The sequence below is a fragment of the Astatotilapia calliptera genome, chromosome 19 (genome assembly GCF_900246225.1).
Source record: "Astatotilapia calliptera chromosome 19, fAstCal1.2, whole genome shotgun sequence".
In the NCBI taxonomy this organism is placed as follows: Eukaryota; Metazoa; Chordata; class Actinopteri; order Cichliformes; family Cichlidae; genus Astatotilapia; species Astatotilapia calliptera.
Genome location: NC_039320.1, coordinates 8,851,346 through 8,994,940, shown reverse-complemented (window position 1 = coordinate 8,994,940; position 143,595 = coordinate 8,851,346). Strand labels below are relative to the sequence as shown.

Here is a 143,595-nt window from a genome sequence, read left to right as displayed (position 1 = left end):
GGTTGGACTATGTTTGACTCTCGCTGTTTAATTTTCTTCCACCAAACAAAAGTATCTCACAAAACATAATGAAATGCTAAATGGATGCTAAAAGAGTCAGTCAAGCATAATTTCATCAAACAAAAGCCAAGGCCCCAAATGCAGGCCTAGAAAGCAGTCTGCAACCATCTGTCAACCACTAAGGAATAATCTGCAGTCCCTGTTAAACTGCTGGTGAGTGGTTGCTGATGGTTGATGGCAGTTGCTGTAGAAATGATTCCTAAATCAATGGTTAGTGAATGGCTGCCAGTCAATTAGTGGAAAGTCAAAGAAGTATATGAGGTGAAGATGTGAAAAGTGTTACACAATTTGGAAACTTTCCCAGCCCCCACAGAAGGACCAGGATTTTCAAACCTCAGGACAAATTCTCCGAGTCCAGAGTGTGATTTCACAGAACAGTATTGGCTGCTCTTGGAGGGAATCGTGAGCAGAAAATATAAGCGATCACTATCATCAAAATTATACTAAAAAGCAAAAAGCTTTACTTCTATTGTACTGCTGATTTACCTGCAGACAAGAAGAAAATCCATCTTTACCCATGAATAAACATTTTTCCTTTTGAAAAACTTCAAGCAGTTCAATCAGTGAATGCAGTGACATTCATCATGTCTGGTCCTCGAATCCAGCATTTTTGTGTTAACCTTCTTTAACAAAAATAAAAATCTTTTGTTTTCATACTTGTCTGCTTACTATGAGAAACTTGATATTCTTTGTGATATTCAAAGTTAAACAGCATGAATCATTTTGAGTCACTGGATTAACATCACATTACATCTTTACAGTTTGCTTTTCAGTCAGGTGTTGAGTCTGTGTTGGTGCGTGGCAGATTCAGACGTTTGATGAACAAACAGAGAGAAAGCAGCATGACCTGTGGCTGTATACTACCCACACAACATAATTGTGTGAATATAAAACCTGGAAAGTACTGATCTGCTCATGTGCGACAGACGATTACTTCCTGTTTATGCCCCACTGGTTGAGACACATCACACCCTCTTCACCTTACTTACAACAGATTTTATGCAATCACCCAATCATCACCCAGACTGATGTCTGACGTCTACACTGGGGTTACTCTATAGTTCAGTCACATTGACTCACTGTGCGAGTTAAAGAAATAAAACAAAAAACAAAACATTAAATGGCAGAATTTGTTTTTTAATTGTTAGTAACAGAAAACATTTGGTCACTATTTACTGTTTTAAAATTACAGGATCAAATAGCCAGCGAGTTTTCTGTAATTTTATGAATCTATACATTAAAGTTTAAGCCAAGAGAGTCATACATGTGGTACAGTGCAAGTACAAAGAGTTCTCCTTTGGCTTTTGTTTTTGATTAGGGTGTAAGTGTGGCAGCAAAATGTGAGCAAAAACTCACATGACTGACTTTGATGTAAGTGGTGCCCCATCTGGGAAATCAGACTGTGTTTCATGTGATAGCAGCTGCTACTGTGCAGCACACAACTGCTGTGCATATGATGCCTGACAGGATCTATGCTAATGCACAAATCTATGGTGTGCCCTATAATGTACACAGAGAGCTTCACCTCTGAGCTGTTGTGTTTGATTATGTGTGATGAGCAGTGTGCTCGGAGCCATTGTTTACTATCAGGCTGAGAGTGCTCTAATGTAATGTAATTGCATCACCAAGGCTCCTTCTGTTTGTCATTACTTCCTCTTTGTTTTCTGGGAAACCAGTCACGCCACAAATGTTTATACACTCTCTCTGTTACTCATAGTATTAGTAACTTTTTGTGCAGCTTAATCTCATGACTTAAACTCCTCCTGACTTAGTGAAAAATGTGAGTGAATAATTTCATAGCAGTGCAACTTTCTGCTGGGTGGATGTTATGGATGTTATTTTAAGCTGTTCATCAAGCCCTCGACCCCTTGAATTTCAAAAGTCCAAATGATTCTTAAACTGAAATGAAAGCAACTCAGGAGGGTTCAAAGAAAACAACAAAGAGGTGAAGGTGCTAAGAACGGTTCCCAGAAGCCTTACCTTTCAACCAGCTTGTGGTCTGAATGGTTTTGTGGTCTGACCTACAGTAAACCTACTGAATCTTACTGGAAATTTTACACATGCATTGTTTGCCATACATGGACACATCAACTCACAAGGCTCGACTTCTGAGAAACCCTTTGGTGGTAAATCACGCTGTGGTGACTGAAGATGATGCAGATGAGGTTAATTCAACTTGGAAGGATTAAATAGGGCTAAATACTAAAATTCAGATCCCGTGTGTGAGAGAGAGCTGGTTGATGAGCTAATTAATTCTTGTGGTGGCGGAAGAAACCAGAGCTCTGGGAGAAAGGACAGGAAGAGCAAAATAATCAAGTCAATCAAATCAAGTCAAGTAAGCAAATAATCACGCCGTAATGTTCTTCTGAGAAATCTCAGATCTTGTGTTCAGGTGGATGCTACACATCTAGACCCTCCTTCCATCCCTGAATTGCCACAGTGCAAACCAGTGAGAGTGGACGCCATGCAGGACAGAAAGAGTCCAGGAGCGCTGGAGAAGAAGTGCAAAGCACCTAAAGTGCCAGCTCTCCAAAATCCCCCCCACTGGAACCTATTCTTCCACAAACTACACCTAAAACATCCATCCATCTATCCACTTAACTGCTTGTCCAGCTCAGGTTTGCAGGGTAAGCTGCAGCTTATTCCAGCGATGGGCCCTCAAATTGGGGTGTCAAACTTAATTTGCTTCCTTTTATATTCCCAAATGGGCCAGTAAAACCACTACATACGGTAATGACATATACTGAAGAAAGATTATTCCCCTTTTTTAGTGTATATTAAAGTGGATTTAAAAAAATCTTCCATTTAATAAACCTTTTATCAAACAGATAAAACAGACTTCTTAAGAAAAGTCAGTCAGTGTCTCAACAAACATGCATAAAATATGGATGAATGGTTAATAAAAACACTGGCTTTTGTCTTTCTGTAAGAAATAAACATTTAAGGACTCAGAAGAAAAGTCCTCCACCCTTTAGACTCATAACTTTTATCTTGTCTGGATGTCTGGAGGCATCATATTGTATTGTCAGGTATGGCTTGTGCATGAACTCTGATAGGCTGAGATCCCAAACATCTCTGCATTAGCTGCATATCCCAGAAGGAGAAGGAAGGAGGCCCACTTCCCCCCACTGACAACGCCCCGTAGCACCACCGAGCCCGAGGCAGCACCCACATTTCCCCTCACTAAAACACTTTTTTGTACAGTGATGCATGAAGAGCAGAACTGCACAGACAGCACAGCTGCCGTTTCCTAAACAGAACAAAAGCTAAACAATACTGACAACAGTTGACGTGGTGAAAGTGAGATGGTGAGATCAACGATGCTGGAAACAATGTGAAAGGGAAAGAAGGAAGTTCTGGAAATTTCAGAGGAAATTTCACCTGCTATGTTTTTTGTTTATAGAACAAATCCACAGGAAACCTCATACCCCATGTAAGGCTTACATACAAAGAAAACACAAGGCTCTGTTTTTTCCTCCATTTTGATGTAGCTGATCTGAGGTGACTCTGGGCCTGGAGGTTAGAGACCCCTGTGTTAACCTAACAAACTGCTTATTAATGCAAATAAACATGCTAATGTGTGTAGACATGGTCAACACAACCTGTATATATCTATACCTATTAAAGTGGCCAGTGAGTTTATATACACACTATAAATGTGTATATACACCCAGTGATGTATCAGCAAAAAAGCAATGATGTGATGTCACAGGGCTTTACTTCCTGTACATGACCCATTGGCAGAAACACATAGTTTACAAACATGTAGATGATTATCAGACAAGGATCCTATATCATCACAAGTTTATAAACATTCATGGCAGTAAATGTAAAGCAATGACAACAAAAATGATCAAATAAGAGTATTATTGTTGTTATTATTGGCATCATCATCCTCAATAATAATAATAACAACTAGAAAGAAAGCTTTCAAGTGCATCACAAAAACAAGATGTTATCAGAAAACTGAATGTACTTGCTGACAGATGTTTAGTTCAGATTCTTTTGCCAGCAATTGTGATTTGGACAGACCCCTGCTGTCATTTCACAGTTACTGGGATCTTTCTATTTTTAGAAGCGTCACCAATTCCCGTAATAAGCTTTAAAAGGTTAAAAGAGTTCATTTGCGGTACCCTGTGCAACAACAGTCGATACATAGTCACCCAATCACCACCTAGACTCAGCTCAGCTCATGAAACCATATATGGCTTAAGATTGGCTCTGGCGTTTCTATTGTTCTGTCAGGAAAAAAAAAAGAGTGTGTGAGTAGCACACGAGAGCTGGCTGCGACACAAACACAAAAACACAACACTGTAAATCACCCTGGGTGAGAACGAGCCAGGCAGTGGGTCCAACGTGTAAAACCGCAAAACAGGAGGGCAACTGCAATAAGAGGGAACAGAGAGTTTAAAGAGTCTGAAAGAATAGAGTCGTCTTACTGAAAAGCAATTTCTGTTTTTGAGTTGGTGTACAGGGGTGTAGCTCTGCTGCCATTTACGGGAAATTCCCAGCTAATGTAATATCTGGCAAGAAGCATTAAAACATGACTTTGCAGGTGCACCATCTGAAAGTTTTGAGCCAATACTTTGACGTTTGCAACCACCCAGACTCTTATTAAGAATAGGATCCATGCTGACATCTTGGCAGCATAGTTTATACTGCGCTGCAAAGCTTCACAGTTAAATCACCATATTACTCAGATTACTCAGATTGCGCCGGGCTATTTGCTTTTCATTGTGTGAAACAGATTACACCACATGTTTCACTTGTATTCTTAGATATAACCTGCTGGCTCAGATTCAGAACAGCTACAATAACAACAGCAGGGCTTGTTGTGGGTAGTTGATACGCCTTAATTGTAGCAGTGTTTCCTAGAGCCCGAGACACTAAGAGAATTTCCCCAGAGGCCTCCACCTTTCAATCAGCCACACCTCAAAGGTGCACTGCTACAACCCCCATGCCCAATCAGTCTGCACAGTATGAGCACAGCTCCCCAAACAGCCTTAAAAGATTAACAGTTTCACTTCTTGCAGATCACCAAATAATCATACGTCACATTACTTCAGAGGTGTCCTAGAGAAGCCTTAACAGTGGAATTCAGTGGGGAAATTAATGAGGAGAAACTGTTGGTCTAAATACATAAAGGAGTCTGCAAACAAGTACATTTTCCAGTCTAGTTATCACAATAACATATCTCACTGGGATTTCCCCACATGCATTATTTGCTTTATCACACACGGACACAAGAAAGTGCACTTATTATGAAATCATAAACCTCAGACTGGACTTCTCAGAACTCATGTATATTTTGATAAATCACATGACCCTTGTTGTGATACCAACCATAGATACAGTTTCCAGGAAGGGCATAAACACAGAATAGTCATGTCTGGTTTCAGAAACCATTTTCATGTTGTGGTGAATATTAATATGTCAACATGGCAAAAGTTTTAAACCAGACACTGCTCAGGTGCTCTTTAGCGACAGTTCTCCAGGATATCTGAAGCTTATCTTTGGCTGTGGGCTGCTTTTTCACCCATTTTCAGTCTGTGAAGGAATGTTTTTCTGCTTATTAAGCATCTTGACACTGACCTAGCGATGCGTCTATACATAACAAACATTTGAGCAAAGAACCCAATTTAAACTTGGACTGGTGTAAAATTACATTTTTGCACCAACAGGTTGCTTCCCAAAGAGATGTTAGCTGGAAAATGTAAAGGAAGTGAACACATAGGGAAGTGGAAAAGAAGTGGAAAAATAAAAACACTGTGAAAGTCATGATGATTTTTGAGCCTCTGGGGCAGATAAAAAGAAGCACAACCCCTTTGATGTTTCACACAATGTGAATCCAGAGTTTGTCCTTTATCCTGTCAGTGCTGATGGCAGACTTCACATGACACTTCCAGAGGTAATAATCTGGTAACTATATTGATTTTAATGTTGTGACTGACTAGTTTAAATAATGCTTGAGCCCCGGGATAATTTGTAAATCTGTAAAGCATGCAGTATGGATTACCTAAGTACAGTTTATTTACCTTTTTTACACCCAGTCAGTAACAAATAAAGTCAGAGAACAAGACTCAACCTTTGTATTTGAATGTCTGCAGAGGCACAAGAGCAGTGTCGGGTTACAGTGGAGTTAGTGCCTGAGCTCCTCCAGACTGCTATAACACAAAGGACCTGCTGCTCACGCCACCTCAGCTGCCCACCTCCGCCAGCCTTCACTGGATGCTAAGGTGTCACCAGATATGATGTTAAAAAAAAAAAAGAAACAAAGCAAAGAAACAAAATCAACTCAGGTTTTTAATCAGCAGTTTTTAATCCATTTTCAGCATAATAGGGGAACATAAAGCAAAAAAACAGAGCAAGAAGGATAATCTGGGACAAAAACACTCACAGTGACTGGCCATGCAGGTACAGAGTACACATTACAGGAGGAATCCTTTAAATTAATGACATATACGTTATATAATAAGAAAACAGTACAAATAAGTAAGCAAAAATAAAGAAACATCCACATTAGAAAAATATTTGCAGCATTTAGATAATAAGCTATTTATAGTGTTGTATGCTCTGTATATGTACTATGTGCTGTAATGCTATAGGACACTGAAAGTGCACGCCCTGGTGCTGCATTACGAGTCTCCGAGCTTCCACAGCTGGTTTACATCATTAACCCTAACATGGGGGACCTGGCTGGAAGTAGGGGGGATCATTGTTATTATATTATATTATATTATATTATATTATATTATATTATATTATATTATATTATATTATATTATATTATATTATATTATATTATATTATATTATTAGCATTATTGCAGCAAAGAGTCTGAGAGCTTCCACAGCTCATAGCGCTTTGAGTACTCCAGGAGAGTAGAAAGGCGCTATATAAGAATCAGTCCATTAACAATTTCCCAGAGAACTTTTCACCTGTGCACCAATCGCTCACAGCTAGTGGAATTACAATCAACACTGGGATCAACGCTGTAACAGGATACAGTTTCTAACACTGAGCTGAGGTTTGTCTGTGTGGGAAGAAATCAATGACCTTTCATCAGTCACAGCGTTTTTTAGCATTGATGAGGCCACAGAAGAGCCTCAAACTCCTCAAAAGGAGGAACTCTTACATTAGAGTTTGGCACATCAAGCCTCTAATATCCTGTAACATGGATTTCATGCTGTAACTGTCTTGTCCCAAAAAGCCGCCCGGCAAAATATAGAAAAGCAAACCCGCAGAGATGATATATTAATGCAAGCATACTGCTACTTAAGTAATGCAGGGGAAAGGACGGAGAAAGCATGGCTATAGATTTATCGTGCACCGAGAAGCTGCTCTATCCTCCTCCTGTCTCCACATCAGCTTTTGCTTGCGGAGCCTTCTTAAACATCACACGAGGGTAGATGCCTCCAGTCTGGCCACAGCATTTACTATCAAAGACAGAGCATTAGTTAGACCATGTTGGATGAGCATGTCATTAAATACAGCTGTTACAGTCAGATAGATACCTCCAAAGTCTAAATTGGTAGCACAGGAAGCACACAAGGCCGATCAGCAGGACAATGAAAGCTGCTGCAATGACACCGATCTGGGAAGGAGGCACTCCTGAAAAGACAAACAGCCAACAACATCTAACATCATCTCAAAGGTCAAGTAGTTTGTTCAAAGGTACAAAAACAGGCATTTTCTCAGAGCTTAATACCAGTCTTGAGAAATCTGCATGCAGTTGCACTACAGTCATAATAACGCCACAAATAAATGCTGTAACGCTCCACAGCGAGGCCATTTCTTGTAAATATCCATGATGCTAGGATTTCCATGTAAACATCAAGTATCAAAATTACCAAACATTCTTCTAACGTAACCCCGCTGTATTGTCTCTAATAGAGATCCAGAGACTTTGGACTATATAAAAAAAATGATATTTTTATTTCACCTTTGTCTCCTATTGTTTCTTCTTTTTCTGGCAGGCAGGTGACTGTAAAAGAATATTAGATGTTCACATTAGACTTAAAAGATGGAGGAAAAACATGACAGAATGCAAATAAGAGAAGGAGATATTCAGAATAATGCTCGTCAAACGTGTTCAGTCTGTTAGTGATACTCACCAGTGCAGCTGGCCATATAGTCCTTTGGTGTCCCCTATGAAGAAAAAAATAAAGACACCGGGATAATGATTAAATGTTTTCTGGGGGTTGGCAGAACAGCGTGTTCAAATTAATACTTTTATTGTTGTATTCTAAGTATTTCAGCATGTTTATATTTCTGCTGTTAACTAAACCTCCCCCATCAAAACTAGAGTTTCTAATTATGCTGACCACTGTTGGCCATGGAAACAGTGATACCTCAGTCACGCAGGTTCCACTGAAGATCATGTTGCCGATGCATTTGGAAGAGACAAGTTTGCCAAATCTGCTCATCGTCACCGGCTCCATTTTATTAACGTGAGTTGCAACCACGGTTTGCTGAAACACAAACCCTCCACATTCTATCACAACAAGCCAGGCTGCACGTAAATGAAGTACAACCCCATGTAACCTGCATTTTCATACATATTGATGGAAGCGCTAATGTGAAGTTAAGACTTGGTAGTAACTGTTACACATCAGAATACGTGAAGCTGCTCTGGTACGGTTTACTTACAGATGCGTTGGACCAGGTGAATGTGCAGCTGGAATCACTTGGACCCTGAGCATAAGACAGATCTGGGATGTTATATGTTGTCTCATGATCACGCTGAGTGACGTTGCACTTGTGTGCACCACCAAGATGAAGTAAAACACCTGACAACAAAAAGTGTTTTAAAGTTAAAATAAAAATATAATTGTGCACGTGAAAATGGGTTATTTTCTTTTTCATGAATCTCTGGAGGTTCGATGTTTACAGACAATACCTGAAGTTTAGACACAACGAACTTCAGAACTAACAGAATAACTTTGCAGATTACAGCATTGACATTAATCAGATTAACACACTATGCTCTGCGCTCCTTTCCGGGTGTGGGTGAGTGGTTGGGTGTTAAAGATCCCTCGCGTGCCATGACTTTAAACTCCTCACGTGTCTCGGAGACTTTGTGAGATTTTAGCCATGGAAATGAAAACCACAAAGAAACAACTACAACTTCAGGAAGGGCTCGCATGAATATTTACTGCCGATTACTCGAACGCGTTTACAGGCTAAAAGTTTTGACGTGCCGGTGACACAAACCGGAATAAAACAGCTGAGTAGGTGCGCGGATTACTGATAAACACATAAACACAATTTCCTCTCTGCCCTACAGGTTACAGTGTTTGTTTGTTTCCAGTCAACCCTTTAACAAATAATCTGATGAAGTTACTCACTTATCCCCATGGCTGCCGACACCATCCCCATCTTGAACGTGTTCTGCTTTGCCAGCTGACTGCAGGTGTATTTCCCGTTTATGCGTGAGGGAGCAGGAGGGGTAGGTGGCGTGTAATTCCAGAATAACCAAACCAGCTTGTACACCCCTCCCACATCTCATATCTCATAGCGCCTTTTCTTTTCTTTGAATAGCCAAAGCAAGAAAGTAAAGCCTGAGCAACAGGCTACTGTCTATGGAAAATAACTTTCCAGGTCAATCCTGGGGACACCACCTGTTGTCTCACATGTCAAAAAAGTTGTTACTACAAAACTGACCCGGGTATAATCGAGTCCGACTGAGGGCGTAATTGACCTGTAATTAAATGGAATTTGAAATTACAATGTAATTATATTTACTTACACATCCTTAAAGGTATAGGCACACTAAGGGGGGTAACAAGTCAGATTTTTAAAGGAAACAAAGACATAATTATACTGTGTAAGTACAATGTCATGGTAACTTTGGTAAGTATTATATGGTAATATATTATATTATATGGTACCTATTCCCCCATCTTACATAATAAGTCCATATCCAGTGCATGACAGTGTACTATTATTTCGTTGTACATTCTTGTATAATGATGATAAAGTATCTTATCTTTCTTAAGTACGTGGTCCTTTTTGTTATGCGGCACTTTTTTTCTTTTTTTTTCACATGGCCTTCATGCATTCCTGTTTCCATCTGGGGCCTCTGTCTTCCAGTGCTTAGCTAGCTTCCTTTTAAGAGGTATTTAGACAGCTGATAGGCCATCCTGTGGACACACCCATGCCTCAGCAGGTGATCACTGTCAGCTAATTGTCCCATGCCCAGCCATTCCACAGTGGATTAAAACAATGTCAAATAACACACTAAAAACATGCAATACAAACAGAATAAAATCATGCAAATAAAAACTACACTTATAAATAAGCATTAAAAATCAGAATAAAACCAATATAAAAGATAAATAGAAATTTCCACTGTGTGACATTTATATATGTGTATATATGCTATATTTATTCTTATATTTGTACTCCGTCATTCCCCTTTATTTGGTGTTCCAACTCTGTAACATGCAACTTCTGTTTGTGCTGTGCTACTGGAAACTGAATTTCCCAGAGGAACCCACCTGAGGGATTGATAAAGTTTTATCTAACCTAATCTAATCTTCTGGAAGAAGATGGACTCAGTGGGCTCGGGTCCCATTAAACGCGTTCTGTCTATGTGAACTTTGCAGGAGGCCCAGTTAAACCGTGATGAGCAAATTCTGCCCCATGTTTCCAGAGAACAGGCCTCCGCTGTGCAACAAATTTGTGCATTAAAAGATATGTTGGATCCCTCAGAAATGAGAAGTCTCTAATCAGCCATCTTTTCCCTCTTTATCTACAAGTGCTTCTTTGATCTGTGCTGTCCACGCACCTCCTCCACCTCCCGAGCATCCGGAGCGCCCGCTTCCTTCGCCCAAAACGTTTACGGGTAAATCAGATGTGCCTTGATTTTCCACCAACAAAGTATAACTTATTAGACAGACAATGCTAAGAGTGCTTTCATGGTTCTGCTCTCACGGAGGAGAGCTTTAAAGTGGGCACATTCTGTCCCTTCCTTCCCTCCCCATCTCCAGCTGCCTCCCTCTTCCCGCTCCACCACAACCACCCACACATGCAGGGCCTTGGAGTAGGGGTATGTCACCAGGGTGCAGAGGAGGCTACCCCCCCCCCCCCCCCCCCCCCCCCTCTGTCCCCTTCTGGCTGCCTCTGCCTCAATTTTATCCCACAACTTAGACATTCACATTACTCACACTCTCATTATGCATACATATAGGATCTTGGGGGTGGGCACAATACACAGAGTCCAAATTACCATCAGGGTGTACACTTCACCCCTGGCGTCGTTGCCCACCTCTCAATTTTGAATACACGTAGACATTGAGGGCTAACAGGAGGGACTATGCGCTTACCTGCTGCTCTCTGGCAGGTAGCTCCATGCCCTCCTGGGTTTTAATTGCACCTTAGAACACACATGCATCAACACTACAATGAGCGGGTGGAGGGAGGTTTGGAGTCTTCTCTCACCCCCATTCTCTGCGGCCTGCTGGAGCGGGGGGGCTAGGAGGAGGAGTTGGCCGTCCAACTGCGGTCTGGAGTGTGGGGCCTCCCTGCTGCTACGGAGTCGGGGCGGTCTGCCTCTCCCCACCGCAGGGAAAAGGGTAACACCACCTGGGTCTGGGTGCAGTTCCCCCCTCCAGGGGCAAGGGTACCTAGACCCGGTTTGTAGAGTACGCTTGGGGAGTGTGATCGTGTTAGGCCTCTCGGCCGGGGGCTCGGTCACTCAGGCACAGCTGGCTGCCGGCGGAGCTCATGGGCGCGTCACTGCAACTCCCCCTGGCTTCTGCTCCGCGGCTGCTGAGTGAGCCCTCATCTGGGACTCTCCTCAGCTCTTACTGGGACAGTGGCGCGGCTGCCCCTCTGTTGGTCTTCCTTGGTCTCTTGTGTTCTGGGGGCCTCTGGATGTCTGGAGTTTTGATCTCCTCCATACCTGCTGTTATGATATTTTGATACCACGGTAAGCATTTACAGGATATTGTTTTATACAGGAAAACTGTTACTCAATAAGGCCGATCTACTAGTTGTTTTTCTCTTTCTCTGTGACCCAAGAATTAATGTGTAAGACTTACAGGCTGGTACCTCAAGGTCGAAAACACCACAGAGATGAGACCACTTCCTTACTCCCATCCTCCCTTTTTCCTTATCTCCTGGAAAAGGCTCGTTAAAGGCTAGGTGGTTTGTTTCAGAATTCACTGATGAAAGAACTCTGTATTTTATGTCTAGGAGTGTATTTTGCTGGGATGATCATAAATTGTAGCTGAACTGATAAACTACACAAGGGATACTTTGCTCAGAAGGCAGGAAGACGTTTCCTTATTTGGTCTGTACCGGTTTGAACTGGGAAAGCTGACACACGAACCTTTTTTCATCTATATAAACTGCTGTGTATCAAATAAACCTTTGAGTCGATTGGGAAGGCAACCTAAAGCAGTCTCTGTTTTCTTGTTCTCCCAAGCTGCTCCCGAGCTCGTACTAACACGCTGAATGGCATACCTGAGTGTTACTTTGAATAATTAGGAGTCTTATAAGGAAAGGACAAAACTCTGCTTATCGCTCACGCCACGGAGGAAACCCGGGAAGGCAATTTCCTTCAATCTTGGTGTCAGAAGTGGGATTACTGACAGAAGGTAAATATGCGTCTTTCATATTTATATAAAGACCTATTATACCTCTCTCAGTGATCGATCCATAAAAAAACGGGATATGCTGACGAAGTTTCACTTAGTGATCCAGAGAGATACACTGACTGACTTCCTCAGTCCCCGAATCCATAAAAAAACGGGATATGCTGACGAAGTTTCACTTAGTGATCCAGAGAGATACACTGACTGACTTCCTCAGTCCCCGAATAAAGTAAATTAACCCTTGTGTGGTGTTGGTGGACACAGGAAGTTGCCTGTTGTCTTGAATATTTTAATTTTGTTTAAAAAATAATAATAATAATAATAATTAATTGTTTAATTAAACGTACGTTAAAAAGTGAGAAGTTGCTCACTCAGAAAAAGTGACACAGAAAGTTGCCTGTTGTCTTAAATACTTCTCGTTAAGTGAGAAGTTGCTCATCAAAGAGTGACACAGGGAGTTGCCTGTTATCTTGAAACGTACGTTAAAAAGTGAGAAGTTGCTCACTCACAGAAAGCTAGTAAATAATTAAATTTAATTTTGTTAAAAAAAAAAAAACGAAAGAAAACTGAAAACGGGTCTCACAGACCCGATTACCATACAAGGGTTAAAAGCAGTAAATTAAAAGCAGAAAGACACAGGAAGTTGCCTGTTGTTTTACGAGAAGTTGCTCGTTAAGTGAGAGTTGCTCACACAAACAAAAAATTGCTAGCAATAAATTTAAAGTGACCTCAGCTGTGCCGCAGCGAAAATACTAACCTAAATCCTCCTAGCGTGTAAACCCCTCTGGAAATCACTGAACATGGGTCAGAATTATTCAAAGACCACAGACAGGTCCGATAAAAAATCTAAAGTACCTGTAAAACCAAAAATTAATAAAATACAAAATAAAGTCTCAAATAACGGCTCAGTACAACTCCCATTTCCGGTTACGTGTAACCTACGTCCGCGAATCGGTGAAGACGTCCATGATCACGTATCCAGAACATGCGGGAGTGCTTATGTGACTGACTTTGTTTACAACTTAAGAAGTTCAATGCATTCTAATTTCTTTTCGGAGCCTTATCCCGAACGATTATCGCCAGAAAACAGGTCAGTAGAAATGTTGAATATCATTTGTGATAAGAAAAGTAGTCTGCTTAAAAAGTCCTGTAGAAAATATATGATAGAATGCCGCGACGTGATGCATCAAATGTTACCGCTATGGACAAAAGGAGGGTAAATAATGAAAAAGTCGCCGATTTCTTTAAGAATCTAAAGAAATTCCTGCTAACAATGTCCAGAGACAAAATTGACTTAAATGCAGTAACTATGTGTAAACAGAAGCCTGATGAATCCATCCTAGTATTCATAAAACGCTTTATGCACTGTTGGACAAGCTAGAGGTGCAAATTTAGCTCAGTTTTCCAGCAGCCGCAGACACCCAAAGCAAAAATGAATTTGTGTATTTCATTTAACATAAAGGGTGAAATGTTTGCTGACACTGATAACAGCTTATGTTTTCTCTGCCCTATGTACCGACATGATGGAGAAGGAACATCCTCTGTGTCAGCTGGACCCTCAGCAGAGAATGAACTCAACGTCCTTTTTGTCCGGTACTCTATGTCACACACTGTGCCAAAAAAAAAAAACGTGTACAGACGCCACTAACAGGTAATCCCATGACTGGGAGCCACACTTTTGTTTCTCTCACACTGTTCAACAACATGATAACTGCTCACACAAGTGAAGGTCAAACAGTGATTTTGTTACATAACTCAGACATAGTTTATGACATAACTACACCATGTCGACACATAGATCTAACCTATCCTATCCACTGTACTATTTCTGCAGTTACATTGCCAGCTGAACACCAGAATATGACATTGTGGTCTAAAAGTGAGAATGATATAGGATTTATTGACTGTACACTTTATCACGTACACCTATTAAAACATAAAAAAGCAGTATATGTCAAGCAGCATCCCATTTCCACGGAAAAAGCCGCAGCTCTAGATGTCATGATAGGAGATTTATTGACTACAGGAGTAATAAAGCCCACACTCCTGTCAATCCTGTGCCAAAGCCTAACAAACCTGGCGTATGGCGTTTCATACAAGACTTAAGGCAAATTAATGCAGTCAACATTCCTCTGCCACCTCTCGTTTCAGATGTTCACAGCATATTGACATGCATTGCATACACATTTTACCGTGGTGGATTTATGCTCCGCTCCTTTTTCTCAGTACCTGTGACACACAGCCGTTATTTGCATTCACACATAGAAATAAGCAGTACACTTGGACTCGTCTGCCTCAAGGCATGATAGACGGCCCTGCTGCTTTCTCAATGGTGATCTGTGCTACCCTGGACAGCTTTACTCCTCCTGAGGGCTGCACCCTGATCCACACGTGGATGACCTCCTCCTCTGTGCTGAAAGTGAAAAACTATGTCAAACTGCTACACACATGCTTCTCCAGCACCTCCAAAAGACTGGCCACAAAGCATCAGCAAAGAAAATGCAGTACTGTCAGACTTCTGTTCAATATTTGGGATTCACACTGTCTCACGGAAAACGTTCCATGACTGCAGACAGGGTCAAAGCTGTGACCTCTGTCCCTCGTCCCACTACACAGGAGGAAATGTCGTCCTTCTTAGGCATGGTGAACTATTGCAGACAGTGGATACCAGACTGTTCTTTTCATGACCACATTCTGCGTGACTGTTGTAAAAAAGACAAGCCTCCTCGAATACTGTGGTCCACAGAAATGACTGCCTCTTTCAATGCATTACAGGGAGTGCTGACCTCCGCCACTCAAAGGTGCTGTCCGTGGTTGTTCAGGAATGCCGGCCTGCCTGAGAGCAGTAGCAGCTTGCTCTATCATGATAAGGGACTGCGAGAAGCTCACACTCTCACATGACACTATTCTACACACCAATCACCAGGTCACGACCATTGTAGCAAACATAACTAAACAACATATGCAAATCTCACTATAAAAGCGAGCAGCACACCTGATTCGCCAGCACATTTATTGATCCTATGCTGTGTTCTTCTGACCGACAGGATGGCTCAGACAGGCTTGACGATCATGACTGCATGACACGTATACAGGAATCCACAGCACCATGTCCAGATTTAGAGCAAACACCTATCTCAGACTCAGCCACGGTTTATGTGGACGGGTCCTGTTCAAGGCCGAATGACAACTCATTTCTTTGTGGCTATTCAGTGGTAACAGTGCCTGACATCATACTAGAGGCTCACTCATTACCATTTCACTCAGCACAAAAAGCAGAGCTCATGGCTTTAATACGCGCCTGTGAGCTACATTTGGATAAGCATGTGACGATTTACGCACACAGCCGCTATGCATTTGGCGTTGTGCATGACTTTGGCACATTGTGGAGACAGAGAGGATTTAGATCTGCTGATGGAAAATAAATTGCTAAATTGTGATTTTGTTCAAAGACTTTTTCAGGCTATACAGCTGCCATCGGCCGTTGCAGTTGTAAAAACGAAAGGACACAGTACAGCTGACACAGACGAAGCAACAGGTAATGCCTTAGCAGACGTGACAGCCAAGGCTGCAGCTGCATCACAGCTCCCACCTCCGCAGGAAGTATTATCTGTGCCCCTACAGCTGCCACTTGTTACACTCCCAGACTATTTAGACACAAATGTTGATTTAAAATTCATACAAGAGCAAGCCTGTGCATAGAATAATGACTGTACCTTAGATGACAGAGATGGCTTATACAAAATCTTAAGGGTTTGATTGCCCTCCCATATTCCCTGATGCCAGTCCTTGCCCGACATTTTCACTGTGTGAGTCATGTCGGACAAAGAGGGGTAATAGGGGCAATAAAATTAAGATTTGTAATTGAGAAAACATCACATGCAGTAAAAAGCATATTAGCAACCTGCCTAACATGTGCACGAACTAATGTAGGAAAATCAAAAGCAAAACATCAGCATTTACCACAACCAGATTTTCCATTTCATACATTACAAATTGATTTTACACATATGCCAGCACAAGGAAGTATCAAGTACTTACTGGTAATAGTGGATCAATTTAGTAAATGAGTAGAAGCTTATCCAACCTCAAAAGAAACTGCAGAAGTAGTCTGTCAAAAGTTGAGCAATGAAATAATACCCAGATTCGGAATACCTCACCAAATTAACAGTGATAGAGGATCTTCATTCACATTAGAAGTAATTCAAAAGTGTGCTAAAACTTTAATGACCTGTGTCAAATTACTTACTCAAGTCCTGTGTGAGATTAGAATGACTCAATCTGAAGTAACCAAATTATTTCCATTTGAAATAAGACTATTTCCAAGACCATGGTCAGCTTCCAGAGGGGCACCGCTAGTAGAAGGTGATCTATATTGCATTGTCCACTGATGTTCACAACCTGGTAGAAAAACTGAATAATAACTATCAGAAAGTTTGTCTCTCTCAGCTTTTCCCCTCCACAGTTCCACCAGTGGAGACAAGGAGACGCATGTTGGAGAAGCCACTAAAACCAAGGACACTCTGGGAGGCCGCGTTTTCCAGCCCCCAGGCTTTACTGGCAGTGACGAAGAACCAGCATCCTCACAGACGGACAACCTCAGTGGATTCATGCCAGCAGGGTTAAGACCAGCCCAATCGGACCATCTCAGGCGTCGGATCAAGCAGACGACATCTCCGGCGAGCCAGCGCCCGGAACTAGAGCAAATAAACACACGGGTAGACGACATCTCAGGCGAGCCAGCGCCCGGATCCAGTGCACACACGCAATCACTGATTAACACACAACGTCTGAAAGAACAACAACAAGGTACTCAAACATCCAGCAGGAACAGAAAGCCAAAAGTACCACATGATGTCTAACCTGATAAAGCCAGACTCATTTCATCCTGATAATGGAGAAAATGAAATGCCCATTGTCATCATACGACGCTTATTCAATGTCTCTCGAACCTGGGACCAGGCCAGGAGACAACTGAAGAACTGTTTTTCTTATATACTTTCTTATATATTTAGGTTATTTATCATATCTATCGCATTAACCTTAGGATTTCTCTTTGCTATTTTGTATTGTAAACTGCAACCATGTTCATATTTCTGCAGGTCATATTTTGCTGACTATACCTCATGCTCCATTTTGCAAGACACCTACTTAATGCACTCATTACGTTCCCTAAAATCAGTAAATAGCAACATAGACGCCACTAATAAACCATCTTATGCGCCCTCTAGAACAGGAGCTAACGCCTGGTATGAAAATGCCAGAACAGCCGCTCGTGATTTAGGAAACAGTAACTGTTATGTCTGTTCAAAGGCTAATCCAGAACAGGTAATAGTAGGATACCCCATATCCGGTTTCCCCCTCACTGAGGGACTAGAGAAAATCAGCGGAAATAATGCTCTCTTTAAAGACGCTTTACAGTTGACTCTGAGCCCTCTCGACTGCCTACTTAGACACACACACACACCAACTAACCCTGAGACTCCATTAGGCGAATTATTGAAGTTATCTAATGACACCGCGGGGACCAGCGCCCCAATGAAACGCCCTAAGAATAGGTTAAAGCCCTCACTACCCCTAGGACAGATCCCTCTCCATTTTAATACTAGTATGATATGTCTGCGCAGATTAAAGTTAACTGGCCCAGACACACACATAGATTATACAAAGGATAACTACACATTTTTCTCTGACTCCCCAGGTGCACGCTGTAATGAGACATGGCTAGCTGTCTCTGTGGCTGAAGTTTTATCATATCTGGAGGAACACACACACAGTTCAAGTTCGAGCAGAGACCCGATCATTGTTCCCCCAGACGGTGTATTAAATGACACTGACTGGGGGGAGTTAGTTAAATCACACATGGTCACGCGCCTGACCAGACCAATCCCACATGCTTATTGGATGTGCAATAATACTCTTAGATTAGCCCTACCTGTTAATTGGACCGGTACCTGTGGTCTAGTAACCGTTGATGTATGCTGTACTTTCATTCCCAATAATACCGCTCCTAACGGTTCATTCACACAAGCTATGAATAGACTTGAAGCATTGAAGATAGAACTAATTGCCAATACAGGTCACGGTCAGTGGCTACATAAGTGGCTACAGGACACGTTTGGGAGATGGAAGGAACTAATTGTAGCCTTTGTAACCGTTGCAGCATGTTTTCGATGATTATTGTCTGTTGTGTGATACCATGTATACGCTCTCGGAATTTTTGATATTAAGCTTCCTCAAAGGACCAGTTACATTTATGATTTGTTTCACATTTATGATTTGTCTTTATATTATGTTATTACATTTGTGATTTTTCCTTTCTATTTGAGTTATTATTTTTAAAAAATAATAAAAGAGGGGAACTGTTATGATATTTTGATACCACGGTAAGCATTTACAGGATATTGTTTTATACAGGAAAACTGTTACTCAATAAGGCCGATCTACTAGTTGTTTTTCTCTTTCTCTGTGACCCAAGAATTAATGTGTAAGACTTACAGGCTGGTACCTCAAGGTCGAAAACACCACAGAGATGAGACCACTTCCTTACTCCCATCCTCCCTTTTTCCTTATCTCCTGGAAAAGGCTCGTTAAAGGCTAGGTGGTTTGTTTCAGAATTCACTGATGAAAGAACTCTGTATTTTATGTCTAGGAGTGTATTTTGCTGGGATGATCATAAATTATAGCTGAACTGATAAACTACACAAGGGATACTTTGCTCAGAAGGCAGGAAGACGTTTCCTTATTTGGTCTGTACCGGTTTGAACTGGGAAAGCTGACACACGAACCTTTTTTCATCTATATAAACTGCTGTGTATCAAATAAACCTTTGAGTCGATTGGGAAGGCAACCTAAAGCAGTCTCTGTTTTCTTGTTCTCCCAAGCTGCTCCCGAGCTCGTACTAACACGCTGAATGGCATACCTGAGTGTTACTTTGAATAATTAGGAGTCTTATAAGGAAAGGACAAACTCTGCTTATCGCTCACGCCACGGAGGAAACCCGGGAAGGCAATTTCCTTCACCTGCTTCATACCCTGGAGGACGGGGCTGTGGCTCCCCACACTCCCTAGCAGATCGTTACATGGAGAAACCTTTGGAATGCAAGCGCGCTGATCCACACAGGTGTACACACGGGTATTCACAGACGCGGACTACAGCTTTCTTGGCTGCTGCCTCAAAGCACATTGTGCGCTGTCTATCTTGCGTGCTGCACAATATCGTTTATTATTTAGTATCTACTGATATCTACTGCTAGCTAGTTTATTGTGATGGTGCCGTTTTTTTTATTATGTTGCTCTTTGTTGTTTGCTTTCTCTTCTGTTTTTTTTTTCTCCATACAGGTGACCCAGGTGTTTTGTTTTTTTTTGTTTGTTTTTCTTTCTTTCTTCTCCCCCTTCTCACCGTCTCTTCTCCCCTTTGGTTTTCTTTCTCTCCCTCTCTTTCTTTCATTCTCTCTCCCTGTCCTATCCCCCAGTCATGTCTGTCCCGTTTGTAGCAACTGAAAATAAAATAAATTCATAATTATAATAAAGGTCAATCAAATGGACCAATATGGCAAGGCCATGATGATCCACTTGGTAAAATAAATCCGCTTGGCATCTTTCTTGGCCTTAAGACAACAATTCTGATGGCTAAAGATCCAAACAAAACACACAAAAAATAAAATAAAATAAAATAAAATAAAATAAAATAAAATAAAGTGGGCACAGGTGGTTTCAAAACTAACCTGAATCTGTTTTGAGGGGTTTATCCGCAAATTCAAGAATCTTTTTGACAAAGGATCCAACTGTGACGTGGCGGTGTATAAGATGTTTCACCTGAAGCAAGGTAGGAGGAGTGTGGCCAGTTTTTCTATAGACTTTGGGATTTTGTTTGACAAAGCCGGACCAAAGAAGAAGAAAACTTAAGATAGGAGCTGGCTGCCAAGGATCTCCGTAATTCACTTTATGCTCTTGTTTCCATGTGTATCTGGTTGGATAACCATGTGGGTGAATATGCATATAAGAAGTGTCTTGATGCATGCTGATGCAAGATGGAAATCTTCTTCTTGAGGTTGTGTTTTCAGTGGAAGAAATTTGTTCAGAGAAACAAAGTATCCTGGCTGAGTGACGAAAGGTTTCTCCCAGTGAACAACTACAACTCCCTCACCCCTTTGGAGGGCTCTCCTCCATGTGGTGAGGAGCCTAGCCGGGGGAGAGGTGGGTCTGAATACAACGAGAAACAGCCTGTGCACCTCTCACCTTCTGAAGAAGGGACGTTTTGTTGGCACCTGCCCTGTGTGAACAAAAGATCGGGTGTAAGTGTGGGGAGACTGGCAGGCAAGATGAATGATAACTCCTCCCCACCAAGACTCATGGTTTCAGCCACATTCATCATTAATGCTCTCACTCACTGTTTGAAAACCTTAAGAGACTCCTAGGCTGAACAGAGCTTTATTGATCAAGTGCTAGCAAAAGAGCTTAACATCCCACTTGTCACCCTTCCTGAACAGGTACAAGTTTCTGCTTTGAATGGTCCCCATTTCCTGGATATCACACATCACACTCAGTCCATGTCATTGTCCCTGTCTGGTGAAAATGTGGAAAGATTAGTTAGTTCATGTTTGATGCACGAAGCACCCTGGTTGAGCACACACAATCCAAATATAGACTGGGCAAAACTGTGTAAGAACCACAGATCTCTCTGTTCCAGTTTAACCCGGTCATTTCTGGTCGAGTTACCTGATCTGTCCTCAGTCCCTTTTCTGTATCACGAACTTGCAGAAGTGTTTAGAGTTCGCTCTTTCTCTCCCTCCTCATCGCCCTGACGATTGGGGAATAGACCTGCTCCTTGGTGTTCCATCACCTAAGAGTCGCCTTTACGGCCTTTCCAAACATGAAAGGGAGGCAATGGAAAAATATTTTTGACCCTGACGGAGCTTTTGTAAGGGAGAAGGACCGTAGAAGAAGAACCACTGTCACCAGCAGCTAATATATCACAGATTGATTAGCATTTGGAACAATCCGCCCCTCGACTTCCTGTCTTCATCTATGATCCACCCTGTGTCTGTCTGTCTCATCCTGCCCCACAATATGAAGATCCATAACATTTTTCATGTTTCCCAGCTCAAGCCTGTCTGGAATGACTGTTGAATGACTGCATTCAGTGAAACCTGGCTCTAGTGATTGAGGTTCTTTTTGTTACCTGCAACGAAACTCACCTGTGTGTGGTGAGCAATTATAAATACTGAGTGAGCTGAAGTGGAGTGGAAGAAGTACCACTGGCACCTGGGATTGGGATGTATCACTACTGTAGAATTGTTTTTGCTATCATTGCAAATAAATTCCCTATTTTGAAGGAGCTTCTCACTTGACTCAAGCCTGACAATAATATGGCAAGTCCCCTAAAAAGTACAGCATACTTATAGTGTAAGATGGGGAAATTACTAAGAGACTATGTGGTACTTAAAATTACTTAATTCATTGATATTATGGACTATTTAAATTTACTTACAGAAGTTTGTGGGACTCCTTTCCTGTAAAATACCTGAAGTTAAGCAGTACTTATTCATGTACTACCTAGTTAAAATTATATACAGTTACTTGTAGACTACTTGCAGCAGACAAAGAGCTATAATATAAAACCTGGAACAACGAATTTGCATAATGCATGACTTGTGCTTTTAGACAAAGTGATTTTATTCTTTGCAGGTGCATTAGCTGTAAAATTAACATGAAACTGTGACAACAGCAAAAACAAATACAAGAAACGTGATACAGAAAAATGATTTGGTGAGCCTGATCACACACACACACACACACACGTTTGATAAGGCAGGATTCATGATGCATTATTTAGGACTAAAACATTCATAATAACTGGTCATAATCACAAGCAATCCAGTACTACAATACAAGTACACTGTACTTTATTATTGCATCTCAACCCCAGGTAGTGTATTTATAATTATTATAAACATATATATCTTATATAATAGAAATAATAATAAACATATTATAAAAATATTAGCAACATTTGGATAATAAGTTATTTATAATATTCTTTATAGTGTTGTATGCATATATACTATGTGCTGTAATGCTATAGGACACTGAAAGTGCACGCCCTGGTGCTGCATTACGAGTCTCCGAGCTTCCACAGCTGGTTTACATCATTAACACTAACATGGGGGTCCTGGCTGGAAGTAGGGGGGTCATTGTTAATTTATTCATGCTACTGGGTCCTCAAAGTGCACTCACTGGTGCAGCAAAGAGTCTGAGAGCTTCCACAGCCCAGAGAACTTTTCACCTGTGCACCAATCCCTCACAGCTAACCGGCAAGTGGAATTAATGAAACAGCGCTGTAACAGGATACAGTTTCTAACACTGAGCTGAGGTTTGTCTGTGTGGGAAGAAATCAATGACCTTTCATCAGTCACAGCGTTTTTTAGCATTGATGAGGCCACAGAAGAGCCTCAAACTACTGTTGCCATTTTGCTTTCATACAAATAAAATTGAATTGAACAGTGTGGAAGGAGGAACTCTTATGTTAGAGTTTGGCACATCAAGCCTCTAATATCCTGTAACATGGATTTCATGCTGTAACTGTCTTGTCCCAAAAAGCCGCCCGGCAAAATACAGAAAAGCAAACCCGCAGAGATGATATATTAATGCAAGCATACTGCTACTTAAGTAATGCAGGGGAAAGGACGGAGAAAGCATGGCTATAGATTTATCGTGCACCGAGAAGCTGCTCTATCCTCCTCCTGTCTCCACATCAGCTTTTGCTTGCGGAGCCTTCTTAAACATCACACGAGGGTAGATGCCTCCAGTCTGGCCACAGCATTTACTATCAAAGACAGAGCATTAGTTAGACCATATTGGATGAGCATGTCATTAAATACAGCTGTTACAGTCAGATAAATACCTCCAAAGTCTATATTTGTAGCACAGGAAGCACACGAGGCCGAGCACCAGCAGGACAATGAAATCTACTACAATGACACCGATCTGGGAAGGAGGCATTCCTGAAAAGAAAAACAGCCAACAACATCTAACATCATCTCAAAGGTCAAGTAGTTTGTTCAAAGGTACAAAAACAGGCATTTTCTCAGAGCTTAATACCAGTCTTGAGAAATCTGCATGCAGTTGCACTACAGTCATAATAACGCCACAAATAAATGCTCTAATTTATCTGTGAAGTCATAAATAAACAGAGTGGGTTTAGCACTAGTTTATCAAAGTTTGATCTCCTCACTAACTGGTGCTGAAGATCAGTTCTCTGCTAACATGAGCCACAGCGAGGCACCTGAGGCCTGAGCACGCTACCTGTGTATCAAATGCCTACCTGTGTCATCAATCAGAGCTTGTGGAGGGCAGACGGCTGTAAAACAACATCAGAAAATCACATTAGACTTATAAATGAACACAGAAACTCTAACACGGGCTGAACAAATAAAGACAAAAATTTTATTTAATTAAATTTAGCACGGTGATACTCACGGGTGCAGCTGGCTGTGTAATCATATGCTCTTTGCTATGAAGAACAAAGACACAGTGATTGTGATTAAAGGTTGTTTTCACAGCATAGAAAGCGAGTGGACGTCTTTAAGTTCTTTAAACTTAAAGACGTCCACTCGCTTTCTTTCTGAGCTCCACAGACAACCATGACCTGGATGACTGAGAACCCACACAGACATTTTCACAGTATATTCATCTCATCATTTCCAGATTAAACCCCTCCTATGAACACACTGTTCACCCCACAATGCTTAACATAACTCAGAAAATCTCCTCCCTCACATGTTTGCATTTTTAAACGTTTTTTTTAATGACTTAATTAGTTCATAACAAGGTATTTTTTAAAGAGTCATACCTTTATCACGCAAGCGGCTGTGAAGCTAACGTTGCCGATGCATTTGGAGGTGATTAGTGTGCCAAAGCTGCTGCTCATCACGGGCTGCAGGAACAGGCCCCCGTGGTGTGCGATCACAAAATCCTAAAGTCATCGAATTTAAATAAATAATTAAGAAAACAATTCAACCACATTATATTAAAACAAGCCAGACTATCACACTGTAAGTAAGTCATAATAGATCCGAATGCCTTCTCACTGCACACATGTTGATATGTCATAGCTGCTTATGTTGGACAGATCAAACTGCTCTGGTTTAATCACACTTACGGTTGCATTGGACCACATAAACATGCAGCGGGAAGCCTCGTTTCGTATATCAGGGGACAGGTCTGAGATGTTGTATGTAGTCTTTTTGCCAGCGTGAGTGACGGTGCACATCATGTCACGCGCACTGCAAAGCTGAACAAACACCCCTGGGAACAAAATGCAGTTTGAAGTTAAGTCATGTTACAGTTATGCACATGAATATTTTATCAGCACTTAGTGCACGAGACAATGAAGGTAAAGCTCATGCTGTGAGGTCAAGGACTACGTAGGTCAAAGTAGGTCACGGTTTCATTTTCTGTGTCAGATGTTAAAGTTGAGTTTAACAGTCATGTTTTGGTTCAGTAGGAAGAGATGAATAGATCAGGATGTGTGAGCTTACTACAAGCTGCCCGTTAGAAACTCAAACTACTTTCAGTATGCTGTGTCGTCCCATAAATACTGGGTCACGTGGTTAGTGGCACTACTCACACACACACACACACACACACAAACAGCACCGACTCGAGTGACAGCGAGGAAACCTACTCCACACCCCCTGGCCCGCCCCGTCCCGCCTCCCGGGAATTCCCTCAGTAATGCTGAAATTTTAATACTCGTGACTGGTGACCCCATGTGTGAGTGTGATATGTGAGTTACGCCGCAGATGTAAACCGTGTTTACACGCAAAACAAAATCGATGAAACCAAACCATCTGTGGCGAACACAGAACTATTAATTCTGCAATAAATACAGAATACATGCAGAATACTACAGAAATAACTACGAATACTAGTACCGCCCCGAACCGCATATATAACAAAATCTAATAGTGTAGGAGTACAAATACTACCGGTGCAGCAGCTTTAAAATAAAGCGGTAAAAATCACAGCGAAGAATAATTATATTATAACATATTCAAATGTCCTTAAAGAAAGCCGATAGTGCTACTTCACAGAGTGACGCAACAGTCAGAACATGTATTCGCTCCAAATCTTTGCCTCTCTGTCATGCAGCTTTCACGCTTTGTTTCCAAGCAACAAAATAATAATAGTAATCATATTAATTATTGTTATTAATTAACAGGTCACTCACATAAGAGCGCGACAGCAGGAAACATCTTTCCTCGCGCGTGATCTCCACTTCTTTCATGAGCCTGCAGCCAGCTCCTGGAGACTTCTGTCTTGTGCTCGCATTTTTTCACATCGTTGCAGGAAGTGAGGCTTTCAAAATAAAGTTAGAAAGAAGAAGCTTAGATTTCACTATTTCCCAGACGTGGGTGAAGATTAATATTGGTCTTTAAATCAAATTATTTTTTTCAATTGAAGTTTCACTTTATTCCAGGTGTAGTTTTTAATCCAGTGTAGGGGATTTCCTGTTAGTGTGTGAGTGTGTTTGAGATGAACCAAAAATAACAAACCATAAAGTAATATGTTATTTATCTATAATAATGCAATAAACACGACCAGTTATTAAAACCGCTGCTGAAAAAGCAATGAGTGATGCATTCAATCCAAATGGAGCAGCTCCTGCAAGCTTGTTTGGCACCGATTAAGAGTAGTCTCAATTACTGTGCGCGCGCGCGCACACACACACACACACACACACACACACACACACACACACACACACACAGCTTCAGGCTAGTTTATTATTTCTCATATTTGAATATTGTGCTTTATGGTTTCAGATTGCTGCATTGAAGTTAGGCTTGTGCTTTTATTGTTAAAAATCCTAAGCGGAACTTCGTACTTTTGATGATGCAAGCGGGAGTAATGTAAATGTAAAGTAACAATACCATGAAAATGAGGGAGTCGGTGCAGCAGGACGGGAGCGGGTTTCGTCCTGATGATGTGATCCAAGAGGAATGGCTATGCACTGGGCTGCTGGGATTAAACCTAATTGAATGTGATACACGCGCTTCTGCGAGTACAAGCATGTACTCCTGTCCCTCAGAAACTAATCTCTAATCCTAAATGTAGTCAGTTTCAACAGATGCTGACATAAAATTCCCTAAAAAATCAGAGTGAAAGAAAATTAAAAGCATTCGTGACCTGATGTAGCTGAAAAAAAAGTTAAGACCGCACCAAGGTTGAGGATCAGAAACTCTGTGAGTAATGTGCAATAATAGAGCGCTGCCTTGCCCACATTGTTTCAAGCTTCCAAGAAGCTCATCAGCAGAAATACAGAGAAAACAGAGAAAGCAAAAAATCCCCTTCATTGTTTCACTGTATTGTCAGACTAGCTCCTTGGAACTGACGTGAGGGTTACTACAGTTCAGGTAGCTTTTCTAGAGAGAGACATAAGGACTCACTCTGAATGCAAGAAAAGAGTAAAGAGAAGGCACACAGCAGCTTGTGGTACAGTGACAAATACTGGTTTCCACAAATTTTGCTGCTTCAGTTTTTATGATAGCAATTTCCATGTACTCTAGAATGTTATGAAGAGTGATCAGATGAATTGCAAAATCCTTCTTTGCCATGAAAATGAACTTAATCTCAAAATTTCAATTTCCACTGCATTTCATCATTCAGCATTTCATGCCATAAAAGGACCTGCTGAGATCATTTCAGTAATGTCCTCATCAACTCATGTGAAAATGTTGACGAGCACAAGGCTGGAGATCATTATGTTATGCTCACTGAGTTAGAATAGCAGACTGGATGCATTAAAAGGAGGGTGATGCTTGAAATCGTTGTTCTTCCAATTAAACATGGTTACCTACAAGGAAACACGTGTAGCCATCATTGCATGCATCCTCCTGGCAACTGTGGTGGAATTTGTAGCAGAGCCGAATTGAGCTCCAAATGGCTCCAAAGATAAAATATATCCGTGTGCACGCTCCTACATGCTGCAGCTTAAGGGAAGTGGGCTGACGTTTAAGGTCCTGCGTACATTTCTGCAGACACACGTACGCTGCTGGGGGACTTCCATGATGCACCGAGCGTTTCACTTTCTCTGACCATGTGTTTATATAACACTCTGCATTTAATCATCAGTTATCTGGCTCTCTTCCACAGCATGTCTTTTGTCCTGTCTCCCTCCCTTCTGCAGGAGGATTCTTCCTGTTAGATTGGCAGTGGGAAGGAAAATCTTCCCAAAGCAGTGCTTGCGCATAGGGAGTGGTCAGATTGTTGGGGGTTTCCCTGAATTACTGTACAATACGCTGTATGATCTTTACCTTCCAATATTAAGGGCCTGGAGATGACTGTTGTTGTGATTTTCACTAAATAAATAAAATAAAATTGAACCAAATTTTCCCTCTCATCTGAAAAGCTTCTGTCCCTGAAAGATGTGGAAAAAAGAAAGAAGTTGCACCCACAACACACGATAAAGACAAAATCATGATCACAAACAGAAGATTTTATTGATTTTAAACAAAAGGAAATCACACTGCGATACAGCTGGGTTAAATATATATTTCATCTACAAAGCAAACCAGCTTAAAATTGACCCTCACTAGTGAGGAGTCTCTTCTTACAAACTTTTCCACGGAGGCCCTGAGAGGTCAAACGCACTGCAACTTTGGAAAACAAGGAAGTGAGACAATAATGTGACGGAGCAGCTGTGGAAGTGACAAACGGAGCGCAAACAGCTAATAGCACACATGTATCTACAATCTCACATCAATTATGTGATGATTGTGTTTCTACTTGTGGATGTTTCTCCAAGTTCCAGTGGATTTGATCTCTCTGGGCCATCGTAAATTTCACATTAAAACCCGAATAAAAGCCCTTCATCAAACCGTCTGCATGCATAGTTTAAAAGTGAAGAAAAGCCATGTCTTCAGCTGCTCCCATTGGGATCCAAGTGCATCTACAGATAAAGTGCTGCAACTTTAAATTTGTCAGGGTTTTCTTGTAAACTGCTGCAGGCTCCTTCTTTCTAGTACCTGCAGCAGGCGGAGGTCAGTCTAAAGAGGCACACAGCATTCACTCAATCCACTGATTTTAAAGCTTAAGTTGCTGATTTTTTTCTCATAAAAATTTAAATCCTCTAAAAAAATATTATGACATACTCTTACTTGGTAACCCTGTAGTAGCAGAATAGCCCATGAAGTCATGAAAGTGGCCTTTGTCAGGGCCATTACAGCTCTGATCTACTGACCCGGTGGACACATTTTACACATTAATGCACTAAAACAATGACTTTATTATTCAAGCGTATTTATTATACTGGGGGTCCTGAGTGGAAACTCTGCTGTGTTTCTGTAACTGCCTGACAAAAACACAGAAAAACAAAGATATATAACGGACGAATATCATTAATAAAATACTGCAGAGGCATCAACACAAAGTTTGAATCCAGCATGTGCAGAGAAACCTTTACACGTTGCTCTCCGGATTTCCCGTCTCCACATCAGCTGGTATTCGGACTTTCCTCTGCAGTGCGGAGTCTTGCATCACGGGTGCACCATTGTTTCTTCAGTGACAAGAGAATAACTATTTAAAACACGTCAGGTAACTGTGATGCATTTATATGCTGACACAATTAAAAGAATACCTTCTAGAGCGCACGAGGCACACCATGAGGCCTGCCAGCAGTAGGACTGTCAGGATAACCATGACAGCAATCATGAAAGGAGGGATTACAGTCAAGCAGGACTCCCCTAGTACCAAATCACAAAAACAGTTTCCTCAAAACACTATTTCCTTTTTAGGCATTCTAGTTCTATGATGCATGACTTTTGTTGTGCTGTAAGAATGAAAGTGAAAGACAGCTGTCTGTGGTTTTGCAGCTGCAGCAATTTTACTCCAAGTAACAGAAGATGCGTGCGGTTGAAAATTTCCAGCATCTTAATCACCAATTCCTTTTAACTTTGATCTAAAAATCATACGTTATGCAGATTAAGACTTTGTCCCACCTTTTCCATCAAACAGACCTTTTGCAGGGCAGGTAGCTGTGAAAGAAAGAGAGAAAAGTCATAAAAACTTCACATGATATGAAAAGAAAAAATTCAGAACATTGCTCATGTGGGAGGACGGTGACTAACTTGTGCAATTGGCTGTGTAATCTCGAACCGTCCCCTGTGGAAAATAAACAGACAATTAGATGTCTCAGTTTATCTGAGAATTTAACTGAGAGTTTATCAGTTTACTATGTGGTTGCGATACTTCTGAGCATGTTTATCAGATTTCCACAGCGAGCGAACCCACTCCTAAACTAAGCCTCTGCGCCCTTACTGTTCTTCGAAAACACTTTGCCCACAAACCATGCAAGCACAGAAACTTCACCCTCACATCTTAGATTGTCTTTTATGCTCTAATATACCTCTAAGACGACATGTCCTTCATAGACAACGTTTGGGTAGCAGCTTGAGGTGACGAGAGTGTCGCAGCTGCTACTTATCACCTGCTTCGCGTGGTCCAGGTGGTTTGCGAGGACACTTTTCTGAAGTCAGAAAATAAAAAGAAATTTTAAAAAACAGTTCATCACACAACAAAATCACATGTTCTTACAGATATATTTGAATAAAGCTTGACCTTAAATGTATGATAATAGTGTTAACCACATCTTAAAATGGGAAGCTGCTCTGAGTCGTCCTACTCACGTCTGCAGTGATCCAGGAGAACTCGAGCTTGGATCTGTTTGCATCCATGAAATCAACAAACTTCTGGATGTTGTATTTGGCTGTGCCACCACCGTGGGACACATTGCACATCAAGTCCTGTATGCTGGAGAGCTGAAGTCTACCTGTGGACAAAAATGTGCTTTTATTGGTATTTAATCTTTATATTTATGGTAAACACAAACAAGCTAATAAGACTCAAAACCGCCATTAATGTCTTTATGCTTGTATGAAAAACAGACATTGTCCTAATCCGTGCATACAGCTGTACTGGAGTGACGAGCTCAGGTATACTGATATACCAAACTTGAAAAATAAACACACTCTGCAGATTAGAGGTAAGATAAAGCTTAAAAGCGGTGTTTTGGGTTCTTTAAGTATAGGAAAAGCTCTCATGTGACAGTCTTTGTGCCGCCTTCTTTTTTCTTCTCCAATAACTGTTAAAGTTTCAGTCGGGGCATTTTTGATACATTCTCACTTCCCTTGAAGAAATACGGGATTGTCTGGACAGGTTTCATATTAGGTCTGACAGCTGGTGATTCTAGACCAATAATCACTCGCTCAGATCTGAGTGGAGCCTACAGTAATTAGTCACAGCAATCAACTCCACTGACTTCATTACACACTGTAGCAGACGTCTCCTCGGCCTCTGACTTGATTATCGATCAGGTAAACAGGAAGGAACACCACTAACGCTCACACCGCTCAAGTTCAAACAGTGAGAGCGATGCTTATCTTTGTGCCTGACTTCTGTCATGACACATGCTTGGTCAGCTTTAAATGAGCTGCAACGTCACATTTATAGCATAAATGTGCCACTTTGCTTTCTTCTTTTTCAACAAAAAAAAGTGAAGCAAAGACCCAAAAACAAAGCAACAGTGAAGCTGGGAGTGAAGGTGAGCTTTAAGTGCTTGAAGGAAAACTGAACTCATTCTAACATGAAAAACAAATAAAAGGCACAAATAAAACGATGAATGCAAAATACTCAGGAAACATATTTTAAATGAGTGCAGAAACAACGCAATGCAGCAGACTCACTCAGGTTATTCACACTGAAAGTCTTTTGTTCTTTACTCACTTGAAAGCATCGCTGCCGGTGTCTCACAGTCTTCACAGTCCTTCTGTCTTGAAACGAACTGCAGATTTCTTTTGAAAGCTCCACACAGAGACCACACCTTTAATTCATCGCAGGGCCCCGCATCTTGCCCTTCACTCCTCCACCTACTTCCTCCAACTCTTTGGGGGAAGACCGAGGTGTTTCTCAGCCACAGGTTACAAATCATAACACATCAGAAAAAGGATTTTGCAGGGAGTCACGTAGCAAAATTCAGCCGCCAAAACAATAAAAAGAAATGAGAAAAAAATAGGAAGAAAGTTTTTGGGTAGCTTAAAAAATGAAGGATGAGCAGTGCTCCTTTCTTCAAAGTCACGCTCCAACCTCTGGTTTGTGGAGAAGTTCATAATGAACCAAAGCACACCTCAAAGACCAAAAATGACTTTAAAGTCATCTCACATCAGCCACGCAGAGAGAATCAAGAAGTCCTTTGGAGAAAAATAATCATAAACCACATGGTTTATGCTATACACACACTGTTGTGATTTGGTTGACCTTTGACCCAAACACAAGGAAAGAGGAAACCAAAGAAACAGACTCAGAGCCAAAATTATGGTTTCAGATTTTAAATATAAACATTTTGCAATGTCATTCTGCAAATAATAAAAAACAGAAGTGTTTATTGCAACACTTTAGATTTCAGGAATGTTTCAGTTGAAGCGTTGCAATAAAGTAAGTGCACGAATACGAGCCGAGTGAGAAAAAAAAATCCCCTTCAGCATGACTAGACAGGGCTGGAAACCATCTAACCCACGATACGGTTACTTAACTTGACCTCATTCTTCTTCTTTATTTTCTTTGTTTTTATTAACCACTACATATATCTATAACATTTTTTTAACATCTATCCACCTCGAGCTGTTTCATTATATGGCCATGAGGATTAAAACCACTTTGATTACAGCAGCTGACAGACTGTTTTGGTTTGGTTTGTTCTGAGACTGCAAATTCTTTGAACGCTCCAGGAAATCTCTAAATTCTTCTTCCACCGCAATCCACACCAGTCACGTAAGGTCACACGGTTGTGGCCTAGTTACCTCAACGTGAGGATGACTGTATACTATGGCATGCTCTGCCAGACGGCTTCATCCCTATTGGCTGACACTACTCACACCACATCCATGCGTGTTCTGTATACTTGTAATGTTACATAAGCTGCTGTCTGACCTGCAGTAACCTCACAGAAAGGGAAACACGGTGACATCACCATGTTATGGAGTAGCATGTGTGAAAGTCAATGTTTTGGGTCAAACAGTTTGTGTCTGTGGCTGAATATAAGCTAAAGATACATACTGTATATAAACAAGCAACGAGTTTGGAGTGTCGCTGCAGGTTCATGTGCAGGGAAACTCCCACCAGTGATTTTTCTTGCAGTGAATTAGAAAAGCCCCTCTGCCCTCTTCCTTCCTGTTATGTACACACACAGTAAATGCTGTTGGAGTTACACGGCCACCCGCAGCACCAGCATGCATTCTGGATTTTATAACTACATTTTTAAATTTTACATCAGCAAAAAAAATTAAGAACGTTTAAGGACTCCTCTGTAGCTTCATCAAAAAGCCCCCACCCCAGAACAAGACTCGTGACTGTCATTGCTTAAATGTGCAGAGGCATCGTGTTCTGAAGTGGCAGCAGCACAAACATGACCAATCATTTCCTTGTGCATGTGTCAACCCACCTGCTCAGCTTCAATTGGCTCAGAACATATCACCAGATAGAAGACCCAAAAAAAGCCCCTGTAGGAAAAACAGGAAGAAAGAAAAAACAAACTAAAACCAAGCATGAGCTGCAAAAAACACAATGAGCTCATGAGTCTGAGCAGAAGCTTTTAATGAGTGAAAAAGAAACAGTAATACAGCAGATAGAGAAACAAATGTTTGATTGACAGCTTAAAATATACACTTCATAAGGACAGCGTAAAGAGGACACATGACGAGTAGTTTAAGATCGCAATGTTCATCTTTATAAGTTATATAATAATAAAAATAATATATTTATATATAAATAATATAGTTTCATATTATAAAATATCAGTAGCTATAGATAGTAAGTCATCTATATTCATCTTTATATTACTATATGTTATATATACTATGTGCTGTAATGCTATAGGACACTGAAAGTGCACGCCCTGGTGCTGCATTATGAGTCTCTGAGCTTCCACAGCTGGTTTACACGGGGGGGGTTGTATTAATGTATTAATGCTTTTTGGCTCCTCAAAGTGCACTCGCTGGTGCAGCAAAGAGTCTGAGAGCTTCCACAGCCCAGAGAACTTTTCACCTGTGCACCAATCCCTCACAGCTAACCGGCAAGTGGAATAAAATCAACAACGGGATCGAGGCCGTAGCCAGATACAGTTACAGTGACACTAATCAGTGAGCTGGGGTTCAGCTTTGGCAAGTATAATGCAAAACAGGAGGGTTCGAATCCACTAAACAGCTACCCTGAGGTACCCCTGAGCAAGGTACCGTCCCTACACGCTGCTCCCCGGGCGCCCAGTGGCTGCCCACTGCTTCAGAGACGAATTATTATTATTATTATTATTATTATTATTATTATTATTATCATCATTAAGTAATGCTTAAAATAAAAGGTCACACATGACTTAGAGTTTAGCACCTCAAGTCTCCAGCATCCAGTCACATAAGTGTCATTCTGTCACTCATTACCACCACTGTGCTGTCATTAACTGTGCCAAAGTACGAACAAAGAGAAACTGAAGATGAGTCCAGAGGAAGTGTCCACACTCCCACTGCATCTACACTTACTGTGTAGATGCAGTGGGAAACTACAGAAAGCATCCACTCACAGGTGGAGATTAACCTTTTCATGCACACTCTACTTCAAAGTGAAAAAAGGGGAAAGATCATCGTTTCAGATCTGTTCTTTCTACACAATTTCTGGCTTTGCTGCTTCTTTCTTCCCGACGATGTAAAGTCCTCTGGTTTGCCCACAGCGGCATCTCCTGCCAATGAAAACAGAGCAGCAGTTATGAACACGCCAGATGAGGACACAGCATGTCATTGTATGATTTATATACGGGGAGAAGATTACCTGAGATTTTCATTTCTGCAGCACAGGATGATGCATGCAAGCGCTATCACTATCACTATGACAATGACAATGACAGGGATGATCCAGTGATGAGAGTTCCCTGAGAAGGAAAACAGATTTAATAATATTTAATATTGCATTAAAGGCCAAATAAATTATTCACAGCTAATAAAAACAGTCACGTTCTCAGAGTTTATTACCTCTCTTAAATAGCCTGAATGGGACGTCACACAGCATGCAACACTGTTATTTAAAGATGATGTCATAAATAAATAGAGCGGGTAAAAAGTACTAGTGTAACAAAGTTTGATCTCTCCACTGTAACTGGTGTTACAGATATGTGTTATCTAATAATGAGGCCCTTTCCTGTATTTGTTCATCACGTGTGAAAACATGCAGACGCTGCCAAACATTCCTGTGATTTAATCACGTTTCATTTCAGTTTCGTCTCTTTTAGTGACACACAGACACAGTGACATAAATACTGACTGTTTTTTTCACCTTGGTCTCCGGGCAAAGCTACGGGAGGGCAGACGGCTGCAAAAGAACACGAGAAATTCATATTTTACTTCAAAATTGATGAAAACAAAAACCAGACACAATGTGAGGACGGGGCAGCGATACTCACTGGTGCAGTTGGCCGTGTAGTCGAGAGGTTTCCCCTACGGAAAACAAAAAGAGACAGTTATTAGGATGAAGTACTGCTGACAGGATTGTTTTCCCTGCATATTTATTTTGTGATTAGCAGATTTGCAGAGTAAACTCAACCTCTCTTGAGCAAACAGCACTATTCACACTACAACACGTCCGATAACACAGGCAAGTTTTTTCCCTCCAGTGTGGAATAAAGTTTTTTCTCATATTTGGAGGGTTGTACCTTGGAGTTGACGTGTCCTTCACAGAAAAGGTTTTCGATGCAAGCTCTGATAGTGAGAGCGTTGAAGCTGCGACTTATCACCACAGCAATTTGATCGAGGTGGTTGGCGAGGACGTATTTCTAAAGTCAGCAAATGAAAACAAATAAAAATGATCAGCCTGTCATGCGACAAAATCCCGAATAAATACAAATTACATGGAACCCTTTAAAGTTTATGATATATATAAGAGAACATTTATGTGAGAGGTCACTCACGGAGATGTTAAACCACGAGAACTCGGGCTTCTGCACATCCTTGTCAGAAAACTCGGTCTGGAGGGCGTACGTGGTCGTGCCACCATCATGGGAGACGGTGCACTTCACTGGCTGCCCGCTCAAAGCCTGCACGAACACACCTAGGAACAGAAAGATGAGGTTTCTTTATTCTGACCAATTACAGTGAGCTTTATAAATAAATGCAAACGTTATTAAGCATGTTGTACATTTAAATATAACCGTCGAGGCAAAGAGTGTGCTCAGGTGAGACAGTTACATGCAACTGATTTATATCAAATAAAGAAACACTATGCAGGGCGCATGTTTTTGCATAATCCATACAACAGTGTACTGAGTGCAGTTTGCATAAAGTTTGGAAGTTTATATTTGTGGTCTGAGGCCAGAGTTATTGTTATGAAGCTGTTTTTTTTAGCTGATGCCAAAGACGAGCTCTCTGCTGAGCTTAAATAACAACAATTAACAGATTAACTACATCCTGTGGAGATGAATGACCCATTTTTAAACCTGAGTGAATCAGTTTTAGTTTACTTTTAGCTTTGGTCAGCTTACAGTGTGTTAGTCATTCTGATCCTTGTGAGTCCCTTCTTTGTGTATTTGTCAGGCGTGTTAACATTTGTAAACATTGTCTCGTGTGGGAGGAGGGGCAGCTGATAAAAATGCTACGCAGTCGCATAAAAAAAGGTCACTTGGTCACTATAGCAGTAATAACTCAGAGTGTTTGGGGAAACCTGCACTCTGTACAAAGCTCAATTTCTTTAAAATCTTTTTTTTAAATCACTGACAAAGTCAAATATCCGGATGTTCAAGTTTTGGAACAGAAAGGTGGGCCCGCAGGGGAGTGTCATGTCTAGGAAATGATGTAATATGGCCTGATCTTGTGACTCGTCTGGCTCGTGACTCGTGTTGGTTTTCTGTTGTCAAACAAGCACACACACACACATACACACGTGAGTGAGTGAGTGAGTGAGTGTGTGTGTGTAGACCTTTAGACCAACCTGAACCAAACTGTAAAAATCTGAACGAAACCTCCTCTGCTACACTAAACTAAACTTCCTCTAAAGAAAAACAGATAATCGTCAGTTTAGGACGCGGCGATGAATCCAGCCACAGACACGTGGAAATAACTGCAGTGCAGATTACACAACAGGAAACATGTTAGTGTTACCTTCCCGAGGTTGTTAGTAAAACAAGATCGGATCACTGCTTGAGTAAATTTAAGTAAAGACAGTGAAAGCTGTCGAAGGCTGACTGGATACCGAGTGACGCAATCTCACCCTCGGCGTGCTCCTCTCACAATCACACGGACATTCACCACATAAAAATACTTTCCCCTTCGTCATAAAGAGCACACACGCTCTGCTTCCAGGAAGCTTTTTTAAAAGTTCTTTAACAAAACTCACTCAGCAGCAGCGCAGCGCTCAGCCTCCACCCTCCAGCCATCGCTCTGGTGACTAAATGCTCAACTTCCTGAGCTCCTGTCTTTGTTCTCACACGGTCTTCTCTACCAAAACTCCCCCTCAAAAAAACGCTCAATGCCACACCTTCAAAATAAAATGTGCTGAGAGTTATATGATTTAAAACACATGAAAGGGAAGACTCACTGCAAACTAACACATACTGATCTCTGATCAGCTTCATCCTAGATGGGGATGCACTCATTCACAGCTCAAAGGGAGTCACTGAAAGGTTAGACGAGCATAAAAATGATGTGAATCACATGGAAACACATTCACTTAAATCTTTTAATAAGTTCTGCTGAAGGTCGACTCAACGAGCCCAAGGCCTGTTACCTTTAGTGATCATGATTGATTAGATCTTTGCCAGCATAATAAGGATTGTTTGGCAGCTCTCACTGGAACCACTGATACTCAGACCAATGAGTATTGGTCAATGTGTGGAGTCATCGGTCTTCCACACTGGAGAGTTTCACATGATCATGGATTGCGAGGGTCGCGACCATAAAAAGCACCTGCTTCAAAAATGTGCAGCAGCCCACATGGACGAGCCAAATGCAGTCTCAGGAAGAGTTTTAAAGATTGAGCTCTTTGGCATCAATGACGCGTGGTATGTTTGGACGAGTTAAGATTCGGTTTTCAAAGCTAAGAACACTGAACCAGCTGTCGAGCATCAGAAGCTGTTCTTCTGCAGTGGTGCTGGCACACTACACAAAGTGGACGCAATAAAGAAAGAGGAGCAGGACTACCTTCGAGGGGCGATCGTGGCTCAAGAGTTGGGAGTTCGCCTTGTAATCGCAAGGTTGCCGGTTCGAGCCCCGGCTTGGACAGTCTCGGTCGTTGTGTCCTTGGGCAAGACACTTCACCCGTTGCCTACTGGTGGTGGTCAGAGGGCCCGGTGGCGCCAGTGTCCGGCAGCCTCGCCTCTGTCAGTGCGCCCCAGGGTGGCTGTGGCTACAATGTAGCTTGCCATCACCAGTGTGTGAATGTGTGTGTGAATGGGTGGATGACTGGATATGTAAAGCGCTTTGGGGTCCTTAGGGACTAGTAAAGCGTTATATAAATACAGGCCATTTACCTTCAAATTGTCTGAGACAGTTGAAACTTGGACATGATGGGGTTTTCCAACAGGACACATTAAACCTGGTTTTGGAATAAATAAAAAAGGCTAACGCTAAAGCCACGACCTTATTTAAAATCTGAAGTCGGGTCCGTGCCAGGAAACTAACCAATTTTAATTTAGACTCCACCTTTTCTGCGGAGACTAGTGGTTAAATATCCAACCAGAATTATGCCAGAAGCACCAGTTTAGCTCACCGGGATGAGCAGGCCTTTGTTGCATGTCTTCCCCTCACCCTCCCTCCACTTTCCTGTCAGACTTCACTGTTACTATCTAATAAACCAGAAAAAAGCCCCCCCCCCCCCCCCCCCCAAAAAAAGCACTTTGCCAGAAGCATGTTGATGGATACTAAAAAGCATCTGGTCAAGATACAACTTGTTAAGTTACATTTAACCATATATTAAAGGTGTGTATGTCTACACTTGAGTCTATTGAAACCTAATGTTGTTAAAGGCTGTACAATCATTTCACCAATCAGTTCAAAGAAATTATTAAAACTCACAAATTATCATGACATTCATTGACATTACATCCATGCTGAATGTAAACTCTTGACCGTCTCCATTACCATCACCAAAACACCCAATCAAGGATTTTTCCTTTGGAGATGGCACACTGACCGTGCACTCAGCCACAGTTTTTTCTGATGTCACCTGTCATCAGTAAAGTCTTTAAATCTTAGTATATTTCTAATTATTCAAAAATATATGTGACTTGATTCAGATGTGCTGGACTGAGTTAAAGATGAGCTTTAAGGTTTGTAAACAGTCAAAACTTTGAAGTGGGAGTTTGATTATTGATGTTGCTGCTAAACCTGTTGAGCAACCACTCATACTGAGCCAGCAAAAAGTGCCTGCTTTATCATTCCCCCCAGTAGCCTTTTAATAACATATTTTACAGTTAATGTCTTTAATGTGTGATTTTATTTTGAAAAAAACAAAACAGGAAGGATTCTGAAAAAAAAAAAGTCATATTAATGACCTGATGCAACCGCTGCGTAGGGTGGCGAAATCATTCGCTCGTGATGACGAAACGTGACGACTTCACCCAGACTGCTTTATTTTGAAAGTATGTAAACAAATGAAAGCACCATTAAACAAGTTTTATCAGCAGCTGATATTTACAGACCCTGTGTAACCATCAGTTTCACTGCATGGCAATAAATTATGTTTAGTTATGTTTAATCTCCAGTAATCTTTCTACATTAACCACACAGGTGCACAGTGCTGATAGGGAGTAGGTGAGGATAGTTTTGTTTGTTTGTTTATTTTTAACACTGTATGTTCAAATAAAATAAATGTCATTACAATATATAAAGCATTCAAAGTCATCTTTTTTAATTCATGAATAGGGTGATGTAATGTGAACACACTGACCCATTTTCAGCCTTTTCAGCCATGTTCACTTAAATCATTCCTGAATAAAGTCAAGTCAAGTTTTCAGGGAGGAAGCTGGTGAAGCAGGAAGGGAACAGTGAAGTGTTTGTGAACTGTTTGGTACAGAAGAAGGGTCTTCCGTGAGAAATATGTGTGTCAAGTATAAAAGGAGTCAACATAATAGAGCAAAACAAGACTAACTGGTTGTGTGCACCTTGGGAGTAATAACTGCAATCAAATATTTACTGATAACTGTCAGTGAGTCTTTCACACCACTGTGGAGGAAATTTGGTTCACTGTTCTTTGCAGGGTTGTTTTAACTCAGGTCCACTGGAGGGGTTTCCAGCATGAACGACCTTTTTAAGGTCATAAACAGGCCTTAAACATACTGTGAGACCTGTGTCCTTAAAAATGTCTACATTGGATTTTTTTTTTTTTTAAAGTGTGAGGTTGAAATTTGGAAAAAGGTCAACTGGACGTCTCCCAGATGGCCACAGCTCACCCCACAGTACTAGGCTGAACGCATGACCGAAGCACATTGGTGAGTCGGGCTGTGGAGAGCACCTGAGCAGAGATGTTTAAAGGATGTTGGATTATACAGTGCAGGTCTAATTGGACTGTTCAGAAATGCCAGGAGAGACTCCTGTCTACAGGAGAGCTGCTGGATCCACAGCCAGGCTGCTGTTGTGCTCATTTCTAATCTCTTCCATCCCGGTTTCTCCCAAAGAAAATCATCTTCAGCTCGGCCTCCTGTCTCCAAACCAAACACCACAGCAGGTCTCACTGCCATCTTGTAAACTCTCCTTTTCACACCTGCTGCTATCCTTCTGTCACGCATTACCTCTGACAATCGTCTCCACCTGCTCCACCCATCCTGCACTGTCTGTTGCTTTGGATGGTTGACACCAGATACTGAAACTATTCTACTTTCAATACTTCAGCTTAGGGCTGGGCGATATATCGAGTTTTTTAAAAATATCGATATATTTTCATACGAGATATAAGATGTGACAATATCGTTTATATCGATATAGTCTTTGTTACGTTATAATTATACTTGTGGAGCCGCAGGTTTGCCTCTCTTTCGTCCACTTTTGTCTCTACGCAACTTTACTCGGCCTCCCCTCCCCCATAGCTTTACCTGCAGGCAATGACAAGATGAAAGAGGAAAATCTCCGTTAGCGAGTTACCTCGGATCGCCCCGTGCGTGGGGCTGGACGGTGTCAACGTGTTAGCGAGCTAACCGCGCTAACGACATGCAGCCAGGAGGGCTGCATGGCCTAAAATCCTTTCATTTTCTCAAAAATCGACAGTGCGCCTTATGTATGAATTCTGGTTGTGCTTACTGACCGCGAACCGATTTTATGTGGTACACAGCGCTCGGCAATCTGTCAAAAAATGTTTTAATATGACTTTGCTAAGCTACGGAGCTGCACCGCTTGATGGAGCCGCCTCGCGGAGTGATACGTACTGTGCTTCAACATAATATTACCGTACTGTGTGTGTATAAGGACCACAAATGGCACCTGTTCAGAGACGTGGTGCAGCTGTGAAATCTGTCTCTTTGTTATTACGCTCAGCGTCTATTAGTTTACATTTTGACCATAGCTGGACTGGGCCCGGTATGCCCGATGGCGATTTTTTGTTTTTATGGGCCTAAGGATTTTTTTTTTTTTTTTTTTTTTTTTTTTAGGAAGGGTGTATATAATGACAGGTGTTGGATTGGCCAATTGGTCATGATCGACTCTGGCCTGGACCAATTACAGCCGAGGAGGCCGAATGCACCCGCCCCCTTGTTTAGCAATCACGTGATTTTCGCGCATTGCATGCCGGGAACTCGTGGCAAAACAATCCAAGTACCGCATCAAATGCAAGCATTTGCAGCACCGCAAAACGTTCATTCTCCGGTTACAATGCCTTCTTGTTTTTTCTTTGCCGCACAAAAAAGGAATGTACAAAACAAAAGGAGAACAATGCCGGTCCGTACAAAGACAGACTCGACGAAAAGACAAAGAAAAGATACGAGGAAAAAATCAAAGGTGTGAAAGGGTCAGACCCTTACGAGCACACAGAGTGGACAAAGGACGTTAGCATGCTGCCCAACTTTCACCACGCTCAGATTTATAATTACACGGTTCTTGGAGTGAGTGCATACACTCATGAAGTTTAGTAACTTCAGGTCACTGCAACAAGCCCAGGTACAGTTTACCGACGGATGGGTACAGGACCTTGAAATGCACCGAGTAGAACGGAAGACCATCGTACGAACAAAGGTAAGTTTACCAGTCTCACAAATCGTCTTCATAAATACACATTCGTTAACCGTTTATTAATATAACCTTTGAGCTCAACGGTAATTAATTAGTAGTGGAAATAATTTCTGGTTCATTACAGAAATGTAGCAGTGACAATAATATTGTATGCTGTAATCGCACTGGACAATTAGTGATACAAAACAACTGTTTTACCCTGTGAATAAAAGTATATGTTTTTGTCAATGTACCATGGTAATAACAGAAGTGAAACGCAATATTGTGTCAGGACAATTCACTATTTATGCACAATAAACAAAGGAGCATAGCGTGACAATTTCTGTTCAGCGCCAGACTTGCTTGTAACCTATATCACCAGTTATGTTAAGAAAAATGACGTATTAACTACAACAAAACTCTGACCTTTGTGGGAATGCTTGGAGCAGACTAACATGTGAGCTGGAGTGTTCTGGGACGTTATATTTGGTATATCCAGACCATCCGTCGGCTCTTACTTCGGAAACATGGCTTAAAACATTTCTCTTCAACGACGTAATCCGATTGAATGATCGGCTTCCCGTGGCTGTCATGCTACCGGCTGTTGCAGTTAATAATACAACAGCTTCTTGCCATTTTTTGTGTTTCTTTTTATCGCTGTGTAACTGAGTTCAATTGAAAGCCTGCACGCGCTAGTACCTCTTGCCACAAGTTCCCAGAATCCTTTGCGGTTTTACCCCTGAATGATGTCACATTTTCAATCTTTATCCTGGTGGGCCGGTCTCTAGTCAAAATGCCCGGGCCGATTTTTTGTCCCAGTCCAGCCTTGATTTTGACTGCACAATTGTGAGCTTTTCGTTATGCACAAAAACAACATTGTTTTCTTTTATTTATGGACCATGATTATTTAATAAATGCTGATAATTTATTTTTGAGTAATTTCTTCATGTACATCTACGCTGTATGTAAAGAAAAGTGCCCGTGTGACATCTGGGACACAGTGTGACTAAGAACTCTTTTTGTTCTTAACTTATGGCTTTAAAAAAAAAAAAAATCGAGATATATATATCTTATATCGCCATCCAGCTAAAAAATATCGAGATATGAATTTTGGGTAATATCGCCCAGCCCTACTTCAGCTCAATGTGTCTTCTCCTTTCTGCCTGCCGTCCACTCTCAGCAGAGATCAATGTTTTCTGTGAACATGAGAGCCCACGGTGACTCATACCTGGCCTCATCTCTCAGGCCGTCCATTGTTAATAATAATTACTGTTATAATTATTATCATCACAGTAGAAAAAGCAGTATTACACCCACTTTAACAAAACAATTTCCAAAATATGGGATATTTGATGCATGACGTAACTTATAGTTAAACAGCTTTCAAAATGTATTTAAAAGAAGAAAATAAAAAATCGGCTGTATGTTCTTGTATGTTCCACACGATGGCGCACTGAGACAGCTTCTTTTACCCAGGCGACGGCTGGAGCTCTTTGAGAAGTGGACCACACAATAAGTAAACGAATAAAAGACGTAAATACACGACCCATATTTCGACCTTTGGCTCGACGAAGCAGTGAAATAACCGAGATCCGTCTGTAATCCTGTGCGCATGCGTCTCCAAATGCAGAAAAAACATGAGGATTTGGCGCCACCTTCTGAGTTTTGCTAGTTAAATGTACACATTTATCTTAAGGAAAAAGAAACTTACAATTACAAGCTACAAGTATTTAAATATTTTTAAATAAGAGGGTTGACTCATTGAAATAAGCCGATCTGTGAGCGCGCAGTCTCAGAAACAACAAATGTTACCTGTGAGGTTCACCACCCCCTCCTTCTTGGACGCTGACAGATGTCGTCTCAGGACTCCGACAAGCAACAGCATCAAACTCTCCTGAGCGGTCATGATCATAAACTTTATTTGCCAGATTTGCCTCACGCCACTGTGCGAACAAAGGTATTTCTATTACGATGTCTACAAACAATTTGTGATTATTTTATTATTTCTTTTATCTATAAATAAAAAAATATACATGCAAAAGCAAGCAGAGTTTTATGAGCTCTGAATTAGACAAATCAGTCCAAAAAAAAGAAAGAGAGAAAAGAAAACAGGCAGCAAATCCCCACAGTGGAGAAGACATGACATAAAAATAATATTCAACATTTAGATTTCAGAATAAAACGTGACACACACTGATAATTGGATTTTTATTGAAAACCAATGAATTAAATTAAATGAATATATTAACAAATGCTAAAATAACACTGGGATCCATCCCTGGGAAAAATATAGTAAACTGGTGGAGTGAACATAATTTAACATATGGTGATGGAGCGCCGCGTAACACCTGCATCCTCTCACACTGCTTGTTTTTTTATAACTCTTTTCAGGTCATCTTCACCGATGGTGAAGTCTCACCGAGGGTCAAATATTTAAGGATGAGGAGGAAAGGCGAACAGAGGCACTGCATATAGTCCTAAATGATGAGGCTGACACGTGTGGACATTAAATTCCCTTACATGAAATGTGTGCTTTCGAACACGGATGAATGCAGAGTGCAAAAATAGATTTTGCAATACAAAAAAAAAAAAAAAAAAAGATTGTCACTTTGTTCTTATTACACAAACACTCTCTGACCAACACATACACACTGTTTTTTTAAAGCTTTTGGTGCCCAACAAAAGGCCGAAGCACGCAGGTAGTAACCTCACCAGTGAGTTTCCCTCAAATCCAGTTACAGTGCTCCATGTTCAGGTATATAAAACACTCACCAGCACCCTCTGTGACCTCACTATGACACAAACAGCACTCGGCTCACTTTGCACACATATACACTGCACATTCACACAAACACGTGGTGTACACAAGCACAAACACAACAGTAAACAGACACAGGAGTGACACACAGACTGCAACGCACATTAACTGACTGCATGTTTTTCTTTTTAAAAAAAGGAATAAATGGTTTGTATTGCTTTGGCCTGTTCTGTGAGCAGCCTGCTCGTGTCGCCTTCCTCCTCCGGTCACGCAACTACGCATGCATCAGAGAGAAGACGACAGCAGGGAGGCGGTGGGGAACATGGCGGATGTCACAGTGTCCGTTTCGTCACTGCAGTGTTCGGACACGTTTACCACCGGGATCCTCGTTTTCCTGGTTTTCCCTTCTTGGCCCGAGGCTTCACGTTAGAACCCCCACGTGTCTTTTTGTGCCGTGAAGTCCGACTCCTCTTGGTCCCATTTGCCGGGGGACAGGCACTCTTCAGTGCTGAAGTCCTGAGGGTTCACCCCAATGTCCAGGACCTGGGGGTTAGTGCGAGACTCAGCGAGTCTGTAGCGACAAAGGGGAAGAAAAAAAAAAGAAAAGACATTTTATTAGCGGCTTTGGTAAAACTATAGACTGTACATAAAAGATGGACATGGCTTCCATCTGAAGCTCTAAAGATGACTGGGGTGCAGGGCAGAATCGCTGAGATGGAGTCGGCAACGTCTGGAGGAAGCTCAAAGGAGAGATGTTTCTCCTCTGTGCTGATAGGACCCAGTTGAGCTTGCTCGGGGTCTAATTAGGCTTCCTGGACTATTTTTGAGGTTCCACACAACTGGGAGGAGTTCCCCGCAGAGATCGCATCCGGTTTGGGAATGTCTAAGGAAGCAGTGCTTTCAAGTTCCCAGAAGGAACTTGAAAGCACTGCTGAAGAAAAGGACATCTGGAACACTTCAAAGGATAATGTCCATCTTTTGTATACAGTCTATAAAATCAGATTTTCTGTTTGCAATGTTTACAGATCTTTGATAATGGTCAGTACAGCGTGCACAAAAAACAGGAACATAAAAATGGACATCACATTTTTAATGAAAATGATTAGAAAATAATAACAATGTGGCCAGATGTGGAAATGAAACAAATCCCGTATTTAAACAACCATAACAATCTAACACGAGCTCCTCTGATCATAAACAGAAGGGCTTTTTTTTTTACTTCGTATGAACGTGCCACTCTCCGTCTCTGTGTTAAAGCTGACGGATGTGAGGCAAACACTCAAACATCTGTGATGACGGCGTGGACAAAGTAGAGGAAACATCAGGATCTGTGGCAGAAACGTCCCTCATACTTTTTTTAAACAGTGAAATGGTAAAAGAGTGAAGGCTTCCTCCTCACTGTGCTCTAAAGTTAGTCGACTGGCTACCGTTCTGTGCTATGTTAATGGTTCCTGTCATGAAACATGATGCGGAGACACGTGGGGTGGTTGATCACGGCTACCCGCACAGATGAGCAGGCTTAAACAGTGAGGTTGACGACAGGACGATGAGGTCACAACATCCAGTGACATGATATTATTACCTGAGTAGGATTCAAAGCTATCCAGACTGCGGCTGAGGGTGCAAAGAAAACATCACAAGTCAGGCAACAAACTCTCCTGAAAGGCCTAATTATAAAGCAACTGGACTGATCCAGCCAGCAGAGGGCAGTGCAGAATCTCAAATCCCAACAACAGTCAGCTGACAACAGAGACAGTGGACAGGCTGGTGACAAATTAAAGGAAAGCTCTGAAAGCTTGTTGTGGCTCTGTTACTCTGTGTGAGGGCATCTTGGCAGCTTTGTTTAGAACCACCGAGCTCACCTTCAGCCTAGCAGGAAACACTGCTGTGCTGATGGGAGGCTGACAACACAGCGACATGAAATGCAAGTGAAAGCCACATGACGGCCTCGATCGGTTCAACAGATTTTGGAACGACACGTCCATCACTGCCCTCGAGCACCGACGAGGGGTGCTGCATCCCTTCAGTAGAACTCTGAGACTCTTTCAGACGCGCTTTTAAAAACCATCACTGTGGGAAATGTTACCGAGTCTGAATGCATGCTCTCACTTTAAGAGTGAGCGGGTTTCTGAGCTCAGTAAAAAGCACGATTATTTAGGAGCATGAGAAAAAAGAAATGAAACAAAAAGTTCAAGCATTGCTTGTTACTTTATGAACTGTGAAACATCCTGCAGTTTCACAACACTGTATACTTTGGCTCATTCTGGGGATCAAAATCGGGCCTTTAAGGGAACAATCCAGCAAACCATAGGGCATAAATTTAGCACTTATAGCAGTACTTCTGTCAGCTTTACACCCTTCTTACTGACATCACCTATGGCCATCTAAAAGATAAACTATTAAATAACAGGAAGGTTCCAAAAGAGTCATACGGATGCGTTTCTTTTATTTAAGACAGCAAAATGTCTTTAAAATGCAGAAAACCTTGACTTATCCTCTGAGATGAACCTCACTGACAGTGAAGATAGGGGAACAACTCAAAGGTGCTTTTTTTTTTTTTAAATTAAAAATGTTTACCAGAAAATACTTTGACTAATCGACATCAGGGAGACTAATATTTTTAACTACTGTCTAACAAAGTTTATTGATAACACTTTCCTGAAACAGTTCAAATGTCCTGGATCACAAACAACAAGTTTATTTAACGCATTAAGAAACTCTTAATTTGTGCCTGTGTGCAAAGCAGCTACATATGGTGCGTGTGCTGCTCGCCCCTAATAATGAGTTACAGACCCTCTGACCACTAATCTCTGCTGCTGCTGTTTCTTTAATCTGAAATAATACCGAGCTGTTTCTTAATCAGACAGAACAGTGATTAAAAAGTCACATTTACTGTGCTGTAAACAATCCATTAATCTGGAGCTTATTTCACTCCTCGTGCTAAACTGTAAACTGTAAATAACTTCATTAGTCAGTGACATCCTCATTCACAGACTCATAAATTGCCTCTAATTTTTTCACTCTCTCGCTCTGACCCCTCATCAACCAGCACAATCAGCTCCTCCTGACAGACAAAGAAGTCGACCTTTCCCTCGGGGAATCCGAACTTCCAGTTAGCGGATGCATCTCTGCTGATGCTGGGAGCATCCTCGTTAATCACAGAGAGGGCAGCTAATGGTGCTAGGGTGTAATTACAGTGTGTGCAGACAAATAATCATCTGATAACGGGGCTAAAATGGCCTCTTAGTGCTTGATTACAGAGACTGAGCCGCCCATTCGCCCGCCACTAAATGAAAAGTGAGAGGATGTGAGGCCCACTGCAGAATTAAGAGGGAATGAAAAGCGGAGCCAAAGGAAATAAACGCAGTCGTAAAAAGCTGAACGAGTCTTTATGGCAGTAAAATGAAAAGCTGTAAACATTTGCAGAGTGAAAACTTGACAGCAGACCACCGCCGCTTATCAGAGAGGCCTGCCGATGGAACCCAAATTGAAGCATCGGTCACAGCGGCCTCCAGCTCCACTCTGACCAGTTTGTTGATGGTACAGACAGAAGTTAAGCAGAGACAACCGACTTCCCAGTCAACCTTGAACCTGAAGACCTCGTGTTTCCTGTGCTTCATATTCAAGTTCCTAGTTTGATGTACAGTCATGAAAACATTCAGTTTCAACAAACAGCCTTAAACTAAACAAACTTTCTCCACATTTGTGTTTCGAGGCAGTTTTCCAAGTACAAATTATCCTTTCATTTTCATTCCTTCCAAAGAGCTTTTGTTTTTTATAGCAGTTAACTATTTTTGTCCTGCATCCACTTTTTTAAATTTCGTTTTTGGTTTATTTGAACTATAAAAGCCTCGCTCGGTATGCACTCAGACGTCTGCTCTGTTGAAAGTGTCATGTGTAAATGTTCCTGTGGTCCAACTTAGTAAGATATCAGAGTTAGATTAACAGCTGTGAGGGCAAAAAGACTTTCCTATACTGCAAATAACATCTTCACTGGGCTTGGGATATAAATACCAAGCAATCAGTCTTCTTTTCCCCCCTCGTAGGAAATCAGTGTGTGGCAATCAAAGCCTAGAAAGGCAGCATGACTCAGGGAGGGTGTCAGCTGAGTCAGGGCCTGTAAACTGAGCCGGGGTGAGTCAAGCGGAGGGAGAGGCAGTGTTTACTACAAGTGCAGCCCAAACTACAGACTCCTGATCCCAAAACAGCAGCTCATTAGAGCCTGAGCTTCAGGGAAAACCCAAATTAACTCATCTCCTCACCTTGAGAAAGCCTCGTCCAGACCGTCCTCCAACTCCTGCCACACAGAAAAAACACACACACACACACCGGTTAAATTCAGAGTTTTTGTCTTATGAGGTGATAACAGTCCTTTTTTATTATACATTAACATGCACAAAGTCTCCTCTATGCTCTCAGGAGGTTGAGTTATGCTGTTTGCAGCCCCACACCCTCGCCAGTTATGTGATAAGGCCCGTTCTGTTCAATAGGCTATTGTGTGCTTCATCACGGCAGCGGCTCGGCTGTAGAATACACTCCTTTGAATACAACAGGTACAGTACATCACTCGGACGCTTAATCACCATTTCCAGCACGGGAGTCTTCTTATCAAGCTGAAACAGCTGAAACGTACTGACCAGCCCTTCTCTCGTCTTACCCATACAGTATTGTTGTTCTCTGTTGCGTGATTATGCACCGTAAAGGGATCCGACTGGGTCTGCTTTGTTCCTGAGTGGGTCAGCGTCGCGTTCGCTCCCTCAGCCAAATCCAAAAGTTTCCCCGTGGCGACCTCTGAAAATCAAAACAAAGTTCGTAACATTAATTTACTCCTAAAAACCACACGGGCACCTGTGATGGTCAACAAACACGAAGAAGCAGGAAGTCAAGTGGCTAAAGTGGGCACATGAGGTTCTCCTCATGTTCGAGGCCGAGGGCTGGATTGATCTCTGTAAAAGTTTGTGCTGAAGGTCGACAATGGGCAGCGACGAACACAATCATATCCAAATAAACTAAAAAGCACAGAAGCAAATTAAAAGACGAGACTCTCGTCCAACACAGGAGGCGGTTGGAACTCAAACACAGCTGATGCTGAACAGATTACATGCGGTCAAAGTTTCAAATCAATGTGCTCAGCCTTAAAAATAGTTTGTTATGATGTCATAGAGCGTTCCATCTGTCCATCTCCCACTTATCCGAAGATGTTACAAAGATCTCAGGATCATTGAACTCTCTCCCTGCTAATCCAGAGTGAGAATTGCACCTTTTTCGTACAGAACCATGACAACCTGACGAATCGCCACCTTATCATAGCGGCGGTGTTTGTGCATTCCTGGTTCCTGGTGTGATCCTGGCAGCAAGAGCTCCTGTTAGGGTCTCCCATGCCAAACTGGTCCCAGGCGACACAAAGGGACCCTCAGTAGCTTCTTGGGCCATAGAGACATGGTCATCTCAGTCTCTGTGAGCACAGAAGCCCCACCCCTTTCTGTTTCTGAGGGGCAACCAATCAGAAGACAGTTGATTTAAAGTAAAGGCCATAACAGCTTGTTTGTCGGGGGCCTGTGTAGCAGCTCAGTATGAAATAAAAGCTGGTTTAAAATGTGAATCATGCAAAGAATGAAAATATGGAGCTGGGAACAGGCAGAACAGCCCCACACTTCTCTTTATCAAGCTTCTAATGCATCTCATCAATTCAGCCATATGTGGCACGTCACTTAGTGATAAGTGAGCACGCAGTAACCCCACGCCTGACTACAGCGGCACTGCTGAACTGTAATGGGATTGGCTCGTAACGGCCCTGCCTGATGATTAATGCGTGTCAATAATGTGTGTCAACACTAATTTCAGTCGAGTCTTTAGGCTAATGTCACCCTCTGAGAACAGTAAAACCACAGTAACTCTTCTAATGGTGGGATATAAATACTCTTCAGTCCTTAGCTGACCTTTTTACTAGATTTTATGCTCCTTAAGGGAAAATGGTCCCGTATAACTGAGTCAGCATGCAATAAGATTTTCGTGCAGTCTGTCCTGTGTGTCAACAGAAGGCATTCAGACCGTCTGCTGTTATGAAAAAGGCAATACTGTGAGACAGACCTTCACGGGGAGGGGAAGGACTCATCTGATGATTAATGCTGCTCACTTAAAAGCTTATTTATTACTACAGTGAAAGACAGGGTCTGTGAACAAACAAGGTAGAACTAATTCATCAATCAATTACCTGAAAGGTGATTAACAAGCAAACTTTTTTTAAAGTGGATAAATATTTAAGATGATACCAAAAGTTTTTTGTTTCTTTTGATTTTAAACTGACAGTCGTCTTTTTGACGTCTAAGGTTTTATAGATCAGGATACAACAACAAAAAAATCATCTATTCTTCGATGAACAACAGCGTCGCAGTCAGGCTGAGGTCTGGATTTCGTCTGGGCCACTGCAGCACCTCCATTCTTTTCTTTTTCAGCTAATCTGCAGATTTGCTGCTGTGTTTGGGATCACTGTCCTGTTGCATAACACAATTTGGATCAAGCACATCTAACTCTGGAATACTTTAAAGTTCACGAGAGAGAAGAAGCTTTCTCCCAGTAATCCTTCCAAACAAGCTATACTTTGTAACTGTGCTGTCATGAACTTTAAACCTTAAGCGCTAACTGAGGCCTGCAGAGTCTAAGATGGAGTGATCTGGGGGTTTTGTTGGCTCTTAGTCTTTTTGCATTGTTTGACCTTGGGGTGACTTTGCTGTGGTATCCACTCCTGGGAAGATTGGCAGCTTCCTGAATGTTCGCCGCTTGTGAATAATCGTTGTCACTGCAGAATGATGGACTTGAAATTGTTTGAAAGTGCAACACTTCGCAGCAAAACCTGCTTATTTAAGACCACTGTTGATGTTTTTCCTCCTTTTCCTCCTTGGCATTACGTTCCCACACCTGAAAGCTTCCAATCAGCCTTTTATAGATGTGCTCACACTTGCAGATGATCAATTAATCGAGTACATTTGACAAGCAGCACCTGGCTGCTGCTTACCCTCTTAATTCCTACAGAAGCAGTGAGAGTTGACTTTTTCCACACTGCTTCTTGCATTTTAACTTAGTTTGATTAAAATACATGTTTTATTGTTCAGTTCCATACTTTTAGGACCAGATTAATTTGTATTACACCTTGATACGTCAAGCCCTGGAATAAGCATGTACTGACTGCACATGCTTGTTTAATGCTGCCTATCTCTTAATCACAGCTGTTTTACTTCCTGTTGAAATAAAGACTAAAGTTTTTAATTTGCTGCTTCATATCGTGTCACAGAACTATGCATAAACACTTGAGTGCTGAAACTTTTAACCAAGAAAATGATCATCATCTCCTCCATCAGATTAAATTATAAGGAAACTAAGCTCTACTTTTAACCTTGTGAAGAGGAAGAGACTGAGAGGCTGATTCATCTCCTGCAGGCAAAATCCCCCAACAATCAGGTTATGGCAGGACGTGGCATTTACAGGCCTGGCGCTGGGAGAAAGTCGAGGGTATCGTGTGTCACGAATAAAGCTGACTCACCTCCGACAACGCCACTGATCCCGAGAGTCTCTGACACGCTGCTAGTGCATCAGCCACACAGTGAAGAGCAGATAAATGTAAGAGCTCTGCTGTCCCTGATCACTGCTTCAGGGCTGGCAGCGAAAACTCCAGAGCACCGAGCTTTACTCTGCTGTGAAATTATGCTAATTTGCCTCACAGAAACGCAGTCCACTGGCAGCTAAATGACCCACCAGGGGGTCAGTAGGATAATGTTAGTCCAAAAAAAAAAAGCCTCTCTGCTTGCAAAATCTCTGCTTTGTTGAGTCTTCTCACAGAGGATCATCTTTAAAGCCCGTGTTGACCATGAAGCGCTGCACGTGTAGCACTGCAGAGCCAAATAAAGCATCAGAACACATTTAGGGAGCTGCGCTTCTCTGACGGGAGGCCTGCTGGCTGAGCAGAGGAGCACAAAGCTGATGTTTTTAAGACTTTCCTGTAAAAAAAAAAGGCCACTCCAAACAAATATCGAAAGGATCGGGTCGGGACAGGGAAAGGCATGCGCAAACACAACATGCACAAAAATAAAGCATCGTATAACAACATGATGCTTTTCGTGTAATTTATTCCCTGGATGTGGACATGTATGGGATTAATAATGCCTTCAGGTCGTCTGGCTCAGCGGATGTTTAGGGTCTGATCGAACAATGGGGGCAATAGAAATGTGAAATTCTTTCATGCTTTCTAAACAAACAGGGCTGTAATTGTGCTTCCAGAGTCAGGCGGAATAACTGCATGATAGCAGTCCTTTGTTTTCATAAAAATGTCAGGGGAATCGCTGAACCAAGATTCAGTTTAATGCATCCACAATGACTGCAGTGTGGCTTTTATGTGTTCAAATTAACCAGATCATCAGCAGCACCATTATCACCGCATGTAACTGCCTTAAACAGTCACCTACTGTTAACTTTTGTGATGTTAGTGAGAAATGGTAACCAATGAAAAGCAGACTGTCATCAGCTGACCTGCAGCCTCCATGTAGGCCAACCTTTGACAAGTGGCTGAACACTCTTCCGTCCCTTGAGGCTACGATCGCTGCGACACGGAGAGAGAGAGAGACAGAGAGAAAGAGGAAGAGAGAAAAAGATGTGATGATGGGCGACGTGACTCACCTCCTCCCTTCAGGCTGCCCTGGCTGGCCGAGCTGTCCGACTGAGAGCTGCTGGCTCCTTCCCCATCTGAGCTCGACTTTACTCGTTTCTCTTTCTCTGAACAGAAACACAGAGCAGGACAACAAAAAGGAAAAGAAAGAAAATGAAAACAGTGCAGTCAGTGAGGACAATCTGTGATTCAGGAAGTTCTAACCACAGGGCCAGAGTGGTTGTGCTGCAAAGAACAGTTTGCCTTCATGCAGCTCAGATGTGGTTAAAAGTTTCACTCAACAAGCATACAATCAGTGTTAAATGTTCACAAATTCTATATTCATTATGTGCAAAGTGAAATATCCCAGGGCGTCTTTTGCTTCAATTTTGATGATTATCGACATGCTCCATGAGGACAGTAAGACACAGAAGGTCACTGCTGAAGAGCCTGAAAGCTGTATTGAAGAATATTAAGCAGCAAGCGCAACAGGAAAAGGTGCAAAAACAACAGAGACGACCGCAGACTTTAAATGGTTGTAAAGAACAGTTGAAGAAATTTTGAGAGCATCACACAAGCAGACTCAGGCTGGCGTCACAGCATCAAGAGCAACAACGCACAGTTGTTTTCAGGAAGCTACAACCACATCATTCCCAACATCACCAATCCTAAACCAGACATTACATCAGAAGTGTTTGGTTTAAAAAAAATAAACATGATGGTTTCTCTGTGGCTCTAAATCCTCTTTTCAGATAAAAGATGCAGTTTGGAAACTGAGGTCCTGCAGTCTGGAGGATGAGGCTCAGAAGCCAAAGTCAACACAGCGTGACCCGGGAGGTTTTAGAAAGCGTCACGCTTCCGTCTGCAGACAAGCTCTCTGGAGATGCAGATTTCTTTTCCCATCAGTAGAGGAAATTTGCAGTAGTACCAAATGTGTCCGGCCTACCAACTTGTCTGACCTGAGCCCCACAGAGAATCTATGAGAAACCTCGAGGAGCAACAACTTTCAACAGAGCGTATAAATGAGCATATTTTTCAGACATTTGATATTTCAGTGTTGAAAATCATGTTTGGTTGATCTTCTCAGAATCAGAGACACTAGATTTGTGATTTTCATTGGCTATAAGCAATGATCAGCAAAAAAAAAAGCTTGAAAGATTTCATTCAAAGCTTAATTAATGAATCTTTTCAAAACTTCTGCTGCTGTACGTTATACAATCCCCCCCCAAAAAAGGAGAGAAATCTTTGAACATGTTAAGACTATTACTGAAATCATCTGCCAGCTACAGCAGGGTGTGTAACCGTAGCCTTTAAACAGGGAGCGCCTGGGTCTGTGTTTGGCCCGGGCGTTCCGCTGAAAAGTTTCTCCATGCAGAGCAACAGCTCCCTGCGACTTCCTGCACAACATTTCTGTTAATCTCAGTCCAGCAGAGCAGTTTCAGGCCCTGTATTATTCACACATGTCAGAGCCACAACTTCAAACTGCATGCAGAGTTAACTGAGGACAGAAAACACTTCCTTTAGGCAAACCCTGGGTGCACTGGGTGCATGTCTGTGACGCCATGTCTCAGACACATCTTTGTCCCACTCTTTGCACGGCTTTAAGTCACACCAGAAGCATTTTAGCAGTACAGGATCTTTTAGTGTTTCATTTCCTGCCCTCCTCAAGTGCTCTGTACAGCTCGAAGCAGAAAACCTCTGTGGGGCTTTTAATGTGGACCCGAGTAGATCTGATCGGCTCCAGGATAGCTCCTGAATAGAATCAAGGACTTTCAAGTAATTTATTAGGCTTACAGAGCTGTACTGGACACAGAGTTTGACCTGAAACAAAAGGAACAGAGACGCGACTAAATAAATCCTGGTCGATGATCTATGCGGGGGGACTGGAGATGATGGTTGTCCTGCAGCCCCAGAAGAGCCAATCAACGGTCAAAGCAGGAAACATGTTAGTAGCTGTTTGACTGGCACGTTTCTGCATTTGCAAACGGAAACATGGCTGCAGAGTGGCAAAGCTCGCTTCTAGAGGGACTCTGAAGGTACTGCTGTGCAACAGTAGTGGTACAGATATCACACTTTGTGGCAAACTGTGGTTTTACACATAACAACAACAAAAGCCATATAAATATTTACAGACATCAGACGGTAATTAGTCAGTAATCTGCCTGAGCTGTGTCACATACGACCACATATTTCACCAGTTCTTTGAGGGCGCTGCTGCAGCTTGCACAAGCGCATGTTGCAACTCCTCTCTGGCATGCCATTTAATGAGCAACATGAAATCTCTCGCTTTCCACTGATACGCCTTTGAGCTGCATCCTTTGTTCACTCCTATGGCCTATATGTGGAGGAACAAGAGAGGATCCACCAACCCGAGCAAAGCACAGCGGCTCACAGAAATCTCTTTCCCACAACATCACATTACAGAACCGTACACGCAGCTACAAGCTCAAACTGATCTCACACGCTTTGAGTTTCACAAGTGTTTCTGAATTGTGTTAAAATATTTTAAAACTTGCTGTTTAAGCATGAATCATCAGAATTACACAACTACATGTGAAATCCGTCTGTGCAGAGACGGAAAGTACTCGTGTGCAGTTTGAGAAATCTTTCAATGAGCCCAGTGTCGTCACACGAGCGCTAGCATCACTCCCTGATTTTCACACCTCCGTTTATTTGGGGCCAATCACAGCGATTGATTAAGTTAAGAAAGCCAAAATATTTTTTTTGCCACTTGTTAAGCAATTCTGTCCAAAGTTTCAGTTCACAGTCTCTCCTGCTCTTTTACCTTACATGTGTATTCATGTCATACATGAGGAAAGGTGTGCATTTTCTATTCACAGATTCGTGATTGACCGCGCAGCCCATGACCACTTCTCTTCAGCCCACTGTAATCTGGTTTTCTTCCATTTAAGTGTCCGTCCTGGTTTTTGTTTGGAGTTTCTCTGCCAAAAACACTGATGCCCGCTTTCATTTATTTCGTGGATTTTCTGTTTTCGGGGCAGACTGCGTTGAGTTTTCAGTCTTGCAGCTTTGATGTGTTTCATAAAAACAGCCGTTTGTTAAGAAATATTTGTGAGTCATGTAGAAAATGCACAAATCACAGATATGCTGTGATTTGTGCATTTTCTACAGTTTCCCAAAAAAAAGAAAAGAAAAAAAGGAAGCTGAAGGAGAATCCTCGAGGTTTATCGATTCCACCGTTTTTGTGGGTCGGCAAAACATCCATAAGGCTCGATAAAATTTTTAGTTCAGTCCAATTTGATTAAATTGGTCAGAAAAAAACTAATAAAATTATCACGTTGTGAAATTTACCAAAAACAACTGCAGCTTTGAAGTTTTAAAAATGCAAAAAAAGAGAATAAAGTTCATTAATAAGAGGATTTACTTGGTCTTTTTCATGTTGTTATACAGCATTTTTACATTTCTATATACAAGCTTGTTTATTTTTTAATAATTTTTCTGCCCTTTTAAACTTATTGAGCCATTTTATATCTGTATGTTTTATTTTATTGAGTTATTCCACTTTGTTTATAGGCTGTGTTTAATGTTTTGGTTGTTATAAATCAAACTTTCAGCATGAATAAAGTTCTACAGCTCGTCTTAAAAATAGATTATAGAGCTTTATTCCCGCCTCACTGCTTGAGATGAAATGTCGCTTTCTGCTTTTCTAACCACAACTTTCTTATACGCACCGTCATTCTTGGTGCAGTGAAAATAACATTTCCCATGAGCCCGGGTCGCTTGGTAATGGCAGCCTTAGAAAAATTTCCCAGGGCACCCGTTTTTTTCTCTCCTGCAGATCCTCACGTGTGCACTTTTCAGTCGGCTGCTAAACATGGAGCCAACTCACAGATACGGCAGTTCAAAGCTTGCTGTAGTGTTTGCAGTGAATATTCTATGAAGGCAGATTTATGAGCAGAGATGGGATCTGTAATATACAGAGGAATGTGGGTCAGGAATGTGCAGAACCACGGTGGGTGGTGGTGGTGGTGGAGAGCTTGTAAGAAACAAGCAAACCACACAGACATGCGGTGGATATCTCCCTTCCTGCCCTCGTCCCCGGGGTCTTGCAACTTTAATGAAAACAGACTCCAAAGGATTTTTTTTTTCCTTCTCCCCATCTCTCTTTCTTCTTCCCTGTCACAAGAGAGCACCACGGCTTCTTTATAAAAATATATATATATATATTCCCCTCCATAACCCCACAGAACAGATAACAACTCGTTCAATTAAGCGACTTCGCCCACATTAAAAATTCGAGGTGAAAAGTATAGAGCGAGGGAAGGAGAAGGATGGGGCGAGTGAGGCTGTACTAAATTGTACTCTTTAATATTCGACTCAGAAATACAAAAAAAGACAAACGAAGAGGCGTGAGGCGAGGAGTCCGTGGCCTTGATTTTGATGGGGGGAAAATAAAATAATCCCTCGTCAAAATGGAAATGTGGCCACAGTGGAATCTCCACAGTAAGAGCAGAGGAAGCTGTGGAAATGTTGCAGGAAAGAAGGAGGCGGCTGGATTTTCAAATAGAGCAAGCGTGCGTCTCGAAAGGACTGAATAAATAAGCACGCCGTCGCTTGAGACGGGATCAATGACACTGACACTGAATCTGTCAGGAGGCTGAGCTCCCGCCGACACACACACACACACACACACACACACACACACACACACACACACACACACACACACACAATCATTTTCCTTTCTCTCTCACACACTCGCCATCCAAACACCCCTCCCTACCCTGCCTTTCATGCTTTCTTGCCCCTCTCTTCTCCTCATCCCCATCCCCCTCAGTCGCTCTTCTCCACTCCTTCGGAAAAGAACCAAAAACAGAAGAAGCGATGGATTTGGATGGAGAGGGAATAGAAAACAACTAAACTGTGCATGCACGGGGAAGGCAGGTGTAAGACAAGACGACAAAGGATAATCACAAAATTCAAAGAGCACTCACAGGGCGATACAAACGTAAAGATTAGAGAAAATGGTTGAGGGGGTGCCGATGCAGAAACTGATATTATGTAGCAAGAATTGCTCATTTACGCTGGAGTCATACGTGCAGAAAATTACATGCATGTTTCTGCTGAGCTGCAGAAACACCGGCCTCACACAGCTCTCTGATTGGCTGCCGCCTCCACGGTTCCTTTGACACTCACACCAACTGTTCAACTGGGTTTTAGAGAGGCTCAACACAACTCAACAAAAATATAAATATACTTTGTTAGCTTCCAGCTAAATTTCTATTTTCTTAATTAGTTTTGGTGGAATTTCTCAGCTTTGATGGCAGGTTTGTTGATGGAGAGTCGCAGGCAGCTTAGAAAATTGATGGATGGTTTTATTAATACCTAAAGGTTTATACATTTTTTTCTGTATTAAATGTGTACTGTTTGTGTATTTTCCCCACTGCCATCTTCCCAAGCTCAATCTTTCTGTGTTTTTATTTTTTACATTCAGAGTCAGGTCCATAAATATTTAACTTTGGTAATATTGCCTGTGTTCTCCACCACAGTGGATTTTAAATCAGACGGTCCAGATGTGGTTGAAGTGCAGACTTTCAGCTTTGATTCAAGAGGTTTAATAAAAACATGCAATGAACCGTTTAGAATTAGGGATTTTAACTGGACAAAGTTTTTAAAAAGAAACACGTTTGAACTCAATGACTTACTGAAATCTAGAACTCGTATTCATCACCAAATGCTGTGTTTCCTCCCTTGAGCCCCTCTGCATTTACATTCATGAAGGCATTTCCTGAATGTAGACTTTGACAATGATGTGCTTTCCTCTTCGAGGGTGTTCTTGACTTGGTTAGATGCTGTGCAGTTGTTGTGCAACTCTGTTTTCATGCACTTGTCTTCCTTGAGCTGTTCGGTGCATTTACTATTTTTTCAAAACTACCTGATTACAACTACTAAAAATGAGTGCTTGGAATCAACTCAGCTTTTCTCTACTTTGTCATGTAACATCTGTCACCTGTCCAATTAACTTTTAACCTCTGTGAATAAAAATGGTTGTAATTTTTAAACAGTGCAATGCTTTTATTAAACCTCTTGAATTAAAGCTGAAAGTCTGGATTTTTGATTTAAACTCCACTGTGGTTGTATGCAGATGCAAGATTTTCATCTCTGTCCGAACACTCACTGACCTAACTGTATGACTTCATGCTTTGCTATGCAAAGTGTGTCATGGGGTCAACTTTGCATGAAAAAAAGAGCCCAACAGTTAATCCAGCGACTAGCCTTTTTGCATAGTAAAGCAGAAATGCACATGGAAGTGAAGTAAATGCAAAATAAATTGCATTTACAGAGGAAAATATGGAAAATTGACTGCAATGTAATGTTAATCCAAAGTAAAAAAAAAAAAAAAAAAAAACATTGGTGCATTTAACAGCTTCCACATTTGTGTTATGTCTCAGTTTGGCACTTTTGTTCTTCCATATAATAAACTACATGAGAAAAATCCCACTTCCCACACATCTGAGTCTTTATTTTGTTGTAAAGGGAACAGAGAAGATCTATTCTAGTCACCCCACCTCTGCCCCAGGCTAATCCTCCTGTCCACCCCTCCTCACACTGATACCTTTAACTGTGAGACTCTCTAACCATGACTAAGTTGCCTTTAATAAACTGAACCAGGTGCCTTTGGCTGGTGATTTCACCGCTGTGCAGGGAATCGACGAGGACATCACTCTGTGAGTGAGAGAGATCACAGGGAAAGCCAAGCAGATCTCCAGTATTTCACGTGACCTCTCTGGAGGGTGTAAAAGCCAAGAGCAGAAGAAAGAGAGGAAATTTTCTGTGGTGATGAAGAGCGACCATGCGTACCTTCTTTGGCAGCCTGCCAGAATTCAAACGCCACTTTGAACGCCTGAGCCACCGTTAGAGTTACCGCCTGGGCCTGTTGGGACGGAGGAAGAGACAGAGACAGGAATGAGGGATGAATAATACACGATACGCATCTCATGCATTACAGGAAGGAAGGGAAGGTATGGCTGTGACACAAACAGGAAACGACCATCGACATAAGAAGGATTTTCTTCACAGATACTCGGAGAGAGGGAAGAGAAACTCGCGGACAACACGACGAGTTGTTTATGCAACTGGGAGGATACGTGGCCTTTTGACCACAATGAAATTAGTGAAGGGAAGGAAGAGGAGGGAGCGGCTCTTTCGGCAGAACTCCAGGGATGGTGAGAAAGCCGAGAGAGGGATGACAACCTGCTCGCCTTTCATGCTCCCGCTCCTTTCTTTTCCCGATTTAATATTTACACATTTGCATAAATACAAGTAAAGTGTCAGCGCGGCGACTCTCAGGTCTCTGAATAAACTGTTCTTCATGTGTGGCCAGGTGCAGAAGCTGCATGTTTTACCTGAATCCAAAATTGTATTAAGGCTCTGAAGCTGCAATGTGTGTCCTTAGCTCACATTGCATTTATTCATAGAAAACATTTCGCAGTAGATTTCTTTGCATTATGAGAAATCTGCCTCTTTAATTTCAGTTCCTTCACTCAGGGATTACATTATATTTGTTACATTATTACATTTATAACCCTATCATGTCATTTCCTGTATCCCAGCTGGGTAAGCTTTAGTCTGATCAGCAGTGGTACTGCTGGTTACAACAGTGCTTGTTTTTTTAACAGACCAAAAAACAGATTTGCCAAAATGTTCAATTTACCTTTAAAATAAAGGGAAAGACAGGAAGTGTTTCATACAGAAAGTAAGTGCATATAAGTCACCTACACTTGTGTAAACTGGAGGCTGATTCTGTTATTTTTTGTGTGTGCCGGGGAAAAGAAAGAAACCTTCATTATAAAAACTAATTGCTATGACAGATTAACCTTTTATTAAACCTTCTCTTATGTCATTACTTGTCGAGCAGATTAGCACAATGACCCCGCTGAATAAGGTTTTCGCCTTTTTTACAGTGATGGGGAGCTTTGTCCTTCCTTTATCCACCCCAAAAGTTGTTTTAATTATAGTGTGAACATTAAGTTATGGATCAGGCTTTTTTCCTGGGCGAGCGATCCAAACCACACAGTAACATATTGATGACTAACCTGTGGATCATCTCCAATCCTGTCTTTTCTGAGGTTTGGTTTATTTTTTGCATCTTCTTCCTGCCGTACGATGGTGCCATCAACATGAACGACATCTTCATTATGCTAATGTGTGTATATTAGCCTAACTGTAGCTCAGTTGCTGGCATTTATTTATTGCAGTGCTGTTAAACCCTGTGGGCAATACCTGAGCAAACAGACATTTTATTGAAGCTGAATCTGGACTGTTTTGGGGCTCAAAGAAGAACAGGACTCAGACGTCCTGTCGCCCAGCGACAGTCGACAAGCTAACGTCAGCGACCACGTCGACTCTTCACACAGCAGGAGGCGTTTGAAAAATATCAACTTACTCACCATTTTCCTCTTAGCGCAGAGGAAGGCGTGACACTCGAGGGTCTCGTTGTGCTGACTCTGGACGATGTAGGCAAACACTTTGTCGTGCATTTTGTCCGCAGTGCAATATGATATTCTGAAACAAACACACACATTCAGAAAGCCTTTAATTTAAGACTCATCTGGGATTAAATGAAACTTTATCTGCTCTAAGCCCTTAAGCTATTCCAGAAATCTGACTTAAAACTGCACACGTGATCAAACAACACACACACACACACACACACACACACACACACACACACACCAGCTGTGTGCAGGTACACAGCTGGACAAAGTCATAAATCTGAAAAGGAACGTGTGCAGTGGACATCTGGGCTGTTTGGTTTCTGTTACTACACACACCCACAGTGTCAACCCATAAATCACAGTGGGGACATTCCATATAAAAAACTGTTTAATCTGGAAAACAATCAGCTGCTAATAACTCCAGTATGTTTAATGATGCCACGCAAAATTTACCATGAATATTTTCCGATCTTGTAAGCCATCCGTGTTGAAATTTATGCCGTTTAATTTCAGCACTTTTGAGCCATCCTAACTTCATAAATACAGGAGATATCTACATGGATTTTTATAGGGCTGAATCGGATGAATTTAACTCCCGCTGCAAGCATCACAATCTAAAATCAAAAACTCAACTTTGTTCAAACAGGTGTCATTTAACCCTGCTGGTACCCTGTATGTTTGATGGGATTTCTGATCATTCACCAGAGAAAACTTTCAAGTCTCATATCACCGTGTGATTGAAGGAGCAGCCATCAATCTTAAAACCTCTCTTTTTTTACCCGGGGCGCTTTTGGAGCCATGATTCCTTCTGTGTTCAAATAACTTTCTAATTTTCTTTTGACAAAGAGCCGTCATGCTAATAATTTCTCTAACATAGTTTGGACCTAACATATCACCCCTGAGCTAAAACTGAAGGTTCAAGAATCCTAAAACTCTGAGCTCACAGATGAGCCTCAATCACAGAAGTACAAGCCAGGAGCTCAAGAAACTGCAGCAGCATGTTCCCCTCCAAAAATTATTAAGAGTGTAAAAGATCTTACAGCAAAAATAAATAAATAAATCAGAAATGCTGGAAAAACTAGAGCAAAAATTTCACCCTGCCTTAATGTAACTGGAGGAGCTTTAATTTCACTGTATGCTGGTAAAATTTTGCATGGCTTTGTGAAATAGGCTAAAGTTACTTTAATAAATTACAAGAATTCGCCTGGACTCTGTGCAGACCATGGGGAAAACGTGCACACGCAGAAGGTCATCTTGATGTGCAAATCCTCTGCATCGTCTGTCGCTCTGGCTCGTCAGTCTCAGGTGCAGAGTACGCTTTCAAATTAAGCCATAATAGCTTTGCTCCACTATTTGATCATGATGCCATCACTCTAACGCCAAAGACTCGAGCGCGACGGCCAGTCGGGGAGGGGATACCCAAGATGATGGAAGAAGGATATAATGAATTTCTGCCATCTGTCCTTCCTTTCTCCTTCGTGCATCATCTTCACTGTGCGATAGTCACACAGTCTGCTAACCAATGACAGACATAAAAAACTTTGGAGGGGTGAAGAATCACAGCTGTGATCTGAGGAACACAACCGAGATTTACGGGCAAATGTTTAGGCGGGAGGGCGTCGGGGAAAATTGGGTGTCAGGCAAATCTGTTTATTGGCCGTTCATCTTCTTTACGTCTGAGCTCTATGCTGAGGTCACAGCTGGACTCGCCCGGTACAGCTTTTTAATTACTATAAACTATTTATTTCTTCAAATAAGCAAGTTCATAATTAACGCAGTGTTTTTCTGGAGTAGAGGGTTGGTGCTGAACAATGACGCCAACACGGACGTGTCAGCTTCCTCTGATATCCACTTGAGTTCACGTGGACATTTTAACAAGTAAGATCGCTTACAGCCTGCAACCCAACTTCTTTATGGCCTCTTCTTAACATCTCAAATAAGGTTGAACTCATCCACCTGGATACTGCAGTTACAGCTGGAGCTGGGACATGCCCATGACTTGTCTTAGGTCCTTTTAAAACAAAACAGTAGCAACCACTCCATGGACCTGGTGGTGGAGGGATTTGGGTGCCCGAGAGATGCCAGGAGCTATAGCAAATCAGTCGTGAGCGAAGAGCAGCACCAAGCTTGACTCACGAGCACGCTATAGAGACGACAACTAGTAGGTCCAGAAACCTGGCCTGCACCAGAGACACCTCAACCTCCAGGCTCAGTGAAAACGAGCCACATGAACTCATTTTCCTGTAGCACACCACCTGCGGGTGGAGCTGCAGATGTGAAGTGCTTTGTGGCAGTTGAAGGCGGACGCCTTGGAGGTCGAATCCCGGCTACTTAAACTAGCTTTAATGGAGTAAGGAGGGTTGTTTTGTGGACATAAAGGTTTATGCTGCATTTTTGGGCCCTGATTTCACTTTTCAGACCTGGAAGCTCTGTTTTATATGGAGTCTATTAGTTAAATAGCGAGGGAAAGATATGAAACAAAAGAAGTTAGCTGTTCTAGCTCCACCCTGTTATTTGGCTCTCCTATCACCAGCTTTAACAACACCCACACAGCCCACGGGAATAGGAGTGTCTACTCCTGCATCTCCCCAAATCCCACAGTGTATAAATTGCTGAAAATCAGCTCAGAAATCACAACTTTCAGGTTTTCTTCAGTATCCAGTTAATCCAGTGATAACAGGACATGCTGTCAGCTCTTCCTGCATCATTTTAATTTGAACAAATATGGAGCTCGGGGCTAAAACTGTAGATCCCTGCATAATTTTCTGAAGCCCATTTCGCTCACTTCCTCCAGAACGTCCTTGGTTAAAAAAAACAAAAACAAAAAAAAAAACATTGCTCACAAAAAAATGATGCAAATAAAAGAAATTCTTACAGAGCAAATGAAGAATTGATCTTAATGTGTTTGGATACACTTACAGCTTCCAGCAACACAATTAATCAGCTGAGTTTTATCTCCACCCAACCCTGTGACATCTGTCATTCTGCCTCACCCTCCCTTTGCACAACAGTGAAAATGTTAGCCAAGTTTAGTCCCCCCAAAAAAAAGAAAAAGAAAAACAGCCTGGAGATGGAGAGACGAGATTTTTAATATAGATAAATGGTGCATGCTGGAAAATTAGCTCCATCTTGCACAGCTAGGCGACAGTTGTTCAGTGATAAGCGATGCAAAATTGAGCAGGTGGGGAGACTTTCCTCTCAAATACAGGCAGAAACACGACTTGTCCATCACATGGCTCCATGATACCTTGAGAAAACGGTCAATAATTTAAATGTTGTCCTCAATCTGCCAGCTTTGAAAAGAAATTAGTGTACACAGCCCACATTCGTGCTGGGAAAAACGCTGGAAAGTCCCAACTCTCCTTGATTTGTCAACTCATATAAGTGGAATTTGAGAAAAGTGAATCCAGCTCGGGGCCAGCATATGCAAGCTCTGGCAGGCAAGTGAGCTCTTAAGACAAGTGTGTGTAAGACACATCTGAGGTAAAAGCTCAGACACACAGCTCCCGAGAGCACCGAGACTGATTAGAAACAGCGCTGATAGACTCCTACCCTCCCTGCCTCTCCCACCGCCTTGGGAGCGCCACACCTCCTAACACACATCTATCCAGTGATAAATGACAGCAAGAGGCGGATAACAACTTTTGCTTTATTGTGAATGATAAAGACAAGCTTAGGGTGAAACTATTTCACAAATCCAGACAACCTGGTCAGGTCAGCGGCACACAATGTTTGCCTGAGGAGGTGAAAGAGGCAGACTGACCTGTATATGGAGACGTTTTCTATCAGCTGGTTTGAGGCACTGTCACGCAGGATGATTCCACGAGGGGAGACCGTTAACGAGACTTTCTGGAGCTTTTTTCCACTGGCTTTGGCCTGGAGAAAGGAACATGTAGAGAGAGGAAAGGGTGGAAAGAGAAAGGGTGGAGGCCACAAAAACAAAAAGAGGGAGAGAGAGTTAGCTAACAGAAGGGAAAAGAGGCTAAAACCTCAGGTGCTAATCTTCATTCAGCATGGTTAAAAATAAAAACTACATAAAACATTAAAGTGGCATGTTAGACCCACTCTATCTGGAGTGGGCTGGAACAACCAACCTATTAAATGATAACTTGTATCTCTCGTAGCAGTTTTATTCATAAAAAGAATATTTTAGCTAAAAAGAAAAAAAATGTGTTTTATATCCTCAAGTTTAAAATTACTCTGAGGTTGAGATGTAGAAATGCTTTAAACCTTCCCTCCGTTTCACTTTAGTGTAGTAATGTGAAGATCATTTTAACCTGGGCCTAACTGGGCCTAACTGGGCACGGAGTTCATTTCCAGCTCCACATTTTCATTCCTGGATTTATCAAAGTAGCTTCGCATGATTTCACTACATTTCACTACATATCGTACTGTGTATGACTGTGTACGTGACAAATAAAAAATTTGAATTTGAATTTGATGCGCTGCTCAAAACAATCCTTCTTTATCATTTACCAAGGCTTGATGGAAACAAACTATTTTAGCTCTTCCACCTTTAAACATACTTGCATCTAATTGGCTGCCCATTGCACACACAGGGTTTGAATGGCAGGTGGGCGGAGCTTCTGTGTCCATCTCAGGGACATCATCAAGTTTAGAAAAAGCACCTGAAACTGTGCGCTTAGAAGAGTCTAAAGCCTGAACTTGTGGCTCTCAGGATTACTTGTACAAAGGCCTGTCATGTAATACTTCAGCCATGTTTAATATGAGCACCTCTCGTGGTTAGAGCGCCTATGTGACAGCAAATAATTCAGGGTATCGTATACAATCTATGTGGTGTCTATCGTTAGACAAAAGCACTGTCACACAAACCTGTGCGATAAAGATTATTTACTTTATCAAGTCTATTGCTTAAAATCACTCAATTCCCATTCAGGAGTAAGCATCCTCTGCAGGGGGGCATTAAGGGCAGGCAGCAGATTAGACCCAATCAGAGGCTGTGACTTCATTCACCGTGTCCCACTATTCTGCCACCGCTAACTTCATTATCCACTGAGCTGCCAGATCCAATAACATTAAGCTCTCCACCATGATAAAGCTGACTGAGTCACACAGTGTCCACATACTAATTGCATCCTCCTCTAAATGTCAACCTGGGCCTCAGGGAAGCAGCCAACCAGTCACTTTTCACCGAGGTGTCGGCGAGGTCAGGTCATAACGGAGCACGCTTCTGAATGACTAAAATATTTAAGCGGCAGAGGTGATGATGAAGAAAACGTCACGTATGCTCGAGAGAAACTCATTTTCTTGGAACCGTTTTCTGAACATTAAAAAGAGATTTTAAACTACTCGTGCGTGCGTGTCTCACCGTTGCCACTATCCTCTTGACAGCTGCTGCTGAGAGCTCCTCTCCTTTGGGCTGCTCGACCATCGTGACCCCCAGATACTTGAGCTGGAACGACATGCCCTCCAGTAGGGTCTCTCTCGTGTCCGTCCAGTTCTCCGGCAGCTCTGCAACATGAGACACACACCATTGACACTTCTGCTCACCACCATTACTAGCCGTTTGCACGGCAGGCTGCAAATCCCCCCGTCAGACATGTCACCACAGCTTGCAGGCTGGCAGAACGTGTCCTTATCATGGGTCTGTACACCCTCCTTTCACAATGGTAAGATTATGCTCTTGTATGGAGTATATTACACTTGCTACATTAAAGACCGTGAGCTCAACTTAGGTGAGTAACAGGAAAAGCAAGGCCTTCAACCTGACCTTCACGGATCAACTGATTTGTTTACTAATAAACAAAACCTTAATACTAAGAATAGTTTTTGATTTAAGGGCCCTCAAGGCCAATTTACTCAGCAGCAAAACTGCACAATTTCATGTCTATGTTGTAGAGGAACAGAAACAAGCACTGGTGCCCTCCATGTTAGAGCTGTTTCCTGATTTAAAAAAAACCACTTCGGGCAAACTTTCAGTGGCGTTACCACCATGTGGTATATGCGGCTAGTCATAATAAAAGAAAAGGTTTGCTGTTCACCAACATTCAGATAGCAGACTCATGTTCTACCTATGAGTTCTTCTGTGCTTTTCAGTATCGTCACATTTTAACACTAATATAACGTAGCTGTGTGATCTTGTAAGACCAGCAGAAGAGGTTCGCAACTGTTGCTTCACTGCCTCAGATTGCAACAGTTTTCTTTTTGCATAAGACGGGATGTCCTCATCTGTGGCCTCACATTCAAATTGCATGAAATTAACAGTAGATTAAAAGCACAAAATATTCTGCTAATTCTGAGGGGGATGTGGGGAACCCACAAGGATGAATGCATAACTTTATATCATAAAATTATACATCCATTTTTTGCATCTCTTTATACTTCATCAGTAATCAAAGAAGAAGCAGCTGTAGTTTCTTTTTAATCATGCAATAAACATTTTTCCATTCATAAAGAAAAGGTGGTTTTGGCCTCACTGATACTAGTTTCAGTGTTTCTTTTAGTTTTATCTGATTCAGTGTGTGTCAGGGACAAAACCTGAGCAGTTCAGATTAGACACGACAACAAAAACAGCCGTTGAAGGCAGCTGACTCGGAGTCATGCAAACGTCCCCAAGCCTCGAGAAACATGTGCATCCATGCCTCCATAAGCTGTCTGTGATGGCGCATGTGACCAACACGAGGAGGACTAAAGCTAAAGACAAGCTTGGTTAACTGAACTGTTTTTCATACTTTGTTTTGGTGAACTATAATGACCTCTAGTTAAGAAAAACAAAAAACAAAAAACAAAATCTATGTGCTTCATAAGGTGCCACAAAGGCTTTACCCAGACGTCACTGCTGTCACCCCAACTACATGGAGTATTTCCATCAGTAAAAATGACTCCATCAGCAAATCTCCTGTTGTTTGGTACACGGGAGAAAAGGGAAACTTCAGACAATGAAAAAATGGTGATAAAGTACCTTTCAAAGGAAAAGAGCTTTATCATGAAGCTGGAAGTGTGTAGAGGAAATGTGGAGCTGCAGTTACTGACAGCCAAAGACTTTAGTTTGTTTAATTTGCATGAATCACACATTAGCAAAGCATAACGGCAGTTTTTTTAATTACTCTTCACTGCATCTGTTCTCTGCTTTCGCACTTCAAATCCGTTTCAATATCAGTAAATACACACAATTATACACACAATTAAGCACAGCCTCAGTTTCACAGTTATCCCGTTCTTTCCCATCATCAACCTTTATTCTGTTAAAAACACTGATTACAAAAACACCTACATTTAAGGGGAAAACAACATGAGCAGCGCTGTGTAGATCATACATCTCTTGCAGATTCAAGAGGAAAAACTAGTCGCTCTTTCCTGTTTGCCACATTTCATTTATAATTCTGCCAACTCCTGACGGTGAAGCTATTCATAAAAGACGGCTCAGGGCGAATTTGTTTTCGTCTTATTGTGCCATTATGAATAAAGCTTCTGCATCTGGTCAAGTAGTGCCAAATCCCCGACACCTATGTTCAACTTATGCCAGCACATCGCATTAGATACCCAACAAAGCAGAGCAAAACTGAGTAAATTAGAAACCAGCTGCATAAACAGCAGGAAAAAAGTTTCTGAGTGGAAGTTCACACAAGTAAACAACTGCTGTCACTGTTCAGCCATTCGCTCCAACAACAAACAAGCCGAGCTCTCCTTGAAGCTTGTAAAAGGTTTAGGGCTTGCCTCTGTGTGGTGTGATTGAGTGAGGGGCAGAGGGAATCCATTTCCCCCTTCAAAAGGTCCATCAGAAAACATTATCAACGACAGCACTAACCCAGGGTCTTCGACGTGATCGGCTGTCAGTGCCACAGTGTTTCTGTCCAAGATGTGCAAACAGGTGTAAGTGGGAAGAGTTTAGGCCTTTCTAAGGGCTTCAAATGTAACGTTTGTTAACCTAACGTTTCTCCTACTGGTATTGGTCTTCTCTAAAAGGAATTTCACCCAGACTGAAAATAAAAATATACAATTCAGCCATTTTTTACACCAAGTTTAATTAAATGAAGAAAAGGGATTGGTGGTGTTAAATACAGTAACACAGACTGCTTGTCTACATGCAGACTAATCGTTACGTACACTGTCACGCTCGAAAGTCCCAAATGAGCAGCAAACATCTTATTAGACATGCAGCATTTAAAAGATTCTGGGCCACACCGATGCTGAAAATACCAGTATGGGATATAACACTGTTATAAACAATAACAAGATTGAAACTTTACGTCATACTTGCTTTAAACACTTCCATTCCATAAAACTGACACACCAAAAGCCGATAGGATGATGGTCGCCAAGAAGGCAGATAGCACTGTACAAAATATTGTGATTCCAATCATTTAGAATGTTTAATGTGAGGGGTTTCTTTGACCCCATTGATCAAAATAAATAAATAAAATCACACCAATCCATTAACACTGATACTGGTGTTTAAAGCAAGCTGCAGTCTAGTCCTGAGCAGTAGCTTATGCAACCCAAAGGTCCCTGCATCAGTGCTGATATAGGAAGTGAGGAAGTCAAAACAGGAAACAAAGTGATTGCAAAGAATTATTCAAAGTTTCTGCAGAAGGTCATTTCCAAATTTCCCTCTGAGCTCCGGCGCTGATTTATCTTTGAAATGCCAGTAAAGACCAACCCACGCATGCACGACACCAGTGACATTAGTTTTGGCGCACGGCTCCCTTGGCAAGGGTGTCAGTGGCGAGCGTAAACTGCCAGTTAGGTCGAGACCAGCTGATGGGGCTTTGATCATAAAGCCCATTTCACAAGGGCAACCGCCCGTCCCTGCGTGCCTGAGCCTCCACCACAGGCTGTGGGTGCAGATGGCGACAAAGAAAAGCCCAGGCTGCGGGGGACTTGGCAGCCGCAGCGAGACACCGAGGGATGAAGCCAGCCGTGGACGGATACCATTAACTATGAAAACGCTGTGAGTTCTTCCCTTGTTGACCAGTGGCTCACTTTTACACCATGTTGGCTCGAGCCAAACTAAACAGAGAGTGAGACTGGGCTTTTTAACCGAAAACACGTAGCTGTACAGGACAGGGGTTCAACTGATTTTATTAAAAAATAAAAATAAAAAAATCGTATTGATTTTGTTTTCATTATATCATGGAGCAAAAACGGTAACTGATATAAAAATGTAGTTAATGGCACAGCACGAAACAATGTTATGCCTTTTCTGAGGAACATTTTAACTAGTTCCCATTTTGTAAATGTAAATAAGTACTTAATTTAAAAACTGCTGAACAAATATAAAAGGAGACCATTGATGTGCAAAAAACTATTTCAGTTTTCCAAAGCTTTTTGAACACAGTTACTGTAAACAGCAATTTAAGACACCATATAATTTAGGGAGCATAAACCATTTGGAAACAGCTGCTAGCCTATAATATTCCTTTGTTCTCCAGCCAAACCAACCCAGTGCAAGTGGTTATGGAGAATGGTTTTTAATGGTCTAAAAGCAGCTCCAACCAAACCGACACTTAAGTAATGGGCGAGTCTGACAGTGAACGCCCCACTCCAAGGTCGAGCTCTTTGAGCTCCTGAGTGGGGGGGGGGCAGATGAAGCTCTCCTGCTGAGCTGATCCTGCAGTTACATTAGTGCCTGGATAAGAAAAACACTCACTATAATAGAATCTGTGGTGGAGAATCACTAGCTGCTATTCATCACTGAAACCAAGTTACAAGGAGTCGCTCGAGATGTTTGCATACAAACGCAGCATCCATCTGTTCTCTCATGTTAATACAGTTTATTTCACTGTTAATCTGAGACGCTGTAATCTCATCTCATATCTGCTGTGCTTGTTTTTGGTTCGTTTTTCTTTTACTACCCACAGTAAGCTTTTTATACTGCATTATAAAGCCACTTTGCTGTGCTATATTCTGCTTTTATATAACTAAAGTGAATCATTGTTTAATATTTTGTTTAAATTTTACTTTTCATTGTGTTTTATTTAAGTTTTAAATTATTCCGCTCCATACTGTTTTATGTTTAACTTCCCCCCCCTCGCCTTTCCCTACCTCTCCTCGTCTTTTTCACTCCTTGCTTTGGCTCACCTTTCATTTCCTTACATTCCCTCTCCATTCCTTTTCTTTCTTTGCCTCACCTTACTTCTCCTTATCACTCTTCTTTTTCTTACCTCATCTCACCTTTTCTGTAATGGATAGAAACACAGGCTTAACCTGCACGGTCATAACATCTCTAACCTTGGATGCCTGCTGGTGTTTGTAGAAGAGACAGCGAAGCTTCAGCTGAGAGACATTCAGTGTTTACACAAAAGTCACGCCGCTGACAGGTCTGCTCCAATGAATTTCAACAAACTGTCAGACATGCTCAGTAAATGCTCCGAGTGATTCAAGGATGAGGAGAGATGCCAATCACAGAATACGCACAGGCTCTGAAAGGCGAGCCGCTGAGCCACGCGTGACCAGCAGTTCACCCTGACTGCAGGGACTCAGGAATCCCTTATCGAGGGAGGATCTGGGAAGGCAATCGTAAGACAAGACTGCACAGATAACAAGCCGAGACTTCAAGTTCAGCAGATGAGACAAATGAGAACGAAACAACAGCTTTCTTCAAAAGCTGGCACGATAGCGGTTCAAATGAGCAACTCTGGAACTGGAGCTATTTTTAGCCTGGTGCATACACCCAGAGTACTACTTCATATGCAATAATAATCCATTTTCATATTGGTCACATTTGCATTAGCACAACTAACACCCCCACCAGCAGCAGCCTCTGTGCAGCTGCGGTGCTGATTAGAGCAAACTTCAAAGGCTTCTCGGCCGGTCAGTGAGAGCTGCTCACGGGTGACACTGCCTGTAAATAAGCCTGAGAGAGCAGGTGATGGAGAGCTGCTGTTAGCTGAGAGGAGGGGGACAGGACAGGTAGAGCCTGTGCTTATCAGTGAGCACGATGGTCTAATTAAGCAATCTTCTTCAAAGGATGGAGCGGATAAATAAAGCAGGGTGCTACATTTTCGTGCCTTTCTGGGTCAGATGGTCATGTGCTGCAAACACAGCTGGTTCTGTCCAAAGGATATAAGTATAATTAGCTGCCAGTGTGTTTTCTTTATATGTAGCTCTCAGTCACAGAGGTCTAGAGACCAGCCAGTGATCGGGGAATACAAACTCTTCGATAGTAACCTGTGGCTGCAAGGTAAAAATGTGTATTGCCCAGCAAAATGGCGAGTTGATGCTGGAGGTTACTGGGAGTCACTAGGTAAAACTGGTCACGAAGACGTATACTGCACTGCTCTAAAAACCTCCTCCTTACAATGGCTTTGTTTGCAAGCAGGTTGCAGAGTTTGTAGCTTTCCTGGAAACTATGACTGACTGCAGCAAACTCACATCAACTACTCACTGAACTTGATGTGAAACTGAACAGTGTGACGCATACTGACAGCAGAGACCGTTTGCCTTCAAAGTAAAAGTTGCACCAGTAAGACACGACTTTTACTTTTACGGAGAACAGTCTCCATTTTCAGTATGCGTCTTTCGTGCAATCTGCCTGCAACCAAAGCAATAACGAAGCAGACTTTTAGAGCTTCTTTTCGACACATTTCACCCAGCAACCACTCACCAAGCAGTCTGTCTCCAGTGGCCTGTGGTTGTCTAGGCATGTGTGACGTTTACATCACGTACATTATCATACGTTTACATCATCTGCAGCGTTCACATTATAAGGAACAAAGACTGGGAAACTGAAATCTCAGCACAGGAATGGAAATCAGATTGTGACTTATAGTTACACTTTAACTCATTCATTAATTTCAATGTCCCTCCTCTGAAGTTAAATCATTACAATAGGCATAAACCAGACATATGCACCAAATGCATACCAAGGAACTCTTTGATTGATTGTCATAAAAACACAGCTCATTTTTCCCGGTTTTCCTGCTGCACTGAAAGTTGAAACAAAGTTATCCTTGGAAATAAAACAGGTTTGACAGAGTCGCCCACACAGTTCATGTTGAATCCACACATTTCTTTACATGTTTACATTTTGATATGACAAAGGTTAAAGCAACAGTATCACAGACTCGTAATAACCCTTAATAAAGGAGCCTCTGACAATCAGTCACTGACGCGTATGCAGCCCATAATCACACAGTTCACTCTGCCAATCAAATCCTGCTGCCATCCCCTCAGTCTCTTCCTGCCTCGGACAAGTTTCAACACTCCCAGCTGCAGAAGAAGAGGCGAACCAGGAAAAATGTACTGCTGCTTCATCGCTCAACTGCTGATGTGAGAAACCTCTAAAAAAAACACAACAGCTCACAGTAAACTGAGAAGAACGTAATGTGTGTGATGTCTGGATCAAATGTTCCTGTAACCAACTGTGATAACAGGTCATTAAAGTGATGAGATTTCTGCACAAAGAGCATCTCTGACGCATTTCGCAATGTATGACAATGTCAGATTGTGTTCAGCTCACACTTCAAGCTCCTGAAATCTGTGGTTATTTCACTGAATTTCAGTTTTATAGCCAGTCTGCATATCAAAAACTGGAGCACAGAAAGAATTATTGATGACTGAGTCTTTGTCACGTCTTACAACCTTTTCCATCACCTCTGTTATTTTACTTTGTCTAATATCTAAAAGTTGAATAATCTTCCATTTATCCATCCATCCACCTTCTGCTGCTTATTCCCAGTCCGGATTGCAGCACTGGCAGTCTAAGCAGAGACGCCCACACATCTCTTTCCCAGAATGCACCATCCAGCTCTTCTGGTGAAACCCTGAGGCTTTCCCAATCTCACCAGTGTGGACATGCCCAAAACACCTCACCTACAAGGCACTCACGAGGCACCTGATGAGGAGAAGAATTGGCTCGACTCTCAGCCCCTCCTTAATGGTTTCACAGGAAGCTCATCTTTGCTGCTTGTCTCTGTAATGCTTATTCTTTTGGTCATTTCCCACAGCTCATGGCCACGAGGGGAAGGAAATCAGATCAACCAGGAACATTAATAGCATCACATTTACACTCAGCTCTCTCTTCAAAATAATTGGAGACGTTACACTAATCCTTCTGCCAGTTCCTGCTCCAGTCTCCTCTACCCGGGAACAAGAATCCCATTCCAGATAATCCTTGTCCAAATTCATTCATAAACATACAGCTTTTTCCCTCCATGTTTTACTCCAGGCAAACCAAAATGTGTCACTATTAACCATGAGAGGACGTCCGGTCCTCTTACTGTCTGGGGACAGCAGCAGCAAAAGTAAAAACAGGAAGAAGCCGCTCTGTTCTAAAGCCGCGAGCCCCCACTTACTTTTACACCTATTTGCTACATGTTGTGTACTGTGCACATATACTGCACTCATATCAGAGTAGACATATCCCAGAAAGCAATAGATACGTGGCTAGAGCAAGGTGATTAGCTTAAACTTGCAGAGTGCACCTGGTAGTTGGGTCAGATGAAGGTTAAATCATGTGCAATCACTTGGCATCAAGGGTTTGGTCTCAGTCTGGTTGATCTGGTCCACGCCTGAGTGCAATTACTGTGTTCACACCTGCATAAACAAACCCACTGGGGAGGGAGATCCATTTAAACTGACAAAACACCGCAGGAGCGAAAACACAAAAAATAGGGTTTACCTATAACAACTGAACAACTGTTAGGAGTGCAATGCTGAATCACAATATCAACATACACACACTAACAGATACATCTATGGTATCCATCTCAAACTTCCACATCGCCTTGTTCCCGAGTTATCACATTCACAAACTTGGGTGTCCACACTCCCCACCCAACCGCTGCTTGCCCAACAATCATTATCCCATCAGGTTAAATTAGAACTCATAGTGTATTTATACACTATGTCTCCGCCTAAATTTTAAGATTAGGTCTGAAGGGTTAACCAAACATGCTATTAGTGAGATATGGCAGCAAGGCCCAGCTGCAGCTGTCCATCTCCTCTAGTGGTAAAAGGCAGAAAACATAACGTGATGGTCTTGGCCGCTACTTTAAGATTCGATCATTACCCAGAAGTTTTCATGAAGTTTTAATGAAGCTAAAACTACAGAGGGAGATGGGTCCTTTTGATGCAACAAGAGATTAGGAGAGGCAAGACGGCACAGAAGTCTTGGGAATTATAATCAAAGGGATTTGGTCGATGAGCCTGTGCAGAAGTGGTAAAGCAGTGGTGATGGTGCCGCGTCTTTTGGTCAAAGCCAACACAGAGGAAGGTCAGAAAGGATGAGTATCACTCTGCTCTTTCTGGCCATGCCTCTATTTTCAGATGGACAGAGGGTGACAAAGGACAGATGGAGGCATCGAGACATTTTAAGACAAATAAAGACTGAAGACGATGAAAGAGAAAAGGGAAGTGAAATATTTGTAAAATATTTTTAAAAGAAGTTAAAAATCTGCAAATGAAGGCAGCAGGCGCACGTAAGTGCCGCCTTTGTATGACAAATGTAATGGCCAATTAGGGAGATGCAACAGTTTAATCACTGTGGAAACAGCAGGACCACTCCGCTGCGCCGCGAGTGCAGACTAAATAATTCAGTTCATACGGTGGAGCTCCCAAAGAGGGAGAGAGGTGCAGCCATACAGGCACAAAAAACACAAATCACCACCAGAGCCATGCTGTCAACAGAGTCATTTTGTCACTGCGATCTATTCTGCTTCCAGCTGACATTAATAGTGTTTCTCTGCTTGAAAATGGATGAAAGCTCATCTCCAAATACAAGACATGATTGCACAAGCGCTGAGAACAAATAAAAGATAAATAACAGTAACAGTCTTTTCAGCCCGAGGGTCGCATGATTTGTGTTTGGCCCCGACAGCTTTATTAAGGAGGGCGGCCACAAAATTGGTCCCCCTCGCCTGCGACGTCAAATCAGCTGCTAAGAATGACGGTATTATTGTTCGGAAACATTTCAACTTACATCTGTAAACTCATCCAGTCTGGTTTCTTTTATCTAAAAAAAAAAAACCAAAAAAAAAAAAAAAAAAAACCCACAACACACAACAGAATTCAAGCCTTTACCATCAGCCTGTAACTTGGAACACACACACAGGTAATTTTCTTCTCCTAGATTACTGTGAGCTATTTTTCACACGAGCTGCTCCAGATGACACAGCAAGGCCACTAAATTCTGCGATCCAAAGTGTCCACATTCCAGCTCAGGTCGCACACCCTCGAGGTGATGCTTGCAATGCCATTTAAAATAACTGTGTCGAATTTTTTACAGAACTTCACGCGGTAACTCAACAACAATGTGACCTGGCTTTGTGAGTCACGAGCGGTGGGCAAAGGATAGCAATGTTGCTGTTGCTATGGAACAACAGCATCGACTGTGTCTCTGAGGTCATCTTTGTTGTGGTTGTATTTATCTGAAATGAATACAGAGAATTTCCAAAGGGATAATAAACACTACTAACTCACTCTCTAACCAGGTAGCCTGTGATTCCACATCACCCCTACGCTTGTTTCCCTTCACTGGCTTCCAGTGAAATTTAGAAGGTGTTTTACAATTTTAATGGAAGTACATACAAATGGCTCCTGCTTACAGACTACTGTAGTCAGCCTCTCTGGCCCTGGGATCAATGGTTTTTCTTTAATCATTTCCTTTTGAATATGGGTCACACTAAATGCCTGAATGAAACTATATATAAGAATGTATGCCTGAATCTGTGTTTGTATCAACTCTAGGTTTTACAAAATGCTATACAGGTAAAGTTACTGTAACTTTGGAGTGACTGAGTCAGATCTCCTTCATCTTTGTGTGAAGGAGATCTGACTGATCACAATCAGTTCCACCGGTGGGAGTTAATGTTCCAACAGGATGTGGGAAAATCCTTTTAAATTCCCGTTATTGACATCATCCAACAAGTTGTTTGCCTGTGAGTAATCTGTTGTAGTGTCAAAATGCAACAGGTATTTATTCCCCCATGTTTGCTATGAATCATTATTTCAGATTGCAGAAAGTGGGGAAGGGCAACTAGCAGCCAGTGTGACACAGTTTGGTTTGACACAAGCACAGATAAAGATGTCACCACCAAAGCAGAGTGCACGGGTCGAGCCTGCAGCACTGACAGTTTGCTCCTTTGTTAGGCTCAGAAAGGAGCTTCACAGCACTGAGAACTCTCTGCATGGTGCCGCGTGAGAGGAAAGGATCCCAGTGCACACGTCTGTAACCTCTGGACTCAAACTGTGAATGACTCATTGTTTTGGCTTGGCTGGACACACTCCGGCACACCTGCATATCTTCTCATGAGCAAAATGGGAAATTCAATCTTCTCTGCAGTTTCAACTGGTTTAAAAACACATTTTATTGTCATACAGAGGAATCTGCACAGGAAAAAATTAAAAAAATAAAAATCTGGCAACCCACAGGGTTTCAGTCTTGCTATGGTTGGAGATGTGCGTCACCCTGGGATACTGGGAAAGGCTGCACTGCCTGGCTGCCTTTTTATATGGTCCTCCAGACAATCATGGTTTAACAGAGGTGCTGTTAAACACCACTGCTCTACAGACAGCGAGGGAAGTCAAAGCCAGCTGTCAACCTAAACAAACTGGCACAGATGTCTCCTGCAAAATGTCAGGGAGCATTTAAACCACCACGATTAACATGATACTGTACAACTAATTAAATAAAAAGGGCCAAACACAGCAGTTTAACAGTCAGATTCAATCTTCACAGCCCATTATTCACACGCATTATGAAAATTTATAAAAACATCACATGCAGACTTCACATGGACTGACTTTAAAAAACACACTACAGCCTGTCACCACGACGGGCCTCATTTACACAAAGTCATGTTTATAGTTTTAAGACCTGCAGGAATAATAAAAATACCCATTAATCAAAGCACATATACTGTGGTGTCCTCAATGAAAGCACACGGCCTCTAGTGACTTATTAAATAAATGCAAATACAGTGACATATTTTATTTGCCAAATATTTTATACCAAAAAAGAAAAATAACATCCAGTTTCTCATCTCCCAGATAAACTACAAATCCACAATTTCTGCAGTAGTACTTGTTCTGTTCTGCAGCTTCGGTGAGATCACTGCAGGCTCTGGTTTGAGTTAGAGTACATTCAACTGCAGGTCGTCTCTGGGGAACAAGCTGAATAAATGTCACAGAGCGCCACAGGAACAACCCAGGCCTCCAAGCCAGCCAACAGGAAAAAGAGATGGGAAGTGCAGGTACACGCTGATTGGCACGCCTTACTAAATTAGACAGGGGACTGTCCATGAGTGAATCAATCGCAGGTGGCATCATTTTTTATTTAAGTGGTGGGTGAACAGCACTATATTAACAGGTTGCACTTAAGACTACAGAGCAGATCCCACAATCCCATCTCTGATCCTTTGGGTCCTCCAGGTTGAGGTGTGGGTCCTCCAAGAATCGAGCTTAACCATCAAACTGTTCCTGAGCAGTTTGAGTCAAAGCTGCATCAGGAGACCACTGTCATTGGGGAGTAACGCTGCCATAAGACTGTGTCAGTTTACAATGTTAAAACTGTCTGAAACAAGAGCTGCATAATTGCCAGGACCAGCTTCCTCTGTAGCGCTTTGAATTATTCATCGTTTTACTTTCAGTAAAAAATTAAAAAATGCCTCACCATCTCATGCATTAATACCTGTGCTCCAATTACAAAATCTTAAACTTGTGAGAAAATAGTGTAACATGGATCCTTTGAGACCTCAAGTGACCCATATCTCTTGTGAGATGACTTTTTTTTTTTTTTTTTAAGTCTCACAGCAACAAGACGTGTTCAAAAAAAGCCCAATTCCAGCGTTATTAGATTCCAATCAGGACTTTCTGGGCTAATTTAGAAACTGCTGACTGACGCAAGGAAAGATGCCTGAAGGTATAAGCAGAGACAAAAAGCCCAGAGCTTGTTGAGAAAGAAACATTCAACTTCTAAGTGTGCCCAAAATAAAAGAAAGTTCTACATCTAAGCCAATATGTTCTTTTCAGCCTTTTGATTCCAAGTGTAGAGTAAAATCATCACTCACAGAGCTGGGCATTATGGGAAAAGGCTGAGAGGGAGCATTGTTAAGAAAAGAAAGACTGAGTGTTAGTCAAAGGGAAAAACTGTGTTAGACCACATGGGACAATTATCATTGTCTGTCTCGGCTGCGTACAAAAACTGATACGCTACTATTGTCCCGTCTTCCTTTGAGCTCCAGCTTCAGTGGAAACTGTTTAAGAAATGACTGAAAACCCAGGTCAAAGACTCTATGTGACATCCACAAATAAAACCATTAAGCACAAATGACCACAGAGGCATAAACAGACCAGTTCACTAAGGGAGCAATCGATACGAAACGAGATCTAAATGAACAGTCAGCGAGGATCCATTTAGCCCATCAGCATGTGACCTCGTCTGTCTGTCCCTGAGCTTCAAGATGCTTCTCTACTTTCATCCTCCAAACCTGTGGGTTAATCATAATAATCATAATCAATATCAGACGGTGCACGTGTTGCATGAGCGTGCAGCCATCAGCGTTTAATTTTTAGGCCCGTCTGAAACAACGTTCAGTGTGAAGGGAAGGATTTGTAGAAAATAAGAGTCTTATAATTGATGCCTTAACATTGAGACACATGTCACTCAGTATTGGCCAAATCCACTCAATGAAGGAAAGTGAGGAGATGAGAGGAGAAATGAAAGGTCATGCCAGTCAGGGATTACAGCGGATGACCAGCTGAGGCCAGAATGTACTCTCAGCGGGAATCTGGGTTATGAAAGTGATCCTTAAAGCGCTCTGCGCGGAGTCACGGCTAACAGGAGCGGCTGCACTCCAACGCAGCTCAAATCACTCTCACTGAAAGCGATGCAGTCTCCACAAAATCGAGGGATGCACGGTGCACCTTGTAGTCTATGCAGATAAATATACCACCAAATCTCTAAATTATTAAAGACAGGTTTGCTCTTACATCAGGCATGATAAAAATCCTTGAAAAACTGGTGAGAAATTTGAAGGCAAACAGAGTGTGCCTGACCCCTACATACACTACACATACACTAGGCTAATGTTACTTGATTTTTCTTATACGAGTTCAGCCTCATATTTCAACCAGCAGGTCTTTAGAACAATTTTGTGGAGTGGATTCTTGGCTTCCTCATAAATGGAAGTTTTCTCCTCACAAGGATTCATTTTTATCTCATTTGTGCACAAATGAGCCCGAGCAGGTATGAAAACAGCCCTATGTTAAAATGGACTGATTCAAATAAACATATCTAAATTAAAAGATATAACCACTGCGTTTAGAAAATGCTCTCATACGCTAAAGATCATTAAAGGTGTGATACTGGAATGTGCAATCATTTATTCATAACTGAACTTTGAAGCAAACTGGAGCTGTGTTTAAAAGGACGCCAGCATCTCAAGATTCAAAAACCATGATTACCTTATTTTTACTGTGCTTCTATCGAGTCGGTTTTGTCTTCCTTGGTGTTGTGGTTTGGACGCTTATCTGTAAAGAACAGAAACTCCACAGCCGACAGTTTCAGCAGTTGGTTAGATTGATTGCACTCTACTCCTTTGCATAGAGTTCCAGTTTCTTTTTTCTTGCTTAGGGCTCATAGCACCAAAACGCAGGCAGCTTTTTCCAGTAGCCCTCACTCAAAAGAACAGGTTGGAGGTTTTATATCCAACAACAATGTGCTGTAATTGTTTTGAAAAATCTAGGTGTGGGATGGATGGCTCATCCACAGCAAAACAACAGAATAAGATAATTGAGTAAAGTCTGCCTAAAGTGCAGATCGATGTTTGTCTTGTTTAACACATCAGCATTTCACACCCGGGACCACAGATCTACAGCATGACCCTGAAATTTATGCAGTATGCAGGTCAACCCCTCTACAAGTGTACTCTCTGCACACGACTCCAGTGCGTTTGGGTGTTTCTTTGCAGATGTCTTTCAACTTCTGGCACCAGCACAGACATGCAGATCCAAGCAGGATTGAGGAATCCTGAGGCATTTTCAGCACAGCAACAGTTTTCCAAAAGGTTTAGATTTAATAAAAAGGTCAGAGATATAAACCAAACAGAACCTGCACCAACCCGAACCCACATGTGCCTTAAACTAAAGCAACAGTCAAACCAAAGCAAATGATAACTAATCTGAAAGACATGAGCCTCCCAGGAGAAACGAGACAGACATCTTGGGAGGAAACAAGTTCATACAGATGCAAAGCAGGTGAAGTAATTTCCTGTATAAGCCTTGGATTGTTAACCAGTAGAAAAATTCAGGTTCAGCAGCCAAAATGGACACGAGGCAAAGGGCCACAGGACAGCACAGTGACTCTAGATTTTGGACTGCTGGGTGGACAAAACAAGTCATTTAAAAACACGTTGGAAGAATGTAATTATTCGCTGCCCAGTGTTTCCTCCAGGACAGCTCTGACGGGTAAAGCCAAGAAAAGTTCAGGGCTGCAGTGTTGTGTGAAAATAGCTTCACATTCATAAATAATCCTCTTTCCAGTCCCACAGACTTCATATATAGAATGAGTTAATGGTAAAGAGGAAGCGTGAAATGTGAGGATTGTGCTGATGCTGAACAGGGATGGAGGGGGTGGGGAAAGGCAGGGTGTTTGATTCCTTCCTCCTGGCTGAACACTCAAAAGAGATCCATAAATCATTACAGATACACTCAGTCAAGTTACAGAAAGGAGGACTGTCTCTAGTGTAGGTGCACAGTAATGCTTGAGGACTTGTGTAGCTATTTAAGTATTACTGACACCATTGCTCGACAGATTAAACAGAAGGAGCTGTAACTGTGGACTGGAGCACTAACTGCTAACAAAGAGAAGGCTATCCAAATACACTTAATTGGTATTTTAGGCTCTCTTCTTGCCTCAAGTGGTGTTTATTAGGCACCAACACGGCCTACTAACAATGAACCAAAGCAACACTGACCATATGTCTAGACATATGGCTAAAGGAGATTACATGAACTATTTCTTTCCTCGAAGTCATGCTGTTTAGACCCAGACGTCCTTACTGGTGTTTCGGAATGACAGAGTAAACTGGAAGCACCCTGCACTGTTAAAAGCAGGTGTAAATGTGTTACATCCTATTATTTAAAATAGAACGTGAAACAAAAGACAGAGTTAGTGACTCAAGACTTCATTTTCTAGCTTTTTTGCCATAAATAGACTTATGCTTTCATTAAAAGATGCACTTTGGAGAACTAACAGTGGTTAGTCCAAAATAACGCCACATAGAAAAAGTTCTACTTTTCTGATCACAAACTCAAAGCAGCCAGTTTCACCAACACTGAATACCATGTTTAAGTCCAATAATTCATTTTCATCTATTGCCCTGACAGCATCTATTTTTAATATCGTTCTCTGGGAGAAACAGTGACGAAGCATAGTTGTGCAGCCCTACCAGCACATGCTCACACATGACCAAACACAGAAGCAGCTTATAGATACAGATCACAGTAAATCAGTAAGGATTTTACACTCCATAAAGGAAGCCAGCAGGATGTGATCTCTATTACAGCCTGGCAGATACTTTTGGATGACTTTGCACCGGGTGACCAGGGCTGGAGCAGGGATGATGGTACTTTTACAGTTTATGGAAACAGCTCGCCGGGTTTGGCTGATAACTTGGCACACCACCCTCTTACATAAACATGGGTGGTGTCTGAGGTCATGTCTTTACTCACCACACCCTATACAGACAATTATATATTGATCACTAAAATATGTTTAAAACTACTTTTGGACACTGATTAATGAGTCAGTATCTTGTATTGCATTTGCGGCAATAACTTGAAAATCTCTGACAGCATGTCGCAATTACACCAGTAAAGTCCAGACCTAAACCTGGCTACACTCACACAAGGGAAAAAACTGGTTAGAGACCCTGTTGCAACCAGGATTATTGTGACATGTGGAATAAACTTCTGATCACATTGCCTTTGAAATGGTTGTTTTAAAGAAAGGCATGTCAGGTGCTGTCTTCAATGCTATTTTGATGCATAAAGTTGGCAATAAATTGGCAACAAAACAGTCTCGTATCAGTCTGTGATTAAATGTGGTCAAGCAGACAATTGCATGCAATCTGCTTGCAATAACACAACGATTAACTAGCCTGTAACCATCTGCGTAAACAAAAAATTCATATTATTTTATAAATTCTGTATTCACAGTCCAGACAGAACCTCAGAGATCTGGAAAAATAAACAAATTCCTCCACAGTTACATGCAAACCTTCACTGATCCAACTCAGAGGGATTGCAGTCAGTTCAAGTCAGACCGCGCTTCTTTGGAGAAAGGCTGCCTCTCACCAGGAGAGATATACAGTCAAAGGTTTCTAGGTTGCCCATTTGGTTGCCATAACTACTTGTAAGTGTAGAGAAAAACATTCAATGCAATCATCAGTCACAATGAAGTTGATGTGAGAGACTGATAAACTCCAACAGAAAGCAAATACTTCAAGTTGTTCCTGCTTTATGTGAATCTACAAGCAACTGAATCATGAGACGGGTGGCTTCCTCAAACCAACAAGGCAGCTGACATTAATCCACGATAATAACAGTTTAACATGCAGTACTATCTGAAAAAGGTGTAGAAATACACATCATGATAACTTTGATCAACATCAACTTTGGTTTCCACATAAAGGTCTTAAATGAAACGTAGTCCACACTCTCACACACACAAGTCTGGTCAACTCAGACATTCGGTAATCTAGCAGTGTCAGTACCAATAACCTCAGAGGAGACAGCCTCTTGACCATGAGAAGAAAATGTTTTAGTCATATAGGTGGGGATTTCCTGTCTCACTCACACATGCACACAAACACGTTGCTTTCATGACCTAAAAAGAGGTCTAATGTTACATACCACTCTACCACCTACCAGAAAAAAAATCCAAACTATGTCGATGTAATGAGAGGGCAGCGCAGGAAAGCCAAGAAAGAAAGCATGCTCTTTAAAGATATGCAGGAAACGAATGCAAAAAGGAGAGCAAAGGGAACGAAGCAAGCACTGACGTCAGGCTATTCTAAAAGGCTGACGAACAGCAAGCATTCAAAGACACAGGAGCTTAATGAAAACAATAACAGCACCTGTTATGATCTACCACTGACAGTAGGAGAAGAGGAATTCAGTGTTGATGCATGCCAATGCTGTGAATAGGCTGCTCTGACAAGGCCAAGCCCACACACGGGAGGAACAAGACTGTAAAAAGGCAAAACTTTACCCTAATTGCATATACAGACTGAAATGTTGTGCCTTTAAGGCAATACAATCCAAGCCAGAGGGCACGAGGTTAAGTGAACCTTTAATTCTTACCCTGCATGAATGTCATGTTTAAAAGCAGGGTACACTTTAGAGAAGCTATCAACACCACAGGATGACAAGTTGCTTTTTACTCACAGCACCAAAACAGCCAAGTGTAAGATTATATTAACAGATTGGGAAAAAAAGGGGAAGGTGACGCATTGTTTGATTATACACAAAAACAGGAACCCCAAATAAATTAGTAATGTAGGTGAAAGAATCAAACAATATAAACAGCTGCTCTAAAAAGGCTGACTACACTGTGTGAGAAATGCCTTCAACTTAATACAAAGTTTAAAGTATACTTACTTATGTTCAGAGGTTTTTTAACCACACTAATGAGTAAAGATTTGCGTACTTGTTTCTAAAAATGTAACATATGCATTAGTAAGAACAAAGACCTGTGGTTTGAACTCTTACCTTCAAAATCTTAAGTTAGCAGTGTTATTATTTTGGTACATATTGTGTTTAGATTTTGAGTTTGGTGGATGTCTAATTTGGTTTCCAGTGTTTGTGTGGTTGAAAACAGCGCAGTAACAGCCCTCCATGACCGAGTCTCTTGTAGTGATTAAAGATCCAAATCAATGGTGCTGTTCAGATATTACCGATAGCTGTACAGTATATGGGGTACATCAACGTGACAGAAAGTGAGATCTTGAGACTTATCTGGATGCGGCTTCTGGTGTTTGTGTATCCAAGAACAGTGTACAGTTTGAACGCTCCGAAATGATTAATAACTTCAGGTCAGTGCTCAGATGTTAAAGAATTAGAAAGAAAGTGTTGTGGTGCGCCTTATGTATGAATTCTGGTTGTGCTTGATGGCCGCGAACCGCTTTTATGTGGAACACGGCGCTCAGCAATCTGTCAAAAATGTTGGAGTACGACTTTGGTCAGCTACGGAGCTGCACCGCTTGATAGATTGTCGGCGCATTACGGCTACTGAGGAGCCTCGCGGAGTGATACGTACTGTGCTTCAACGTAATATTACCGTATTGTGTGTGTATAAGGACCATAAATGGCACCTGTTAAGGGACGTGGTTATGAAGCGGATTTCAAACTCCAGGCTGTCAGTCACGCAGTAAAACTTGGGAATAGAGCTGCTGTGACATCTGTCTGTCTTTGTTACTATGTTCAGCGTCTTTTAGTTTACATTTTGACTGCACAATTGTGAGCTCTATGTTATGCACAAAAACAACATGGTGTTATGGAGCATTATTATTTAATGAATGCTCATAATTTATTTTTGAGTAATTTTTTATGTGCATCTGTGTTAATAAAAGTGCCTGTGTGACATCTGGGACACAGCTTTAACTAAGAACTCTCTTTTTGTTCTTACTTTATGGCTTAAAAAAATATCGAGATATATATCTTATATCGCCATCCAGCTAAAAAATATCGAGATATGAATTTTGGGTCATATCGCCCAGCCCTAGTGGTAGGTTTCAAAAATAATTTTACTGGATTCCAGATATAGGTTGTAGTCCTCCTCCTTGGCTGTTAGAAGCAATAAGCACTCCAGCGACTGTGTTCACAAACATTACTCTAATTGTTCGGTGTATGGGGCAGATTCAAGCAAACAAAAACAGAGATGTCTGTCACTTAACACAAACACACAAACTAGAAATTCTGCTAACATATTTTGAGTTTGTGAGTTTATTCCTTTTTGATTTAAATTATTTTTTTAATTCATTCCTATTTTGTAGATTAATTAAGTATCATTTCACAGTACCCATTCATATTACATGCATCTGCTGATATTGTTGCATCCAGAGTTAGAGTATCTTCGTATGGACACTGGCTAATATATTAAGCCCACTTTATATCAATTATATTTTCTGTTTGTTTCATTATGTTTACAGTTGTGGGGTTTATTTACTGTCATGTTAGAACAGTAAAGCTGTAAAGCGAGGGGCTAGGTTAATGACCATCAGTGTGGTAGCAACATAGGAGAGTGCAGAGCTTGCTGAGAGTGGGTAATCACTCACAGAGACAAGAGTGATAAATAATGATTATATTTAAATATCAGTAATTACAGTATTTAATGCGAGATGCTTAGCTGGTGCCATAAACTCAGCTCCTGGTCCCACAGGAAAGACAGGATTATGCAGCATTATACTAAAAGCAAGGTACACTGATAGGTGCTCAAATATAATTATATCCAAAATTCATTTTAAGACAGAAGTGATCACGCCTAAAGGATGTGCCCAGTATCATGATGTAGGCAAAAAAAAGTCTTAGAACTTACTTAAGCTGCTGCCTATCCCACGTGGTGAGATGAGACTTGAAAGTTCACAATCCCTCCTAACAAGAACTAGCTAACTTCCCAGAATTCAATAAATGATGTAGCTTTCTTAAATACATGAACAAATCATACCGTAAATGCGATAATAGATAACAGAGCTAATGTCTCAACCTGTGGATCGACTCAGACTCCACCAGCTTAAAGAATAGTTTTTACCTGTAATGCTTCATTTGCTCAGTTTAGGGGCACCTGAACCAGCACTCCACCCGCTCCAGGTTCTGGTTAGAGAGACCTTGCAGCTCACAACAGATCTTCAAAGAAGAGCAAGGACTACTATCTCCAGCTGTCGTTCCAGACGGTGGAGCTGGAGTCTGTCGAACCACAGGCCAAGTCTCACAATAGTGAGTAGTTTACTGATGCGGACCAGAATTTTAGCATATATATGTAAGATGTAGCTGTACATCCAGCATTTTGTGTATTTTTCACCACAGTGAAAGTAATCAATGATTTCTAGCAAATTTCTTGGTTTCAGGATTACTTTATTCTGTCATGTCTACAAATATAATGCATTTAAAATGCATTTCATGGTGTGATCATTTGATTATCATTTCTACACCTCTGAAAGACCGTTACAATCTTAAAGCATTAAAAAAGGCTCCTCAGGAGTTCTGCCAACTTTTCTCATTTTTAAAAACATCCAGATAAAACTCAAAACCTCTGAAAAAGACTTAGAGGTGTGACCTCTGCCACAGATTCCACATGGAGGGGAAACTCCATTATCAGCTGAGCTGATCGATTACTCATGGAGGGGTCTGCGTAGCTGCTGCCCGATCGCATGTGGAAGGACCCTGCTGATTGTGCATCACTCCCAAAACAAAGCATCGATTGGTCTGGCACGTGTAAGCACGGTCAAGCCAACAGCTCCATTGTCTGTGAAACAAAATTAAAAAAAAGCCAGAGAGGCATGGGGAGCAGGGGGTAACCCCCCACTCTTTGTGCAAGGCAGCTGAGCATGCATGCAACGATTGAAGAGCATCGTCATCATAGTGCATCCTAAAGACACCTCCATGGTGTTTGAAGAATCCCCCCTTTAACACAGCCTCCTCATTTTTGTGTTTCCCAGTGTGCATCGCCTAGCAACAGAGTGAGTTGTAGGGCTTGTAAAGGCTTGCCAGGAAGGAGACCGCTCATCTCTCCGTGCCTGCTCCTGCCTCCTTAAAGTCCAGATTACAGTGTTTTAGCTCCCACCGATCCTCTCCTGCACGTTTCCGAGCGCGTCTGAGCGACGTGGCAGGAAAAACAGCAGCACTCCTCAAACTTCTGACACGTTTTGTTTGCGCCCCTGTTCCAAAATAAACTCAGCGGAGTGGGCAGGGAGCCGGCGTGGAGGCTGAACTTGTTATTCCGAGCCTCACAGGGAGTCAGTTTACGAGCTGCGGGGCGCTGCTGTCAGTTTCAGTGTCAAGTTAGTTCAATCCCCTCACTAAACGTTTCCTGATGTGAAACTATTCGGGTTGCTAGGTGTTCACGCCACTACGACAACTGTAGCTAGGTAACGCTCGGAGACCACCGGTTTTACAGTTAGCTACTTGTGGAGGCTAGCTCTTCTTAGCCAAGTTAGCTTTGGTGTAGCCAAATTAGCACCAGCTACTGGATAACACATGAGTGCAATGAGACGGCGAATACTTACTTTTATGTCTGCCCGCACCCCAGGACTGTTTGGCGATGCTGGGGCTCCGTATAATTGCCCTTCCGGCGGATTTCAAAGCGTCCATATCGTAATCCAAAAGTGGGGCAAAGAGCCCGACGAGCGCCTGTGTGTGCGTGTCGAAACACTCCGCTCGGTTTAAAACAAACCTCTGTCGTTCAAACTTTGTTTCAGCTGTTCTTCTCTCCCCTCCTTCGTACGACTAGCTCTCAGCCGACGGTAAATTACCATGTTCGTCCCCCTGGGCGGTGTTAGTATGTAAATTAACCGGATAAGGTGCGTGACGCCCGCTTGTGGAGTCACGCGAGTGGGTGAGGTAGTAACAGCAGCCGCGGCGGCGCTGGCAGCCCGGACGGGCGGTGCTAGTGTTATTCCTGTTAATAACGCCCTCTAAGACCCGGCCTACAGTTTCTACTGTCCCCCCGCGTCTTCTGCGACGACTGACGTGATCCTCCGATCGCCGGCTGCTCATAAGGGGGTTCAAAAATATGGTTAGGGGGCCAGAAGCGGCCGTCAAAGGCACCCAACCCGGCCCACAGGTCCTCTTTAGAAAATGTGCAACTTACAAAGCAAGAGGTCAAAAAATTTGAACTGTATTTTTGTTTGTTTTTATAGCCTTCATTCTGACATACCGTAAGAAGACAAATGGCATATCTGCCTGGCGTACTATTAAGGAAGTAAAAACAAACCATTAAACTGTCAAATTTTATAGCCAGTTGACCTGGAATGTCTAGCTGCGTGTCTCAGGCAAAATAGTATAATTTTACTATTTGTGTATTCAGTACGGGTGGTGTTTAGAACTGCAGTGTACATGTTGCCAAATGCAGTGGTCTGATTGGTCACATTTGTTTATTTGGATTGGAAAAATCGCTTCTTATTGTTATTAGTTTATTGTTAAGATCATAAAATCATATATTAATATTCAAATATTTGCATGAATTTTAAGTGTCCAGTGTGTAAAGGCCTTTACAGTGAGTCCACAGTAAAAAATAGAAAATCTTTGATAAATAAACACAAAATGTAAGTTTTATAATCGCAGATAATGAGCTCCCAGTACCTTCCTTTTGTTTTTGCATTCTTCTTCTTAAAGATCAAGCCCAAAAAGTCATGCTGATGGGGTTTACTACAGCAGAATATGTGACACATTACAGGAAAAGCCAAATGAAGACACATACGTGCACACACAAACAGCCAAACAATGACACAAATTGAGATAGATAGATAGATAGATAGATAGATAGATAGATAGATAGATAGATAGATAGATAGATAGATAGATAGATAGATAGATAGATAGATAGATAGATAGATAGATAGATAGATAGATAGATAGATAGATAGATAGATAGATAGATAGATAGATAGATATGGTGTCACTTCACGGTCATTTTACACTCCACACTCCTTTGCAGAAAAGTTTTAATGGCGGTGGGGCATGCTGGAAAATATCTCACTCATACTTCCTGACCTTGCTCCCTGTCATTTGTGCAAAATGCTCACAAACCCGGGTGACTTCCACTACGCAGCAATTTATTAGGTTTTTTTTTGGCAAGTGGCTTACAGAGTAATTAGCTGGGGAAGTGGTATTTTAAATTATCTTTAGCAAGCAAAACAAAAAAAAAACCTGTTGCTGAAAAGAGGAAGGAGAGAAACGAGAAGGACGAGTGCACCCCTGGGACTTTGGACTTGAGCTATGACTCTGTGAGCGTGAGGCCTGAAAGATGAAGCTCTGATGGGTGAGTCATCTGTGTTTTTGTAAAGGACTGAAACATTGTTAACACATCAAGTTAAAAATATATACTCATACTTTAAGGTGTGTCTGTGTGATGTGTCTAGATGTATCTGGAATGAGGAATTCTGTGACTGAGTGACAGGGAGTGCAGAATTATTAGGCAAGTTGTATTTTTGAGGAATAATGTTATTATTGAACAACAACCATGTTCTCAATGAACCCAAAAAACTTATTAATATCAAAGCTGAATGTTTTTGGAAGTAGTTTTTAGTTTGTTTTTAGTTTTAGTTATTTTAGGGGGATATCTGTGTGTGCAGGTGACTATTACTGTGCATAATTATTAGGCAACTTAACAAAAAACAAATATATACCCATTTCAATTATTTATTTTTACCAGTGAAACCAGTATAACATCTCCACATTCACAAATATACATTTCTGACATTCAAAACAAAACAAAAACAAATCAGCGACCAATATAGCCACCTTTCTTTGCAAGGACACTCAAAAGCCTGCCATCCATGGATTCTGTCAGTGTTTTGATCTGTTCACCATCAACATTGCGTGCAGCAGCAACCACAGCCTCCCAGACACTGTTCAGAGAGGTGTACTGTTTTCCCTCCTTGTAAATCTCACATTTGATGATGGACCACCAGTTGTCAATGGGGTTCAGATCAGGTGAACAAGGAGGCCATGTCATTAGTTTTTCTTCTTTTATACCCTTTCTTGCCAGCCACGCTGTGGAGTACTTGGACGCGTGTGATGGAGCATTGTCCTGCATGGAAATCATGTTTTTCTTGAAGGATGCAGACTTCTTCCTGTACCACTGCTTGAAGAAGGTGTCTTCCAGAAACTGGCAGTAGGACTGGGAGTTGAGCTTGACTCCATCCTCAACCCGAAAAGGCCCCACAAGCTCATCTTTGATGATACCAGCCCAAACCAGTACTCCACCTCCACCTTGCTGGCGTCTGAGTCGGACTGGAGCTCTCTGCCCTTTACCAATCCAGCCACGGGCCCATCCATCTGGCCCATCAAGACTCACTCTCATTTCATCAGTCCATAAAACCTTAGAAAAACCAGTCTTGAGATATTTCTTGGCCCAGTCTTGACGTTTCAGCTTGTGTGTCTTGTTCAGTGGTGGTCGTCTTTCAGCCTTTCTTACCTTGGCCATGTCTCTGAGTATTGCACACCTTGTGCTTTTGGGCACTCCAGTGATGTTGCAGCTCTGAAATATGGCCAAACTGGTGGCGAGTGGCATCTTGGCAGCTGCACGCTTGACTTTTCTCAGTTCATGGGCAGTTATTTTGCGCCTTGGTTTTTCCACACGCTTCTTGCGACCCTGTTGACTATTTTGAATGAAGCGGATCTGAACAGTCAGCCAGCCAAATTTGCCCGGTGACTTTTCCATCTTTGGTTGGCATTGATATGGCTGTGAGGATTGTAACCGATGTACAGTTTCTTGTAAACCTATTAAGTTCAATTCAATTTTATTTATATAGCGCCAAATCACAACAACAGTCGCCTCAAGGCACTTTATATTGTACAGTAGATTGTACAATAATATATACTGTAGTTTAATCCAAACATGATACAAATAAGTTTTTCATCCAGGTTACCAAACCCTGGATGAAAAGCAAAAATGTTTTTTTTGTTACATAAATGAGTAAGTTATAATCTTATATATCACCACTGTGATTTTTTTTTTTTTTTGCACTAATCTCGCTAAAGTTGTTAAAGCAGGACCCAGTAGTATTCCCTGAGGAACTCCTTTCTTTAAAACAATTTCTTACAATGTTATAATCTAAAAGTAAACAAAGTGTTCTCAAAAAGTGAGCTCGCTCCTCCATCCAGCACAAGTCTAAACTGCAATGCTTTATTGTTGTGAGGGATAAATCTGTGCCTGTTTTTCATTTTGCAGTCATGCCAACACTTTTAATTCCTGTTTTGCACAGAAAGCCCAGTCATGAACTTTTGCAGCACACCACTGACATCCATCAGCCACATGCAACACAAAATGCCCATCTCAGCTTGTATTTTGGGCTAAACTGGTTTTCACTAGAGGTGGTTATTAAAGTTTAAACACAAGATTTTACTGCGGCTAATTTAATGTAACCTTTGACCCCATATCCTGCACTACAGGGAACTGTTGCAGTATGGAGGAAGTACGTGGGGGGGTTTCTCCTCAAAAAGGACATTTTGCATCAGTGAATCTTTGCTTAGATTAGAAAGCCATCTTTCCACTGCGGATCTGATAATAATTCTGTCTCTACAGAAAATTTTGGTGTCTCAAGTTATTTAACACAATTTTCTTTTATTTCTTAGCATGAAAACTGATTTTCTCATGCAAGTGACAGAAAGTTTTGAAGCTGGAGTTCTTAAAGCTGTGGATGAACCAGTAGTGTTCCCTGAAGTACTCCTTTAAAATCATGTGAACACGTTCGTTTTAGTACTTTAGTACTTCATATTCCAGCTCAGTTTCAGAAAGAAATTCTTCACATTTCTTCTAAAAGTCAGATCAACCACTACTTAACTCTAAATCAGAGCTGTTAAACACATTTTACATCATAACTTACACACTGCCCAGTTTGATCTCAAGTGGCTCAGATGGGTAAAATAACCAATAACCTTGTGGTTATAAGCTAATAACCTATAACCACTTCCAACATGTTCCGCTTTCTGTCAGGGTAAGGAAGTTTAACTATATGTGTCCATATTTAATGTCTGAGATTCTTAAAAAGAAGAAGTGCAAGTTCAATAATACGCCCATGTTTTTAAATAAAGAAATGCCACTAACATAAATCAAAGAAAATCAAATTTCCACACAAAATAGTGAAAAGCAGGAAGTGTTCGTCATGTTTTGGTTTATCTCTTTCTTACTTTGGTGTAGTGTGCCAGGCCACAAATTGTGTCTTTGTCAGTAAGAAAGGCAAAACAAAAGGACAAAATGTATGTCCTTCTTTGTGATCTTTTCACATTTTTCAAGAAATCTCTTGGGTCGAATTGGACCCTTTGTTGGGCCAGTTCTGGCCCCCCCAGGCCACATGTTTAACCAATAGTTAATAGTTAAAGGTATGTTCTGGGAATTTTCAAGGACAGAAAGAGGCGGTTATAAAGAGTATCATAAAGTAGCCTCATAGTGTGTGTTTCACTAAATCAAACTGATAAATCTGAAAACTTTCCACAAAATATAAATCAAGTCAGTTCATTTGTATAGCACCAAATCACAACAACAGTTGCCTCAAGGTGCTTTATATTGTAGAGACCATACATTAATACAGAAAAACACAGAAACCCCAACAATCAGATGACGTGATCAAGTGCTTTGGTAACAGTGGGAAGGAAAACTCCCTTTTAACAGGAAGAAACCTCCACAGAACCAGGCTCAGACAAAATTCAAAAAAATATACTTTTTGGTATAAACCTGTAACTGGCAGTGATGCTCAAGAGTGCATTTAACAAACCTCTATGACCTCTGACCCTTTTATTGTTCTTCTTTGGTTTTCTCCAAAGTTAGCTCCATGGATAAGACTTCTGCGAAGATCCAGCAACAATTCTGGCATTTGAAATTTAAAATTCACCCTTTGTGACCCTTGGTTTTATTACACTGGTCAACATCTTTTCAGAAGCTGCCTGCTTTGTATATAAAATAGGCGATTTCATATGTACTTTTTCCTGCTACCAGGAAGGTCAAATCCAAGGCCAAACAGAAGAAGTCAAAAGTCAAACAGATAATTGCATTTAGAATTCATACAAGACCAATGTCAACACAACAGAGTGGCCATGTGAAGATTAGTACAGGTAATGGCAATTTCGGCCATTGCTGCAAAAACTCAGAGGTGTGTTTTAGTCATTTCTGGTTTCATTTAAGAAATGATCCAGGAGCATGCCATCAAAACTAAACCAAACCACAAACTTTAAGCATTATTTGTCTTTTTCATTGACTCAAAAAAGTACCTTCAGATGCATTATGACTGTAGACTGGTGTAATCTTTCCTTGTGATGAAAAAACCCAATTTGAACACTTTCTGTGAGAAAGTGAAACCAAAAAGTGGAATCTTTTTCTAACCTCAATCATTTTTGAGGCCCAGATAAAATACAGTGCAGAGCATCTCTAGCAAACATGCTGATTGACATTAGGAATGTTGTCTCATATTGGTTCCTGTAGTCGCAGAGCTACATTTCTCTGGTGAGTTTCACTGAGCTTACATCACCGCCCTGTGTGTGAATCACTCGAGGGTTTGGCTCGCAAAAAAATCCAGCAGTACCAGATTTCATGGGAGATGACAGTTTAACTGGCCACAGCGTCCTCAGGTGCAATCTAAAGCTCAGTTTTAAGTTACAACACAGCATAAAAAATAGTTTCTAGAGAGACTGATCACTGCTTTAAGTCCCTCTGTGCTCAGGCAGGTGAATTCCTTTTAAATCACTGTTTCTTTGTTAGCAGATACAACTGTGCCTCCATGCAATGGGACAAAGAGTGACTGTAAACTGAAGCATGCAGCACGAAGCCTGGCTTTTAAGGAAGCAGCAGTACTAGTTGGAGAAGAAAGATCAGAGAGTTTCTGCCAGAGGAGAGAGAAGACGCATGTTTTGGTTCTTCACTCTGAAGGTGAGTATAAGAGCCAAAACACACACAGTTTAATTATACATGAGGACAAACACAAGTAAGCAACCCTCAGAGCAAGCATGGGAGTGTTTCTGCTGCAAGCTCACCAAAGCTTCAGTGATCGTCTGCAAAAATAATCTTTTTCTAATCCTTTAGGGTGAAAGTGTTTTCAATCAAGAAAAAAAATGTCAAACCGAGTAACTCAAGAGAAGCTTTATCTGCATTTTATCTTATTTATGCCTCCTTCCCTTCAAACGGGAGGATTAACTGTAGATTTCAGATGCTTAATGGCACTGTGGGCAATTTCTAATGATCATAATTTGCCAGTTCCACGTTTGACCCTGTTAAACAGGAAGTGGAAGAGCATGGAGCAGATGGGTTTAAAAACAGATTTATTACCAATCTAAGCACAGTTAGTCTCAATGCACGGGTTGATCAAACATATCTCAGGAAGCTTGGCACGTGACACTTCCTGAGAGGCCGTCTGTTTGAAATTAGGGGTGCTTGACATTGACAGCGGGAATCTTAACCCCCACAAACCTCAGGAAGTGTCATTCCTGATCTGAATGAACTTCCAGGGCCAAAGGTCAGGAAAGCAAAGGCATCCCTCACGTGTCCATATTTAGGTAGAGAAACGACTCATCCAGTCCTGCAAGAAATGATCATTTTAATGACCAGCTTTTCCCTCTTTTTGTGGCCAAAGAATGTCCATCTCAAATTATTACCATAAATAAGCATAAATAATAATAACCAACTCTTTTATCAGAATAAAATGTGATTTATGGTCTTAAAAAGAGGGGAATATAATGATTATTTGCAGAGTGAATGAGCAGAACTCGTGTGGAGAGAAGTGATCACTGATCAGACTGACACTGCCTTCTAGTGGTAAAAGGGAGATGGTGCATTTGGGCAAACTCCAAAATAACAAAGGGGCCACAGCAAGTTTTTACACTGTTTCTGATCTCTCAGCCTTCCGTTTTCTGTTTATTAAATCAAACGCTGCCGTGTTGGTTTGAGATCATGTAACTGAAGAATTTGCCGTTCCTTTCCTTTGAGAAACTCGGGTTGCTTTGGCTCATCACCCGTTCACACTGGCAGACATACATGTGCATGAGCAGCTTTTCTCCTTTTTCATATAACTCTGGTACAAGTTCATCTTTGTTTCATCCCTCCAAATGTTCTTGTTCTGAACTGTTTAGGATTTTCTTTTCCTGGCAAAGTTTAATCTGTTCTTCGTGTTTGTCAGTGTAACCAGTGGTTTGCACTTTTGTTTTTTCCCCCATTCATGAAGGTATCTTTTGACTGTCCACTTTGACAATGATGCAACTACAACATGTTTGTCTTTACCAAGGAAAGAATTCTGTGATCACGCACTTTAGTTTTCTTCTTCTTTCTTTCGTCTTCCCATATGGAAAAGAAAAAGTAAAAACTTACATGATTTACTCATGAAAGTGGCCACTTTCTCATTACTTTCATATATTCTTTTAGTAAGTATCCAAAACATACAAGTTTCATTATATAATTTTTCAAGGTATCTTATATCTGTTTTCACTCTTGTATGCTTTTCATACAAGTTTCGCACAAGACAGATACAAACTTTATAAGATTTATATATATATCTTTTCCATATGGGTTATCTGAGTTGGTCAGTGCATTCAGACTCTTAAATTGGTCCTTTCTGTAGTTCTTCCTCTCATGTTGGCCTCTCTCACTTGCGCTGATCTCTTTGGATGTCATAGTGAGAATTCAAGTGACCTGGAATCGACTCCCGATCATTTTATCTGCTTAATTTGTCATGAAATGACAAAACTGAACTCCCCTCTCTGTCAGACCCCCGTCAGTCTAATGCCTGATCCTCTGAAAAATGGGGGACTGTATATAATGTCTGTGATTCCTGAACAGTTTATGCAAAACTTTAATTAAACCCCTTAAAGCTGAAGTTTGCACTTAAATCACATCTTGATTGTTTGGTTTAAAATCCACTGTGGTGATGTAACAGAGGCAAAACTACAAAAAAAAAAAAAAAGCTCCAAATATTTTTTGTGCAGATTGCTGTGAGTTCGACTAAGAGGGTGAAAGTGTACACCTTTAAAAAGCTGCATGGACCCTCAGAGAGATTTTTTTTTTTTTTTTTTAAACAAATACGCAAACTGATGAAACTGAGGCAAAGTGCGCCTGAAGAGCACACAGCAGCTTCGAGGTTTAATATTTTAAACATCGAGAGATCGAGCCGAGGGAAACTGACATCAAAGCTGTCAGGTTGGTTTTACCTCTGCAAACACGTTAAATTAACAACACCAAGAAGAGAGAAGTCAGTTTGCAAGAAAAAAAAAAGTTTATTTCTTGTAAACCTCACAGAGCGAGAGCGCAGCCAAGGTCAGACCTGGAGGAGGGGTAGAGAGGGAGGGTGGGGGGCAACCGAACTGTGACTTTGGGCAAAGAAAACAAAAACAAAATCTATTCTTTCCACATTCAGCTGAACAAACAACCAACTAAAATGTAAATTTGTCACAACATTTTCCAAGAAGCCAATGACAGCAATCTGAGCGAGTGAGAAAAGAAAGAAAAAACAAGCGTCTCCATACACAGTAAGGTGAAAACCACACGCACAACAATGACGGTGAAACCACATCAGACTCGAGAACTTCCTTCTCTCCCTGCGGGAAAACTGCGAGAAGAGTAGAAACAGGAGGAAAAGAAAAAGCAGCCACTCGCCAGATGCTGCAAATACGGTGACATTCACGAACTTCTAGTCCCTTACTGTCAACTATACACCTTCCTCTACTACACCACAGGTCACCACTGCCCATAGACTCCTTAACAGAAACCGCTGTTAAAGTGTTAGCCAATGCATTCACAGTACATTCTTCAACACAGGAATTCCAGTCTTGGCACACAAACCAAAGTGGAAGTTAATTAAATTAACTCAACTCCTTTTTTTACATTTTTTTTTTTTTTTTACATTGCACAGTCCATCTTTACAGTTTTCCCTTTCATACAGCAACGTGTGCTTTCCACAGTGAGAAAAGAAAAGAGGGGGGCAGCAGCTAAACCAAAGCATTTGGGGGTTCATCTGTCAGAGTGACTCGAATATGTTGCTGTCAAACATATCTGATTGATTTTATTACAAGGCTGCCGTCCAGAGAGCACAACGATCAACAAATCTGTGTTTTTAGTCCCACTAAACTGATCTCTTCCAGCTTAGCCAGATGCTTCAACGCATTCGGAAGGTTCGGGCAGCATCTCATTAAACTCATGTCCTCAAGGCACTGTGATCATGAATCGTGATGCAGGATTATGCAGAGCAGTGGAAAGCAGACTTGTTTCTGCAACCGGGTGTGGGAATGAAGAGGGAAAACCAAACTGCTGTCACTTTTTACCCCCTTTCAAACAAAAAACAAAGAACAAATCCAGTTTAGACAGCTTAAAAACTGTTTACCGCCAGCACATCCCCAACGCAGCTTAGAGCAGGGTCAATTTGGTGTCCAAATTGTTTTTTCTTTTTAAATAAAAGAGGTCGAGTTGGTGTCATGAGTGCATTACATTCCTCTGATGCTATCTCGGGAGAACAGCTGTTAAAATTAATTTGGATTACAAGTCAGGCTGTAGAATCAAGGAGGGCTCCGTTTTCCAGTTTGTGGAGGGAATGATAAACCCAAAAAGAAAAGAAAAATACAGCAACTGCTCCCCGGAGGTGAGGAGTGAGAGCGATCCTCGATTCTGTGAGGTTTCACTAGACACTTAAAAGAAAAACTGGGGCTTCCTAGCTGATGTGGGATTTTCAAGTTTGTTTGTTTTTTAAGTTTTCTTTTGTTTTAACTACAACAAATACAGTCACACAATACAACATCCTTCTGACCTGGCAAGGAGAGAACCAAACCAAAAAAACCCCAAACAAAAACAAACAAAAAAACCCTCAGGTTCTCAGCCGCGAGGTTGCGGGCCTGCAGGAGCAGTAAAAAGGACAGGAAGATGGATGGCGAGGTGGGGGGGGGGGGGTCACTTTTTGAGAGGCTGGTAAACGGAGGCGTTGGGGTCCAGGCTGGAGGGATTGGTGTCCATAAACTTTGAGGAGTAGTGGGGGGCCACGGGGGTCATGCTGCTGGTGTCGGCTGTGTAGGAGATGCTGGGCATGACGGCCATCACTTCTGCTATCTTCTGCTTCAGGTCTTTGATCTCCTGGTCCTTCTGCAGGATCTGACCTGAAAACAGATTTTAACAAGTCAGCCTGAGACATTTAAAACAAAAACAAAAAAGAACAACTCTGAGGACTGTGAACTTTTGTGAACCTTGTGCGATCTCCAGCTGCCTCTTGGCGTCCCCGAGTGCAGAGAAGAGGTCCAGTTTGATCCTGGTCTCTGCACTCAGGCTGTTCTCCAGGTGCTGGGTCTTGTCCTGCATGGCTGACAGCGCTGACATCAGCACCTCTGTGTCTTTTTCGTTTTCTTTATATTTATGAAGCTCCTAAAAGATGGACAGGGAAACAGTGGGGGTCAGGAGGGGAGTGTGTTTGCAGAAAGGGTCAGCAGTTTGGAGGTTTTTCACACCTGATATTCCAGCAGCTTTTTTTGTGGGACAACTGAAAAGATCCAACAAGTCACTTTGTTATGTTAATTCCAACACAGCTCAATGGATGTTTGCGAGGAGGCACACTTAGGCTACGTCCACACTAGCCCGGGTAGATTTGAAAACTGTGTTTTTGTCTGAAAATGCTCCACGTTTTCACACAGTTGCGCGTCCACATTGAAACGGGTGAAAATGCTTACGTTCCAGTACTGCGCATGCGTGAAACACAAGAAGATTCGACCTGCCTCATTTCTGTCTGCCGTTTATTTACTTTCCGGCTCTTTGAAACGTCGTGGCAAAATGTTGAGGAAAAGCACCGAGTTTTTTTAAACGGACTAATAATGAGGTGGAGTTGTTGCTGCGAGTAACACAAAAGTACAAAGTTGCAAAAGCGAGACAGAGTTGAAGAATTTGAAGAAAAGCTATCTGAAGCATGTACAGACTGATATTAGTCTTTAATAGGGCTGTCAAAATTGAGAGCAAACAAAACAACTGCTGTATAATGCCCTCCGCTATCTTAGTTTCATTGGTCACATGGCTGCATCATATGACTAACATGCGTCATCGTTTTAGAAAGTCTGCGTTTTCACTGTCCACACTGCAATGTGAAAGCACCGTTTTCAAATGCATGCGTTTTCAGGAGCGCTTTGAAAATGCTGCGTTTTCCATCAGCGAAAACACAGTCTCAGTGTGGATGGGAGGCCAAAACGATAACGCATATATGTGGACTTTATTATAACTTTATTATAGATTTAACAGACCAGGCTAGTATTTCTGCTGCAGTCTTTTATCACCCTGACACTCAGAAACATCTAAAACTTTATAATTTCATCCTGCACAAAATGTCTTGATGCATTCTCAATCATCCAGTAAAGTAAATCTCCAAAAGTTGATTCTGTTCATCTGGACGTAGCGTTTTGTGGGAGAAACGTTTAGTCACTCATCTAAGTGACGTCTTCAGTCTAGGCTGACTGCAGTTTTCCCCAACCTTATAAACAGTACATTTGCATAATGACTGAAACCAGCCCACTGAAGGAACAATGAGATGAGTGACGAAACGTTTCTCCCACAAAACGCTACGTCCAGATGAACAGAATCAACTTTTGGAGATTCTGCACAAAGTGCTTCCTCACTTCCACTTTCCTGTCGCACTTTTCAATGATGGCTGCTACCAGACCCAAAGCAGAAGTGGCCGTGCACACAAGACTGTAAAAAGAAGCAAGTGAAAAGACCCAAGCCTCTGATGGACTCATACGTCAAACCAAACAGTGAATTTCTCAAACCTGTACCTGCACTTTTAACTCAAGCTCTCGGATCTGGTCCTCCTTTAGCTTGATGTCCATTGTTAATTTCTTGCACTCCGTTTCTAATTCGGTGATCCGCCGCCGTAGCGTGTCTGTGCACTCCCCTCTGAGAGCAATGGGAAACACAAAGAATGGTGAATGACCCTCGAGGCCCACAGCAAACCACAAGTAACAGAGCTGGTGAGCCAGATGTGTACACACCTGGATGCTGCTGCTAGTGCTACTGCTCTGGCTGCTGTGGCCTCCTCTAACTTCTTTCTCTTCTTCTCCTCTGAGAGCTGCTTCTCGGCGGCAGCTCGGGCCTCCTGCTCCACTTTGAGCCTCTTCTCCAGTTGGCCCACTGTCTGTTTGTCCTTCTGCTTTGCCTGCACAGCATTATGGAGCCTACAGGAGCACAAAAGCCACAGAGCAGCTTGTTAGCACAACAGGAAGTGAGACCCTAAGGTAAATGGTAAATGGACTGGTTCTTATATAGTGCTTTTCTACACTTCTGAGCACTCAAAGCGCTTTACACAACTTGTGCATTCACCCATTAATAAAAGCGCATTTTCTTAGTGCTTTCTAACTAACATTCACACACACATTCATACTCCGATGGATGCATCAGAGAGCAATTTGGGGTTCGTATCTTGCCCAAAGATATTTGGCATGCAGACTGGGGGAAGCCAGGAACCACCAGCCTTCCGATCAGTAGATGAGCTGCTCTACTGCCTGAGCTACAGCCACCCAGGACGTCTGGAAGGCAAACCTCAGAGGCAACCCTACCAAACATTTACTGTAGATTTTTAGGAGACTTTTATTTTTATTATTATTTTATTAGACAAAACCTAAAGTTCTCGATGCAAACCCCCACCGCTCTCCTTCACCCAGTTGTTTTCTTTATGTTTGTTTGTTTTTAACTCTCCTCCACGATGGCAGCAGCACCACTCACTTGTTCTGCAGCAGTTCGTTCTCCTGCCGCAGTTGGCCCAGCTCGGTGCGTATCGAGCGCTCGGCGCTGCCCAGTGAGCCGATCTGGCTGCGCAGGTCCTGCTCCACCTGCCGGCTGGCCTGTAGGTCCGCCTTCAGCTTCTTGACATCCTGCTCCAGTCTGTCCCGGGCAGGAGCATGACAAGAGGTGAGAAACACACAGAGGTCACGAGAAGGAAACACAACAAAAATCAAAGTTTGAGAAGCACAGCAACATTTAAATTCAGGTGCAGTTAAAGCCACAGCAATAATAAAATCAAGATGATTGAGGAAAAAAAACATTTGAGAAACCCTGCCCTCTATCTGTGGCTTTTATTTTTCTCATTCCTTTACACAAGGGAACTTCTCTCTAAAACCTCTGACTCTCCTCCTAAGTGAATGAAGAAGGCGGGTTTCTTTTAGTCAGTGGGAAGAATAAAACGAGGGTCAGATGTCTGATGAGGAGAAAAGAACAGGACAGTTCAACAAACGTGCAACGTTTTGAAAAGTGGCCTTAACTCGTAATCATCGTGAATAAAATTTTTGCCATTTTCAAACTATTTTACATGAAACCATGGATCACAGGGAGATGTGTTAATATCAGCAAACCAGTAAAAAATCATTTTAAAAATTATACAAAACAAGCAAAAAATAAATAAATAAATAAAATATAGTCAGGTCCGTGAATAACTGGTAAAATAAAGTTTTCTTCTGTACACCATCTCAGTGAATGCTAAATGAAAAAAGCAGGAAGTTACTGCATATGTACACAAATGTTAATAATCTGTAAACAGTTAATTTGATGCTTTTGTTAAATCCCTTAAATTAAAGTTCGAGCTCGGCACTTCGATCCCAGTTCTGCCTCTGGAGATAAAAATCAGTTAGTTGCTAAACTTTTTACGAGACAACCTTCCCTGATTAATGTTCTGGAGGCTAAAACTGAACTCGGCTGAAATAAACCTCATAAGCCGCTTTCCCTTAAAATAAGCTTCACTCCTGATATCGCTGATGAGGTCAGAACGGTGCATTTATGAATATAAACCATGTCTGTGTCTTCTTACCGAACCAGTGCTTCCGGCTTGCTGAGCTGGTTGTTGGGGATGCAGTTGTCGGTGGGGTCCCTGTGGGAGCCGCCCGACGTTCCTTTCATCAGTAGCTTGTGCTTCTTCTCGTTCTTCCCCGCAAACGACGACGTGGGCGTGGGGACGCTGCCGTTGGTGGTGCTGTGGCCGCGGGGCGAGGAGTTAAGCGCCGCAGTGTTGCTGCTGGCATTTTTGCAATTTTTGGAGGACGACGATGAGGAAGAAGAAGAGGAGGAGGAATTGTTGTCCTCTTTAAGGAGCAGGTTCTCTGTACTGCCCAGCTCTGTGTTCAGTCTCTTGTTATTCATATGGTTCTCCATATACTCCATCTCCTGGAGTTTAGAGTCCACTGATGATGGCAGGATGCTGTTATGCTGTTTTTTAGCTTCCCCTCGTCCCTCTTTCCCTTTTTCTCTATATTCTAGCTCCGGCAGTTGTGCCAATGTCTTTTTATTGACTGGGGCGCCATTCTGTGACACTGGAGGTGTGTCCACTTCAGATATACCTTTAGCTGCCGTCGCCGCTGTGGGAGCACAGAAACACAGCAATGTTTATGTGAATATTCATGTGTATTAGAGGTGTGATGGTACGTAAATCACAACACGTTAACCCTCAGGGGTCAAGGGTAGAAATACTTTTGATTTTATCTTCATATTTAACCTATAAACCCATTTACCTTGCTGTGTGAGAGACTTTGGACTATTTCGACAGACTGTATTAACACAATGGACCGAAAATGGCACAAAAAACGAAACTTTTTTTTTTTTTTTACTGTGAAAACCACAAACATGTTTAGTGAACTAAACCTGACTTTAAATGCAAATATACAATGTAAACTTCAAATATATGTACAAACCTGGCTAACGGTTAGCTAAAGTTAACTACAACAATTTACATTCAAATTCAGTCAGTTCTTTCAACTACTTACAAAACAATCAGGTAAGGCTGTTCGACATAACAATATATATCGGATGACGATATGAAAACGTCTGTCATTTCCTAGTTTGCCTCGTGGTGTAGCAAAATAAACTGTTTACAGCATTGTTTTGATGGTCACTGTAGAATTTCTTAAACTTCTATCTTTTTTATGCGACTGTTTTTATGCGTTGTCGTTAGCAACAACGACGGTAAAACCATCGCTTGGCTCCGCCATCCGCTTGTTTATTTTCCACATAAATTTTTCAAAATAAAGCTGAAGATTCTGTTGAGATTTTTCAAAATAAACTGAATCACGTGAAATAGTATGTAGAGTATTTACGGGCGAGAAGCTAAAAAGAGCCGTCAGGTGCTAGAAAATAAACCTTAGAGCGGGCTTTTCCCCGCAGCAGCACGCCGTGTAAAAAATGCTCACAAAGAAAGTTGCGGCAGTTTCAAATTATTTAACACTCAATTCCAGGTACACAACGCCCAGCTGAAAACACTTCACGTAAGTCGACTTGCCCGAGATTCACAGAATTTACAGAAAATATTTTATATAAAGTAAAATGTTTGTGATATATATCGTTGTCAGGACGATAAATGTCTTATATCGGGATATGAGATTTTGGTCATATCGCACAGCTCTAAAAATCAGGCGTCGCAATAAGATTCCACACATATTATTTGCACTACTCCCAAAATAATAGTTCCTGTCCACGACAAGATAGAGGGGGACATTGCAAGCCTGACACCTCCAGGGTGTATCTACTCCTGATGTCCACCTGGAGACAGCGTTTACATTTCAATCTGTCTCCAGTGGCTTTCTGGCCAGAGTCTGTGACATTCAGCAGCAGCCGCATTGTTTTGACACACAAAACAAATTTAAAAAAAAAAAAAAAAAAAGTCCACATTACACACTGCAAACAATTAAATGTCACTAAACTCTCAAATCTCAAAACTCGTCTCCCTTTCACCACCATCATTCCCACAATTTTCCCCTCTTCCTCAGCAACCACATGGTGGTGTTGGCATGTAATTTTCTGATTGGTTGATGCATTTTTCACCAATAGTAAAGAGGCTATCCTTAGAAAACTGTTATACAGTTTCTTCCTGCACCAAATGAGACAGTTTTCAGGAAAAAGCTGAGTTTAAATTATTTATCGTAAGTCTGGTTTATTGGCCTATCAACAAAATGTAAAAACTGGTACATAGTTTGAAGTCTGCACTTTCAACACGTGTTTAAACAGAGTCTCAGTGAGGCTGGGTCTTGTTGATACATAATCTTAAATCTGTTACGTGATCTGGACACGCCGGCGCATCCGTCGACTCCAGAGGGTTAAAAGTCCATTTATGTCCAACAGATCGGTTTTGCTCGACCCTCGTATATTTTCACTGAGCTCTAGCTGAGTGACATGCAACGGCTACAAAAATTCAGGCAAAGTTAATAGCAGCAGTTCACCTGCATGCATGCAGATGAACATGTGTGCTCATTAAACTCTCTCAATGCTTTCATTGAAAGCCTTTATTGTTATCACAGAAGCGAGTGTTGCTGTGGTCGACCTCGTTCTTGGCACCGCCTCTTTGCTGCCTGCGTGTTTGAAACTGAACTTCTGGCCTTGACGGTTTGTACTGTAATTTGCATTAACTATGAACATACTGCACTTACTCTTTACCTGTTACATCATCATTATATAAAGTATATATGCAAGCCTCCATATGTTATATCTGAAACAGGACTTTCAGTTACACCTGTGAACACTGACAGCAGGCTCAGGTGTTTTATTTGTGAAAAAAGTGACTGTGGCTACGACCTCACATCGTTTTCACACCAGCTCCTCACACATCTGTCTAATCACACCCAATGTGGTGACTGAGTGGAAGGAGTGTTTATCTAAACTGTGAGGCAGGTGCACATGTGACCAGACACTTTGGATAGAAAGGGAAGACGTACGATTTATTTGACTGAAATGATTCATGAGAAACAAATGAGAGCTTGACCAAAGCTGTGATTAGAAAGGATGTTCAAAATTATATGAAGAGGATCAAACCTCTAAAACCAAAATCGGCCTCCATGTTTCACAGCAAAAATAAAAAAAGAACTTTGTAGTCGTAGAGTGGAGCCACATTGAGCCATACAAGCTAAATCACCAGACAGACATTACATTCTTTGCTCAGAACTACCTGATAGTACCAGAGCGCCAAACACATGAACCATTAAAATGATAAAATGGAAAGTGCACTGCAAAATGGAAATGTTGTTTTTATCTGAATGACTGAAGCACACTGTTTAAATCTAGACAAGACTTTACCTTTTCATCCATCTTTACTAATATTATAGCACTTACTATACATCTTCCAGGTGGCAGAATTCAAATAAGTAAAACTGGAACAACTACTCGGCTGCCCGTGTTCGCAATGAAGCGCAATCAAGGCGTCCACACGGGAAGTGATTAGCAGCCCAAAGACCCAACATGAAGGGACTTCAAACAACAGTGAGTGAAATAACCCCTGGGAATACAAATTTCAAGGTGAGAAACTACCAATGAAAAGGTCACCTCTGTCAGCTATCAAACAATAAACAACAAGGGAATCACGTCCTGTGTAGACCTGGAGACCTAACCACTTAAGCCATGAACAATCGAATCACTGCCTTAGGGCAGCGAGCTAACAACCACAGCATGGACGGAGTGAGAAGATAATCAAGGACATAACGAGATTTCTGCATGTGTGCAGGTTTGAATCTTACCTTCTTCGGCTTCGCGCTCTTGCCTCTGAAGCATCTGTTGCTCTGGAGGCAGAGCCTGCTGTAGAAGCTGCATGTAAAACTCATTCTCCTTCTGCACCTCCTTTTGCTTCCGGAGGCGCATTTTATAGCTTACATAGCTCTTGAAGCCGAAGCCCAACGTGACCACGGGGTAGCCGATGCTACGGAGACGAACACAAAACGCACATTCATGAGGTCACTGGGCACAGATGAAGGGTTACTACAATTTTTTACTCCAATTTTTTTTTCCTAATGAAAACAATTAAAACAGTCAAAATATGCTTATGCAGACACTAATGTACCTCCAAGTAAAATCTATGTGTGGGAAGCACTTTGTGACTTCAAAAATCTCTTTGCCAACTTCATAAAAAGGGGAAAAAAGTTCAAAAATAAATTCACACAGAAATACAAATGCAGGTATTTGGTATTCATCAGTGACAATAATAAATAAAAACAGGACCAGGATTAATTTATTTGGACCAGTCTCATATCAAAATTAGAGTCGTCAGGCTTTGTCATTTGCAGGCATTCTTTTCCTTTTTCATCTCACATACTCACACACGGAGACACCTTACGTGACCGTAAGTTGAATAAAAGCTTCCCGAGAGTTAAACCTGACTGTCATCCTTCTACTTTCTCACTTAACTCTGACTGAACAGAACAAATTAAAAATAAGAGTCACAGGGAGCCTGCTGTCAAAGATCAGTGCAGTCCTGGAAACACCAGGAAAATGTGCAGACATCTGCATACAAAGACTCTTTAAGTGTAAGCAGATGAATCATGCTTACACGTGTAGACTTGGTCACGTGTCATGTTTAAAAGTACACAATAAGGCACATTTAGATGTATTGTGTACTTTTAAACATGATCTTAGTGGTTTTATGTACTGAATGAAGCAGTGTGAACATTATAGTTCATACGCTTATTTTTTTTCATCTTTACCTAAAAAAATATCTGTTAGCTGCGTTCAAGACAGTGAACTTAAGCTGTAACAGAACAGTGGCTCACCAGTGTGCAGCAAAAGGGCGACATAGGTCCACGTGGAAGTTCTTCAGGTCTTTGAATCTGATGGCTGCCTCGATGTACACAAAGAGTATCCATAGAGACACGGTGGGTAGACAGACCCCCCTCTCTGAAAAAGCAAAGCAGCACAAAGATGTGAGAGCATGACTCATTTACAAAGCAGTAAATATTTTTTTAAAAAAGTGCCTAAGGCGTCAACTTTTTGTATTTATTTGAGTTTAGGAGGTTTAGGAAATGCTGAAGTAGAGGCTCATGGTTCAACACAACCAGTGTTGGACGAGAAGATCAACAACCAAAGACACCATGCTGAACACTAAAGCGTCTTCCCCTCACAGCTTATTAATTTAACACTGATATCAGAACAGGACTCTGTATCTGTGGATACCTGAAGGTATCAGTATCGGATCGACCAACATCTCAGATTCTTCCACCCAAACTCTGAGACAATATCATAATTTAAGGATTCATTTACAATTTTAAACATTTTCAGAAGTGCAAAAAGCACGAACTTTTTCATAGAGAGGTGAACACGGAAAATGCATAACATGTTGGTCGGGCTTGTTGAAGAAGGAATTTCAACAACTAATCAATGTCATCAGCATGAAAATAGATGGGAATGTGTTTGTAGCATCACATTTTTATGGAAATGATGTCAGCCATTAAACCCCCCCACCCCAAGCATACAGTTTATATGTTTATGGACATGTTTGTGAATTGTTAACTGCACATAAAACAGTATAGTACAGTAAGATTTCCAACATGGGGTGGTCAGAATACAGACGGTAACCATTGTTTCAGGGGCTCTAAACACTGATTTCCCACTAGGCTGTGGAGAGCTGGGGGATATTAATACTCCTGTGATGTCCTCTCGGTCTGAATGTCACTGGTGAGTACGGCTGGAGAGCTCAGAAAGCAACTGGGAGCCAGTTTCAGTTCCCCCGCCCCAAATTGGCACTAACATTTCAATCTGACACCCGGCCTTCGGTCAGCTCAGGGGGACCCCGCTAAATCAGACTGACAACTAATCCTCAGAGGCCAGCTTGCTTACACATGGCGTGCAAAATTCTCAGAAACAACTATTTGTAAATACAACGACAGAGAGTAACCGAGAGTCGCACAACGCCTTCACACCTGCTTTTCCCCTGAAGGGACGGTTGTTTTTAAGTGGTGATAAGCGTGACTACAAAGGATGAGTTATTTTCGCAGTTCATGAGTGAATGATTTACAGCACACATTTACATCCCGAGGACAAAAAAAAAAAAAAATCCCAAACAAAAGGAAAGATTGTGATAAAAATATGGTCAACCAGCATTTATTTAAAAATGGATTTAATTTTTTAAATATTACATTTAATTTTTAAACATACAAAATATCCCTAAAGGTCAACACTGCATAGCCTTACCTGTGTGCCAAACATACTGCACCCACACGTAGGTACTGGCAGCAAAGAACAGCCATTGCACTGGGATGAAGAGGAGGCAAATGATGTCCGAGGTAAACGCCACACACACAAAGAATACTGAAAAGGCCTGTTGGGCAGAGGAAAGGCGATTATTACCAACATCGCAGGCAGAAGAAGAAGTGTACATTATCAGATGTTTCATTAGAGAGGCTGGTTACCAAAGTTTTCATAGTTCATTTTACTTTTTCCCATTTAATTGCTCTTTTTGTGTAATTTTATTTTTACCTTTTTGAGCCCTTTTGTCTCGCACCTTATTTATTAGGAATTCCCCAACTTGTTGGATAAGTAAAGCCTGTTACCTTAATTAAAAATGTGTCATCAGTGGTAAATGAATGACATTTTTGGTTCTTTCTTCTCTGTGAGAAGCAAACACTTCCTATCCGGCAGCACTGATAATGGCCCCGAGGCTAAACTAAAATTATGATTTCACGTTAGAATAAGGAGATTTGGGACAGAGAAGGGCCCGCAGGCCTGATGAGATCTCTGCTGTTTGTATGTGAGAGGAGCGCTCTGATCCTAAGAGGCAGCAAACAAGATTACTGATAAGAACAACATGTTGTCTTTGAGATTGTAGCAGGACTCGACTGCCTCACATCCAGGGAACTGACACTTTTATGCTGATAACCTGAAAGGCTGTTTTATTCCTCACTGCTCTCACCTGTACATCAACCCAGCTAACCACATTTTCCCATCAAGTGTCTGACACTTCTCCTGGAGTGTGGTTATGTCAGTGCTCATTTTACCATCTTTTATTTTTTATATATATATATATATATATATATATATATATATATATATATATATATATATATATATATATATATATATATATATATATATATACACACACACACACACACACACATATCCTCTCATCATTTACTAGACAGTCACTTTTCCACCAGCCTATACAACTTCTCTGATTTATTTATCTTATCAGTCACATTATTCAGAGTTTGTTCAGGTTATAACTGTTTAGACTGTGTTTTAACCTAGAGAGGTTCAAATGGGCCACAATGAACATTCATCTCAAATTTTTTAAACGTCTTTAACCACTTCAGTCATGAAACTGTTGATCAGTATTTAGACTCCTTTCACTGTACTACACAGATACTTTGAGGATGCCCAGTTCATATTTCACCAGCAGAACTTTACCTTTTTGCTCAAAAGAACATTTAAACAAATAAAAGTCATTAACAACTAATGTTTAGGGCCTAAATTCAGCATCTCAGGCGGTAAATAAAAACAGCATGTGTATGTATATTCTTATTTTAGTTCCACATCTAAAAAGCTGAGTAGTGACAATAATAAAAAGGCTGTAATTATGTTTTTGTGGCTAAATAATAAAATAAATAAATAAGTGGCCATAACTCGGCTACGTGATTCTTATGCAGATCACACATCCTAAGAAGATTTTAATCTAAGGTTGTGCAATTCACACCAAAATCTACATTCAATAACAAGAATTCTCAACGCAACATTATTGTGCATTCACTTTTTTGCTATAAATCCATATAAACACTTTTCTTTAACAATCAGACTCACTCCTAAAAAAAACATTTTGGCAGGTCAGCTTTAACCAAGATTGTCGGAGGAGCAAGTTTTGGTTAACAAGCTAAAGGAATGATCAGTTGTGATCTCAATACTCATTAAAATGAATGTGATTCTGATTTTTGTTTTAGCATCCCAGGTTTAATTTGTTCCAAAACATAGAGCCTGGTCATAGTTTGTGGTCTGCTGAACTTTAAAACCTGTACGAGCTCTCAGAGTTTATCACGAGTTTCTTTGGGGGATCAGAATGAATAAATATTCCTCCATAACTCACACATGGGACAAATATGACGTGCTGACCATCACAATCCGACCACCAACATCCAAATAGGAAAACTAAACACATCCCAAAAACCTGTGACAGACTCAAACTCCACCTCCTTGAACTGCAGTTTGTTGCAGCAGAACTTCAGAGAAGCATGCGAGTGGACTCAAATGTTCACATGTGGCAGGCAACATTATAAGAAGTGTGCAAAAATTCTTAAATTCGCAAAAAAAACTAGGGGTAACTTATTTTGTTTATGCTGAAACTTTTCCCTCACTCCATTCATTAGCGGTCCCCAGACACCATCACCAGGAGTCTTCCTCCAGCCAGTGGCTATGTTCAAAGGCAGTCATGTTTTCAGTGTGAAAAGCTTCTTCTCCATCAAGCACTGATCAGGTTTCTCAGAAAAATGTTTGGCATCACTGTCAGTGTTACAACACAGTAAAAATAAATAGAGTGCCCTTATGTTTTCTAATATCCCTCTACTACACACTGTCCATTATGTTGTAATGAATTCAAACACTCTTCCACAATTAAAACTCATTTAATTCACTAACAGATAAATCATGTGATTAAGAGCTGGTCTCAAGGGGAAATGCAAAAGTAAAAGTGAAGCCATTTCTGATCTGGATAGCTATGCGCTGCCAAATGAATCGGGCAATATGACCAACTGGATAGCACAGTGATTCTCCTGCTGAGTCCAGCTGGATGAGCGGTTTCTTGTTTTCGTTTATCCTCCCACAATGAACGACTACTGTCCAATACGGTGGAGTTGGAGTCTGTCACAGGGTGAGAGTCCCTGCCGACCACTGCTAGCTTTCCAAAAAAAGAGCGTCGGTTTTGTCAACTAGTGAATCGATACTATGCCATCTAAGATGGTTGAAAATACACAAACAAAAACAGACAATTCACTGAGAGACTGAGACTATATCAGTGAGACCATGTGCAGGAAGCACTCACCTGTGTTTATAAATATGAAATATTACACTGAGCTATCTTTACACAGTGATGCAGGTCCGAGTTAGCGACACAGGCTAAATACTCCAATGACTTCAGTTCTATCATATCTATAGGTATGGCCCTGTATTCGCACACATCAGTGAACTGAACAAAGGATTCTGGTTCCCCAGAAGTTTGGATTAAAAAATATATGAAGTCAGGCCTTTGCAGTAGCTGTTCATTAACTACAGAGGAAATTGCCCCTACATATGAGGCCCCCTCCATCATAAGACCCTACTAAAACCTGACTGAACACCCATTTTTGAAAAATTCTGATTACTTTTTATCTATGTTACTTTTTTTTTTAATGTGTGGTACTGTTTTATTCTTTTGGCTGCAAATCAGACTATGTAAATTCTGTGCATCTTTTCAGTTGTTCAGTGTGTAGTCCATACTTTAAGTCATCTACTCACCAGCCCCTGGTATCTAAAGGAGTCGTACACGCTCCGGATGAAGAGCCAGAATGGCCAGAGGTACTCAAACCTGAACTCAAGTACAAAATCTGCCAGTAGCACCAGTGCCCAGACCACCAGGAACTTCAGGTACAGGAAGGTACTAGAAATACATTTACAAACAAAAACAAAAAACCCTGAATGACAGAAAACTGTTTTCCAACACAAACACACAAGAAAATTTAAGAGTCTAGACTGGTAATGACATTTGTTGCAGCGTAGATTTTCTCAAGCAAGTATTTCCATAAATGCACAAAAAGCAATTATGAGTTTATAGTTATTAGTTCACATCAGATCCACTCAATAATAGTGAGAATAAAAACTGTGAGGAGGTACAACTGCTCACTTTCTTGTTTGAACAAAAACCACCAGAAGCACAAAAAAAAAGCCTGACTAAAGCTTCCTATCTCATGGCTTCAGCTGGACAACAGTGCCAAGCAATTTAAAAGAGGCACTTGGAAACCAAATCTCTCTTCTGCCTGCTGTGACAGAGCAAAGAACCTGAACCCCAGGCAGCAAGAACATGTGTTTGATTGTGGGAAAATATAGCCAAAAAAAAAAAAAAAAAACCTTGATAGTGCCTACATGTGAAAATATAGTACTGAGCAAAAGTCTAGAGCCATCCCTTCCGGATTTATATTTTGCTAGGAAAATGGGAAAGAAGTGTAGCAATTTATTCTTCAACACAGCCTGGACGCTCTTCAAGAAATCCCTGCAATTTCTTAAAGCAGCCCTCAGAAATAGTTTTCCAGGCTTCCTGGAGGAAAATCAAAGCTCTTCTCTGGATGTTGGCTCCCTTGTGTTCTGTTGTCTCTCATAAGACAATCCCACCATGCTTCAATCATGTGGAGGTCCAGGTTCTGGCGAAGCCAATCCATGACTGCCCTGGTACACTTTTACTGGATGGGCAGTCTGTCAGGGATAACTGTCATCCTGAGAAATGAAGCTGTTGCCACTGATCTTAAGTACAGTTCTAGTGTAATTTGGCATATCTCAGCCTTTTTGCCCCATTTTTCTTCCTTAAGAATGGCTTCTTGGCAGCCACCCTTCCACTGACAGCATTTCTGACGAGGCTTCAGCCAACATTAAACGATCAACTGAAGGACCAGATGCAGCTCTCGGGACTGCATCTGGTCTGCATCTCATGCTTCTTTACAATTTAATTTTTCTTTTTGCCAGTTGTCTGTAGACACAACACTGGTTCAGTTAGGTAACTATTTTTTTCTTGAAGGATTCATAGGTCAAGATTGGAAGGCATTCCTCTGAACATGGTCAAGTAGAAGGACTGGACTGAAAACGTGGGGAAAAAAAACAAAAAAATATAGCCAAAGTGCAAAATGTTTTTAAACTAACTTCAGAAAGCCTGGAGAACTATTACAAGTACATCTGGCTCCTTGGACGCAAAAAAAACATGAGGAGTGGCTCAAGACTTTTGTTTTGCCTTGGGCATAAGAAGTTGGAAGACGATTTCTCTGCTGACAAAGACTGTAGGAGAATGAAGTAAGATGTGTACCTGGAGCTGAAGATTTGGATATGACATCGGTGCCACACTGCAGCAGGGATATAAACACTGCTCTAACCTCTTGCTGCTTTTATCCTGCATTTGCTAGAGACCCAGAAAGTGGCCCACTGGGGGTGCTCTGATGTCGGGGGGAGGCACCTGTTCAATAATTCAAACATTGCCCCACATTTCCAGGTCCTCATGCCACGTGTGTAAACTAAATGGCCTTTAACGTTAATATGTATGAAGCCACACACAGCTGGAGACTGGAAGCACAGCCAAGCCACTGAGAGCTGTTAAAAGCGAGTGACAGCAGCCTTATCGACACGTTTGTGGTTAATGTTACACCACTGTCGTTGAGGCTCATGTGATGATGTTGGCAATAATAAGCTGGTGGACCTGCTAACAGCGAAGCAGCTAACTTTGGCACCTTCAGCCAGTGACAGCTGACTCTGGCGCACAGTTAACACCCGGGATTCTTTAGTTATCATGAAAAAGTCAGCTGCAGTGTAATTCAATTAGTAACTGTGCTATGGAGCCGGAGTCAAAGCTCAAAACAGGCTGTTTTGGGGCCTAGCGCTATAGTTAGCTTACATGCTAGTGTAGCATATAACGAAAACATACTAGAGCTAGCTGCCTGGCTAGGTTAACAGGCTGTCAAGAAGTGGCAGCAGCTGTGAGGTTAGGGAGGCGTATTAACGCAAACAACCCATTCATTTCCCTTCGTTGAGCAGGCTCCGTGTAAGTTACCTGCCGTATATCCCCTCGGTGATTCGGTTCCGTTTTAACGGCCGTCGGAGTTTGCTGCAGTCCGCATTGCGCCGCTTCATCCTCCTCCACTTGGCTTTGGCCTTCGAGTACCCGCCGTAATCTTATCCAGTTTTCTTGTGTGTGCGGACAGAGATAATAAATAAAGGTGCTTGTGATATATATCGCTGTTGTTATTATTTTTTTCCCCCACTTGAAACAAAGAAATAAATAAATGACTATTCGGGGAACCTCCTCTTTTCTGTTAGCGCAGGCTCAATAAGCCCAGAGCGCGTTGTGTTTTACCTAGTGTGGCTGTCAGACGGCCGGTGCGACCAATCACCGTTTCCGTCAAGGACTCCTTTTTTGACAGACACACAGAAGAGCCAATCACTGCCCTCAGTGGCTGCTCACTGAGCGCTCATCACCGTTTGTGGAGCGTCTTGGCGTTCAACCAATCAGATTGTTGTGAACAAATTGGGCATCCCCGATCGGCCAATTAACTGACAGCGGGGGCGGGTATTTCCCTTATATGTTTCTGCCTTTGGTTTATTATGAGGACTCAAATATGCTGTATTCGGGACAAAATTCCCTTTGTGCTTGATACAAAAACATCCAGTCCGACATGGGGGGCGGCGGGGTATTTATATCACGGCCTTTGTGTGTGTTTCGCTGACTGACTTGCCCCAAGGAGATGAATGCCATTTATGCTTTGTTACCAGGTTGAAATAGTGTGCATGCGTGTGCGGCAAAAAATGAGGGCCGCAGTTGTCTCTGCTTAAAAAGTGAATTATTTGTGCCTTTTAAAATTATTATTATCTATAGGGATATAATAAAGCTTCATCATGCTCACTTCCTTATGTTTCAAAATATTCCCTCAAATACCCCAAATATTTCACTTATCCCCACAAACAGTTAGAATTTTTTTAATTTGATTCAAATCTATTAGTACAGCTCACGCTGTCTTGCCAAGACGCTTTCATGCGCAGCAGCTGATAAAGAGGAGAAGCTGCGTGCTGTGGGGTTGCGCCCGTTTGTCTGAGCATCAGTGTGAAGAGAAGTTGTGCAACAAACATCTTCAATGCCTCCTCAGTACGCACCAAGCCTGCGCTCTCGTCTGGCACCCTTGCTGCTTTTCCTGCAGACTGGGTTTATCATCATATTTGCTTTTTACACTGAAATCGAAAGAAATGGAAACGCTGATGACTTCAGCAAACGTTACCCAGGTGAGTTTTATTTTTGTGAGCTTGGAAGGGGGGTGTTGAGGTCAGATGAGGTAAAAGATGAGATACTTTGATTAGCTAATTCATGAAGCAACTATCTTTTAACCCTTGTATGGTGTTCGGGTCTGTGAGACCCGTGTTCAGTTTTTTTCAAAAGAAAAATTAAACAATTAATTATTTTTTCACGTGTAAATGTGTTGTGTCTTTCCACTCACTCCACTTGATTATAACTGATTTATTTATAACATTTTATATAAAAGAAAAACGAGAAGCACATTAATTCATAAATGTGATCTAACAAAGGTAAAGGGAAAAAATTAACCATGTTTGCTGTTCATATGTCTTGTAATTGGGATGAAGTAAACATCTGTTGAGTAATTTAACATAAAATTGTTTGATAGTGTTAATTTGGAAAGCCAAAACTCTAGCGGGTCCACCAGACCCATGAACACTGGCTGAGTAACAAAAATACGAACACCACACAAGGGTTAAACTACCTTCATGTGCATGCTTTAGTGTGCGAAATAAACACACTTCAGTCCAAGAGTGTGGGGAGGAGCTGCTGTTTGTTGGTCATTGATAAGCCCGTGAGTAGATGTGTTGTGTCCTCAGCTAAAATTCAGCTGTAACTGTTTATTTTTGTGCCTTCTCTTCTTCTTTTTCAGAGTTCCAGGATGTGAATGTGATAGTGATTCTAGGCTTTGGCTTTTTGGGCACTTTTCTAGTGCGCCATGGTTTCAGTGGCTCCGGGTTCAACCTCCTTGTGGCTGCCATGGCCACCCAGTGGGCCCTCATACTGAACGGTGTGGAGTCCTTGTACTACAGGGGAAGGCTCAGGATAGATCTGAAAAGGTGGGAGGAGACGGTTGGTGCAGATAATTTCCTCTAAAGGAGCTTATGTAAATCAATTTAACTGGAACTTGTTTGCTGTAGCTTGATAGTTGCTGAGATGTGCACTGCCTCAGCCCTCATTTCAATTGGAGCTGTGCTGGGGAAGACCAACCCAGTCCACCTCATCCTTATTGGACTGCTCGAGGTGTCAGGGTTCATCCTAAACAAATGGCTTCTGCAGTTTCTCCTGAACGTAAGCCCACGTTTCACCCTCATATCATATCTTTAGATAAAGTGTATTCACATCGATATGCCGCTGCTAATGTTTTTCTGGTCCTTCTAGACCCGTCCTCTGATCAGCATCATGATGCTTCACATCTTTGGGTCCTTGTTTGGACTCATGCTGACAGGGACACTTTACCGTAAAGGCTCAGAGCAGCGATTTGAAAAGGAGAAATTTGACACAAAGATGGGATTGTTTTCCATGTTAGGTAACAGCTTTCCCAGATATCTGCTGCATCATTTGGCTAATTTCCACTCTAGTGAATCTGTGTACAGCTGAATCTGTCTCTCCTCTCCAGGGACTGTTGTCCTCTGGATGTTTTGGCCCAGTTTTAACTCTGTCCTCGTGGATGATCGGACTCCTGGGAGGAAGCTGGAAGCCGTGTGCAGCACCTACCTGGCCCTGGCCGTTAGTGCTGTGACAGCAGCTGCGATGTCTGTGCTCTCCAACCCCAAGGGAAAACTACACCTGGTATGACCTGACACTTGATATGTTTGCACATTATTATGAGACTTTATGTGCAATGTCAACATAAGGTGTCCAGCATAAAACTTCCCCTCTGTGCCAGTAGACAGACTTTTACTGGCCCACAAAAAGTCAGTTTGAGTACAGCTAACTGTTTTTGCTCATTTAGCTTTAAAACTAAAGCTAAAATAAATGCAGTGGACCAAATGCTGTGCTGCTCTTTAGACTAACCCCTGCTACCTGCAGGCATCTCTGTTAGAAAGAGAGACATATGGTAGCAGCTGCTGGCTTAAAGCAACATTAAAGTCAAGATCTATCAGTTTATCTGCTTTCATTTTAGCTTTTTTCATTTCTACTCTCTCTGAACAGCTGAAAACACTGCTTTTCTTCCCATTTAAACTATCCCCACAGGAAGGGCTTTTATTAATATTTTAATGGGAAAATGCCCTCATCTGCCACTTTATTAGATACACCTTGCTAGTGTCAGGTTGGACCACATTTTCCTTTATAAGCTGTCTTAATTCTTTGTGGCACAGATTCATCAAGGTGCAGGAAACATTCTTCAGAGATATTTTTTGGAGACCATTTGAGTTCAGTGAACTCATCGCCATGCTCAAGAAACCAGTTTTAGATGTGCAAGTTGTGATCATAAAGGGATGGACATGGTCAGCAACAACACTCAGGCAGGCTGTGGCATTTAAATGATTCTTAGTTGGCACTGAGGGGCTCAGAGTGTGACACCGTTACACTCTGAACAGCTTGTGTGGACTGTAGTCTCAGTCTCCTGGCACCTGGTGTGATCTTCTGCTGCTGGTAAAACCATCTGCTTCAAGGTTCCACGTGTTATGCATTCAGAGACGCTCTTGTGCACACCTGTGTTGTAACGAGTGATATTTGAGTTACTGCCTTTCAAAGCATTTTCAGCCAGTGGGAATCCCCTTTCTTTTTGACCATGCCTGCATGTTTGAATGCACTAAACTACTGCCATGTGATTAGCTGATTATATATTTGCATTACTCAGCAGATGAACAGGCATACCTAATAAAGTGACTGATGTAGAACATTATTTTTGTCAGTATTTTATTTTAAAAATGAGGACTGCAATTATCAGCACCTAAATACGCTTTAAAGCCATAAGTGGTTTTTGATGTTCTGGCTGCGTTAACACAGAAACCTAATATATGACAAAAATGAAGTTTATGTTATTCACAAACTTTTGGTGGACTTATTAAAAAATTGGGGTTAATTTAAACACATTTTGGTGTTTATTAAAATTTGCAGTGCAAGCTCAGCTTCGTCACCATGTCAAGCACCTAAAAGTCTGATTTTCTTTCAGATCCACCTGCAGTCCTGCATCCTCGCTGGTGGCGTCGCTGTCGGCGTCTCCATGTCAGCAGTTCGTCATCCTTGGGAAGCCATGATAATCGGCTTTGCTGCTGCCATAATATCATCCATTGGATTCCAGTATCTTAAGGTTTTCCTCACCCCCTCCTAGACGTGGACATTTGCCTCAAGCTTGCACAGTCTGTATGATAAAACTCAGCTGTTAACTTATTTCACAGATCCACATGCTGCTGGCATTTCAGTGCCATGACACATGCGCTATCTTAAGCAGTCATGCACTTCCTGGTCTACTGGGATGGATAGCGCATCTTGTCCTGCAGATCAAAGACTCAGATGATCACACAGTGTAAGAATGAAACGGTCCCGTGATGTTGGACTGCAACACGTAAAAGAAGGAATACCCTGCTTAATTATTTGTTTTTCTTTCCTTCTTCTTCTGACAGAGCGATCCGGTTTGCTGTATTTCACATCTGTAGTCTCCTCATCACCATCGCTCTGAGTGTGACGCTGGGAATCCTTACAGGTACAGTATGCCTTAACCTCTATTCCAGCAGCAGGTACAGTCAGTGCGCCGTCTTCTTTATAAGTTTCATCTCCTTGTTTGAAGGGCTCCTTATCAGGTTGAAGTTTTGGAGACCACCCCAGTACAAGAATTGCTTTGATGATCAAGCCTTCTGGGAGGTATGCAGTCATCTTCTTTAATGCTTCCCTTTCAATAATTAAAGTCTGAAGATATTTCTGACATATTTTCCACCATGCTGAACTTTAAAACCTTCACAAAACCTTAAACAGACAAAATGTTTTCATGTTTTTGCAGTTTTCTCATCTGGCTGTGCGCAAATAAGAAGACGAAGACCCCTGTATATAATTTCACACTCTCTCCTGACTTTTATAAAATAATGTAGTGGGATATATTTTTTTGTGTGAGGGAGGAAAAAAAAAAAAGGAGGATAAAAATCGGGAGTGAGGAGTGTCAGACTGATTTACTGCTCAGTATGTTTTTATTGCTGCCATGGCTGTGAAACACTGCCCTGATGCTCTGGGTGTTGCACAAGCTGAATGGACAGATGTTGCATTCAAATACAAAGTCGCAGCACTGAGAGGACACCCTACAGATGTGAAACCTCTGTCTGCCAGAGGTCAGCACTGTGGCTAACTGAAACTCAACAATAAATCTGGATTGCTGCAAACTTTCAGAGCTGATATAGTGTTATTCCTGGAAAATTACAAACAACCCCCCATGGTTACATTCAATGAAAATTGTATGTGTACACATCTACGAAAAATCCGTCAGTTAATATTTTGTACCATAACCACTTATGGAATGTGCGCTTGGCAGGCAGGCTAAATTAGGGGATGCCATAAAACAAAGGAGATGGAGACAGTTTAGTGTCTTGAAGCTCCCAAAATACACAATTTTGTTTATGCATAAGTAAACCATTTTAACAACATGGCTACAGAGTCCGATTGCAAATAGACATGCCACATTTGAAAATATTCAAACTTTAAAGAAATCTATGAAGATTTGTGCTTAATTATGATTTAGCTTTTATACAGCAAACCAGATAAATTAAACATGTTAATCTGAAGGCTAAAAAAAAAAAGGAAATAGTTTATATATAAAGTGAATACCCACTGAAGCATACAGTCTCATACAGTATAGAAAGCAGAGTGTATAACTGTGGACATGAAGAGACACGCAGAGTTCATTACTGCCAGAGATCCTCTGTACGACCAAACTTGAACACCAAACCCCTGAAGAGGAAAACGATAAGATGAGTGAAATGTTTTCATTGTCCTGAAACGGACGAGAGAAAGACGACTCAACAACTCACCCGAAGAAAATGAACGCATTTTGGAAGAAAACAGCAATTCCAGGGTACACAGTGGGCTTCTCTGCAAAAGACGCAACAGGTTTACGGCGTCAGTTACAGCATCACGCCGTCACAGCTTTGATCCAAGAGTTCCTTACTGCAGCAAACATCCCTCTAACCAGCCTCATTTTCACCCAGCAAACACTGACGCCTGAACGTTATCTGCCTATCCTAACACAGGTTGCACCGCAGACGACGCTGATTCACTCAGACCATCTCTTACCAAGCGACAAGTTATTCAAATTATCACATTAAAGAACGCATGCCTTTCTCTTTTTAAATACACACTTCATAGCTGGGTTATGAAACGGCTGCGTACAGACAACTAAACATCGATGAGTCCAGGTACGCGGACTGTATAACTGTGTAATATGACCACAGTTTATGCTGTTTATAAATACAATTAGATCTTTTTAGACGGGGACACTTTTGTTTATAGCTTTGCCTCTGCACGTCACTACGTGGAAATATGGCTCCAACTGGAAATACAAATTATTTCCATTATATTCATTCATATTATAACCGAGGTGCCAAAGTTCCCAGTCCAAAGTTTCTACAGTTGAAAACACAGCTGAACACTTGGGCCAAGTAGAAAAGTGCTAAGCAGATAAAGTGGACTCACGGGGCACTACAAATCCTCCAAAGAGAATCCACATGGAGGCGATGAGGGAGCCAAAAGCCAGCATGAAGCCGATAAAGAGCCACACTCGAGCACCTGCAAGTAAAAGATAAGAAAGGGCGGGACACTGAGTGACGTGGTGTCGAGCTTCGTTTACCACGTTGGGTTTTACTGCATGCGCAGATACACGCCACAAGAACAGTAGAAAGCATATCTGAGACATTAAATAAATAATCGCTAAATGAAAATAGACAACCTGTCGTCATCACAGCAGACACACACCTGTCTGTCCCATGCAGCCTTCGCTGTAGCTGTCTCCTCTCACTTGGCCATTTGAAACAGCATTTATCCTAAAATGGAAAAAAGCAGAATGCAGAATCTTCAGATGTTACAACCCGAAAAAAGTAACATCAACTAATAACTGTTGGAGCAGAAAAGTTATTTATAAACCCTATCCAGGCCAGTTAACTCTGTAAGTGTTGTATAAATGTGTTTATTACATGCAAACCAAAAATTCCTTCATCCACCAGCGCTAAAATCCTCCATGGTTCTCAGAGTGTCACACATGGGTACTGTCAAGTCCCGTCTTAAAGCCTTAAGATGAGGCTGCTTTCTGACTTGATTAGGGTCAAAGTCTGGCTTTTTACAAAACTGTATGCATCGGACTGAAGGTTACAGCACTGTGTGCAGAGAGATTTCACTATGATTAACAAAGTGTTGAAAAAGAATCAACATAAACCCACTAAACGTTTGAAATCTTTCTGAGGACACGTTTCACAAGGAGGACTCACAGGACTCTAAAAACACCCCAAACTGATTAAACCTGTTCAGGTGCTCGTGGGTAAGAGTCCTTTTTAAACTCTTCCTTGACTTAATGCATCAGTAACATGGACATGTATGTTATGGAGTATATAAAGTTATGAAACTGCACAGAGGAGTGGTGGAAATACATCTTGCAGGGAAAAAAGGAGTTAAACCTTATTTTGGGACAAAATTACTCAATACTTGAAGCATTTATATTTGCTTAAACTTGAAACATATGTCCTTTTGTGTGTTTTGTGAAAGCGAGTTAGCAAAAACAGAGAAGCTGAAAAGAGAGTAAGGAATTATTGTGACGACAATCCAAGGTCAGAGAGAAAAAAAGTACAGAGCTGTGTTTCAACATGAAGTTCAGTCTTCTTTTGTAAGGTTTATAACAAAGAGAGACAGGATGCTGGAAAAAGCATGAAATAAATTGGATGATGTAACAAAGAAACTCTTTCACGGAATCGAAGAATAGGGAAGATTAGACCTCCAGGCAAGGGGTGACTCCAGAAGCGTATATACAAGAGAATACAGCACAGCTACCACCATATGCCAGAGAAAAGGATGGAAATGGTTTATAAATACATACAAATGTGGCTGTGCTGAAGAGAATTTAGCCTGAAAGCAGTGTTAAGACTAGCAGTCATAAAGAAATAAGCAAGAGTGATTATTTTGATGAGAGTACAACCTTGAGTTACAGAAAAAGTAATATTTAGGAACAGGATGCAAACACGGCACTACCAGCGGCATGTGTAGTTACACAGGTTACACACAGTAAAGCTCCAGGGGGGCAGGAGAGAAGTTTTGTCATTAATCCATTAGTGATGACCTCGGACATGAGGAGGAGGGAAAACAGCACGTCCGAGGAGCTTATAACAGGTTATGGAAGAAACTCCTGGGACATTAAGGAACCATGGCCGAAAACACAACAAGCACAGTCCGAAAAGGACCGTTCAGAGGGGGCAGCAGGTGCATGCAGTGTGGAACAGATGCTCATAGTGCAAAGTATCACTGAAGTGTCACTTCAGCCTTACAGTGCACATTGTGCCACAAAGATAAACTCCAACACCACAGTGCGTGGGGGATCTTCTTGCATATGGATTGCCAGTTTAGTCCAACAGTCCCAGTAGCCAACTTTTTTTGAGCTGGGCCAATATAGTGCGGAGATCTGCTGTATCTGGAATCTGCAGGGATATTGATGGAGTTTACTACCCTGATGGGCACCAAATCACCTCTACACATCTGCCTAATGGCGGTTTTATTTTTGCTGGACCAAACCTGCCACCATTCAAACATCCAGCTGGGAGTGCAAGTACGATTACTATGAGGGAAGTTGCTACAAAAACATCCAGGTCGATGAGGACATACAAGATCAGGAAAATTGAGTAGATGGAAGAGCAGAGCACAAGATGAGTGATGGTGACCGGCCACAGTCCTTGAACCAACTCAGGGCCCTGCTGGACCACAGAACTGGGGACCAGCTCATCGGCCTTGCAACATCTGTTCACTGCTGATGAAGTGGACTCCCCCGTCTTAACCACCATGACAGGCAGCCAGCGATCTCAAGGAGGGGGTGTCGAAGAGACTGAGATCCCTGGGCTTATCTTCATCCAAAAGTGGAATAAGAGGACTTAACATCCAGCCTTTTTATGGTTGCAGTGATACAGAGAACTAAATCATGCTTAATTCTAATCAGAATATAATCAAGAATAAATGTAATCAATACAGGAGTAAGAAAATGTAGTTTCAGTAATGTAATGACCCTCATGCTTGACTTTTTCACCCAGATTCCAGGAGCATTGTTATGACCACGGTGCACCCTTTGCTCTGTGTGTGTTAGAGTGAGAGCACCAAACAGGCACTGTGTAAAAAAGCAGAAACACTGTGGACTTACGATTTAGAATTAGCGTCTGTTTCCCCTTCTTATTTTTTGCTGTGCCGGGGTATAATCACAGAGGAATTGGAGAACTTTTTTCTGCATTCCTACTGGATTATATCGGCACAGACTGGTGTAAGTGGTCAGGATGCGGATGTTTCCCTCTATCTCCCTCATCTCAAAACCAGCAGTAGAAATCAGCATGATCTCAGAGTACAGTTTGTTCATTGAATTATTATTATCTTACTTGGATTTTGCTTTGCTCATGTTAAATTGCTGAAATAAAATATGCTGCATTCAAAAAATGTAAATTCTGGGCATCCCCTTTTTAAATTTTTGTGAAACCATAAAGATAAAAAAGAACCAGTTCCAGACTTCCTGTTTTGGAGAGATCTCTAAATCCACACTATGAAGCTAAAGTTGTCTCTCTTCACATTCATTTAGCTATTGAGACTTTTCACATGAGTGACACGTATGAATTTAACTCACATGTTAACAAATGTCTCTGAATAAAAAGATCAAAACTGGTATCACTGTCACCTTAGACAGGGTCATCAATCACTCTTGAAAACAGAAAGGGGCAACAACCCCCGACTCCCAGTTATTACGTGACTAAATCGCTGTTGTTGGGTTTTTTTTAAGGTCATGTGACATCAGCTCTACTTCCTCTGTGATATTACGCATGTGATTTGGAAAACCTGCAAGTTGAGCTTTAAAGCTTCAGAAACACCAAACAGCTGCAGTCTGTCTTACATGAGAAAGGCCACGGTAGCGATGACTCCACAGGTGTGATATGCATGATGAAATTCATCCTGTGCCGGGTATTTCACTGCAGCATCAATGATGATCCACCAGCCGGTGAAAAACTGCAAAAACAACATCCCCGGTTATGTAAATATGTAAAATCTTCTATACAGATTTATATATATGTCTTTATTGTTTTGAAGAAATCAGTGGAAATACCAGGACTCCAGCAGCTATAGAGGCAATTGTGTTTCTTCGCTCTCCCCAGTCCACATTACACTCACAGTCTCCGCACCGGATCCCGTCCAGAAATCCCGACATGACTCTGGAAAAAAGTAAATGTAGGTGTAAATCAGGATTTGAATTAAGAGAAAGGCAGCTCAGTTTAAACAGTCTGAAAAAAACAAATAACATATCTTTTTATTAATGTAAAATGTAAAATATAAATATTACACATAAAAATCTGTTAAAATCAAATCAAGTCAAACCTTAAAAAGCTGAAGATAATACAATGAGAAGGTGAATAAGAAAAAAATCGAAATAAAATAATTCAATTCAATCATAAATACATATTTTCATAGAATATATACACTGACTATAAAAAATTTAAAAGTTCAGAAAAGAAAAACTATAAAACCCAACAGGCTAAAACTGTTTGTCAAGAGGGGAAAAGGGACGAAACAGTAATATAATTTTTTTTTAAATGTTCAGTATAATGAAATAAAATACAAATAGCAAAATAATGAAATTGGTAAAAAACAAAAACAAAAAAAATTATACAACTGAAAATAATACACAAATAACACCGGACAGAACAGTAGCTTGTCCAGGAGTAGATTTCAGCTCCCATTGACTTTTGATGGAGGTGTGGAGGACACAAGTACTCTGGATTTGTCCTGAACCTCAGGACTCGTGGAAACCTACCTACTCAAATAATGATGCTAAGCCGTCTACTTTAGGTTCAATAACTGAACATCAACGCTCTGGCTGTTGCCACAGCTACTAGATTATTACAGCGTCCCTGGAGGCCACCGTCTGGAGAATGCATAACAACAATGACACAGATGACTCGTTATGTGACTCTTAAAACAGTAAAAATAGGTCACTGAATGCAGTAAGGAAAAGTGTCTCAGCAAAATTTCCACCCCATTGTGTACAGGAGGAACAGCTGATTTATTAAAGTTTAAATAAATGATGACATCACACTTTCCACAGCCAGCCAGGTGTATTCCTGACTCCACTAATGTAAGTGCGGGCAACATGAAAAACAGCTGTTCATTATGCTTATTTCCAATAATCAATAAGCGAAGTCAGAAAAGTGGACTGAAATCTGACACAAAAATCCATCAGTGCGCAGGCGCCGTACAGTAGGCTCGTGCTCGCGCACAAACACCAACAATACTGTAACTCCACATTTATCCCGTTTAACCGCCACATGCAATATCCATTAAGCCCCTAAAGGGATGATAATAGCAGGTATAAGTTTTAGAAACTCAAACAATGCTCGTGTGTTTGATTAAAACCCTGCGCTGTCGCTTTCTTTTGTTCATCGCTTTGGTACTAGCAAACATTTCCTTGAAGGTTTCTTCTCGCTACGAAGTTGCTGAAAAAATACCACGAGCCAAACGACAGCGGTGGGAACGGATAGAAACACACATCCCGACAGTGTTACCCGTTCCTCGTGCCATTTTCAAAGGAATTCCTACCTTTTATTCTCGCTTTTTGGTGTGTAAAACCTTTGGACAAACCCGACTTTGCTTCCGACAGAGGTTCGTCATGCACATGCGCAGTCAACCCACACCCTTTTCGATCAAAGACGCTGTTGATGTTGTTGCCTTCAGGAGCAACGGATAAAGTGTGAATTTGTAAACATCTCTCCTTTCTAATTCCAGTTACTCCTGACCAGTAAAATTATTGCATAGTAGGTTTCTAAATAAGTGCAATTAATATAAAAAGGATTCACAGTTTCCCATTTAATGACTCATTAATGACACTAGTGTTTCTGAAATAAGGTTGGCATCACATCTCTACAGTACCTGCGCATTTTAACACTGTTCATCACTCTTTGCACAGCTATTGAGCGGGCTGAACAGGATCCTCTGGAGGACCAGGACCTGTTACTGGGCCGCACATTTGGCACACTTATATGCTATTTATAATATAAGGGAATGATATGATATGATAATAATCAATATATATATATATATATATATATATGTGACATATAAGTAGAATTGTGGCACTTTATTCTAATACAATAAAATACTTTACATTTCTGTCCACATTTCTTTATATGATTTAAACAATTAATTGCAAAAGAATTCAGATTCAGAGTTCATACAAAACAAATAAAGACAACAATATCCCGTTAGGCTTATTTTACCGGATTCCAATAAAACAGTTAATCCTACTTTTTTCCTTGTGTCACACAGCTCTCCCACTCTTTATTCCTCTGACTATCCTTTTTAAAATCACAGCGATGCTATATATGATTCCAATAAAACACTGGAATCATATATAGATGTACTTTATTTATTATTGGAATAAAGTACATCTTATTCATATAAACCATTGGAATCATATATAGCATGACCTTATATATTTTACTCATTAATCTCCTTGTTGTATGATATTTTGATTTGGGTTTATTGAACTCTTCACTTCTTTTATCTTTATTTAACTGAGCTCCTTATTTTGTTATTGTTGTGTGTGTGTGTGGGGGCGGGCGGGGGCATAATCTTTCTGAGCTGGTTAAATTTGTGTTATTGAGAGACAATTATTTCGTGTTTTGGTGACTGTAACACACTAGTTTCTCAGTTTTTGGGATAAATGAAGTACATCTTATTTCTTTCATCCTTTGTCTTCTTTCATTCCCAAATTAACCTCCTGAAACCTCACGTCGTCATATGAGAATATAACATTTTGGTTTCTCTGCTCCTGTCTGTTGAACAAAGTATCTTACATTTTGTTAAACTATGGCAAAGAGATGAGATGTCTTAATTTCCAATAATACATCTCAGTTTTTATACATCAAAGGAACCCCTCTGTACAACTATATGGGCTGTAACATTTTAACATAGACAAAAAAAAAAAAAGAAGTTTTATTTAGCTTTTAGTGTGCAAAATGAAAGAAAACACCCCACCAGCTCATCACCTGGACTTATTCCCTGTCAATTAAAAAAAAACATTTTCTGTGGTAATTCTATTGTACAGTAGTTATAAAAAAAGGACTTTATTATCTTGGGCTGACCTTGGTGGACTTGTTTCTCAGGATGTAGATCATCTAGAAGCCACTGACTATGGGCTCGAACAGATGGGGGATTTGCGCCTGATACCTCATGTGTGAGTCACATGACACGCTCTTTAGCCCTGCTGCCTCTGACCCTCTCAGTGACCATAATCTGTACTACCTGAGTGCACGCAGAATCCATTTAAGGCTGCACCATCAGACAGCATTTACTTTATTGATGACTATTGTAGAATTTTGATTACATGGAGTATATAGTCACAGAAATATCAGAATATCAGGTTAGTGGTTCATAAAAAAGGTTTTAAGTCGTATATAGACAGTTTATAGCATAGTTTTGTTAAGATGCAATATTGTTCACTATACACGAGCAGATTCTTCAGTAAGATGGGCAAACACAAGATGACAGTCATCTTAGAGGAAGCCGAGCAGCTGCAGGGCAACAGATATGGAGAGAATGATGACTCCGAAATAGCCAATGTAGCCGTAAGCACCGTTCATCCTCTTGGCAGGATCTGCAATAAAAAGGACAAAGTAAACATTGATCAAATCAGGATTATACGAAGAAAACGAGGCTAAACTTTTCTGTCTTCTCTGAAGTTCTGAACACATGATCATTTAAATGTTTTGCTTCCATTAATAATGCAGATCATTGACTTCTTAGCTTAGTAACTTTTCACCCATATGTTATCAAATGTAAATGATTAAACAACGTAGATACTGAGCAATAAAACTGCTCAGACTATCACAGGGCTGTAACTCTTGCAGCACCTGGACTTCAGCTCTGAACATCTGTCTAACTGCCATATCATGCATATTATGACATGGCATAATTGTAGACACCAACCCAATGTAGACATTACTGATTGTGGTATTGATTAGGGGTTAATACTAACATAACTCTGTATTTATTAATAAAATATTAACGTGAGTGTATAAATTTTACGTATCATGACTCCATTCACTTAATTTCAGTCTTACCTCCTGTGTAGTAGCCCCAGGCATAGGAAAACCTGCTGGTCACCCAAATAACCCCCAAGACAGATGCTGACAGCTGGTTAGAAGTGCACACAAATAAGAGTTAGAAAGAATGGAGGAAGTCAGGAGAGTTTCCAGATGAGGGCACAGCTGCCCCTCACCAAAGCTGCTGATATAAAGTACACACAGAATCATCACATTACTCATGAATTCAACTTAAATATAGATTTAAACTACTTTTATTTTATTTAAATATTCCTGTTGTGCTACTTTCAGCACATTATAAAACAATATCCTAAAAATATAATGAATTATTAAAGATATGACCATCCAGCAGAATATAAAGTACAATTACTTCTACCTGGAATATTAAACACAAGTACACATTAACGAATCGATAATTATCCAGTTTGGGTCCTACACACCACAGATTCACACATTGCATTCATATCATTTTATTTTTATATCCCATCCTTTCTCTTCTGTTTATCCTTATCAGGGTCACAGGGTGAGAGACAGGGTACACCGTGCCAGTCTATCACAGAGGGACAGACAACCATATGCACTCACATTCACATGGGCAATTTAGAATCACCTATTTACCGTACCCCACTAAGTACATGTCTTTGGACTGTGGGAGGAAGTCGGAGGCCCCGGGGAAACACGGGGAGACCACGCAAACTCCACACAAAAAGACCTTCTTGCTATAAGGCAACAGTGCTAACCACCATGCCACTGTGCTGCCCTTTTTTATATTATTAATTAAAAATGCCTTCATTGGGTTTGTTAAGGCATTAAAAACTACCGGGTCAAGGTCAGAAAAAGATTGCAATTTTGGTTAAAATAACAATCGCTACATGTGCTGAAGCCCTTTCATGAGGTATTTCAACATTTCACCGCTTCGTCTGGAAAACCATCATATAAATATATGGTGATTTGTGTCCATGAACATACATAAAGATCACGTCTATTTATTTATTTGAGATCATTTACCTCTATTCAAACACTCCCCCTACTGTCATAAGTGTCTAAATGCCTTCTTGTCTCTCTTTCTTTGTCATGCACTCTCACAGGTATCAGGGGCTCTAACAGGTTCAGTGAGGTCTTTGAGTAACCGCTGGTCTTTGGCCTGGATCATTACTAACAAACAGTTATCAAATAAAGTAACAAACCAAGCATATGCACAGATTTTTTTCTAAAAAGAAAAAAAAGAGACAGAGAGTGCTCCACCAGAGTCTCCACTCCACAGATGAGTCTGATATGTGCACTGAATTTTTTATATTTAGTAATCTGCTACAATAATCTGTTTTTCAAAAGCACTGAGCCTGCAAATACAATTCTTCTGACATCTTTAATTGTGCTCACTTCAGCAGCTACAAACATTTCACTTCCTCACTGACATCTCATTATCGACCACTTAAACTTTCTGTAAACTTACTTTCCTCTAAGGATCTTCCCGCTCTCTGCACATACATCAAACCTGCCTAACAGGATATTTGCATGCTATCTATATATCGTAAACCGTTCTTATGTGATCTGTAGTGAGATATCCCAGATTTTTAACCTAATTAACATTATTAGATTTATATTTTATAAACTCTGTTTATTTATGACCATAACTTCTGTTTTACTGTGCACCCCCAATCCACCACAGAGAAAAAAAGTCGTGGACACACCCCTGTGATCGAGGAAAATCTGCTTATTCACTCTGACACTAACGTTTGAACTAGACTGTTATCTGGAAAAATCATGCCAAAGTTCACGCGGGCGTGTTCCTGCTCGGCCCCTGACCCACTGCACTAACACAATAAATGCATAAAACAAAAAACTTAGTAGTGAAGACTGATTTAAGTGTATATGATCAAATTTACCGGGTAAACAAGAGCTGCGATGGTCTGGAAAACCAGCCACTGAGGGTACACTTCCAGGGTGTTCTGATGCGCCCTCTGGATGCAGTTAAAGACTTGCTCCTTGTCGCTGTACATGGTGGGATACTGCAGAATAAACAGCGTGAAATAAGCCCGAGATGCAAATAAAAATCACTTCAGAGCGTGCAGTGTTCGTTTTTCACTTACTTTCACGTTGTACTTCTTTCTGGCTCCCCCAACCTTAACTGCCAAATACCCCAGCATGATCCAGCTGTACAGGTACGTGAGGATAACATATCCGAAGTTGGATGGCAGCACGGTGAGCGGGTCCATTTTCAGCCTGCGATCAAATCAGGTGAACAGCGAGGTGTGCGCACGCTCCGCTTTTATAACGCAGGAAAGAGGAGGAAGCGACAAAGTAAACAGTACTGCTAAGTAGACGTTACATAAAATTTCGCGAGATCGCCCGAGACTTCCTTTATTTGCATTTGAAATGCATTCACGACTTCACTTTCTCCCAATGACGGTACAGTCGTTAGTTTCTCCCTTTTAAGCCCTAATCAAATACAAATTATAAGCCTGCAGGCTTACAAGATAGATAGATAGTTTGTAGGTATAGCGATATAAAATTTCAGATTTTATTAAAGGTTCTCAAAGTTTAGTCTGAAAAAGTTTTTGTTAGTATGTAAAAAATTTGAGACTTATGGGGTCATTTTTTTTTACAGGAGAAAAAAGTTTCTATACCACATCTATGCAAATACAACTGCTCCGATTTTGAACCAAAAATAAATTAATAAATAAATTGCAAAGCATAACACTTTCATAGCTATAACAATTAAATAAATGCTGTCTCACCTTTTATAACTTTAATGCGTTTAATGATGCTGTACAAAAGGTGATCTTCATACCACACATATTAATAGTATGTATCAAAGTACATCGGGATGGGACAACAGTTTAAATTACTTTTTAGTATTTGAGTAATTTAATAAGCATGGGAAATATCCAAATTAAGTGTTCAAAGCTGAAAAATAGCCTACATTTAATTTCCTTTTATACCATAGTCAGCTGGCAATTTTGAGAAGACAAGAGCAGGACGCAAAAGAGAGCAGTCAAGAGAGGCACGTATTTCATGCTGATAAGGACAAATCCAAAATTACACAAGTAGCAATGCCAAGGAATACACATATTCAGAAATCACATGGAGCTCAAGCTCAGGAAACCCAAGACACACAATTAAATGGATAACACAACAAAGGGTGCAGAAATGCTCAGGTGATATACACATACAAGAAGTAATGACTGAAATAGAACTAGGAGTGTAATTAAAGATAGCTGAAAACAATGAAGACAACAAGCCGAGGAAGTAAAACCAGACAAGTTACAGGAGACCAACAGCTACTGAAATAAAACAGGAATTAAGACACAACAAAACACAGGGGAAGACAGAATCACACAGAAGCAAAGTGAAAGACAAACAGAGCAGAGACTGATGTAGGGATGGTAACTAAAAGTAATGTGTGTATACCAAAACCGCAACGCTAGAAAATGAACCATAAAGACAGAAAGCATCACAAAATAAACAAGACTTGTAAACAATAACCCCATGAATAGAACTCTAAATACTAATTTGAACGTAGACACACAGAAAATCCAAACAAAAAGATAACATAAAATATAAGACATAAATGACAGACTGTAGAGATTCCCTCAGGGAGGAATAATTAAACAAAAGTATTGTTAAGGTTCGGTTCACAGTTCTGTAAAAAACACAAACATGAGTCCTCCTCAGAAAGGAACCATAAATAAAACTGTGTCCACCACTCAGGGATCATAACATATTGGAATAAAAAACGCTTTGAGTGCTCAAGTTGAGTAGAAAGGCATAGTATAAGTACCAGTCAATTTACCAAATTCATTTTACTCTGCATCACAGTCCAAGCAATGATTCCAACACTCAGCATCAACATCAGGGAATATATCACAGTTTGAATAGAAAACCTCCACCAGTTAAATGTCTGTGACACAGAGGAACAGGAACAAATCTTGGTACTCTGGGTGTTTGAGCTGTTTTCTGATAATACAATGGAGAGAACTTTAAAAAGTGCATTTTGGGTAAACTTTCATCCTTATGTATTCCAAAAAAGGCAGCATATGAAAGGCATCGTTTTAACCTACAATTGTTACCAGACTCATCTTCTAGTCCTCCATCTCATGATAGAGGAAAATCCTGTATTTATAACATAAATAAACATCACATTTCACTTGGGCTTTTATGAGAGAGCAGGGAGGTTGACTGGGTCGTTAATGAAGCTGTAAGGTTGTGAAATTATTTGCATAGGAAACAGACAGTAGAGGTGTCAAGCATACGGTAAATGATTCCTGCCAGTGATAACAACCTCCTGACCTCTAGAACAGGGGTCACATGCAGCTCCTTGGGAAAATAAATTATCAGAATTTATTTGAAGTGTATTTTATTTGTGTCAGTTCTTTTTTTTTAAACGTTTTTTTAAATTGTAGTTCTAATTTTTTTATTTATTTATTTTTTTGTCTGTGAAGGTTCTCATTCATCCAGGTCATCGTAGTCAAAGGAGCTTGCAAAGAAAAGCGTGTGGACTTCTTTAAGTTGCTTGAAGATGTTTCACCTCTCATCCGAGATGCTTCTTCAGTTCTGAAGCTCCTTTGACTATTTATTTTTTTGTTGCTCAAAATAAGCATATCAAGACTTTCAACCCCAGGGAGGCCAAGTATGGAGAAATGTCAGGAAAGAAAAATATCTGAAGAAAATGAAACATTTAATGATGCTCGGGCAGATTCATTTCAGAATCATCAATCCCTAGGGGAAATTATTTTGGTTACAGTGCTCCAGTATAAACAGTAACAAAGAAAGACAATACACTAAGTAAGAAATAGACACAATATATACAATATATACATGACTTATATAGATATAAGTCACTTATTGATAAATAGCTGAATAAGAAGAAGAGCGTGTGCAAAAAGGGTGTAGCTATTGCAGTATACAGTGTCTTAAGTGGATGAGTTGTACAGGGAAATGGCCACAGGCAGGAATGATTTCCTGTGGCGTTCAGTGGTGCTTTTTGATACTCAAGTCTCTCACTGAACGTGCTCCTGTGACTGACCAGCATGTCATGGAGTGGGTGGGAGGTATTATCCAACATTGTCTTTATTTTTGGACAACATCTGCCTCTCCGACACCACCTTAAGGGAGTCCAGCTCCATCCCCACAACATTACTGGCCTTACAGATCAATTTATTGAGTCTGTCAGCATCAGCGACCCTCAGCCTGCTCCCCCAGCATGCAATAGTGTAGAGGATTGCACTGGCCACAGACTCGTAGAAAATCCTGAGCATTTGCATTTACTTCTGATCAGAGTGGCCCACCAGTATGCCTAATTTGTGTAGAGAGATTGGCTAACAATAAAATGTCAAATGTCGCAAGACATTTCCAAAATAAAAACACAGCCTTTGCAGAACAATACCCGGAGGGAGAGAAATAAAGCTGAAGAACTGAAGCGGAAGGCTGATCTGAGGAAAAATCAGTTGAAGAAGTGGATGAAGTCTGCAAATTCAACTATGCAAGTTTTATGGCCATTTAGCAAATAGTCAAGCATGGGAAGCCGTTCACGGAAGGAGAATATATGAAAGAATCATTCATTAAGATTTCAGAATGGGTCTTCAACACCTTCTAGACTCTAGAAGGTGTTGAAGACCCATTCTGGTTGAAGACGCAATGATAACTCCCATTCAGCTGACTGATAATATCTTAAATTCAATTACGCTGGATGGCCTTAGAGAATGTAAGCAGATTTTTAATTGTCTTTTGTCACTTTAACAGCCTTCCTGCTGAGAAAGACCTCAGTCATGGCCTGACAAGCAACGGCAAAGTACAAAAAGCCAAAAATAAACCATTAAAATACAATTTAAAAAGCCAACAAAAACAAACAATTATTATTCCACTAAAAACCATAAAACTTATTGGGTTTATACTATTAAATGTGGAAATAGTGAAATTTGTCATTTTTTATTTAAAATAAAATTTCTCTTTTATGTAGGACAAAGTTTGGATAATTAGTTTCAAGGCCTTTTTTGAAATTTTGTTTTATTTGATTTACTCTTAAGTTTGAAGATGTGTGCTGACTGGTTTCTTTGAGTTTCTGCAACATTCCTTTACAATGTAGAAAAACGAATATAATACTGAAATTGCACCTTTTTACCCAGATATTTGAGTTCTTTAGACTGATAGAAAGGGGAAAAGACTTGATGGCCAATGCCCCCCCCCCCCCAAAAAAGCGAAAAAAAAAAGAAACAAACCAAAACAACGAACAATAGGAGGACAAGCCAATGTGGGTGGGGTAGACGTTACAAAGAGGCAAAGCTAAATGAATAACAGAAGAGAGATTAGCAAAATAAAACACGGGCAATAGTGAGGAGGGAAGATAATGACGCTGATAGGGAGACATCAGAAACATGGGAAAGTATCAGTTACTCAACTCAACAAATACTCAACAAGAACAAAGACACATTTGATTGAGTTATAGCAGCTGAAGCTTGGCCCCCCAACATGTTTAAAGGATTTCCCATCCCTTATCCTAAAAGAAACCTCGACTGAAACAAGCAGCTATCAAAGTAACCCAATACCAAAAGACCTATAGCAATATATAACATTATTTGAAAGGATAGGTTAATGCAAATCATTGCAACTCTTTTTTAGTCCAACAAAATGGATGATGCTAAGTAAGAACTGGGTTAAAACAAGTCGTAAATTTGTAATATCAAAATAATTCCTCTGCACTTCACGGATTCCGTTTTCTTCCCGTATAATAAATGCAGTTAAATTTGAAGTATTATGTAATCCATCTGACCATTTACTGGCTGTTTATGTTGAGTATCAATGAAATGATATGGAGAATCACACTGATGTCTAGTCTATGTTTACTCACCACTCAAGACTTGTAATACAGCAATAACCTGCTGATGCTGTGATGCATCTTTTATCCCTTTATCAATGATAATGCTGCAGATATAATGTAATCTTTCAGGTCTATGTGAATTTTCTAGAAACTCCAAACTGCCCCCCTCCCTTCACCTACCGCATCATGCTCTGCTATTTGCTGCAGCAAGCTTTTGTTTAAATGCAATATAATGAAATCATAATCATTGCCGAATTCATTTGTAAACTCTATCCTGCACATAATACACTGAATACATCCATCCTAATCTTTGCTCGGTATCAGGATTAAACTCCTCTATAAATAATACTTAAATAATAGCTTTTACTGCATCTCAGAACTGCGTGTGCAGCTTTTTCTGCAGCACTGAGGCCTTCAAAACACAAAACCCTCAATGCGCCTTTTTCTCAGTGGGTTTATCGGTCGCCCTGAACGATTTGATTATTTTCACCAACCGTATCAGTTACCCGCTGAATCGGTTTCTTTTACCTTGTTTTTAACCTATACTGATTGTAGAAACACAAATATGGCACGATTCATAAACAACGATTAAAGGAAGAATGAATATTGCGGATATTTAAAAAAGCAGAAGCCGCTAAAGGGAAGATAACTCGACTTATTTTGTTCCTAAAAAGAGTCGTTAAGCCCGCGAGTCATTCAAAAGAATCCAATCGTCGCGAACATCACGTGAATGGAAATTTCCAGAAGCAGGTTTAAAGCCCGCTGCGGTCTCTCCCCGCCTACATTAGAGTGACGACGGTGGAAGAGTGAACTTCGAGGAAGACGCTACGGTCGCTTTTTTTCCTGAGCTAATTGGCTACAAACCAACAAATTCGAGCATTTTGAGTTTCTCTGACAGCTTTTCGTCTTTTGATATACTTCTGGGGGGCAACAATTTCCCACAGCGTTTGCCCTTTGAATCGACTTCAACAGAAAGAAGACCTTCTAGTTACAGTCGAACTGGTAAGACAAACATCGCCGTTGGCTTTATTTTATTTCTAAGTTAGAGTTACACGAAACGGTTTCAGATTAAAAACAAACAAACAAAAAAGGTTGTGACTAATGCAAATTGAGTGATGTGGATAAGTTATTATTTGCGAATGTTGCTCAACGATGGAGACGCGTTAGCTCAGGGTTACGTCAACCTGGAACTTTCCAGTTCAAGCCGGTTTAGCCGGTGAGGTTACACAACACTGCTTTGCTCACTAGGGGCAGCAGAGTGGTTATGCAACGGTTATGCTGTCTTTTAATAGACTTTAACCGCTGACACACGTTTCTAACACAGAATGTAACTTAAAGTATTCCTTTTATAAGCTGTTTAATGTTCAGGGAGCAGTTTTTAGTTTTAGCTTGCCTTGAAATGTGATTTACCAGTAGTCTGCAGTCGCGTTTTGCTCTAGGGATCTTTCTCTCTAGGTCATTGAGAAAGTGGTGGTAATGCCACATTAAAAAGACTTCGTTCCAGTAAAGTATTTAAAATTACTGAGGCGTGTTGATCACTTAACACTAGATGTACTAAACCTGCACAAATTTGCGTAACTTCCCTCAATCCAACACCTACTAGAATTACTGGCTTTTTTATTTTCTGGTGCAAGTTCTGAGGTGTAAATCACCCCTGCTGAGATTTTCACAGGTCGTCAGCTCGTTTCTCCTCCAGCTTTTGTTGTGCCAACCACCCATTATCCTTGAGGTCTGCAATGTGCCAGGCCTCAAGGATAATGGATAATGCATTTGTTTACTCAGAGTAGCTCAGATCCAAGACAGGCCAAACCTCTGTGTTACAACCGTCACAAATGTCTATAAAATATCCCACACATTGACTGATCTGCAATTATGAAAGGCACACATTCACACCTTCCCTGACTCTCAGCACAGATCTTCCATTATTCCATTGTGACTGTGTATGTGTATGACTGGCATTGCATTACTACAGCACAGCGCTGTGCATAAATGCAGACCGACCAGGCGGGAGAATCACACACACATCAGGATGGCCTCCATATCACTGCCGGATATGGAGGCCATCCTGAGACGGAACAAGAAACCAACATGCCTCCACGGAAGAGGAATATGTCCACAGTGCATCTCCTTACTTGGGAAAGGACCCCAGTGATCAGAAGGGAGAGAGGCTGGCAGAGAACGTGGTCATGAAACTGTTTTTGTTTGATGGGAGAAATGTCACAATGGACAATTTCTTTACTTCACTGTCACTGTCGCACAGACTGCTGCAACGCAAAACGACGTTAAGGGGCACAGTGAATAAAGTCTGGCGTGAACTTCCTCAACTTGCGCGGATGTATTCCGTAAGAGCAGCAACACGCAGGTGGCCAGTAGCGGTTTTCTGCAATATACTGGACCTGGCGGTGGTGAATGCCTACATTTTGTACAAGGCATGTACAGGGTGGTCAGGCAAAAGAAGATTGTTTCTGAGTCTTCTAGCTCAGGAACTTCGTTGCCGATTCATACAGCACAAGGAAATATTAGCACAGAGGCAAGCTGCTGCAGCTGCTGTGCCAGGGACTGTAAAGACAACGCAGTGCCAGGTGCAAGAGAGCCGCAACGGGAATCGCAGCAGGTTTACCTGTGCAACATGTCAGAAATTCACCTGTGCCAAATGCAGGGATGATGGACACTGGGTCTGCAAACGCTGTAAAGTTTGAAACACTGAAATAAAACAGACTTGTGTACCCATATATTGTGAATGTCTGTCTTTTGTATCGATTTGGTAGGAATTTCTGAAGGTTGTAACAGAGGTTTGGCCTTGGATCGGAGTAAACAAATGGCAATGTTGCGCACGCAGCAAATCGACATTAGTCCCACAAGTGGAAAATCTGCATTGTTATTGCAGAAAAGTGGACAGTGCAAGACAAAAGCAGCAAAAATAAAAACTGTACACAGAGCACAGTATAGAAAGTGCACTATACAAACGTCTGGAAACATAAATATGGACGTGTGTGTGTGTGTGTGTGTGTGTGTGTGTGTAACTAGACTTTATGCATGTTATGTAAGTTGTGGCTATATAAATATATGTACTCTGTGTGTGTGTATGTATGTTTATGGACAGGCATGCATGAGAAATATTGCACATAAAAACTACCATAGTGTATTGTAGGTTGCAGGTAAGGAAGGAAAGTAGCTTTGCAGGTAAGGAAAGACCAGAATCTCTCCTGGTTGGGGGGCAGGGGGTGTTTGCACAAAAAAAGCAGGAGAACAATGGAGCTGAAGGCCTGTGAAAGCAGGGTGTTGGGTTCAGGGGAATTTATGCAAATTTGCGCAGGGCTAGTAAATCTAGTAGTAGGGACTTGCACCAGGGGAGGAGAGAGGGGGAGGGGAAAAAAAGCTTAGTAATTTTAGTGTTCTTGTCGTTTTATGCAGGTTTTCTTTTCTCTTTCCAGCCTTTGACAGAAGACCAGATAATGGCCAAGGGAACAGGCTCTCATTCCGAAATGGCCCGTGCTCGCCAGAGCGATGGCCTCAATGTGATCTTTGACCAGAAAAGCCCCAGGTCATCCCGATCCTATTCCATATCCCGCTCTGTGTCCAGGAGCAGCTATGACAGCAGCCACTCCTCAGGCTCTTACAGAGGGCGCGACAGACGCAGACGCTATTACAGATCATCGTCTTCATCGTCCTCATCTTCTTCCAGGAGCAGGTCTTCTCGCTCCAGGTCACGCTCCTACCCCCGCTGCCACAGACGCTCCTCTCGCTGTCGATGTGACGACCACAGCAGACGCAGCAGAGGTCGTTCTAGTCATTCCCCACCCCGCTGTTACAGGGCCCACACTCGCTCATTCAGCCGCTCGCCAGCCAGATGCTCGCATCGCAGACGGTACAGGTCTCCCTCCAGGTCCCGCTCAATTTCCCGATCCAGGTCATCCTTCCGCAGGTCCAGGGGCCGCGTGAGCCAGTATCGATGCAGATTTTCACAATCCTCATCCAGGAGCCGATCCCGATCTGTTGGACGTTCTGTCAGCCTCAGTCTGTGTGGTAAGCTCTGTAGTTGATGTCAGTAGAAATTGGCAGCAAGCAGTAATAATGCTCGTATTAAATGTCTTCATTTGGTTTGTGTCGAGCAGATAAAAGGGAACTCCTCGAAGCTGCAAAGGCAAACGCCATGAAGATTCTGGGAGTGGAGAAACTGGAACTTCCTGAGAGTGTGAAACCAATCCTGTCAGAACCCGAGCGTGAGCCAGAGAAAAGGGTGAGACACGGCTCCGAAAAGACCGCAGCACAGGTGAGTGTGGGAGGAAACGTTACCTGTATGTGGAACCTGCCATTCACTGAAGGCGGAGCTTTTAATACTCTAAAGACTTTGATGTGCATTTTCTTTCCATATAAAGACGAGGGATATGAAGAAGCTTAGAAATATCTCCTGTGCACAGCAGTGCTCTCTAACTTTTAATCACAAGGTAGAGGTTAATGCATTGTTTTTAAATGATTCAGCACTCAGACTTTATAGCTGTGACTATATTGTGGTCGGTGTTGTTGACTTTCCTGTCTTGTTTAACCTTTTGGACCTTGAGGGGAACACATGCTCTTTATTTATTCCTGTCTTCATAGATGACATGACAGTGGTCTCCTTCACTCATCGGCACCTGGGATTAAAGGGCTGTCATGTGACTTGGGTGATAACAAAATGTACTCCTTGTAATCTTCACAATCTGCATTTTCTCCACTAGAGGCCAAATAAATGCAAATGTAGATGTCACATCTCACATTTTAGATACTTGCTAATTACACACATAGATGCAGCCAACTCAGATGTATTATTACTGATTCACCTTGTAGAAAGGAAGTAAAAATTTGATATTACAAATGTATTTATGCTTGCAGTTGAAGTGGGTTGTTTATTTAGCAGAGCCCTCCACTCGCTGATGGAGCGCACGTGTGTGGACTGCATTATAGAGCTAAAAACAGATGAAGAACTCCTCTCCATATACCAAAGATAAGTTGGTACACATGGTGTGTGCTAAGGGGCTGGGAAAGCTGCGTGACCACCATTCTGAAACTGTATATTTTTCTTTTTATTATTATTTTTTTATTTTATTTTTTTAATAATTTGTTTTGAGATTCTGTTTCAAGGTCTTACCTTGAAGCTTGGATTAAGTGTTTGGGGGTTGCATGAGAGCTGTAGTTTGTTGAAGTTATACCTACCTACGCAGTAGAAAAGCTTAACTGTGTTAGAAGCAGTTAATCTAATATGACCTTCACAAACTGTCAAAGCTCACTCTGCCTCCAGTTTGGGGCTTGTGAGTAACTACTTGTTGTCCTTGTTTTTCAACAGGGCACACAGGAGGAGCCTGATGACGTCTCCAGCCCAAGGTCGTCCCAGAAAGGAAAAATTGCTTTCAGCATTAACGTAAGTGACCTAAACTAAAGTGAGTCTTCCTTTGTTTCACACTGCTCTGAATCACTCGTGATAATAAAATAAAATAAAAATTGTTTGTTTTCAGAACTCTGTTGCTAAGCCAACAGCTGCAGCTCCTCCTACAGCAAAGGTAACTCCCCGAGTGGACAGCGTAGAGCGTAGGAAGCCCTACGGCCAGTGGATCCCAGTCAGATCAGGCCAATCCTCGAGTGCACGCAAACATACCTAAACCCTCACTTGCGGGGCAGAGCACATGGACACTGTACATGCTGTATATACTGTACATATGAGATGTTCACACATCGGTGTTTTCTTGCAGATGTTAAAGATTTGTGGGAAGAAGTGAAGAATCGTTCAGGTGGGATTATTATTATTTTTTTTTTGTTTCCTTGTGTTTTTTGTGATGTTTATAAACTCAATAAAGTTATTTCACATAATACTTGTTTCTGGACGTCCTTTCATACGTGAAGATGCAGCAGTGCCAAAGAGACTTGTGTAATTTCTTTTTTTCCCCACTTAAACCCCCAAGGGTTTAGTAGTTGGAAATCAGCTGGAAAGTGACCTGCAGTATCTGAAATAGCCACATGGTGTCAGCATTTCCACTGCCTGCAAGGTTGGTTATATAAAGGCCTGCTTCCAGAAGGTTCCTGACCTCAATTGTCAGATCTGATTTGTTCAGCTGATTCAAGCAGTGGTAACGCAGATCAAAAAGTGCATCTCCAAAACCTTGAACATTAAAATTAAATCTTTTAGAACAGTTATTGGTAAATCTGTACCTGTTGTAACATGACATGACACTTCCACTTGTTCTGTTTTAGCCCAGGTTAACACCTCTAGTTATAATGCTGTACATTTACTTGACTGGGCCTGACTTCACTAGATTTGGCTTCCAATGGGTAAGACATTTTTGTAGTGTAGTTTTTCTTTTACACTGCAAAGGGTGATGGAGTATTATCACCCTGCAGGGTAGGCACCATGGGCAGCCAACTTTGAATGCAAAAACTTTCTTAAGGGGATGTTCTTGGAGCTACATTTTAAATAGTGGTGTTGGAGAACAGTTCAGGATGTGCCTAATGTATTTCAAAGTATGTTTGCACATGTATTTAATATTTTTCCTGGAAAATATTAAATACAATATAAATAGCAGTGCGATACTGGTAAATCTGAGCTTGATACTAAGATATTCAAAGGTGGATTCACCGCTTTGAGCGCCTTACTGCCAGACTAAACGTCTCTGGCTGTAAGCTGACTTGTAATTGTGATTAATGACTGATGGGAGATACTGCTGATTACTTAGTACTGACACACAAAGCAAGCGTTGAGCTTGTTTTAACAGGAAAAGGTGAGAAGACAGGTTTATCCTGACATTTCTGCGTGACTCAATGATCCCCCACCTTTATGAGCAGACATTGGCATCAGTTGTGCCTTAGTTTTAAATCAGTATTGCTTTATAGGACACACCAACTGTCGGTTGGCCGTGAATGAATCAAAAGTGTCAGACACAACTGAATTTATGCAACGTTTCTACAGCCAGTGTCCTCAGGCTAATCAGATAAGACTTCTTAAACCTGAACACCAACAGCAAGTCAGATATCAAAAGGAAAATCTGAAGACTTCCCCTGCTTTTCATCAGCAAAACATAAACATGCATTGTGTTTAAGAAGATCTCATAAATTTACTTTAAGGGTCTGACTCATCCAAATAAAATAAATTTCAAGTAAGGACACATTTCATGTCATTTAACCCTTCTGGCTCTGTCCTGTCGCTGCTTATCCAGTAGAGGGCACAGTGACCCTACGTTCAGGCATGGAAAGCTGTTTGCATGTCTGCTCTGAAGTCACAAGGCTTTGTGTTCACATATCTGCTCTGGGGAAGTTAGTGGCAAGATGCAGATGATAAAAGCGATAAATTGAATTGCTGTTGCTCCGTGTCCCGTTCTCTTCGTGCACCTACGCTGAAACCCTGTTGGCTGACATTCTGTGCTAAACATGCCCCCAAAGAGATTCAATGGTGAGCTAACAGTTCATTCTCACGCTCAAAATCGCTCTCGTCATGAGACCACACACAGAAGCAGCCACAGGAAAAAAAAAAAAGCACAACAAGTGTGCAAGATAATGAGATAATTGGAAGTGGTTTATTAAAAAATAAGAGTTCAGAGACAGACTTTTCATACTGTACAAGTAAAACAAAATTTTTTTACATATGTCAGCTCAAAAACCTGGCAACACTGCATT

At 41.4% G+C, this 143,595-nt stretch overlaps 8 protein-coding genes and 1 long non-coding RNA gene across 19 annotated transcripts in view; 3 read left to right on the top strand and 6 right to left on the bottom strand.

The window, feature by feature from the left end:
* Nucleotides 1–8,174: 8,174 nt before the first annotated feature.
* LOC113012106 (uncharacterized) lies at nt 8,175–8,903 on the bottom strand. Its single transcript, XR_003270646.1, has 3 exons — nt 8,710–8,903; nt 8,412–8,531; nt 8,175–8,208 (listed from the first exon to the last, which is right to left on the bottom strand). It is a non-coding gene; the product is annotated as an uncharacterized LOC113012106 (long non-coding RNA).
* Nucleotides 8,904–13,264: 4,361 nt separating this feature from the next.
* On the top strand, nt 13,265–18,958 carry LOC113012105 (uncharacterized). 2 transcript variants are annotated; one of them, XM_026152091.1, is made up of 2 exons: nt 13,265–13,749; nt 17,109–18,958. In XM_026152091.1, exon 2 carries the CDS (start codon nt 17,511–17,513, stop codon nt 18,834–18,836), a length of 1,326 nt encoding a protein of 441 aa, XP_026007876.1. In that variant the 5' UTR covers nt 13,265–13,749; nt 17,109–17,510; the 3' UTR covers nt 18,837–18,958. The 2 variants fall into 2 exon arrangements, with proteins under 2 accessions (XP_026007876.1, XP_026007878.1); XM_026152093.1 differs by lacking the exon at nt 13,265–13,749 and adding an exon at nt 15,486–17,024.
* Nucleotides 18,959–44,080: 25,122 nt separating this feature from the next.
* Nucleotides 44,081–89,421, bottom strand: ldlrap1b (low density lipoprotein receptor adaptor protein 1b). 4 transcript variants are annotated; one of them, XM_026151318.1, is made up of 10 exons: nt 88,927–89,421; nt 67,071–67,213; nt 65,505–65,617; nt 61,694–61,808; nt 60,105–60,177; nt 53,315–53,410; nt 49,341–49,435; nt 48,907–48,941; nt 46,227–46,258; nt 45,103–45,215 (listed from the first exon to the last, which is right to left on the bottom strand). In XM_026151318.1, the coding sequence occupies exons 1-10, from the start codon at nt 89,009–89,011 to the stop codon at nt 45,169–45,171; spliced, it is 834 nt and encodes a 277-aa protein (XP_026007103.1). In that variant the 5' UTR covers nt 89,012–89,421; the 3' UTR covers nt 45,103–45,168. The 4 variants fall into 4 exon arrangements, with proteins under 4 accessions (XP_026007100.1, XP_026007101.1, XP_026007103.1 ...); XM_026151317.1 differs by having other exon boundaries at nt 49,302–49,435; nt 88,927–89,420; XM_026151315.1 differs by lacking the exon at nt 46,227–46,258 and having other exon boundaries at nt 44,081–45,215; nt 49,302–49,435; nt 88,927–89,418.
* Nucleotides 89,422–97,594: 8,173 nt separating this feature from the next.
* Nucleotides 97,595–115,220, bottom strand: maco1b (macoilin 1b). Its single transcript, XM_026151985.1, has 11 exons — nt 114,868–115,220; nt 112,578–112,719; nt 109,290–109,416; nt 107,873–107,996; nt 106,847–107,025; nt 103,162–103,705; nt 102,084–102,242; nt 101,354–101,536; nt 101,138–101,258; nt 99,572–99,746; nt 97,595–99,484 (listed from the first exon to the last, which is right to left on the bottom strand). Exons 1-11 carry the CDS (start codon nt 114,945–114,947, stop codon nt 99,282–99,284), a joined length of 2,037 nt encoding a protein of 678 aa, XP_026007770.1. The 5' UTR covers nt 114,948–115,220; the 3' UTR covers nt 97,595–99,281.
* A 641-nt stretch (nt 115,221–115,861) lies between these two features.
* rhd (Rh blood group, D antigen) lies at nt 115,862–120,206 on the top strand. The gene is made up of 10 exons (XM_026152303.1): nt 115,862–116,090; nt 116,753–116,939; nt 117,021–117,171; nt 117,262–117,409; nt 117,500–117,672; nt 119,003–119,140; nt 119,229–119,356; nt 119,454–119,533; nt 119,618–119,691; nt 119,828–120,206. The coding sequence occupies exons 1-10, from the start codon at nt 115,946–115,948 to the stop codon at nt 119,852–119,854; spliced, it is 1,251 nt and encodes a 416-aa protein (XP_026008088.1). The 5' UTR covers nt 115,862–115,945; the 3' UTR covers nt 119,855–120,206.
* Nucleotides 120,207–120,640: 434 nt separating this feature from the next.
* Nucleotides 120,641–126,768, bottom strand: tmem50a (transmembrane protein 50A). 2 transcript variants are annotated; one of them, XM_026152304.1, is made up of 7 exons: nt 126,634–126,768; nt 125,147–125,252; nt 124,937–125,049; nt 121,786–121,853; nt 121,507–121,599; nt 120,846–120,906; nt 120,641–120,765 (listed from the first exon to the last, which is right to left on the bottom strand). In XM_026152304.1, exons 2-7 carry the CDS (start codon nt 125,246–125,248, stop codon nt 120,720–120,722), a joined length of 483 nt encoding a protein of 160 aa, XP_026008089.1. In that variant the 5' UTR covers nt 125,249–125,252; nt 126,634–126,768; the 3' UTR covers nt 120,641–120,719. The 2 variants fall into 2 exon arrangements, with proteins under 2 accessions (XP_026008089.1, XP_026008090.1); XM_026152305.1 differs by lacking the exon at nt 126,634–126,768 and adding an exon at nt 125,852–126,109.
* Nucleotides 126,769–128,357: 1,589 nt separating this feature from the next.
* On the bottom strand, nt 128,358–131,460 carry mgst3b (microsomal glutathione S-transferase 3b). The gene is made up of 4 exons (XM_026152879.1): nt 131,228–131,460; nt 131,024–131,146; nt 129,156–129,228; nt 128,358–128,689 (listed from the first exon to the last, which is right to left on the bottom strand). Exons 1-4 carry the CDS (start codon nt 131,351–131,353, stop codon nt 128,589–128,591), a joined length of 423 nt encoding a protein of 140 aa, XP_026008664.1. The 5' UTR covers nt 131,354–131,460; the 3' UTR covers nt 128,358–128,588.
* Nucleotides 131,461–136,719: 5,259 nt separating this feature from the next.
* rsrp1 (arginine/serine-rich protein 1) lies at nt 136,720–141,800 on the top strand. Of its 5 annotated transcripts, XM_026151689.1 has the most exons (6): nt 136,720–136,956; nt 139,389–139,980; nt 140,070–140,227; nt 141,278–141,352; nt 141,447–141,491; nt 141,681–141,800. In XM_026151689.1, exons 2-6 carry the CDS (start codon nt 139,410–139,412, stop codon nt 141,705–141,707), a joined length of 876 nt encoding a protein of 291 aa, XP_026007474.1. In that variant the 5' UTR covers nt 136,720–136,956; nt 139,389–139,409; the 3' UTR covers nt 141,708–141,800. The 5 variants fall into 5 exon arrangements, 3 of the variants coding, with proteins under 3 accessions (XP_026007474.1, XP_026007470.1, XP_026007471.1); XM_026151685.1 differs by having other exon boundaries at nt 141,447–141,800; XM_026151686.1 differs by having other exon boundaries at nt 139,369–139,980; nt 141,447–141,800.
* A 1,673-nt stretch (nt 141,801–143,473) lies between these two features.
* The window catches only part of syf2 (SYF2 pre-mRNA-splicing factor), an 8,643-nt gene continuing 8,521 nt past the window's right edge, over nt 143,474–143,595 (bottom strand). For both annotated transcript variants that reach the window (XM_026151691.1, XM_026151690.1), the window contains exon 7: nt 143,474–143,595. This exon is cut by the window's right edge and continues 239 nt beyond it. The gene's annotated coding sequence lies outside the window, so the exon portion shown is untranslated.

Bases quoted from the DNA above. Each gene is read 5' to 3' on its own strand.
- maco1b (XM_026151985.1), bottom strand. From the start codon at position 114,947: ATGAAGCGGCGCAATGCGGACTGCAGCAAACTCCGACGGCCGTTAAAA. The intron at 109,417-112,577 runs GTGAGTAGATGA...TCTGCCCAACAG, and splicing joins CCTTTAGATACCAGGGGCTG to GCCTTTTCAGTATTCTTTGT. The intron at 103,706-106,846 runs GTAAGATTCAAA...GTGCTCCCACAG, and splicing joins AGAGCGCGAAGCCGAAGAAG to CGGCGACGGCAGCTAAAGGT.
- LOC113012105 (XM_026152091.1), top strand. From the start codon at position 17,511: ATGATGTCTAACCTGATAAAGCCAGACTCATTTCATCCTGATAATGGA.
- ldlrap1b (XM_026151315.1), bottom strand. From the start codon at position 89,011: ATGGACGCTTTGAAATCCGCCGGAAGGGCAATTATACGGAGCCCCAGC. The intron at 53,411-60,104 runs GTACGCATGGTC...GTTTCTGTTCAG, and splicing joins CTGGCAGGCTGCCAAAGAAG to AGAAAGAGAAACGAGTAAAG. The intron at 45,216-48,906 runs GTGAGGAGATGA...TTGTCGCTACAG, and splicing joins CTGGACGAGGCTTTCTCAAG to ACTCGCTGAGTCTCGCACTA.
- rsrp1 (XM_026151685.1), top strand. From the start codon at position 139,410: ATGGCCAAGGGAACAGGCTCTCATTCCGAAATGGCCCGTGCTCGCCAG. The intron at 140,228-141,277 runs GTGAGTGTGGGA...GTTTTTCAACAG, and splicing joins CCGAAAAGACCGCAGCACAG to GGCACACAGGAGGAGCCTGA. The intron at 141,353-141,446 runs GTAAGTGACCTA...GTTTGTTTTCAG, and splicing joins AAATTGCTTTCAGCATTAAC to AACTCTGTTGCTAAGCCAAC.
- rhd (XM_026152303.1), top strand. From the start codon at position 115,946: ATGCCTCCTCAGTACGCACCAAGCCTGCGCTCTCGTCTGGCACCCTTG. The intron at 117,410-117,499 runs GTAACAGCTTTC...TCTCCTCTCCAG, and splicing joins GGGATTGTTTTCCATGTTAG to GGACTGTTGTCCTCTGGATG. The intron at 119,357-119,453 runs GTAAGAATGAAA...TTCTTCTGACAG, and splicing joins GACTCAGATGATCACACAGT to AGCGATCCGGTTTGCTGTAT.
- mgst3b (XM_026152879.1), bottom strand. From the start codon at position 131,353: ATGGACCCGCTCACCGTGCTGCCATCCAACTTCGGATATGTTATCCTC. The intron at 129,229-131,023 runs GTAAATTTGATC...ACTTCTAACCAG, and splicing joins TCGCAGCTCTTGTTTACCCG to CTGTCAGCATCTGTCTTGGG. The intron at 128,690-129,155 runs GTAAGACTGAAA...TTTTTATTGCAG, and splicing joins CTGGGGCTACTACACAGGAG to ATCCTGCCAAGAGGATGAAC.
- tmem50a (XM_026152304.1), bottom strand. From the start codon at position 125,248: ATGTCGGGATTTCTGGACGGGATCCGGTGCGGAGACTGTGAGTGTAAT. The intron at 125,050-125,146 runs GTATTTCCACTG...TTGTTTTTGCAG, and splicing joins CTATAGCTGCTGGAGTCCTG to TTTTTCACCGGCTGGTGGAT. The intron at 121,854-124,936 runs GTAAGACAGACT...TTTCCATTTTAG, and splicing joins GCTACCGTGGCCTTTCTCAT to GATAAATGCTGTTTCAAATG.